This window comes from Pyrus communis, chromosome 2, assembly GCF_963583255.1.
Source record: "Pyrus communis chromosome 2, drPyrComm1.1, whole genome shotgun sequence".
NCBI lineage: Eukaryota > Viridiplantae > Streptophyta > Magnoliopsida > Rosales > Rosaceae > Pyrus > Pyrus communis.
In genome coordinates this window covers 30,654,218-30,789,216 of record NC_084804.1, presented here as the reverse complement: position 1 = coordinate 30,789,216, position 134,999 = coordinate 30,654,218, and the positions used below count along the sequence as shown (strand labels likewise).

Sequence of the window (134,999 nt, the reverse complement as noted above, 5' to 3'; positions counted from 1 at the left end):
TTGAGACAAATTGGACATATGATTGTAGAAGGTATAAGTGAATCCAAAATTGAATCTATTCATGTGGTGAGGGATTTCATTGATGTATTTTGAGAAGACTTACTAGGATTACCACCTATTAGAGAAATAGAATTTTCCATTGAGACGTGTCCAGGAACATCACTTATTTCTATACCTCAACATCGTATGCCACCAACGGAATTGAAGGAACTCAAAAAGCAACTTCAAGAGAAAGGTTTTATTCGGCCTAGTACATCACCTTGGGGTGCTCTTGCCTTATTTGTAAAGAAAAGTGATTTAACCCTTAGGTTGTATATCGATTATCGTTTACTAAATAGAATCACGATAAAGAATAAGTACCTTTTACCTAGGATTGATGATTTATTTGATCAATTGAGAGGTGCTAGATATTTTTCAAAGATTGATATTCATTCTGGTTATCACCAACTTAGAGTAAAGGCGGAAGATATACCAAAAACTGCTTTTAGAATTCGATATGGACATTATGAGTTTTTTGTCATGCCGTTTGGATTAACAAATGCTCCAGCAACATTCATGGACTTAATGAATTGAGTTTTCCAGCCATATTTGGACCAATTCGTTATTGTCTTCATTGATGACATTCTTATCTATTCCAAGTCTAAGGAAGAGCATGAAGAACACTTGTCAATCGTTTTATAGACATTAAGAGAACATAAATTGTTTGCCAAGTTAAGTAAGTGTGAGTTATGGCTGACTGAAGTAATATTTTTAGGACATGTTATTTCAAATAAAGGCGTCGCAGTGGACAACTCAAAGATGGAAGTGGTGTTGAATTGAAATTAACCAAAAAATGTTCATGAGATACAAAGTTTTCTAGGTTTGGCTGATTATTATAGAAGATTTATTAAAGATTTTTCTCAATTAGCTGCTCCAATGACCAAGTTGACACAAAAAGGAGTTAAATTTGTTTGGACTGATGAGTGTGAAGAATCATTTCGAGAATTAAAAGTTTGATTGACAACCGCTCATGTGTTAATCATTCTTGAAACATGAGTTGGCTATATAGTTTACACGGATGTGTCATTACGTGGACTATGATGTGTTTTGATGCTATCTAACAGAGTTGTTGCTTATGTTTCTCGTCAACTAAAACACATGAAAAATTTTATCCGACACATGACCTTGAATTGGCAGCCATTGTTTATACATTGAAGACGTGGAGACATTACTTGTACGGGGAACGATTTGAACTCTATTCTGATCATAAAAGTTTGAAATACTTATTCACACAAAAAGAGTTAAATCTAAGGCAACAATGGTGGATGGAATATTTAGAAGATTATGACTTTGGTTTACGTTACCATCCAGGAAAGGCTAATGTTGTAGCAGACGCCTTAAGTAGAAAACCCAAGGATTTATGGCTAATTTGTATTATCAAAAGTCAAAGATGATAGAATGCCTTTATGATTTTGAGTTGCATGTGGGAATACAAGAAGGTTGTGCATATTTATGTAATTTAGTTACTCACCTATCTTTAGTTGGAAGGATTATTGATGCACAACAAATTGATTCTCTATCTCAATCCATTCGAACAACAATTTCAACTGGAGAGACAATTGAAGGATGGAAACTGCATGCAGACGACGGATTAAAGTTTTTGAATAGATTGTACGTCCCAAATTTTTCTGATCTTAGAAATGATGTTCTCTGGGAAGGTCACTAGTCATCCTATACAATTCATCCTGGTGGAACCAAGATGTATCAAGATCTTCGATGTCAATTTTGGTGGAACAATATGAAAAGTGATGTAGTGGGTTTTGTTGCAAAATGTCTCACTTGTCAGCAAGAAAAAGCCAAACATCAGAAACCATCAAGCCCACTACAATCGTTACCCATAGCAGAGTGGAAATGGGATCATGTAACTAAGGATTTTATTACAGGTTTACCAAAATCTCCAAAACAACGAGATGCAATATGGTTATTGTGGATCGTCTGACTAAGTCAGCACATTTCTTTCCAGTTAAAGCCACCTATTTTATAGAAGTTCTTGGGAAACTTTATGTTCAAGAGATAGTAAAATTACATGGAATTCCTATTTCGATTGTGTCAGATAGAGATTCTAAATTTACTTTTCAATTATGGGGAAGTTTACAAAAAGTTTTCGGAACAAAGCTCAATTTTAGTAGTGTTTTTCATCCACAAACAGATGGGCAGTCAGAAAGAACTATTCAAATATTGGAGGACATGTTGAGAGCATGCATTTTAGATTTTGGCAGAAGTTGGGAAGAGCATTTATCATTAACAGAGTTCGCTTAGAATAATAGTTATCAATCAAGCATTCAGATGGCACCGTATGAAGCATTGTATAGAAGACCTTGCTGATCACCTTTATGTTGGACAGATGTAGGGGAAACTGCCTTAATAGGACCTGATTATGTACAAGAGACTACTGAAAAGATCAAAGTCATCAGACAACGTCTCTTAACGGCTCAAAGTCGACAAAAACGTTATGCAGATAGAAAGACAAAACCCTTAAATTTTGACGTTGGTGATAATGTATTTCTTAAAGTATCACCAAGAAAAAGAATCAAAAGGTTTGGAAAGTCTGGAAAACTATCACCACGGTTTATTGGACCATTTGAAATATTGGAAAGAATAGGTGAAGTCGCTTACAAATTAGCACTACCTCCTCAACTTTCAATCATACATAATGTGTTCCATGTCTCTATGCTTAGAAAGTATGAACCGGATCCATCTCATGTAATCAACTGGGGAGAACTCACAATGGACGAACAACTATCATTTGAGGATAGGCCGCTTCAAATACAAGATCACAAAACGCAAGTGCTACGCACATCCATTAGTTAAAGTTTTATGGCAACATGGCAATGTAGAAGAAGCTACATGGGAGTTAGAGAAGGAAATGCGTACGAAATATCCAGAACCTTTCATTGTTTCGGGTAAGTTTAAATTTCGAGGACGAAATTTCTTTTAAGGAGGGTAAATTGTAATATCCCTCGTTTAAGTAAGAGTGAAGTGTGATTATAATTGTTTTTATACAAAATTTTAGTCTACTTAGTTTTTATTTGTTTAATAGCTTTTAATACTATACTTTTTATTTATTAGATTTCTTATTATTGTTATTATTATAATTGTTTTAGGGTACAAATAAGGATTATTTTTTGCTATAGCAACGAAGTAGTATTTAAAAAAAAAATATATATATTACAAAAGAAAAGAAAAGAACGTTCTTTCACGTTCTTCCTTTTTGTGTGATGGAAACAAAGAAGCTGGGAGGAAGTGGCTCTTCCACAGCTTTAGGAAGAAAAAAATCTTCTTTCTTCATACTTAAATTGGATAGAGGTTAGGAAATCTTGTGATAGGTCGATATTTGATTGATCAAAGGAGTGTGTTATAGAGAGTTGCTCATTTTTTATTGCACTAAGGAGTGTGTTCGGCAGAGGATGAATTGAGAAGAGACACGGAGGTCTATAAATAGGAGGTGGATGGCCTAGGAAGCTAGGTTTTCATCATGGCTCTGATAGGATTGAGTAGGATTAGAGAAACTATAAAAAGGGTTGCAAAGAAGTGGGAAAACATCAGAAATAGAAAAAAGGGCAGAGAAATTGAGAGATAGAGAACGTGATTTTGAAGGAAGGATTCAGAGATTTGAAGGGTTCTTCAAAGGAACAAAATTAATCGAATTCAAGGTAGGGGGTTCTGGGAAACCTTCTATATGTATTAATTTAATTATTTCTTACTTAAGTACACATATAAGTTTGATATACATATTGAATTCAAATTGAATATGAATAATGTTTCTGATGGTTATTTGAATATAAATGTTCGAAATGAAATTTAGATCCATGATGTGGGAGTAAAGTGGGGTTGTTGGAAAGAACTTTGGGAATTTAAGGTGGTGACTATTAGTTTTTGTGTGGTTGAGCCAAACTCTTAGTAGGTACCAGGTCTCAAGCGAGGCCATAGTGCACAAATTCTTTAAGGGTAATTCGGGACTGGAGACGAAGAGTTTAGGCAAGATGACTAACAAAAAGGGGAGTTCGGGGATGTTTAGGGATGAAGGTTAGTTCATATATTTAAACACTCGGGATCAAGTGGTATAAGTAGGGAATGGGACATACAAGGTATGGGTGTTTAGTTATGTGGATTAACGGGTATAGTTTAGGCATTTGCATTGCATTCTTATACATCATTCTGATCATGGTTTTAATTCTGCTATGTTAATTATACTTTATTATTTTAGTAATGAAGGTATATGTCCCTACTGAGCTTATTAAGCTCACCCTAACGAAATTTTGCAGGTACAGAACTAGAAACCTAAAGGTCTGCTTGCTGTCTGTTGTGTAACTATGTATAAAAAAATAAAAAGATGAGCTTGTTGGCTTTTGCTATCTTGTTTAAATAAATAACCACTTTTGTGTGAACTCTAAGTAGTTCATAAGCTGAAATTTTGGCTGAAACTTTCAATAATATGTTGTTAAGTTAAATTTGAATTTTATTCCAAGCGAGTTATACATGTTTCTATTTCAAGTCACATTCTTAATTATATTAGTTAAGATTATAATTAAGATGTCATTCACGTTCTGAACCAAGGTTTACGTTAATCCTTGGCTTGGGGCGTGACAACCTTCTTGGTCAAAAAGTATATCGCCTATATGACCTCTCTACCAAAACATTATTTTCCAATCGTGATGGCACATTCCATGAAACAATATTTCCATTTTCTACCCAGCCACGAGACACACAAATTGACTACGCCGACTCCTTTGTCATACCATTGCCTTTACCAGATGTCACACATTAACCCATAAACACCAATATCTCAAACACAGACCTGGCACCAATACCTTTCTCACCAACTATTACAACATCAGCCGACACTTAGCCCAACCAATCCAATGACATACCATCTAGCCCACCTATTTCATCTTCAGTAAATAACACCACATGTACCTTGCCTTCGCTACCTTCTCCACAATTATCATCCACTGAACCTATACACACTACAATTAACACACATATGCCATCACTAGTGGCCACACCACCTATCGTTCCACGACGGGGTCAACGTGAACACCACCCACCATACCTCCAAGATTACCAATGCTCCAATGTCGTTATGTTTCCCTCTGGGTCCGTCATCTTCTCGTCGAGGTACGCATCATACTTTATCCAATTTTGTTTCATATGCTCATTTGTCTACTTCTCACCGTTGTTTTATCGCTAGTCTTTATGCCCAAAATCCTTTGCATAGGTTGATTCATACCCAAAATTAAGGAAGGCTATGCAAGCAGGATTGACAGCTCTTGAACAAAACAAAACATGGGTTTTATGCCCCCTACCACTAGGAAAATGAGCTATTAGGAGTAAATGGATCTACAAAATTAAATACTGCTCCGATGGCACAATTGAAAGATACAAAGCCTGCCTTGTCGTCAAGGGTTATACACAAATGGAATGTCTCGACTATATTGAAACCTTTTCACCCATCGCTAAATTGGTCACTCTCAAATGTTTACTTGCTATTGTTATTGTTCGACATTGGTCATTGCATCAACTTAACGTCCAAAATGCCTTTTTCCACGGTGATTTGGATGAAGAGCTCTACATGTTGCCTCCTTATGGCCTTCGTCGACAGGGGGCGAATATGGTTTGTCGACTTCGGAAGTCGCTATACAGTTTAAAATAAGTATCGCGTAATTGGTTCTCCAAATTCTCCATAACCATCAAGAAAGTCGGATTCCAACAGTCCAAGGCGAGCTATTCCTTGTTTACCAAGGTTCGAGTGTCACGCCCCGATCCGACATATGTCCAGGATCGATGCGTGACATCACCAAATACCCGTACTTCTATCATACTCTGCCTCCGGGATACGGGCCCTTACACATTCTCACGATCCAATTGCGTGGTAATTTTTCATTTACATTGTGGCTGCATCTAACCTCCTTGTTAGACTGCCTACATACCCTAAATAGGGATTAAGTTATTCGTAGTTCGTCATTCACTACACTCGAATATTCATCACATAAACCACTATGTCTCAACATAATACCATAATTCAGGACATCGAGCACCTCAAGGAACATTCGATGAAGCACAATAATATTCTCTAGTCACAATGGTCAACAAGTCTAATCATAATTACAACAATCATAACCAACATCATTCCACAATCATAACCACATTACATCGAAATGCAGTGTTATAGTGACACAGTTCGGTCGAAGCCTACATCTCTGAAGCTGAAATCAAATCCAAGGAACTAACAAGTCAAATGATGTGATTTTGGACCACTAAACGAAATCCATCAACATTGGGTTCCAAACCACTCAACGGAACCAAGACACTAAAGGGGATTCCGGACCACTCAACGAAATCTAAACCAGGATGCAATTCTGGACCACTCAACGGAATCGCGAAGTAGAAGGGATTCCCGACCTCTCAACGGAATCCGAGTAGATACGACTCTAGACCACTCAACGGAATCACGGAGTACAATGCATATCGAACCACTCAATGAAATCCAAGCTGGATATGATTCTGGATCACTCTACAGAATCGCTGATCACGAGGGATTTCAGACCACTCAACGAAATCTAGACAGAGCAAGGAACCAGACTACTCAACGAAACCCTAGCGAAAACTCAGTTTCGGATCACTCGACGGAATCGAGCGGAAGTCCAAGAAATATAACAACGTTAGAAAAACAAGACATGAAACAAGTACTCAAAATACAAAGCTCAACGAACCAAGAAATGAAACAAAGCACATGGTACACAATTAGAACGACTATGTGAAACAAGTCTCGAAGCAATAAACCTCATGACAATGGGTTCATAGTCCACTCTTAGCCCTCACATTTCATCACATCAGGTTAAACAAACAAATCAACCACACTCCACAACAAGTTCAATACACAAGTCAAATCATATAAAATAAACAAGCATATCTTAATGCGATGCCATCAGTGCGTAAATCAAGGTGCATGTCAATCGAGGGAGACACGTCATCATGTTAAGCCCCATAAGCTCCATGGAATCTCAACAACACTTTAAGCTTAACGACACACTAGAAGAACTCGGGCTAGTTGACTGAAAAGCCAACCGTCAATCAAGGTCGAGAGTAAGGTCCATAACCCTAGAAATCTAAATATGAAGATCCGCTTATTAGATTTCTGATTCGTAACTTCTCAAGAGTCTCAATATTCTTCTAGAACAATATCCTAAAATTTCAGAACGATCCAACAGTCGGATCTCTCAAATCACAAATTCAAGTGGCAGTTAACGTTTGATTTTACAAACTTAGAAGTCCAATTTGAGAAGATCCATAGGTCAAATTCTTGATCCGTGAGTCCCTAATGTCTTTAAATATTACATATTATTACGTATTAAAATTTGTTGTCGATCCAACGGTCGGATCTTCAATTCATATAATAACCAAATGGCGGCCGAATAGGCAATCAACTATGAAACTATACTAAAACATCAGAATTTCACTAAACAGATTTCAAATATGGAATCAGGGCATCAAAATTAGCCTAGGATGGTACCATGGGTCTCGGCCCGACTTGCCAAAAAATTCAACTAATTCTAAAAATTACCGAATTACACCAGAAGGAAGATCCCAATGAGAGGAGTAAGTTTTATACCTGGGCTGAAGTTCAATTCGGTCGAGAAACGCTTGAAATTGCCCACGAACCGCCGGAACCCTAAAATGGTGTGCTTCGATTTTACCTCCACACGTGCTCCGACGCCTCCACCACTGCTTGGGCTTTGTTTCTGAGGTTGTGAGAAGTAGATTGGTGGTGGTAATCAATGCAGTGGACTTTGAAAATGGCGGATCGCCGTTGAGACACCATCGCACCCATTGGTGCATTCCCTACGAATCCAAGGCCAAATTGTATGAATTTTGGGGTCGAATTGGTAGAGGAAGGCTAGGGAGTTGTTTCCAAGTGATGGATGGCGGTGATTCGCCGTGAATGGCGTCGGAAAAGATTGCGCTGCTAACGGGTCGGGTTGGGTAAAACACCAGTTCCCCTATTTTCTCTTTCTCTCATTTCCCTCTTGTTCCCTTTTCTGATTCGTCCCTTCCTTTTCTCTTTTCTCTTATTTTCTTTTCATCTCAGCCGTCTACATGTCACTTCCTCACTGCTCCAGATTTTGCTGGAGCCTTCTAGATATGAAGGTTAAATTTACTAAAATGCCCTCGACTTTAAACGTTAATAACTCATTCGTTATAGCTCCAAATTACGTTCCGTTTACGCTCACACGCTTGTTTTGACGATTACTATCCAAATGCATAAAGAAAAGTAGGAAAATATGTGCAAATCAAATATGTCCTCAAAAATTTTGTATAGTCCATTAAGGGCATTTTTGTCCTTTTACTGAAATAAATTTATGCTCCTAAAATATAAACGCATCAATAATAATAATATGAAATACGTAATTTTAAATAGTGAAATTCAGGGATGAGATTTCACAACGAGGCAATTCATTTACACCAGTGTTACTTTATGTCGATGATATGATTATCACATGAAACAACAACACTACCATTGATGAGTTTAAAAACTTTTTACATAACAATTTTTGGATCAAGGACTTAAGGCATCTCAAGTATTTTCTTGGGGTTGAGGTTGCCTGTTTGAAATAAGGTATTGTTATTTCCTAGTGTAAATATAATTTGGATATACTTGAAGATACATGTATGATTAGGGGAAAACCAACTAATTTTCCAATAGAGCAACATTTGAGGCTTACACCTTCAGATGGTGAACTACTTAAAGACCTATCACAATACCTATGCCTTGTTGGTCGCCTCATATACCTTAGAATCACAAGGCCGGACATCACCATCTTGGTTCATGTTCTAAGCCAATTTATGTAACAACCAAAGAAACCCCACCTTGAGGCAGCGGACCATGTCTTACGTTATTTGAAGAAAACACCAGGCCAAGGTGTTTATTCCTAGCACCCGGTAAGCTGCAATTGAAAGGATACTGTGACGCAGATTGGGCAAGTTGCCCAACAACCAGGCAATCAGTTACCGGCTTTTGCATCTTTCTTGGAGGTGCACCAATATCTTGGAAAACCAAGAAACAATCCATTGTGTCACGTTCCTCAGCAGAATTAGAATATAGATCCATGGCATCTCTTACTTGTGAATTAGTGTGGCTGAAATATCTTTTGCAAAACCTGCGTGTAACACACTTACAACCATGTCTCTTATATTGCGACAGTCAGGCTGCTTTGCACATTGCAGCCAACCTCGTGTTCCATGAACGCACGAAACACATCAAAATTGATTGCCACACTGTGCGAGAAAAAAATACAATCAGGTTTAATCAAGACAACTCATGTTTCTTCAGCTCAACAGATCGCATACATATTCACTAAGCCACTTAGCAGTCCATTATTTCATACTCTCCTTCGCAAGTTAGGAACCTTGGCCATCCACGTTCCAACTTGAGGGGGCGTGTTAGAAATCAAAGTCAACTTCAATCAAAGCTTGATTTGTGGATCAAATATTAGAGAATAAATCAAACAGTAATCACTGTAATTAGGTCCTAAAGTTTAGTTATTTGTCTGCTAGTTTACTTGTTTTAGACTAAATGCATTCCTATATAAGTATTGTAAACAAGTTGTACAGATACACAGAAATATACAAGAAAGCCTTTTCTTCATTATCAAATTCTTTATGGCATGTGTTACTTTAGGTTTTCTTGATATTAAGATCAAAAGAATTTAGATTATCAATTATAACCTATTAAAGGTTTAATCATATGTCATGACCCATAACTCAAAACCCTATCACACAATAACGAGTATGGATATAAGGATTATATTTTTTTTTTTTATACGTACGTCCATTTAGCTATTAACTCGCGAGTGCTCGTAAGTAATAAACTAAAGGCCAATTGCTACATGTGTAAGAGTATGGTAAGAGGCAAGTATGCACTAAAATCTCTCAACGTGGTTCCGTTTAAGCCATTAAAATATGCCCCAAACCATAATTGCTGGAGATTGAACTACTTTTTTGAAGTATGTTTGTGCACATAAGCATCTGTAATGAGCTGTTAATAAAAACTTAAGAAGAATTTAGGGCCCATTTAGATGAGGAATTAAAAAGAGGGTTTGGACTATAAAAAGGGGATTGGGAAATTTCCGTTCTTAACTACCTTGATTGGGTAAAGTAAATAATGATTCTAAACAACGATGCGTCTTAGACCTGGTTTTGTACTGAGGTGATTCTGAAAAAAGCTGGTATCAAAAAAAGCTAGGAGCTGTTTTTGTGTTTGGTAAACATTCAGCTTCAACTTTTTTTCATAGTTTTGGGTGAAAAAAAACAAAAAACAAGAAGCTGCAAAACCCAGCTTTGAAAATCGACTTTTTTTCACATCTGTTTTACATAAAAGTTTACCAAACACTATAATATTGTTTTTTTTTTTTTTTTCAAAAGCACTTTTACAAAAGAGTTTACCAAACACTCTGCTGCTTTATTTCACAACTGCTTATTCTCACATCACAGCAGAATCAGTTTTTTTTCAAAGCACAACAATACCAAACCAGCCCTTAGGGTTCCAAACCTTGACGAAGTCCTCTTGAGCCTTATAAAGTAAAGAAATCATGATCCATTGACCAATACAGAAAACTTTTTATTTCAAATAACTTTTTATGAGTATAATGTAAGTGGTGGAAATATGTTGTGCCCTTAAATGACGGTGTGGGTTCAAATTCCGTTGGTGGCTAATCTAATATATAACTTACTAAAGTTATCGCTAGAATAAAAAAAAAATTAAAAAGAAAAAAAGAAAAAAAGAAACGAAACTAACCTATGACTTGAAACAGGAAATCCCATTCCAGATGATGGTATGCGTTCATCATATCAAGTTTGAAAATGATATGCTTCCATACATGTGCCTATCAATTTGTGCAAAATGGGGATTAAAACAGGGGTTTAGTAGAAAATAAATAAATAAATAAACAGGTTGACAAAACCCACCTTCGAAGAATTAGTCTGACAAACAAAGGATATGGAGGAGCTCATGCCATCTCCAACCGAAACGGTAATGTTTAGCCTTCGTCCAAATTATAGTTCTGTAAGAATTTATTTTTTTAATGAACAGTGCTAGATCATATTTATATACCATTTCCAACTGAAGGGGGCTATTTTTAACCCGCTCAATAATTTATTATTTTAAGTTTGTTTTTTAATTTTATTAGTTAATTGAATTAAACTAACATATTTAGTTAAATTTCATGTTATTAAATATTTTAAATTTATTTGCATGTTAACCAACTTAGACATTAATTCAAAGATCACAATTTAATTGAAATACAACTTCTTAAAACCCAAACTACCCAAACCACTAGTAATCGAAGTTGCATTGTCTTGATCAAATCCTATTTGCTCAACAGACCTTCCAGTACCAAAGGCCCAATTATAATTTTTAATTTTCTTTTTTAAATTTTGTTAAAAAAATAAAAAAAAATAATATCTAACTCTAGTTCCTATTTGCTCAACAGACCTTCCAGTACTAATGGCCCAAACCCCCAGTAATCGAAGTTGCATTGATGTCATATTACCGTTAGACCACAGTTGGGCTTCCCTTTTAGGCTGGCTGGCTGGCTTTCTTTGGCAAGCCCGCTGGCCATTTAGCTAGTTTATGACCTATGGTCCTTTGGCTGGCCCAGTTAGAGATGACCTCATTTTACATAAATAGCTTCCAAATTAAAACTCAAGCTGTGTGCCATCGTTTCAGCCTTTTTCTTAGCAGCAAGAAGTTGTGCAATAATTTCTTTTAGTGTAATAGGAGTTCATATGGCCAATATCACAGTTCTAATAATGACATTATTTGGAAGCCGAGATAGAGCAATGACAATATGTTGTGATTTATGGCTCAAAATTAGAGTTTGGATATGAATCTGGAGGTGACGAAGGATCAGGAAAAGCAAAGAAGCACCACCTGAAGTTTTTGGCAGCTTGCAACCAATCAGCGGTGGTAGCCGACCAGTCGAGTACAAGCAAAATGTTGCAACATTCATTTCCTGTTTCATTTTGCAGTTCTATTTAGGTTAGTTGTGTGTCCTATTTTGAGTTTTTTACTTCTTGGTTCGATTCTTTACTTGGTTGAGAATTTCCGTTATTTACAATTTGATTAGGACAAGGATTTGATTTCCTTACCTACTAGGATTTGAATTTTACTTCTCATTAGGATTCCTATGTAAACCTATGTCCTATGCTCTATAAATAGGACCTTAGGGTTAGTTCAGTAGTGTGTGCCATCACCATTAGTTTAAAGAGTATTCTCTAATTTGGTTTTGTAGTGGAGGTCACCATGTAGATTTGGGAGTCTTAGGAGTCAAATTGTGAGTTCGTGAGTTTGAGAGTATTTTGAGAGACTTCTCCATTTGTTCCGGTTCGCTGCTAGTTTGGTTTTTTTTGTTAGTGTAACTTTATAGAATTTGGGTTTGTGTATTTTTAAACACTCTTTTGTAATCTCCTTTTGTTTAATGAAATTTTCTTATCGTACTTTGCCATTAGACATAGGCTTTTATGCCGAACCACGTAAATCTCGTGTTATGTTTGAGATTGTTTACTTTATCTTTCACCTATGAATTTAACGTTTGGATTCTATCTGTAAGTGATTCACCCGAGCTTTACAAATGGAGACATATTTGTCTTGTAAATTTGACTAAACTTCACAGGCTGTCTTACACCCTGTTACATGCTTAATAGCATCGTTAGACCATAAAGCCATATCGGTGGATTCCCATTTAGTGAATGCAAAAATGACTTCATTTATAACACCACTCTCAGAAGTAACAACACACTTTGGTGGACTGGATTGACAGAAGCTCCATTAGAGTGATCAAACAATTTATATTTCATTGTGAAGTTTAGCCCACTTCCTTACCTTGTAGTGTAGATAACATCATTTATTAAAAAATAAAAAAAAAACTTGGAGAAAAAAATAACCAATAATTCTCCAAACAAACAAAAATTCACAATCGAAAACAGAAAAATTCAAGATTTGAGATAACCTGAAATCTCGAGAATTGGACGGAAAAGAAACCGGTTCAAGTAGGTTCGGTTCACGATTTCTATTCTAATTCAAAACCAAATCGGATAGAGTATATAGAGCTTCTGTCCGATTGGCGATTTTATGGGTGAAATGGGCCGAACCAAACTATGCCCCTCATTTAAAATTGTGTTTGAATACTCCTGAAATTGTAAAAAAATTTAAAATCTCTTAAAATCCTAAGTAAAATGTTGTTCGATCCCAAAGTGAAACGAATCCACCTCCCCTCGTGCCTCAGACTTCTGACTTTCAACTTTCCCGTAAAGAAAGGACTAAACAGCTCAAAAACTCAAAGGGCTCCAGGGACACGATAATCAAATCAAACTCTCTCTCTAGTCCCTCTCTCCAAGAAATTTCCAAAACCCTAGGGCGTCACCCTCCAGTTCCTCCCTGCACGATCCAATCCAACCATGGCCGACGAACCCTCAGTGGCACCCCCCCAATCCGGTTCGTCTCCTTCACCCTCAGCTTCCCCCCTCGGCAACTCTGTGATCCCAATAGTGAACAAGCTCCAAGACATCTTCGCGCAGCTCGGTTCCCAATCCACCATTGAGCTTCCTCAGGTGGCCGTCGTTGGGAGCCAAAGTAGCGGCAAGTCCAGCGTTCTCGAGGCCCTCGTCGGCCGTGACTTCTTGCCGCGTGGTTCTGAAATTTGCACGCGCCGCCCGCTTGTACTCCAGCTCTTGCAGACCAAGCGCAATGCTGACGGCACTGACGAGGAATATGGGGAGTTCCTGCACGTTCCTGGGAAGCGCTTCTACGACTTCTCCGAGATTCGGAGGGAAATTCAGGTGCTTTCTTTTAGATCACTTGTCTGGGTATTGCTGTTTAGCTCCTAGGAAAGTAGAGCATGTTATGCAGTATGATTTGAATTTGAATATTGTAAGAAATACACTTTTTCCGTACAACAATGTTAGCTTGTAAATGTGATCCCCATAAAATTTATTGGGCTGCAAAGTTAGTGCAATTCTCTGAACATAATCGGTTTAGCGTATCTTCCCAGTCACTAGTTTAAGCGATTACTTTTCAGCAGTTCAGTTTTAAAATGCCACCATAGAAATGGAATTTTTTACTTAAATGTAGCCCATTAAATTGAAAGTTTTACCAGAAAGTTTGCTTCTTTTTCTGACTCTAACCCTTACTTTCATTCTGCCACCAAAATTTTATTCCAATAATTCCTACTTTTTTGAGTTTTGACATTAAGGTGCTGAGAAACTAAAATTGCTTTATAAGATTCTGCTTAGCTTTTGAACTCTCTTTCATTTACTTCTACATACCCAAGTGTGGCCATAATATAATTGAGTTATGCTTTCATTTATATTATTTAGTTTTCAATATGTATTCTTATAGAAATTCAAGTGAAATATGTAACCGTTGATGTGCATTTGTGAATAGGAGTATTAAGTTATGTACACACCCACACACACATATATATTTACACTTGGTCTTCTGGTGCTAAATAAATTTCTATTGACATAGGCTGAGACAGAGAGAGAGGCAGGGGGGAATAAAGGTGTCACAGACAAGCAGATACGCTTGAAAATATTTTCACCAAATGTTCTTGATATCACTCTAGTAGATCTACCTGGTATAACGAAGGTTCCTGTTGGTGACCAACCCTCTGATATCGAAGCCAGAATTAGGACGATGATCATGTCATACATCAAAATTCCAACTTGTTTAATTCTTGCTGTTACAGCAGCAAATTCTGACTTAGCAAACTCAGATGCTCTTCAGATTGCAGGAAATGCTGATCCTGATGGTAATTTCTGCTCTTCTGCATTTGGTATTCCTGGTTAAATTGTGTCTAACTAGTGTGTGCAATTTCCTATTGATAGGTCTACGAACCATAGGAGTAATCACAAAGGTGTGATTTTTATTTTTAACCTAGATTTCTTTTACAGGTTTAATTCATCGACACAATTGCAAGATGTTTATTTTGTGCTGATATGGTTTTGGCTCATGTTTTAATGACTTCAGTTGGATATAATGGATAGAGGTACTGATGCCCGTAATCTGTTGCTTGGAAAAGTGATTCCCCTGAGACTTGGTTATGTAGGTGTTGTGAATCGTAGTCAGGAGGTACTTTATCTTAAACTTCATAGAAGTTTGTTTATTTTCTGCTGTATGTGAGATGGTGGTAAGCTTAAATGATAGTTTAGTGCTGTGGAACAAAAATATAGAAATCTTTGTTAAAGATTCACACTTTTTTTTGCTACTCCTCCCTTTTGTTCCTTTGATCCTGTCAAAGTCATACCTAACAGTTATTTTAATTTGGTGTTGGCTTTCTTGTGTATATGCAAATATGGATTATCAAATTAGGAAACTAATTTGAAAGGTTTCTGATAAGGGTGTCCTTGGAACAGGATATTATGATGAACCGAAGTATTAAGGATGCTCTTGTGGCTGAGGAGAAATTTTTCCGCAGCCGCCCAGTATGCTTACTCTTCCTTGGATTTATTTTTATCTGTTGGCATGGATTTAGAAACTCTTCTAAATAGAAATTTTCATATGATGATGTAGGTATATAATGGTCTAGCTGACCGCTGTGGCGTCCCTCAGTTGGCAAAGAAGTTGAACCAGGTCTAACATTTTTTGAACTCTTACAAACTTGTCTCATGTTTGCAACTGTTATACTACTGCATGTATACACAGGTTTCTCTCATCTCACTGGCCCTGATGCTGTTCATTTGACAGACAGACTGTTGAGAATATCGCGTTTAAGAATGGGAAAAATAGAACAAACTCTGGAAATCGAAAACAAATAACCAAGATAAATAACACCAAGAATTTATGTGGTTCGGCAATATGTGCCTACGTCCAAGGGACAACAACAACAATCTTTTACTATATCAATAATGAGTACAACCAATAATCTTGCCAAATCTCTAGAACTAGGAATTGACGAAAAACCTGAAAGAACAAGAACGAGAAATACACTATCTCTTTTCTTTTCTCTCGCACACACTTTACAATATTCTCTCACTCTAATCCCTTGAGTGGTATACAATTTATTGTTTTGCTCCCTTCAATTCAAAAACTAGTACAATAGCCACATAATAAAGGTCTTCTTCAATGAGGATTATTAATCCTAATTGGAATCTAGTTATAAATCCTACTCCAATTGAGAAACTAACTCCAATTGGGTAAACAACTCCAATTGGGAAAACAACTCCAATTGGGAAAACAATTTAACCTCTAAGACTATAATTCCTTATAGACTTAGGACAACTTATCATGGGCTGGAAAAACCTAACAATCTCCCCCTCTAGACCATGAGGAAGGTATACCAAAAAAAGAAAGAAATAGGATTGCTCCTCTTGACCAAACTCCCATTGCTCGAACTTTTCATGACCAGACTCCCCCTGATCGAATTACTCATGACCAGACTCCCCTTGATCGAACTACTTATGAACCAAGACCCTCTTGACCAGGCTCCCTCTGATCGCAATACCCATGACCAGACTCCATGTGATCAAACATCTCATCTTCATTGGCAAAGGCAATTATAGACTTCTTTGCCAAAAAACATCTCTTATGTTCATCTTAGTCCAATCAACATCAGACATACTTGCTGGCTTGCTCTTAACACCTTCAGTAAAGAATGTCCTCCTCTTGATTTCCATGTAACCCAATTAAAACGGGTTGCACCCTCCATTCTAAACGGATATCAGCCAAACCTGGCTCTGATACCACTTGTTGAGAACAACGCGTTTAAGAATGGGAAAAATAGAACAATCTCCGGAAAAAAAAAAAAAAAAACCAAGATAAATAACACCACGAATTTACATGGTTCGACAATACGTGCCTACGTCCACGGGACAACAACAACAATCTTTCACTATATCAATAATTACAACCAATAATCTTGCCAAATCTCTAGAACTAGGAATTGATGAAAAACCTGAAAGAACAAGAACAAGAAATACACTATCTCTTTTCTTTTCTCTCGCACACACTTTACAATATTCTCTCACTCTAATCCCTTGAGTGGTAAACAATTTATTGTTTTGCTTCCTTCAATTCAAAACTAGTACAATAGCCACATAATAAATGTCGTCTTCAATAGATTATTAATCCTAATTGGAATCTAGTTATAAATCCTACTCCAATTGAGAAACTAACTCCAATTGGGCAAACAACTCCAATTGGGAAAACAACTCCAATTGGGAAAACAATTTAACCTCTAAGACTATAATTCCTTAGACTTAGGACAACTTATCATGGGCTGGAAAAACCTGACACAGACACACATATCCATTCAATCCGCTTAGACTATTGTGATTATCTGGCATTTTCTTTGTAATTTGGGCTGTTCTGTGTGAAGGTTGCTATATTAATGCAGATGGCTTATGGACTTAACCTTAGTAATTTATTTACAGATTCTGGTGCAACATATTAAGGCTGTACTTCCGGGGCTCAAATCACGCATAAGCTCTACACTAGTTACTGTTGCCAAGGAGCACGCCAGTTACGGGGAAATCACAGAATCAAAGGTGCGCTTATTGTTAGTTAAAACTAGAGCGATCAATATGGATTATAGTATTGTACGATTAAATTTTATGTTGTAATATCTTGAGGTTATGGGATTTCTGTCCTAACCCCAATACATGACTTGTTAGTAACTTATAATCTCTGTCATGCAATCTTCTGTGCTATATATACATGTGATAATATCATAATAGGCAGTTATAAATGTGATGTAATTTCCACGACTGTTGCCATGCCACAAGAGTTGTAAACTTGACTATTTTGACACTTGAATTCTATGCATAGATTACCCACTTTAATTTCTGGTGGTCTTTGTCGTGACTGATTTTTTATGCATATATAACTACATGTCTTAATTTTTGTTGCCAATAGGCTGGTCAGGGAGCTCTACTTCTTAACATTCTTTCAAAGTATTCTGAAGGTAAATATGGTTTACCTGCTATGTGTCCTTTTGGCTTTCCTGATAAATGCAATAGATCATGTCGTTTAATTTGTATCTTTTACCTTTGTATGCATCTGTATTGTGTAGCATGTGAAACTGATGTACAGTATCTGAAATTTCTTATTGAAAACAGCATTTTCTACAATGGTCGAGGGGAAAAATGAAGAAATGTCAACAACTGAGCTTTCTGGTGGAGCGCGAATTCACTATATTTTTCAAAATATCTTTGTGAAGAGTTTGGAGGTTTGAACTTTGTGATACAAATCTGGCTGAGATCTTTATGCTTGAATCTCTGTTATATTATTTAATTAGTGGAGCAGCATACAAATAACAATTACGCTTTAAAGTTGCATGTTACTTATAATACAATTGTATTGCTCTATCCTAAGCATGATTTATTTCCTTCATCTCCAGTAAGATGACAGCATAATGTATTGTAGTTTTAATCATATCACTTTTAAGAAATCTGTTCTATGTTTCAATTTGTATGCCAATATAGGTTATTGGTCCATTTGGACAGTTGAGAGCACAATAGATTGCAATATAAAAATTATACTTTCTTTCTCTTCACCAATTAAATGGAGTAATTTTCTTGTTTGTTATTGTGAGAATGATAACTTTTAAAATCTTTAAAAGCGTAAGGAGATTTTCTCAATGTGGACACTGGTGTGACTGTTCAATGTTACATGGATATATATGGGTGCTTAAAATTCAAATTAATGCAAGTGTGCTCGTTTTATTTTTTTATTTTCATTTTTAGCTGTTTAAGTCTTTCTACATGGATAAAGGGTAACTTAACTGTTAAATTGTTGCAATTTAAGTTCTTTATGATGAAAAAAATATGACCCTTGTCCCTTTTCACAAATTTTGAAGTATATTTGTGTGTGCATTTTTAGAGTTTAAAATGTCAGATCTGCTTATAGAGAAGTATGGTATGATGAGGTTTAAAAGCTAAATGACTGTTATTCAGTCTTTCCCTCCTCCTAAGTTGTTCTGTGGTTGGAATAGCGGTCACCTTTATAAGTTTTGCCATCATTAAATGATATGAATTGATTTCATTTGTAGGAGGTGGATCCATGTGAGGATCTTACAGATGATGACATTCGAACTGCCATTCAAAATGCCACCGGTCCTAGATCTGCATTATTTGTACCAGAAGTAGGTGTTATTACTTTCTCACTTTCTGCTTTCTTTTGTTAAATTGCGTACTTATGATTTAGAGGCAGACTTTTTTTTTTTTTTTTTTTTTAATTTTTGTTTTTTTTTTTTTTTACATTAATATGTTCTTTCTTTCTTTAAGTCTTTTCTTTGATTTATGTGTCCTTTCTCTGTTGATCAAGTGAGTCTTTTGACTTCATGCATATAGGTTCCGTTTGAAAATCTTGTCCGGAGGCAAATAGCTCGCTTGTTAGATCCAAGCCTTCAGTGCGCTAGGTTCATATATGACGAGTTGATGAAGGTAGAAAAAGTGTAACTTGGATTTTTATTTGTTTTCTTGGTTATACACATTCCTAATTCAGTTTCCAAATAATATTGTTTTCTGTTCAGATTAGCCATCGCTGCCTAGTAAGTGAATTGCAGCGATTCCCTATTCTAAGAAAGCGGATGGATGAAGTCATAGGGAACTTCCTGCGGGAAGGCCTTGAACCCTCTGAGACAATGATTGGGCATATTATTGAGATGGAGGTATAGTGGTTAAGATACTTTGCATTATAGTGGTGGTGCATTATTTGAATTGTTGTTTGAAAGCCTTCAAATGAGGTATTGATCGACATTGTTTGAATTTTTTTTAGTAACCTCTCCATGAATTGAAAACTGCTGGTCACGGTTTTGTTGGGTAAACCAGCCTTCTGAAATAGTTTCTTGGGCATATAGAACTATTGGGAAAAGTGAAGTTTAGGGAATCATTATGGGCTTCACTTTATTAAATGGGGGAGCTGCTGTAGGATAGCTGTTGGAGTTGTACTACATTGTAAGAGGGTGTTTTGGTCTTCTTTGGGAGTAGCTTTTCAAGTTCTGCTACTATGTTTTTTATGGAGTTTAACTCTTTGGTAAAATTTAGTTTCTCATAAAAGAATTATAACGAGCATGTTGGGTCCCAATAAGGATCCTTTGCTTTAATACATATTTGAACTATAGCAACTTTAGAACCTGTCAGAGCATCTGTAATTGTTTCTTCCGTCTCGTGTATTTTGCTAGTATATTTGGGTCTTATTGTAATTCAATTTGCAGATGGACTACATCAATACTTCACATGCAAATTTTGTTGGTGGGAGTAAGGCTGTGGAGGTTGCATTGCAACAGGTGAAATCATCTCGGATACCACTGCCTCTTTCAAGGCAAAAGGTATATGCTTTAGATGTATAATTTTTTTCATTGGAATCAGTCGGTCTAATTTTTGTGTTTTTTAATTATGTCTTTTATTTCTGTTTTGTGAATTAGGATGGTGTAGATTCTGATAAGGCACCAACATCTGAAAGAAGTTTGAAATCTAGAGCAATTCTTGCCAGACCAGTAAATGGATTCGTGCCTGAACAGGTATGGGAAAGTCGCCCCTCATTTGAGGTTCATTATTGCAAAGCACTATTTCTATAGTTATCACAGTTGCGTGTGTAGAAACTAGAAAAAAATGCTAAATTTACTATCATTAATCACTATCAATGTTTTCAATGGTGAGCTGAATCCTAAGGCTTTCCTCGATTGGTTAGCTGCCATGGACCACTATTTCGAATATTATGAGATGTCTGAATTGGAAAGTTAAGTTTGCCAAGTATAAGTTGGTGGGTCAAGCTAACTTATTCGGGACTAATGTTGAACGATAAGTAGAAAGAGCAGGGCAAGAAGAAAGATTGATTAAATGAAAAATATGTTTCTTTATCTTATCAACAACAGTTATTGGATCAGTGGCAAGTTCTTCGACAAAAAGTGTGCCAGTTGCTGAATGCTAAATTTGAAGAATTGATGTTGCGATGTGTGTAAGAGAGGATCAACTAGTGCCGCTTTCTCAGAATTGATTCCTCATGAAGTGAATTTTTTAAAGAGGGCTTATCAAGTTGTTTAGAGTGCATAATTTGAAGTAATAGTTTTAAGACTGACTTTCTTAGTTTCAATGATCATGGAACTCCAACACCTGATCTAGTTTCTAAGGATCCCAATACATCAGGTTCTATGAAGATTCAGATTCAATGAAGATTCAGAAGGGAAAGGGAGCACAATCTGATACACAAGAAGGTGGAGTTCTAAGGTTTAATTAATGTAAAGGTTATGGACATTTTGCTATCCATTGTCCCACAAAGGAGCAACCTAAAAATGTGTTGGCAGCAAGTATTCAAAAGGCATTTGATGGAGGAAGAAGTTTATGAACCTGAAATTCCATCCAATACTGACGATGAATTTGAAGAGATTGCTCAACCAAGGATGTCGGTGGTGAGATACAAATTAACTCACCCTAAGAATAATGATGATTGGAGAACATCTATCTTCCAACACATGCGTGGTTGTTGATAATGGAAGTTTTTAGGTTTTTAGGCTTTTGAATAATTGCAACTTCCATGTTTCCTTTAGAGACAGGAAGAAGTTTTTAGGCTTTATTATTGTAAGGGTTAAAAAGCGAAAGAAGGCAATCCAATTCCTTTTAGGACTGGATTAAAACTTTTGGAGCAGGATTTTATTATTAGTTCCCTAGTTCTATGGCCAACTTGATCCTCTTCCCCAGGGATCCCAGATGAGGGAACCCTAGGAGAGCTGTTGGCTCCAACTACCATCCATGTACGATCCATACTAGATTGGACCAACTGCCCATCTTACCTCCTCTACGTTCTTGACAGCCCATCTTTGTCTTAGTAGTCTTTCAGTGGCATGTTTCAGTCCTCTTCCCCATTACTTAGAAAAAGTGAGCCACCAGTTTAGGTACAAGATACTATCATTACCGCTTGGACAATTAGACATCCAACCCGTAATCGTAACAACCCAATTGCAAGAGCGGAGCTCTACCACCGTTTCTAGAAGGATTTGGTTAATCTCCTATTCTATTTTGGATTAGGATTTCTTTCATAGAATAATTTTACCTTTCTGCGTTCTTTAGGTTTTAGGGCTCTATAAAACCCCCCTTTGTTACTCATAGAGCACAAATGAGTTTATGAATAAAAAGTTGAGTTAAATTTCCTGCAATAGGAGACTAGGAGTTTATTTGGCGCAACAGGAAGGTTGCTCCTTTGTGACTGAAAGGCTACAAGTTCGAGTCGTGGAAACAGCCTCTTTGCAAAGCAAGGGTAAGGCTGTGTAGAATACTTTCCCACACCCTTGCAAAGCAGGGAGCCTTGTTGGCTTAGGGTCGCCCCTTTTTTAGGAGTTTATTTGGAGCAATTCCCAATTCCAATTCTTGGTGTGAGGCCAAGAACAGGTGAGAGGCCCCTGGAGTGATTCCAGTTATCCTTTTATTTTCATTTCTTTTCAGTTATGTGTTTTCACTTCCGCTAAGCCATCAAATTTCAGCTGCCCAACTCTATACATCATTTAGTATGTGGCAACCATTTTATATTTTTTTATTTTTTATTTTTTATTTTTTTTTCCCACAAATCAACAAAATATAACAAATACAAAGTCCAGAAATAGAGAGAGTCGATATACTATTTATTATGATACTAATACTAATAGAATTATTTTAAAAAGACTTATTATAGAAGTATCTCATGAAATTGTCCCAAGTTGTAATCAACAACATAGTGGGACCGTCATAAAATGTAGGGGGTTATTTTTACAATATCTTATATTTACAAAACTATATTTTATATTTTTTTCATTATTATAAAGCAAGTTCTAAAAGGCTATTGTATTGATACATCGAAGCTTCCATGACATAGCAAGAACCAAATGCCTTGCCTTTTGCCTTCACCTTTGAAAAACTGGTCAATCTCGGCTTGTCTAATTGTATTTATGATTTTGTATGGATGACTGACAGGGTGCACGACCTGTGGCAGACAATGAAAAAGTTGCATCATCTGGGAATATATTAGGTAACACAATTTCATTTTTAATATTTTTGGTGATGTATGGTGACATGTTGACCCTATAGGATGAATTCAACAATATGTATAATATGTATGTTGTCCTCTTGGTGGGTTGATAAGGCCTTGTGCATGTGCTTTTGTGTGTATCAATGCGTGATTTCATGTTGGCATTCACATGAAATGATGGAATTCAACGTGTTTTCCTTTGTCATCTTTTGCAATTAATTAGGAGGTTCAACTGGTTCAAGTTGGGGGATTTCTTCAATTTTTGGTGGGAATGATAACCGCACACCAGCTAAAGAGAGCTTAATAAACAAGCCATATAATGAACCTATTAACAACATTGAACAAGCAGTCTCAATGATCCATTTAAGCGAGGTATTTTGTCATTTTCAATATTCACTTTGCCTGTGGGCTTTATCTTGTAATTCTATTTTAAATATCAGACAGTATTTTATATTTCTGTGTTTTCCTAACTTGTTTACCCTTCTTTCAGCCCCCAACTATATTGAGGCCCACAGAGAGCCACTCAGAGCAGGAGACAATTGAAATTGCAGTCACAAAACTCCTATTAAGATCTTACTATGACATTGTTAGGAAGAATATAGAGGATTCTGTACCAAAAGCAATAATGCACTTCCTGGTAATATCGACTTTCATGGATGCGTGCAGCTATTTACTTTTCATTTTGCGTCTTTTTTTCTTTTCCTTTTTTTTTCCCCCAATGTTTTCTTATTCATATTCTTAGAATGGTATGATAGTGTAGTTTTGTGTTAGACAAGTACCTATGAGGTACAAGTGGTGGAATTGATTTACATTTCACATGGGATGTTAAATTTATACAATGGTGAAACTTAAAACTATTTTCTTGCAACCCTTCAAATCTAAATGCTTCCTTTATTATACTCACATTTGGAGCCTTGTGTATATATGTATGTATTTGTTTTCCTGTCTGCCTTGCATGTATTCTTGTACTATTTTATTCTATGAAAGTATATGAAGTTAGTGCTTTTTTAAGCCATAAAAATATATGTATTATCTTCCCAAGATTGATTTGCATGATTAAACTCATTATCAGTTGTGTGATCTAAATTGAGTTCTGAGCATTTCATAGTAACTATTTTTGTCATCAATATGTCCTTAGGTGAATCATACAAAGCGTGAGCTGCACAACGTCTTCATTAAGAAGCTTTACCGGTAACAGAAAAAGCATCTGCCAATTTTACATTTGCCGTATATATCTTATGCCATTTACTAGTTTCCTGTATTGACTGTTGATTGATCGATGGTTTGGTTTTTACGGTCACAAACAGTGAGGACCTGTTCGAAGGGATGCTGCAGGAGCCAGATGAAGTAGCAATGAAAAGAAAGCGAACCCGGGAAACCCTCCGAGTTCTGCAACAGGCTTTCCGGGTATGTTTTTTCTTTGCTTATAAACAACTCCACCTGGAACTCCATGGAAGTAGAGGCTTGGCTTTATCTGTGCACATTCCATATATTGGTATGTGCAGATAATCCCAATTAAATGTGGACGACAAATTGAATCAATCAAAGCAGTATGGGATTTTAGGAAATTTGATTCATGTCAGCAAATAATTTCATATTTTGGCATAGGACAGTTCATTTTCTAATATAGGTTTAACGAAAACAAATTTCCTCTTCAACTATGAGGCCAATAAAAACAATTTTCCTCTCTAAGATCAATACAACTTGTTAAATTTCTCCTCGTCAACCTCTCCTTAAAAACACAAATGTTGATTAAGATAATTTGTGACCTCAAACAAGGTATCCCTTTAATTACTACGTCTGCTTTGTAACAAGTATCAGTCGCAGAGTATATTTTAAATTCAAAAGTAAATATTTATGAAATGTGGCACAGCATATCCGCAATCTGTGCTACTTTACTGAATCGGAAGGGTATGTTTGGTAGATGGCTGAGCATTTTGGCTCTTGTTCTACTTGGAGGTTAATATGTTTCATTTCTGGTAGTTATTTTTTAGATTACATCTTTTTGGTGAACTACTTGTTGACAGTCATTAATTAAATGATGATTCTTTTCAGCATGGAAAAAGAATTTACTGCTTTTAGATCATACATCGGGAAGTGCTCAGTTTAGTACTTGGTACTCACTGTTTTTCTTTTGTTTGTAGACGTTGGATGAACTGCCTTTGGAAGCTGACACAGTTGAAAAAGGTTATTCTTTGGGTGCTGATCCAACAGGGTTGCCAAAGATCCATGGCTTGCCAACATCATCACTGTATAATACAAGTAGTTCACATGATTCCTACTCCTCTTCACCTAAGAATACAAAGTCTAGAAAGTCGTCTCACTCAGGGGAGCTTCACTCGCCATTTTATTCTAATGCGGATTCAAATGGAAGTGGACGCATGTACATGCCTAGTCTATATCCAACTGTTGATCCATAAGCGGTTCGCGTGGCAATGCAAGTCTTTCGTATTGTCGAAGCATTATATTCATTTGATTGCTCTTCCGATTCTGTTGGTGATTGGAAGTTCACCTTCAGTAGGCAGACTGTCGGGGAGTTGGTATTTTGTTCCAACTGATGAGTTGTGCAAATCGGGGGTATCAGGCATTGCTGTTTCCTCTGCATATTTCTCTACCCTTTTTATTTATTTATTTATATATAATAGTATAGAAGGCAGACGATTGTTGATGATTGTATTATTTTTTTTCTTAACTAGGACCCAAGAGTAACAGGGTCCTGTCTCGCTTACCTATTTTTGACAGAGATGGTTCTCTCAACTCCTCACTCTCAGATACGTACGTACATATTTTTTCATTTTTGTTTGAAATAATGTGGACCGCGACAACTATTTGTGTTGTTTTGTTTGTCTGTTTTTAACAAGGGTAAGTTAGTGATGGTGGATGCCAAATTGTTGCGTAATTGTATATTAACTCGAATCAAATCGGACATTGAGTGGCTCGCAAAGCTGCAGCAGTGGGATGGGATTGAACGTCTGGAATTAAAACCTGCTTATAGAAGTCGTTTTGTCAGCTACTAGAGTATTTTGTATGGTTCAAGTTGGTTATAAAACAAATACGATAAATATTATGACCTCTCCATCTCCCCTTTATCTGAGTCTAGTCTCTCACGCGAACCTTGCAGTTCTACAGCCCTCACTATCTCCTTGTCATTCTCTCCAAATTGACCTGTGACACCCCCATCGGAAGCCGAGAACTGCCATTCGCACCTCCCCCGGCTCTGTCACCGTCATCCTCTCAGCCGAAGCTGAGAGGTCATTTTGATGATTCATTGATTTTTTTTTTCTTTCTATTTTTCTCCAAGTGAAATTAATGAAGCGTGAAAAAAACTGAAAGTGGTGCATGAAGGAGACAAACAAGTGAGAACTTTGAAGTTGCAGGTTATCCTCTCAAAGTTTGAAGAACTAAGGGATGAATGAAACTGAGTATTTTTCAGAGTCCCTCGAAGGGTTAGAAGAAGTCAGTTTTGGCATGGTGGTGGGAAAACTGAAAGCCTTTGAGATGGAACTTGAGATTGAAGAAGGATACTCTAAAAGGAGCAAGAAACAGTGCTCCGAAAGGCACAAAAGATCAGTCTGCAACAACCAAAGTTGACTGAAGATCTTGAGGAAGACTTGACACTGTTTATTAAAAATTTCGCGAGGATTATCAAGGACAAGGGGAGAGATTGCAGAAGAAATGACAGCACTTCAAAAGATCCATGAGGCCGGACTGAAGGAAGAAGATTCAATGAGAAGAAGCAATTCAAATTTTCAACAAACCGAGAAAGTTCTTTTACAAATGAAGATAGAAAATGCTTTACCTGTGGTCGCATTGGACATCTAACGGTTGCTTGTGCAAATAATAGAAGATGGTCAGCTAGAAAGGACAAGGTCATGAAAAAAACTTGGGAAGAAAGTGACAGTGAAGAGTCGCACTACTCTCATTGCTCAACAGATGATGAAGAAGGGACTGTTGATCTAGTTGCCGCTGTAGAAGAATTATTCAGTGATATAGAATCAAACACAGAGTTTCTCGATGCTACTTTAGAGGATTTCTCGGGTGATGATGAAGTGTTCCCTAAAAATCACACAGTGGCTCCCTACTCCAAGCTGTGCATCAAATATGATAGGTTGGTTCACTTGGCTTGTACCACAAAGAAATAATACATTGAGCTGGATAGAAGGGACAAGGAGTTGCAGTCTGAGAATGACACTCTCAGAAATGCAAGGAAAGAGCGGGATGAAAAAAGTGCTCTACTTGAAATAAAAAATCATTGATCATGTTTTGCTGAGTGACGAGCTATCTGCTCAGGTAGAATCACTTGAGGAAAGTTGCATCTCTATTTGTGAAAGCAAAGAGAAACTGTCGGGAGATTTGCAAGAGGCAGAAAAATAAAATTGTTCAAACTCACTATTGGCGCTGAAAAAGTTGACAAAATGCTGAAGTTGGGTAAACCATGTTGTCATAAAAGTGAACTGGATTTTGCTGGTGAGTGCTCAACTGATGCACTAGCAGGAACAAGGTTTGTGAAGAGTTCTCAGTCTATCTCACTTGGAACCACTTCTTCAACTGAAAGAAAGTTTGTTCCTATTTGTCGTCAATGTGAGGAACTAGGCCACGTCAGACCTATTTGCAGAAAAATACCGTTGGCGATATGCCCTGAAACTCAATCTTTAGAAAATAAAATATTCCAGAATAATGTCCTGAACCTCAATCGTTGGAAAAGATCTTCCAGAATAATGCCAAAATGATTAGTCAAAACTAATACAAAAAAGGGGAAAGATCACTAGGTTAAAGCAAGGCAACAGAAGCATTAAAAAAAAATTACTAATCAGAACTAAATCCCCTTCAAGATGCACAGGCCTAATGGTTGATGTATCAAATTAAATCATTGTTAAACAAGTGGAAGGGAGAGAGAGAGAGAGAGAGAGAGAGAGAGAGAGAGAGAGAGAGATGTATTCCATTTTGAGCCAATGTAATGGCCTCTCCAAGATGTTCCTATGCTCCTTAGAACCTTGTCTTGTCCTCGTTGAATCTTCATGGAACATCCATGTAGCTTTCTCCATTGAATCTTCTTGGATCCCCCTCCATAGCTTTTCCGTAAGTTGCCAAAAGAGGCAACCTCCAAATTCACCATACCTCTAGTGATTCGAGGTGGATGTGCTTAGAAGAGAGATGGAGACTAGTAATCTCTTCTCTAAGGGCCGGCCCTTGATGTTAGAGAGGAAGAGTTGCCCTCCTCTCTTGTTCTAGAAATGAACCACCAAAAACCATAATGAGAAATGAGCTAATTGTTGCCTTATATAGAGAGATGATTCAAGTGAATGACACTCTCTCCCACATCCTATAGGTCCGATCACACATAGAGGAATGGGCCTTTGGTCCTTTTGCCATCTTAATCATCTCATCTCCTTAAATGAAGCCCAATGGACCCGGTATCACACATTCCCCATCCCTTATTAAACTCTACCAGGCTTAAGACTGAGGGTCTAATCCAGCCTCTCAGTCATGAACTAAAAACCCGTATCCTTGATCAGAGTCATGTCCTCGATAGGAGTGTCCAAGGGAAGCTGTGATGCCACCTTTTGGAGAAGACTGGTAGCTTGTAATAAGAAAACACATACTAATATTTATAATATTTATAAATGAAAGAAAAGTAACATTTATATAAACTTACATGGAGCTGCTCAGCCATTTCATCCTCGGGTAAAGCATAAACTTCCTTCAACATGTCGATCTCTACAAACATAGAACCATCTTGAAAAAAAAAAAGGTTAAAGAATGTTAAAAAAGTTCGTTAGAAATAACATACTTTTACTTCTCATCGCTTCTCCAACATATAGGAGAAGGCCTTGAACCAGAGTGGTAGAGAAGTTTCTTTTTCGACGTACTTTTCATGTTTGCCTTAGATCTCTTATGTTAAAAACAAAATGTACATATTAGCGCGTATATTAAAAAAAACATAAAATATTATTATACTTACCAAAAACTTCGAGAGCTGAAAATGCCTGTATAGCCACTCCCATTCCTCTGGACGCTCCACCAATTTCTTAGGATGGCCTTCTTCGAGAGTGGTCTTCACATCTTAAAAAGACTCAAAATGTCTGTAGAGGTCGCTCTTCCACTCAGAGTATCGCTTAATGAAGAGCTCTTGTAGGTAGGTGGTATGCGCTACATCGAGGTTTTCAACATTATAGGTCAAATGAAAATATAAAAAATATTAAAATAGTATTAAATTATTAATAATACTACAGTTTATTCAAAAAAAAAAAAAATTACTATTAAAAGTTGACAATACTAATCGACAACTCATGCAACATCCCTTCTTCTTATCCTCCGGCGTTGCTCTCAAGGCTTCCTACTTCAAAGGGCAATGGGTCCATACTACGGTCCCAACATCGTGGGCCAATCCACTGTGCAGCTAAGACGTAGATGAAGCATGGTGTCGGGGATCCTAAGCACGGTATCAGGGATCTAAAATTTTACCAAATTTAAATATTTCCTACAAATTTCACAAATTTTCATAAATCGCCTACAATTTCACGCATAATTTTCATAATTTTATACACATTTCACAAATTTTCATAAATTCCCTACAATTTCAAATATTTCTAAAATTTTACCAAATTTAAACATTTCCTACAAATTTCATAAATTTTCATAAATGTCCTACAAACTTCACAAATTTAATCAATTTCCTAGTACGTCGTCCCCCCACCCCACCACCACCGTGCCACCTCACGACATCATCCCCCACCCCACCACCACTATACCCACCCCATCACTACAATGTCTAACTCAATACGTAATTTAGAAAGCTGACCCGACAAAGACATAAAACTCGTTTGGATGTGCTTTTAAAATGATTGAAAGCGCTTTTAGTGAAAATGCTTTTAGAACCAATCTTTAAGAAATATGCAAGTAAATCTTGGAAAATCACTTAAAGTGCACATAACTAGTGTTTCCTGGAAGAAACACATAACTAGTGTTTCTTGCAGAAAGCACTTTAAGTGCTTTTGGAACCAAAAAACATTTTTTCTAAAAGCACACCAAAATTAAATAAAAAAAAAAAATCAATTCTCTAGTTTTGAACATTAATTAAGTTCAAACAGTTAAAAAAAAAAATTTCATTGAACTTGATTATCAAGTCAATTTAGTGTGTGCTTTTACTCTCAATTTGGGGCCTTGTAAAAATCAAGAAAATCAAAGTTAAAAACGACCACTAGATCATGATTTTTTCGTTTATAACCTACAAATGATCAGCCCGTTACCTAATCTCCGAACGTTTGTTGGTGTAAGATGTCTCAAAGTATATGCAAACATGTTTGACGGTTGGATCGTACAACTAGTTTCGTATAATGTGTGTCTCGTCAAAAGAATGGATTTCAATTCAATTAGGGGTTATTCTATACTTCCATTAAGTAGAATGTAGGCTTTTGTTGTATCCACTAGTTTAAACATTTTAAATGGATGATCGGATCCGTTCATCGTATTATTGGGTGGATGATTATATTTGTAAAAAATCAACAAAATTGGTGTCAAAATGACAATTAAATCGTGATTTTTCGTTTCTGACTATCGAATGATGTCATCCCGGTTACCTAATCTCTAAACATATTTTTTTGGATGATTCTTAGTGTAGGATATCTCGAAGTATATGCAAACATGTTTGTCGGTTGGATTGTAAAAACTAGTTTCATAGAATGCATGTCTTGTCAAAAGAATAGACTCCAAAACACTTAGAGTTTATTCTATACTTCCGTTAAGTAGAATGTAGTTTTTGTTGTATCCACTAGTTTAAATATTTTAAATTGGTGATTGAGTTTATTCATCGTATTCTTCAAGGGTTGAAGATTGTCCTTGAAAAAATCAACAAAATGGGACTTAAGACGACCCTTAAATCATAATTTTTTGTTTCTAACTGTTGAGTGATTTGGTCCCGTTACCTAATCTCTGAACATTTTTTTGGGGTGATTATTGGTGTAGATGATCTCGAAGTATATGCAAACATGTTTGATGGTTGGATCATGGAAACTAGTTTCGTAGAAGGCGCGTCCCATCAAAAGAATGGATTCCAAAGCACTTAGAGTTTATTCTATACTTCCATTAAGTAGAATGTAAGCTTTAGTTTTATCCACTAGTTTAAATATTTTGAATTAATGGTCAGATTCGTTCATTGTATTCTACTAGAGTTGGGGATTGTATTTGCAAAAAATCAACAAAATCAGAGTTAAAACGACCATTAAATTGTGATTTTTCGTTTTTAACCATCAAACAATTTCTTTTCGTTACCTAATCTCCGAATGTTTTTTTTTTTTGGGAAATTCTTGGCGTAGGAGATCTTGAAGTATATGCAAACATGTTTATATCCCTTCCAACTACTAGTTCTAATATTACCATTATAAATCTTATGGATGTGCACTGCACACCCCCACAATTGGCTACCGCGCTCCTTCCTCTTCTGGCACCTACTCCTTGGATTTTTACCACAAATACTACTCTCTAGTCCACCATAATTGAAGCAAATAGTATGGGCAGTTTGATGCTGTTGGAAAAGGTTGGTCGCCCTAAACCCTAAACTGTAATTAAGCTTAAAACCTAATTAAGCCTATGTGCAACGCAGGGAAACAGTGAGATGACAAAACTGTCCGTTGGTTAAAGTTGACATAGCCGACAATCCATTTTGTCGTTGCACAAACCTTCAGGTAATTACACGCCATTTTATTTCTCTTGGCATTGAGAACTTGCTTAACAAATGTAGCCTTACCCTAAGAACTTGTTCGTCTCGTAAAAGGTTTAATTAAACCCTAAATGTTGACCAACTTTGCTCTACCAACTAAAAATTCCGTCGAGTAAAAAGCCTTTACCTGACGAAATCTTCTCTGTCGGGCAATATTTTTTAGAGCAAGCCTTATTTTCTGATAGTGGTAGAATATTTTCTTTTATATATAACTATTAATTTACCCTTACTCCACTTGATATGAAACACTTCAAGTATTGAAACCTTCTGAAAAAAATATCTCCTTCTTGCCATCTGATACACATACATATTCAATAGTTTATCTCTGCAGCCTTTGTACTCAATATACTTTTTATTATTTAAATTATTCAGAAAAGGAAGTGCATACCGACATACCATAGTGGTACGGAGATTAATAATCAGTAAACTAATTAAAAGATAAGGTATTGAAACTATATATATTGTTTCTGTTTTGGTTACCCATTTTCTTTGTTTTGGTGGAGAACTGAGGTGGACGTATATAATACATAGATGAGGTGACAGTTACAACTTCCATCTAATTAGCTGACTATTTGGAGCAAAGTAGAGGAGACAGAGGAAATGTCCTTTTTACGGTCGAGGGTGTCTGTGTGCCCAATCCTCGTATGACTGCCTATTTGGGAAACCTTACTAATTTCTTTCCTAGTATTCTTTGTCATCCACTCCCCTCTGCATCAACTAATTGGAACTTGGTCATTACACAGTACTATCGATCTGGGCATATTGTATAATAATATAGCCACTTGCTCACCCACTTTTCAAAACCCTCATTGGTCAGCTAGCTAGCTGGTAGCTACAATCGATCCGAATCCAGCTTGGTTGGCGAGCTTCATATATTTGGAGGTAGCAAAAGATGCATGGGCAAAATAAAACTCAGGTGTTCTAGTCAAAGTACTGAACCTGAAACTGGGTTTGTGATTTGAGTAGTTAAATAGCATTCAGACATTTCTCTCCACAGGTTTTATTAGGTTTAATTATTGTCAAAGGGAAATTCGAATATAATTATGACTAGTCCATTATGAGTTTCATCACATTCTCTAACTTCTTTGTGTAGATAAATATTAAATGTATTAAAAATAGTATTTATATTAGCATACAAATCCCTAAACCTAAATGACAAATATCGTACTTAATACTAAATAAATACATGTATTATAATTTGGTTAAAGTGATTTTGTGGTAACATCATCTAGGCATTTAAGATGCCAGGCGGTATATTTGACTGTCACACACAGTAGTTTGTTTTTATTGAGAAGCACAGGAATAATTCGATTCCCACTTCATTTATTTTTTTGAGTATGATGTTATTTTACTTGTTTGAAGAACCTTCAAACATCATTCTGAATTTTTTTTTTCGATATTGTAATTCTTATGTAAGTAACAATCGAATCTCTTCATGCTTTCCCTCAAATATAATTCCACAAATTTAGAAGGTAAGCTTTGAGAGAAGACAAACTTTTAATCATTTATTAAGACTCCCACTTGGAGTACCTAATCAACCTTATCTAAGCTCAAGTTTCCTTTTCAACCGTAAATTATATATATATATATATATATATATATATATATGGTTAATTATTCCTATAAGTCAATGGCATTGAATTATTATTCGCCAACCCTTTCAAAATTTAATAATGGGGTTTTTTAACTTTAACCTTCAAGAAGAATAAAATTTATTTAAAATAAATTCGTTGTTAGATTACATATTGATTGTGACATTTCATATCACCCAGGGGAGTGATCCTTATATGTATATTTCCATCCCTATCTAACAAGAGGTCTTTTGGGAGCTCACTGGCTTCGGGTTCTGTAGGAACTCCGAAGTTAAGCGAGAAGGGGGCTAGAGCAATCCCATGATGGGTGATCCACTGAGAAGTTGCTCGTTCCCAGGGGAGTGATCCTTATATGTATATTCCCATCCCTACCTAACATGAGGCCTTTTGGGAGCTCACCGGCTTCGGGTTCCATCGGAACTTCGAAGTTAAGCGAGTGACGTGCGAGAGCATTCTTAGGATGGGTGACCCATCGAGAAGTTGCTCGTGAGTTCCCACATCGCCTAGGGGAGTGATCCTTATATGTATATTCTCATCCCTACCTAACACGAAGCCTTTTGGGAGCTCACTGGCTTCGGGTTCCATCGGAACTCCGAAGTTAAGCGAGTAGCGCGCGAGAGCATTCCCAGGATGGGTGACCCATGTGGTTCCCCCCGGGTCGGGATGTGACGTTGATTATAGTCCCTTGATGTGTCCTTAATTCAAAATAATTAATGTGTATTTTATTTAATGTCTCCCATTAAATATTTAAATTTATTAACATACAAATTTTAATTTATTTTTTGACCAAATTTTTTTTTTTATTTAATTTATTAATTTTATTTAACATTCTTCAAATTTGAAAGACTCAATTAATGTATCTAAATGTATATATGGAAATGTATTTGTGGAGTGAAAAATAATCAACAAAAATATAGAGGCGACACGTGGATTTTTGGGTTAAAAAGACAAGATTACCTTTGAGGCACATCAAAACTCCTACGTGCGAGTAGCAGGCAATCACCACTCAATCAAAATCAAAAGTGATCAAAATAGGTATTTATTCAAAACCTATTTCATCCATGCTTATCAAATCCTCTTCACAAGGTAACTCCCAAATTATTTCTTTTAAATTATATTAATTAGCTAATTAATTGATTTATTACTCAATTAATTTATTAATTAGCTAATTGATGGTAATTAACATAAAAAAATACCTTATATGGCCGGTCCCCATTCTCCTAATAGGGTTGGCCATCCCTTATAAATACCACTTCATTTTCTCCAAAAACCTAAGTTGAATTCCAAGCTTCTTGCAAAATTCTCTAAACATTTTTTTTCTTTCAAAATTCTAACTTTGGCATCAGAGGTTCTTCGGCCAAAGCCCCCCATTCATCGTGGGTGCATGAGGCTCTTGGCCTTGACCTAAGGTGTTAATTGTTTTTGCAGGTGCATTTTCATCCAAGAACAAGAAGGAAGAAATTTGCATCCACAAATTGGTGCGTTCATTGAAAGTCGTGATCAAATGCTCGTAGAAAACTCTTGCATTCAAGGTTTTTCGCTTTCTTGTTTATTAGTAGATTTTTCGTATGTTCTAATTCTTAGAATTTTTATTTCTAAAAATTCTTCTATAAAATGTAAAAGAAAAGTACAACGGCAAGAGATTCGAAAACCTCGACGAATGGAAATTCCAACGTTCAAGGATTATGGCCATGGCGATCTATAAGGCTCAACACAACAATGAGTGAAGTGGCACCACCCCTACAGGGCACCACTGTGGCAACCACCACGGTGGCCACCACGACGCCACCCTTGGCAAGGCCCACAACACCACAACCATGGCCTAAGGCACCACAACCACGGCCTAAGCAGTGCCATTCAAGCCTACATGGGCCTAAGCCCAAGGCGAGACTACCCGAGCCACTAAAGCCTAACACGAGCCCTAGCTTCGACCAATGTGCGCCACACGCCGAGTAGCTAACTTCTATGATTTAGCTTGCTCTATGGCTTAGCCTGCTCCCGTGGCCTTCCAAGCAGCCCAAATCGGTCTAAGATTGGTTCAACCGTCCCGGCTTTAGCCTACGATCAAACGGGGGTCATTTTCACCACATCTCTCTGGGGATTTGACATTTCCCAACTCAAATCTTGTGCCTAGAGTTTACCATACTTCCACTACGCAAGGAGACGTATTCCTTCCAAGCTATTCCAATCCGAATGGCGAATAACACTTGTCTCGACAAGTCATAGAGCTGACAAGAGCCCTTACATAACAAACAACCTTGGTGAATCAGCTCTTGCAGCGCATTGAGATCCAACATGCCCCAGATGAGGTGTCTCGAAGTAAGAAAAAGGCAAATGAGGAACCTCTCCAGTAGTGTCTCGATAAGCAGCCACTCAACTAGCCATGAATCGAGGGTTCGGGCAGTGTACATTCCCAATTGGGCCCCCGAGATAGCGTATACTCCTGTCTTAACTTATTGAGGAGCATGCACTTTTGACTAGGCCCGCGGAAGAGCATACACTCACGGCTAGGGCCATACTTCGATAATCAACATGAGTAACCTTCCAGGCAAAGCGTTCATGTATGGCTAGGTCCGTAAGGAACATCATCCATCCACATCACATCAGAGTAGGCAGCACGACGAATGAAGAGAAGCAGTCACTCAATCCGACTTAAGTTTAACTGGCATATTATGAAGAACTCCCTTGCCTGCCAAGAACGGATCACATACACCATTGCAGCGGCATAGACGAACCCAACATGTAGAAGAGTAGCCTAGACTAGCAGGTTAAGACCGGGGGTAGCCAAAAGCTCCGCTACCCCAACAAAGGAAAATTTAGGAAGAGGTAAAGAGGCTCTTAAAAGAGCGATTGTGTGATTTCCAATACAACAAAGTGGTCAATGAAGCACTATGACGGGACATGACTGACATAAGTAGGTCACCCTTCACGGATAAGATCGAGCAGGCAGAGCCTCTACGCAAGTTTAGCATGCCATATTTCACATATTTCAAAGGAGATGGAGATCCAGATAGGTACTTGAAGCATTACCAAAGCACAATGGTCCTTTACCGTAACAAAAATGCTTTTATGTGTAAGATATTAGACACCACTTTGCAAGGCGAGGCGCAAGATTGGTTTCACACCTTACCGCCACGATTCATTCGGAGTTTTGACGATCTTTCTTTGGTTTTTACCAAAGAATACTCATCTTACCGATCAATCAAAAAAAAGTCCGACCACTTGTTCAATGTGAAGAAGAACCTAAATGAGTCATTTCGCAACTACGTGAAAAGGTTTAAAGTAGAAAAGGCAAAGATAGTTAAATGCGACGACTCGATAGCAAGTGCAACCTTCGAAAAAGGACTCCCAGCAGACCACTTACTGTTCAGAAAGTTGATCATGAAAGAAGATCTAACCTAGGCAGACTCTTTTGCTCTGGCAGAGAAGCATGTACTTTGGGATGAGGCTTGATGAGAAGACAAAGGCGCCCGAACAGTCTCGAAAAGAGTCGGTAGTGGCTCAAAAGAAAGAAGATGGAAAACAGTTTAGCAAAAGCAGGTAGGAGGCCAAGTGTAAGGACCGACCCATGACCAAGGAAGCCCCGACAACCAGGAAGTACTCTAAATTCTCAATCTCAATCCACTAAATCCTTCCCGATATCAAGAATGAGCCATGGTTCAAGTTGCTAAAACAATCAAAATGAGATACTTCCAAGCTAGATCACACCAAGTATTGCGCATTCCATTGAGGACCCAGTCATACAACCGACGACTACTACACTTGGAAGAACTACCTAGAGAAGCTCATGAAAGAAGGCAAGGTCGACAAATACTTGGACAAGCCAGCTCCGCAGCCTAAAAGGAACACAAACGATAACGAAGAACCGTTAGCCAAGATGATTAGGATTAATGTCATCATTGTCGAATCCGAGCACTTAGAGGCCACTAACAATTCCAAAAGGAGGAAGATCCAGCAGACTCTACTAGTCTCACAGGTCTAAGCAGTCGACATCCAACCTGGACCCATCGTTGGCTTCATCGAGCAGGATGCAGAAGACGTCAACTTCCCACATGATGACGCACTAGCAGTATCTATCCAACTAGCCCATACTATAGTTGACATAATGATGAGTCACAATGGAAGTGCAGTCAACCTACTTCAGCTCTTAGTAATTCAGAAATGGGCCTGGAAAACAAAATTATACACCGAGTAGAGGTGCTCACCAGATTCAACAGGCACACCTCGACTGCTATAGGCCACATCACACTTGACATGAAAACATCGCCGATTGTCTCAAAGCAGACGTTCACAATCGTAAGTGACCCATCTCCCTACAACGGGATTCTTGGGAGACCTTGGTTGATTAAGTTGGATGTCGTCACTTCCGTTAAGTATCAAAAAATCTGATTCCGCATCTTGGGAGGAGGAGTCGGAGAAATCAAGGCTGACTAGGCCATATCTTGATGATGCACTGTGCAAGTATTAAAAGAATCAAATAAGAAGATTTTTACCCCCGTAGAGGCTACTAAGGTCCAAAAGGACGAAAAAGCTACCAAATAACAATTACAACAAACAGATCAAGAAAATGATGCCCAAGCAGACGAGATAAGATGAAAACCTGAAGAGGACGCCGAAAACATCATTTTTGATCCCTAGCAGCTGGAAAAGATGGCTAGAATTGGCTCACGTCTAAGCCCAGCTGAGAAGGAATAACTCACAGCTTTACTTAGAGAAAATCATGATATCTTTGCATGGTCACCTTCCGACATGCTCGGCATCGATTCTGAGGTAGCTTGCCATAAGCTGCACATTGACCTGTTGCCAAACCAGTGATCCAAAAAATGAGACATTTCACACTCGAGCGAGTGGCGATCATCAAAGAAGAAATTGACAAGCTATTGGAGGCTAGATTCATAGAATAAGTAGCACATTCAGTATGGCTTGCCAACGTCATGTTAGTCATGAAGAAAGAGAATGGCAAATTGAGGGTTTGCGTAGACTACACCGACCTCAACAAAGCATGCCCAAAATATCCTTATCTACTTCCCCGAATCAATCTATTGCTGGATTCAACATTTGGGAACCAGCTGCTCAGCTTCTTGGACATATACTCCTGCTACAATCAAATAGCCATGTACGAGCTCGACAAAGAGACGATCGCGTTCGGTATCGAGCGAGGCACTTGCTGTTACAAGGTCATACCCTTTGGCCTCAAGAACGCGGGAGCCATTAACCAAAGGTTAGTAAACATGATGTTTAAGAAGCAAATTGGAGTAATTATTGAGGTCTATGTCGACGACATCATGGTGAAGGGCAAGCATCAGTCAGACCATATTGGCAACCTGGCAGAAACTTTCTGCATCCTTAGGAAGTACAAGATGAAGCTCAATCTCACCAAATGCATATTTGAAGTATCTTCAGGCAGATTCTTAGGGTACCTAGTAACCCAACGAGGAATCGAAGCATATCCCAAGCAAATCCGAGAGATCCTAGAAATGAAATCTCCAACCACCTTGAAAAAGATCCAAAGCTTGACCGGACGAACAGCTGCCTTCAACCGCTTTCTTTCGATGCAAGTTACTTTTCAAGGCCATCAAGAGGGCACAACGAGACAAATGGGATGAAGAGTGTGAAAGAGCTTTCTAAGACTTGAAGAAGTATTTCACATCACCTCCCTTATTATCCAAGCCGGAAGCAGCAGAGGACTTATACATCTACTTGGCAGTCTCAGAAGTAGCAGTAAGCTCTGCCCTCATACGAGAATAGCTAGGGGCCCAACTGCCGGTATTCTACATTTCTAAAGCTCTTCTCGATATGGAAACTAGATAGTCGAAGATCGAAATGTTTATAGCGCTAGTTGTTGCTGCTCGGAAGCTCAAACCATACTTTCAAGCTCATACAGTCATCGTCATGACTCAATATCCTCTATAATCAATCTTACATGGTTCAGACGCTTCTCAACGAGTGATGAAATGGGCATTGGAACTTGGCCAATACGATTTAGTTTTCTAACCCTACACGACAATAAAGGCCCAAGCCTTGGCAGACTTCATAACAGAATTCACGCCTAGCTTGGGCAACGTAACAGAGCGGCCCAACGAAGCCCCAGAAGTAGCTGAACACACCTTAGCCACGTCTGCTCCCGCCAATGGAGACTTTTGGCATTTACATGTCGACGACGCATCCAACTACAAAGGCTGGGGAGCAAGTGCGATCCTTGTCACCCCAGACGGTTTAATGCTTGAGCAGGCAATCACTCTAGACTTCAAAGCATCCAACAACGAAGCAGAGTACAAGTAGTAGGCCTCCGAATGACAAACGAATTGGCGGTGAGAAAGCTCGTAATTCATTTCGATTCTCAGCTAATCACCAGCCAAACTACTAGGGAGTACACAGCAAAACAACCAAGGATGACGCTACAAGGTCATGCCCTTTGGCCTCAAGAACGTGGGAGCCACTTACCAAAGGTTAGTAAACATGATGTTCAAGAAGCAAATTGGAGTAACAATTGAGGTCTATGTCGACGAGATCATGGTGAAGGGCAAGCAGTGGTTAGACCACATCGGCAACCTGGCAGAAACTTTCTGCATTCTTAGGAAGTACCAGATGAAGCTCAATCTCACCAAATGTACATTTGGAGTATCTTCAGGTAGATTCTTAGGGTACCTAGTAACCCAACGAGGAATCGAAGCACATCCCAAGCAAATCCGAGAGATCCTAGAAATGAAATCTCCAACCACCTTGAAGGAGATCCAAAGCTTGATTGGACGAGCATTCACCTTCAACTGCTTTCTTTCAATGCAAGCCCTTTTTCAAGGCCATCAAGAGGGCGCAACGAGACAAATGGGAAGAAAAGTGTGAAAGAGTTTTCCAAGACTTGAAGAAGTATCTCATATCACCTCCCTTACTATCCAAGCTGGAAGCAGCGGAGAACTTATACATCTACTTGGCAGTCTCAGAAGTAGCAGTGAGCTCTGCCCTCATACAAGAATAGCTAGGGGCCTAACTGCCGGTATTCTACATTTCTAAAGCTCTTCTCGATGTGGAAACTAGATAGTCGAAGATCGAAAAGTTAATTTTGGTGCTATTTGTTACTGCTTGGAAGCTCAAACCATACTTTCAAGCTCATAGAGTCATCGTCATGACTCAATATCCTGTATAATCAATCTTTCATGGTTCAGACGCTTCTTAACGAGTGATGAAATGGGCATTGGAACTTGGCTAATACGATTTAGTTTTCCAACCCTTCATGACAATAAAGGCCCAAGCCTTGGCGGACTTCATAGTAAAATTCACGCCTAGCTTAGGTAACGCAACATAGCCGCCCAACGACGCCCCAGAAGTAGCTGAACACACCTTAGCCACGCCTGCTCCCGCCAATGGAGACTTTTGGCATTTGCATGTCGACGACGCATCAAACTACAAAGGCTGGGGGAGTAAGTGTGGTCCTTGTCACCTTAGACGATTCAATGCTCGAGCAGGCGATCATTCTAGGCTTCAAAGCATCCAACAACGAAGCAGAATACGAGTCCTTAATAGCAGGCCTCCGAATAGCAAAAGACTTGGTGGTGAGAAAGCTCGTAATTCATTTCGATTCTCAGCTAATCACCAGCCAAACTATTGGGGAGTACATGGTAAAACATCTAAGGATGACGCAATACCTAGAGAAAGTACGCAAGTAACTTGAGGCATTTCAGACTATCACTACTACTCACGTTCCGTGTGCAGACAACACTCGCACAGATGAGCTAGTTGGCCTAGGCTCTGCTCTCAACTATCAACTCAAACGCTCTATCCTCATGGAGTATCTAGACAAGCCAAGCATAGAGGGGGAGCTGGTAGCCAAAGTGTCACATGTTAGTATAACTCTTAACTGGCAAAGTTCTATTATAAACTACCTGGTTAATGACACATTCCCCACAGAAAGGTTGGAGTCTAGAAGGCTCCAAATAAAGGCAGCATGTTACTACATATGGAATATCATTCTTGTTCGAAGGCGTTTGTGGAAATCACTCCGGAGGTCGATCCTTAACGCAAGCTACTACTGGCTTACAATGCATTAAGATGCTAAGGAATTAGTGCAAAAATACGATCGCTGCCAACGCTACAAGCCAGTACCAGCATTGCCTGCTAGCGAACTACACTCGCAGACAAGTCCTTGGTCGTTCATAGCATGGTAATCGTTTACTTCACCAAATAGGTAAAAGCAGAGCCCATGACAACCATGACTTAGATGGACATAGAGCGTTTCATATAGAGAAACATCATTGGTTGGCTTGGCATCCCTCAGTCCATCGTCACTGACAACGGCTTATAATTAGTAGGCAAAGATTTGGCGAAGTTCTTCCAAAAGTATGGCATCCAGTCGCACATGTCCACACTAAGATATCCTCAAGGCAATGGGTAAGTCGAAGCATCCAACAAGACGATCCTTGACTGCCTCAAGAAATCCTTCTCCGACAAGAAGGGAAAATGGCCAGACGAACTCCCCGGATATTTATGGGCATATCGCACCACCAAAAGATGAACAATCGGTGAGACTCATTTCTCTTTGGCATTTGGTTTAGAAGCAATCATTATTCCCAATGTCATCGTGCCAAGTATCAGCACTCTACTGCCAAACATTGAGCAAAACAGCAAGGAGATGGCCACAAGTTTAGATCTTGCAGAGGAGAAATGCGAGTAGGCCATCACCCTCATCTCAGCCTACGAACAGTAACTCCTCTCTAGTTACAACAAAAATGCTAAGATCCGACAGTTCCAACTTGGAGATCTAGTCCTAAGAAAAGCTTTCATTTTGCTCGCAGAGAAGACTCTAAAAAATGGATCCTATATGGGAAGGTCCGTACAAGACCAGTATAGTAGGCGGCAAGGGTAATTACACTCTCGCCACCATGAACGACAAAGATATCGAAAAGCAGTGGAACACTTATAATTTGAGGAAGTACCATGTGTGACTTCCCACTAGATCAAAGCCTAAAGAACTTGAGCAGCTCAATGGGCCACACCTCGCGAGTCAAGGATTATCCAGTTGTTATGCAGTCACTACTTTACAGCTAAGTTTCCGTTCGTTTCACTCATTTTTCAATAAGGAATTCAGAAGTAATTTACAACTTGGCTCAACTACATGTCTGTAATAACTGATCACTCATGCACTTCAAAAGACCGTACCCTTCTTAGGGACTCATTGTAGGACTGTACCCCCCGAGGGACCAACTATGCTCTCCAGTACGAAAGGGTAACCAATTCCCCGACACCCATATGGGTCTGCTATCCAAAGTGGGAGGATAAACTTAACACTTCGAATATTTGGACGTGGATGAGCTGGGTTGCCCTAGTATAACTAGATGCACGATGGCTTGCGCCGGGTTCCTAGAAATAGCCACAATGGTCATTTTCAAGGCTTAGCTAACTGAAGAATTTTTGGTCTCTTGGCCTAATCTGTGGGGAACCGGGCCTTAAAGACAAAGGGGGCACATAACGTAGTATGCTCTATGCATGACTGCCATGGAACCCTAAAGCTGCTATTGAGTGCACGACGATAGCCTACGGCTTGCCATTCGAGCAGTAAAGCCGCGCTAGACTTATACAACCGCATGTTCTTGTGAAAGGTTAAACAAACTAGCATGCATATACAAAGCTTTATCCACTGCTAACATGCTACATAGTTGATAAGCTTCACACCTCTGCCACAGAATGACCTACACCCAAGTCCTAAAGTGTTGTGATACTTGCTACGCAACCTACGAAAGCCAAGGTTAAAAGCCTAATGGTTACGCAGACTTGTCTGTTTCTGTAAGTAAGGCGTACGGTTGCCAACCTTATGGCTAACAACTTTGCAAAGTTCTACACCAACACCTACGGCTGCAAAGGCTACGTGGGCCTATCTGCTTATAGAAAAGTAGCATGCCTGCCACTGGTCTATAAAGTCTAAAGGTTAGGGCATGAACAAAAGAAGCGAAGATGGAGAAAAGCGAAGGAAACAAGTTTATTAAATTTTCTACCAAAATTGATAAACAACTAGCAAAGACAGAAAGAGTTCAAGCAAAGCAAAAGCAATAAGGAAAACAAAGAAAATCCTAAGGGCTACCTAGAAGACTATTCTTTAGTAGCTTGGACATCCCACGACTACTCGGTCGCCACACCTTCAGTAGCCGCAACGTTCTTAGCAGTGGCATCATCTATCGTTTCATCCCCAGCTGCCCTAGCCTGGGCACCAACCTCTCCGACTAGTTCACTAATAAAAGACTCAAAAGTAAAGGTGAGCAAGTCTTTTGGAGAAATAGAAAAGGTCTCGAAGTCTTTACTAGAAAACTCAAAGTCAGATGACCGCCCAAAGAGATGGTCTACATAACCCAGCTTGTAGAAATTAGCTTGACTTTGAGTAAGCGAAGCCTCGAACCTAGCCTTCTCACCCTTTAACTACTCATTTTCCTCGAGCAAACAAGCACGGACCCGCTGCAACTCTTCCAATTATTTATTCGGACTGTCGTTGATCTTTAAAGCACCTTGGAGTTCCAACACTTAAGGCTCAAGCCTATCAACAACCTTCTTGAAGTGGATCTCTTGGTTGTAAGCAGCGATCAGTTCTTCATCCTTTGTGTAAGCAGCGAAACAGAGCTCAGAGATAGCACGCTCAAGATCTTGAATCTGAGGTATGTAACACCGATCTCTTTCTCTGCATTTTCATACTTGACTTGGATCGCATCAAGCCTACTCTTCAAATCCACGATCTTTTGGCAAACGGTCTCAAGCTGCAGAGAAGTAGGGTAGAGATATTAGACCCCTTCAAAGCAGCAAGCTTAGATTCCAACTTATTGACTTTCTCGACCAAGGAATAATCTTCGGTTGCCACAGTTCTTGCCACCTCTTTGGCAGCCTTGGTAACTTCTTGATCAAGGAACATAGACTCGACTACCAGAATCACCATTTTCTGCATCATAGCCAGTAGAGTAGTTCTCATATACTCGGTCGTATGCTTTGTAAAGGTACTTGGGCCAACAATCCCCTTGACACCATCAACAAACTTGGCACACACATTCATGTTCTTGAGCAGATCTGGTCTTAAGAGCGTATAAATTTCAGCAGCTTCCCTAGAAATAGACTTCGTGGATTTCTCGCAATTGTCCGCACGAGTAATCTTCTTCTCAGCAGTAAAGATAACAGGTTTTGGAGTCATTTTAGTAGGCAAAGGCACCTTGTCACTCTTTATAGTAGTAAGCCTCTCCAAAGGTGAACCAGACTTAGCCCCAGATAGATGTCTTGGCACAAATTTCGGCACTGGAGGCACAGAGGAACTTTTACGCTGAGCAATCCTATCAGCAATTAAACTAGCCACCTTTGGAACGGTAGGCGTCACCAACACGGATTTAGCTGCCTCATCCTTCTTACCCTTAAGAGAATTTAAGTCAATCATAAGCTTGGGAGTAACTGGTGAACCTTCGCGAGTAGCGGAAGAAGTCTTTGGCTTTTTCTTAGCCGAAGTGTTTTGAGTAGGTGGGGAAGGTCTCTTTTTCCTAGCTTCACTTACAACGGGCTCCACAACGGCGATCAAATGAGGTAATGCTTCCTCCTTGATCTGCTTTATATCCTCTCTTAGGGGCATCCCACATTTTTCCCAATGAAGAGGACTAAGCAGCCAACGCCACTCACGGTACTCGGAAGGGATGCCAGAGCGACATGCACTTTCTTCATGTTCGGAAATGTCTTAGGAGTTGAGCCAAATTCCAAATCTGCAAAAGCAGCGGGAGACAATTAGAAAATGAGAGAGTTGTTTAGCACAAATACGAAGTAGCTGAGAGATTAAGCAGCCTACTTACCAGATATGAAGACCGTTTTAACACACAGCTCGGGGGAAGAATCAGACTCCTACTCTCCATTTATCTCCAAAGTCTCCTTGGCCCATTCATGATCTCCCTTGCTCAAATAATCAAAGAGCCTATCGCGGGATCGTAGCTGCCTAACTCCCTTGATATGGCCTATGTCAAAGAAGTACCAAAATTCGTTGACGGTTATATCTAAGTCAAAGAATTAGTTTAGATTGAGGAATCCCACCATCACATGGACAACATTCAAAGAACACTGAGTGAAGGGCACACTTCATAGCGCAAAGTACTTCTTGGAAGAAACGATGCATGGGAAAAGTAAATCCCAACACAAAGTAGTAGGGGTGGAACTTGATGGATTTTTGAGCCCCACCACATAACTCACGGCTGCTACCATCCTTGACACGTTTCACACGCACTCCCGACGAAATAGCGTGCCTATATGCCTCAAGGAAGTCTCTAAACAAGTCATTGGAGCTAATTTTGAAGTAAGTAGCCTTGAAGTAGCTAACCTTGCTCAAAGACCCACTGTAGCGATACAATGGTGGCATACGATCATCATTCTTGTGGCTTGAGGAAATTCTACAAAGATGCAAAGAAAATTCGTTAGGTGGCTGTTTCACCAAAAAAAAAAAAAAAAAAAAAAGGCTCAGCACAACAAGTCTCGCGACCAAAGCAGCTCTCGACCTCTCTCTCTCTTCTCCGATGTGGGCCTAAGCCCAGCAAAATAAATAAATAAATAAATAAACAACAACAGCAGCCAGCGCATCAGGCCTCCTGGCCCAAAATTGCAGCCCAAACCGCAAGAACCCAGCGACCATACCAGGCCCTGCAGCTTGGTCCAATTCCTTGGCCTAAAAGGCCTATCGGTATCCTCGTTCTTCTCTCCTAGGCACAGGCCCAAACCCAGCCTTCAAAAAAAAAAAAAGAAAAGAAGGGAGGCGTACGCCTTCCTGGCTCATCACCAGAGGCCCGTACCCCAGCCCATGCCGAAGCCGTGCCAAGCCACACATAGCAACCACCTAGCCATGGCTTCCCAGCCAACTTTTCATGCATCCTCGACCCCCGTCGAGCCAAAAATCAAGCCCTGAGACTCCCAAAAAATTAAAAAGACAAGGAAAATTAAAATTTTCTTACCTTGAAGCGGCGTGAAGACGAAGCAAGCAACACAATACAATCCTTTGCATGGGCAAGAGTATAAGATTGCTAGGGGAGGGGGAATAAATATCCTCTAAGCTCTCTCTTTCTCTCTTGTAGGGTAGAATGAATCGATTTTCAAAGTTGATTTAATAATCCACTTAAGGTGGACTTAAATAGACTTTGGGAGAGATTTATTTCCCTTTCCTAGAACTATCTAATTTCCAATTAAAGAGAGAATCTACATCAAAATAGGAAACAATCCTATGATTCCTAAAACAAGAAGATCCCTACACCTGCTGCCATTTTCTACGAGTAGCCCAACAGGTGTGGGAGCATTCGTGGAGTAAAAAATAATCAAGAAAAATATGGAGGCGACATGTGGATTTTTGGGTAAAAAAGACAAGATTATGTTTAAGGCACATTGGAACTCCTACGCGCGAGCAGCGGACAATCACCACTCAATCAAAGTCAAAAGTGATCAAAATAGGTATTTATTCAAAACCTATTTCATCTATCCTCATCAAATCCTCCCCACAAGGTAACTCCTAAATTATTTCTTTCAAATTATATTAATTAGCTAATTAATTGATGTATTACTCAATTAATTTATTAATTAGCTAATTGATGGTAATTAACACCAAAAAATATGTCACATGGCTGGTCCCCATTCTCCTAATAGGGCTGGCCATACTCCTATAAATACCACTTCATTTTCTCCAAAAACCTAAGTTGAATTCCAAGCTTCTTGCAAAATTCTCTAAACACTTTTCCTTCAAAATTCTAACTTTGGCATCGGTGATTCTTCGGCCAAAGCCCCCCCATTCATCGTGGGCGCGTGAGTCTCTTAGCGTTGACCTAAGGTGTTAATTGTTTTTGCAGGTGCATTTTCATCCAAGAACAAGAAGGAAGAAATTTGCATCCACAGTATCGAACAAATGTATTTAAATGTTAGTACCTAAATGTATGTACTAAAATCTATGCACCAAAATATATTATATTAAATTAATGTACCTAAATGTGTGTACCAAAATGTATGCACCGAAATGTTAATTAGTACCAAAATGTATTATATTACATTAATGTCCCTAAATGTTGTATATACTGAAATGTATGTACCTAAATGTATGTATCGAAATATATTATAATGAATTTAATGTACCTAAATGAATAAGACAAAGTACATCGTAATATATTGTATAACAAAAATTAGTTTATCTAAATGTTTACAACAAAATATATTACGATAAATGAAATGAAAATGAAAACTATAATGAAATAAAATTAATACATTAAAATTAGGAAGAAAAAGAGAAATAATTAAAAATGCTAATATAATTAATAAATGACGTTATTAATGTATCAAGGGACTAAAATTATATTTTGATTTTACTTATGGTTTTAGTCTAAAAGTTATCTTTACCAAGGATTATAATGAAGTTTTCTATATAATGATTATGTCGACCGACATCTATTTGTTTGTGAATATTTATCCATAGCATTAACCAGATTGTGTGTGTGTGTGTGTGTGTGTGTGTGTGTGTATTCATATACAAGGAGACATCTCTAGATGAACTTCTAACTAAATCGAAAGATACCTAGCAATATCACAATTACCTGCCCTCTGAGAGAAGCTTTCATCAATTTTGTTTGCGCATGCTTCACCCGAGGAGAGTGGCTCCATGGAATTTGACATATTGTACGGAATCACACGCAAATCCTGGCATTAAAAGCCGCAAAAGCAAATGTGCACTCCTCCTCCTTTCGATCCTTAGTAATAAGGGTTGAGTTCAAGTGCTATGGAAAATTAAGATGGAGTAAGAGGAATATATATATCATAGAGTTGTACATATATCATCGATGAAAAGGTTTGTTATCCATTCAAGAGGGCTTTTTTAACATATATATTTTTATAAATTTTTCTGTAAGAACAATACACATCTCGAAAAGTAGTTTGATGAAAGTGTTCACAGGAGCCAGAAGAAATAATAAATCAAATCCTAAGATTGTAACAATACATTAACAGATGGGCGCGTTATTTTAGAAGTCAAATCCTAGGTTTATAAAACAAATCATTCTTCAAACTTAATTAAATAAAAGGTTGTCTGAACGGGAAAGTATTACAAAAAGTCTTCACTGCACATATATCAATTTCACATTGAACAAATAGTTTTGCCAGGGCATTTGAATAGTATAGACAAAGTTGTGAACACTGACGATAATATTCACATTGAACATCTATCTTCCCCCTCCTAATATTCTTGTATTATTATTTACTTATGTGCGATTCAACCTTTATGTTCAAATGTTAGTGAGTATGGCATTAAATAAGAAGTGGATTCAAGCTTGAATCTTAAAAAAGTTAGTGGTTGTTCACGCTCTATTAATGTGGGTAACTGCCAACCACTAATATATGTGAAATTATTTAATGAGAAACGAACTAATCAACGGTGACAAACATCCAAACTCACACATGTGTGTATACATATAGTGTTGTTATATTCTAAACTTATCTCTTCAGATCCTAGCTTTATATTTTTTTTCTTTAATAATAATTATAATAATCTAGAAACAGCCTATATCTTCATATTTACAAAATTCTAAATAAATAACATAATAAACACGATTCAAAACATAATTTAGTATGAATCAATGTTAAGCTAGACAAATCAATTCAAGCAATCATCTAACACATCTATATTGGCAACAATAATCATCTAGTTATAATCAAATAAACTAAATTACTTATATATGCACATAGTTAAAAATGATTTCATGTTTAAAATTATTTGATACCAATTTTCATGTTTAAAATTAGTTGATACCAACGCCAGCCTTTGCTTGAACTATTATTCAAAAGAAGAAAAAAAAGTTAAACATAAGAAACCCTTACATATACATATAACCTAATTAAGAATGCAAATGTTCTTTAATTTCGTACATATATAGTAAACATAAAGAACAAAAAATAAACTCTTTCTTGCATCTCTATGTTAAATATTCTTTCACATGCTATAGGGTTGTCAATCGTTGATCTATATAGAATTGACATACATAATTACATCAACAATTGGCCAACCGAAACATACAGGATCTAAGTGTACATGTCATTAACAATGAAAAGATAAGAAATCCAATCACAATAGTAGAATTACATATTAATTTTAGCCAAACCTCAGTTCCCAGAATGGAAGAGAGCGCCCTTTGGATTCCCAAACAAAACGTGTCAATCATCTATACGTCTCCCTCTCTCATCATCCATACGTCTCCCAGGGCCTATGTGAGTGTCCGAGGATTCCCAGTTCCCCACGCCCTTCATGTATACGCGCCAACACTCACTATCTTCTTCTTACACGTGCCCATTCCGATTCTCTTGCGCTGGTCAACAGAACTTTGTTTGATTCACCAGACAAAATGTTGACCTCAAAAAGCGAGTACAGTGGTCCTTGTATACTCTAGCGAGTGGATGTCCCAGTACAGCCATTAAACCACAAGGCGGTTTCCCTCCACAGTCCATACCATATTTCCTCAAATAAACAGGGTTTCTACTTGTACAAAAAAGAGTCTCCAGCTTTCCATGTAAAACATTTATAATTATATATATAGGCACATACATCTGAGGAAATTAAGGAAAGAGGGGAGCTGCTACTGTTTTCTCCATTACTTGTTTCTTCCATGTAAGCTCTCTACTGTTTATTATACACCTTGCTTTTTTGAGGAAAAAATCCAAAGGGAAAAAAACTTCTCTTTTGAGATAAATATGACCTCGTTTTTTTTTTTTTTTTTGGATTTTCTTGGTTCTTATTGACGATCTCCTTTTACTTTATATTATGGTTATTTCTGGCATGCTTTTGGTCTTATTTGCTTTAGGTTTTGATTACCAATTTAGGCAAATTGGACAATTTTCTTGAACATGAGTAACTAATTTCTCTTTGTATCTACCAATCTTAAAGAGAAGAAGGTATGGGGAGAGGAAAGATTGTGATTAGAAGGATTGACAATTCAACAAGCAGGCAAGTGACCTTCTCGAAGAGAAAAAGTGGGTTGCTTAAGAAGGCTAAGGAGCTATCAATCCTTTGTGATGCTGAGGTTGGATTGATTGTCTTCTCTAGCACCGGCAGGCTTTACGATTATGCTAGCACTAGGTTAGATCACTCTCTCTCTCTCTCTCTCTCTCTCTCTCTCTCTCTATTGCGTCCTTTGAGTTTTCTTTGGAGAGAAATATTGTTGTCATGTGAAGATTTTTGCATATCCGAAGATGTTATTATTGCATAAAATACTGATTTTTTTATGAATCTATATATAGCATGTGGAATTACTTAACCGAAGATGTTATTTGGCTATTTGGTTGCCTCCTGTCTTGTGGTCATGGATTGTGTAGAACATTCAGAAAGTCATATTATCCCTGATAAGAAATTGCTTTTAAAAACTTCCAAATGAAAAAAAAGTTACAAATAAAACGTTTGAAGGCTTCTCACAGTGTACATATATATAGAGGATTCAATTATCATCTATATAGGCAATAGCTAATTATTTACGTATAATGATAAATTGAGACAGGAGGGAGCTAATGCATGATACAAAAGTACATTGGATTTAATTATTTAGTAATCTTCAAGGAAAAGGGGTTTTTGAGGCATGGACGATGAGAATTTGTAAAGAAGTAGATGCATGCTTCTCCTTACTCTTAGACGTCTTAACATTGTGTTGCATGAGATATGTTGTCTCCTTATTGGCTTTGTTTATCCACATGAAGACACAGTTCTTAAAAATACAAAGTTCTTAAACGAAGTTACTTGATCGTACCTCCTTCAACTGGAATTACCTCCGTGTTGCCCTTCATCTAAGTTTTAAATGAGAAGTTTGTAGCTAGTTTGTCAATTCTCGTGAAAAATAAGTCATCTATGAATATCACATTTCTTTAGGGCCTAAACTGAGGAACAGTGTGTAGACTTGAGCTTTAGGAAACACAGTTTTCTTGGTACGAAGGGGGATGCATGTTGGGGAAGGCAGAGTTGTAGATGTTAGAATTCTCTACCAATGAAGCTACAAGTTCTTACTCATGTGCATAATTATATATACAGGGCTGGGCGGTTCTGCGACACCATAAAAAAAGACACAAATTTTGAGACGGTTAGATTTGTACACTTTTAATGGTTGAGTTGTAATTTCATTATTCCATAAATTTCTTTTATTTAAATAATTATGGATTGGGTTTTCTTTAACTTCAAAGAAAAGAAGAAATTATTCTCCCCTAATCTCTTTCTTCTGTTTCCTATCTTTCCATTCTCTGCATATTTTTTGCTCTATCTTTTTCTCCATTTGTCCTTCTCCCAGCATATTTTCTCTTCTCTACTTTTTCCTTTACAACTTTTTTCTCTATCCTTATAATCACATATATCCCATTGCGCTAGGGCATCAACCCAACTTCAGTAGCAAACATCAAGACGGGTATATAATTGAATAATTTAAATTATAAAAAAAAAATGAATACTTCGTTCACAATGTCTATTTTCTGCACGTTAAGTAATGAACCAAAAACTGGATATCATAATATTTGAATTCACATTTTAGTTCAGGACGTATGTTAGGAAATCTAATTATTCAATAAATGAATGATTCCTGGACGCACTAATCTGTTTGTGTTCAGCACAAGTTTGGCTGGTGCAGAATTAAAGATATGATCATCAAGATGGAGAAGAAATTTAAAAACAAAACGAAAAGCTTTGAAAACAAGATAGCATGACCATGGAAGCTAGGATGAATGGTTAAGAAAGAGAGGGGGAAATAGTTGCACATAGGATGAACGATAAGAGGGAGAAGGAAGAATGAGTTAGAGGAAAAAGGAGAAAATTAACGAAAAACAATTAATGTGATAGGAAACATTATATAAAAATCTTAATTAAAAGGATTTTAGAATTGCATGCATTTCCAATTCGTAATTATTTGAACAAATAAAAAAAAAATTAGAATCCCCTACATTTTTTCTATATCATTTAGATTAAACATCTGCGTCTTTTTAAAATTTGATTAAAGTGCTTTGACCAATAGTCACCTCTATTTGTTAAAATTAAAATAAATTTTGAATTTATCCTTTTATCTACCGGATGCACTTTTCCTTATTTGGTGGAGATTTTAGTAGTTAAAATATATTTTCTCTTCTTCCAAATATGTTTTTTTATGCAAACATTTAATATTATTTTTTTTCCAAATGGTTTTTTCTTTTTCAAATAGTTGGTGATCAACATAAAAACTCCGTGTAATTTTTTCAATTTTTTTTTGTGAAAATTATATTTTGTTTTTGCTGTTTTTTTTTAAGTATAGTTGTTGACGAATTATTATTAGGTACAATATATTACGTATATATTATCTGCGGGTATGTTTGAATTTACAAAAATCATTAATTGGTACGTTTATTTGCAATTTTGGTACGTTTGATTTGATACATATTGTTAATATTGGTACATTATTTTTATTTTGGTACGTTTTATTTTGTACATATTGTGTATTGGTACGTTTATACTATTCTCAATCCTATTTTCTCTTAATGTACTAAAAGAAAAACTCATTTCAGTAAGTTTGATTTTGGGGGATTTACAAATATTTTCAACTATTTTGGAAAGAAAATATCTTCAATCGTAGATAATTATTGTTAAATTGTAGCATTATTGTGAAAATAAATTGAATTTTAACCAATTTCTTTTTTTGTACAATTATCTCTAACGGAGGATAGTGTAATCAAAAGGCTAGATTATAGGAAATTTGTTACAATAGAATGTGCATATAGCACCAAAATTATGACAAAAAAAAAAGTTTAATCAAATCATTAAAAGGCATGGATGTTTGATCTAGAAAATTCAAAATTGAGGTGCGTATATCAAAAGATCCCAAAATAAAAACAGAAGAGAAGTTTAATCAAATCACTAAAAGGCATGGACTAATTAGATTACATCACAACCATTAAAAATGTTTAGATCGTCTAATGGTCTTTTATTTTTTATTTTTTGTGGGGTCACAAATCCGCTCCCATATCTATACACATACATATTAAGTTATAAATTAGAGAAGTTTAATTATCATTTTTTGAGTTCAAGAAAATAAAAAAGAAGAGATAGTTTGATAGGGATGACAATGGTCATGGAGCATATATGGTAATTAGTGCTATTAAATCATAACTACGTTTATATCGTCGAAAAACACAGTGCAATAGCATAACCGTGTTCAACGACATTTGGTTGTTGTAGCCGTGTTAATCACTTGTCAGGAGAACCTTTAGCAATTAAGTTGTAGTTGAAACATGATATTATTGTAGTTCCAGAACAAATTAAGATGTAGTTGAAACATGACATTGTAGTTGCATTGGGTTATTTTTAAGTTTTATCTATATTGGATCATGCAATTATATAAGCGCTAAACAAAATTTTGAGAGTTGGCCAGTAGGCTATATCAATAATATGCTTAGAGAATCTCCAACACTACAAGCTATAAATTTCTAAGTTAGCCTAAAAATGAGTCATAATCTATTATAGCTAGTCAGTTTAGGATGAACATCTCCAACATTACTAGTTATAAATACTGGATTTATTATTATTATTTTTCAAGATATAAAAAATAATAATATTTAATTTGCCCGAGCTAGTTGATATTTTGTGAAAACTGTTGATTCATTTAAGAGGAATAAAGTCTCATGAATATTAATGTAGATTTTCATCTCCACCATTTAAATTATTTTCCACCTTAAGTGGTTAAGGGATCATCAAAAGAAATGAAAAACACAGGAACTACCAAGTCCTTGATCACAACCCAGCTCCCTTCCTTTTTCTTGGACACTCACCTAATAAGTGGTTGAAACATCCAGCCATGGTCAAAGCCAAATAAGCCACGGACACCAAATCAATGTGCCAAAAGTATTAATATTCATCAGTCAGAACATTTTGAAATGATAGAACATTTTGATTTGAGGGTGCAACAAAATGGTATTGGTTAATTTGCAAGTAGAGCCTCAATTGAGACAGAAAAAATTGATAATGTTAGAAAGAAACGGAGGATCCAGAATTGAAAGAGATGAAGCAGATGCTGGAATCAAGGGAAACATCAGAAGATCAGAGGAAGTCACTCAGCTTTCTTCCTTCTTAATTTAGTGAATGAAATGCGAATTGCAATTTGGTTGGTCTTCAACTTTTCTTGGTTTTTTGCTGTTTCTCTTTTCTCTAGTTATGGGTTGTTTTCATTTTTTTTTCTTTCATTGGCTAGCATTTGCATTGGTATTGATATTGCAATTTGCATTGGCATTCGCATCAACATCAACATTAAAACTAGCAATAACAATAGTTTTCTTCTTAGTAAACAGTAAACTCATGATCTAGTGTACCTTTATGAGTTTGACGGGAGGCGTTGGAAAGGCATCGCAATTTGGTTTCTTTTATACTAGGGCTATTTTTTATTATTTTACGTTGTAGGATTTTCTACCTTATGTTAACATAAGAGTTATGATGCATACACTGGTGTAGCCACATTTACTAGAATGGATGATGCATACCTGGTTGCAGTTTTATGTTAGTTTACCTTTTATCTACTAGGACAAGTATTGTTCTTTGCTAAGTGAGAAAATTAAGTCTTGGAATGTAGCCATTTTGTTCTGTATATAGTGTTATTCTTTCTCTTAAACAATGGAATAAGAATTAGAGTGTGCAATAAGTTCTTTTCTATATAAGTGCTAAACAAAATTTTGAGAGTCGGCCAGTAGGCTATATGAATAATATGCTTAGAAAATTCCCAGCACTACAAGCTATAAATTTTTTTAGTTAGTATGAACATTCTAACATTGCCATTTATAAATACTGGATTTTTTTTATTATTTTTTCAAGATATGAAAAATAATAAATAATTCATTAGCACGAGCTAGTATTGCAGCTTCTGGAAATTATTGCAAGCCTTAAAACCATTTAAATCTTTTTCCATCTGAAGTGGTTAAAGGATCATCAAAAGAATGAACAATACAGAAACTACAAGTCCTCAATCACAACCCAGCTCCCTTCCTTTGCCTTGGATACTCACGTACGTGCTTGAAACATTCAGCCGTGGCCAAAGCCAAATAAGCCGCGAATAACAAATCCACGTACCAAACGTATCATTGGTCATGTCAAAACTTTTTGAAATGATGGAACATTTTGATTTGAGGGTGCAACAAAGTGGTATCTTCGTTAATTTGCAAGTATCAATTGGACAAAGAAAAAACTAATAATGTTGAGGATATAGAATTGGAAAAGATGAAGCAGATGATGGATATAGATCTTATCCGGATCTCTAAGTCCGGAGCTGGCTGAACTAGAAATTTGGTTGTTCAAGGGAGGGAGAGAGAGATCTGCACCTTGTTTTGTATGAGGTGGGTCAATGGGATGGGCAAAGGGGGCTAGGGGATTTGAAGTGTGATGTAGAAACCAATGGCCGAATGGATTGAAGAGGATTGGACTGTCGGAAGGCAAAATGACACAGTGAGAATTTACAGATTTTGCGTCCAAGCTCCATTTTGACCCATGATATCTTAAACACACCGCTTTTCTGTGACATATGATAGATTTTGGCTATCCAAGGTCGTTTCACGCAGTTTTAGTTTCCTTAAAAAAAAATATCTGACTTTTGAGTTGTCGTCCGATTAAATGTCATTTTAATTACTAGAGTCCTTTGAGTTGTTTTAGGAGTTGTAATCATTCAATTATCAATTAAACAAACAACCTTTTGGTTTTCCTCTCAAACTCTGGTAGATTCCAGAAAATTTGTTCTTCGAGGGTTTACGATTGTTTCCCTCTTGCTTCATGTTGCATTAATTGGTACCAAAGAGGGTTTCTCTTGTCTAGGCATCGAAGATTGTTCTATGCATTGATGGGTGTTTGCGAACGTGAACCTGCACCTATCACTTGAGCAAACCTAGATGCTCATAAAAAAACAGATTGCAGATTTGACTACGCAAATTGGAGAACTTAGCGAGGTGTTACTCTAAGCCCTCGAGCCAAATAATAGAAGAGCTACCAGAGGCAATAATTAGGGAGTTCTGAGGCCTCGCGTTTAAGATAGTGAATCAGAGTGTGAAGATGAACTGTAGACCAGCCTTGGTTAATAATCTAAATCATCAAAATCGCAACAACTTTGATGATTTTCGGATTATGGCCGACATTCCAACTTACGGGAAATTTGCAGATCAAAGATTTCCTAAATTGGTTGGTGGAAGTAGAGAGATTCTTCCACATCATAGAGGTTCTCGAGACAAAGATGGTTGCCTTCCGTCTCAAAGCAACTACCGCTGTTTAGTGGGATCAATTACAGAACACTTAACAGAGGCAAGGGATGAATCAGGTTCGAACATAGAGGAAGACGAACTACCTTTTGATAGATCGATTCTTACCTACGGAACATGAACAACTTCTGTACCGCATGTACATTAGTTGCTTACAAGGGAACAGAACTGTGATAGATTATACAGATGATTTCATGCGACTTTCCGAGCATAACCATTTGAAGGCGACAGAAAATCAGAAGGTTTGAGGTATGCGAATGGGTTAAAACCCTGCATTCAGGAAAATAATGGGCTGCAAAATGTGGAGTTTGCAAGAGGCCATTCGCATGGCTTTGAAGGCAGAAATGATGAAGAATGAGAGGCGTCAAACCTCCTTTTGGAAAAAACGTGGCAAAGCACTCTAAAATCCCTATTGCATCGGCTGCAGAGAAGGGAAAATTTGTGCCACAACATTCTGGAGGATCGAAACCTTCAAATTTTCCTTCTAGAACACCTAATGAATGAGTTAACAGAACTTTTAACAGGGGGCGGAACAAAAACCAAACTCAGAGGGAAAATCCGTATGTCAAACCTAAATAGACATTTGTTATCGGTGCAACAAAACTGTGCATCGGTCCAACGTTGGTCTCGAACGGAAACAACCCAATTTGCTAGAAACTGACAGGAGCAATGGAGAAGAGTACGAGGCAAAAGTTGGTGGTGATGATGACTATGTAGAGGTTGGATTTGCAATTGAAGAAGGAATAAGATGCCTCACTTTAGTGTTGCAAAGAGTTCTCTTGGCACCAAAAAATGTCGGGCAAAGGTACTTCATTTTTTGCTCTCTTTCGTCCATCAACAGTAAAGTTTACGAGGTGATTGTAGACAATAGTAGTTGTGAGAATTTTGTGGCTAAAAAAGTTGTCACCTATATTCCCTTAGATGGGGAAGGAAGGACCTTCGGTTCATGTCACAGAAACTTGTCGTGTCCCACTTTTCACTCGGGATGAAGTAGTATGTAATGTAATTGATGTGCATGCCTACCATATACTGTTAGGTAGACCTCTTGTCAAAAACAATTTCGAACCTTCTAGGACATCTAGCATATCCAACCATGGTATAGAAAATCTGTCTTTGATGGTGATTTGGTTGATAGATCAGTTATCTGCACACATACACCGCCCTTTTTTCTTTTCTTTGGAACAAAAAAGATAGTATTGCACAAGGGCTTATGTTTTCTCCGATAAAGGCTTTTCTCAGTAAGTCTTCAATCTGCTACCCGATATTGAGGAAGATTTGATAGACTAGCTCTAGGTACCAAAACAATTTGATGTTGAATGTTTCTCATGACAGGAAAATTGCTAGGCAACTCTTCAGAATGAGTTCCTGAAACTCCTCTAATAGTTGCACTTTTGGAGGAATTTGTTTATTTTCTCTACTTTCTGCCAACAATCCCTTCATCAGGATCGGAAAGAAAGAATCAGCTTGCTTTAACCCAGTGATCTTTCCCGTTTAGTGTATTAGTTTTGACTAATCATTTTGGCATTATTCTGGAAGATCTTTTCCAAAGATTGAGTTTCAGGGCATTATTCTGGAATATTTTATTTTCTAAAGATTGAGTTTCAGGGCATATCGCCAACTGTATTTTTCTGCAAATAGGTCTGACATGGCCTAGTTCTTCACATTGACGGCAAGTAGGAACAAACTTTCTTTCAGTTGAAGAAGTGGTTCCAAGTGAGATAGACTGGAACTCTTCACAAACCTTGTTCCTACTAGTGCATCAGTTGAGCACTCACCAGCAAACTCAAGTTCACTTTTATGACAACATGGTTCACCCAACTTCAGCATTTTGTCAACTTTGTCAGCACCAATAGTGAGTTTGAACAATTTTATTTTTCTGCCTCTTGCAAATCTCCCAACAGTTTCTCTTTGCTTTCACAAATAAAGATGCAACTTTCCTCAACTGATTCTACCTGAGTAGATAGCTCGTCACTCAGCAAAACATGATCAGTGATTTTTTATTTCAAGTAGAGCACTTTTTCATCCTGCTCTTTCCTTGCATTTCTAAGAGTGTCATTCTCAGCCTGCAACTCCTTGTCCATTCTATCCAGCTCAATGTATTATTTCTTTGTGGTACAAGCCAAGTGAACCAACCTATCAAGAATGGGTTGTTCGAGTGGCTAGTAATTTCGTTTGGACTGTCCGAGCATCGAGTACCTTCATGAGGCTTATGAATCAAGTTCGTAGTCCCTTTAATGGTCTATTTGTTGTGGTTTGATAATGTCTTGATCTATAGCAAGATCAAAGAAGAATATCTAATCCATTTGAGGCAAGTAACTTGTACATGAATATTATGAAGTGCATATTTTGTACAATATAAATTGCTATTTCTAAGATTTGTGGTTAGTGAGAATGGAATTCAAGTGGATGATGATAAGACCATAGCCATCTGAGATTAGCCAACTCCGGAGTTTGTCTTTGATGTAAGAAGTTTTCATGACCTAGTTACTTTTTATCTGAGATTTATTCAACATTTCAGCACCATCACTGCACCTTTATAGAAAGAGACAAGTTCAATTAGGGAGAGGAATAGGAACAAAGCTTTGCCCCAATCAAAGAGAAGCTTTTATACCTCTCCGGTGTTGGCCTTTTTGAATTTTGAGACGGTATTCGAGGTCAAATGTGATGCAAGTGAAGTAGGAGTGGGTGTTGTTCTTCCCTAAGAAGGAGTTTGTCCTATTCACGAAAGTTTATTAACAATTAGAGACATGTTAATAAAATGCATATTAGATGGGTAACTTTGTTGCAGAAATTCCCGTTTGTTATCAAGCACAAATTTGGAGTTCAAAACCGTGTTGTTGATGTCTTGACTAGACGAGTGTCCTTGCTGATCACCCTTTTTAAAGAAGTTGTGTTCAAGTGCTTGATGGATTTGTGTGAAACTAATGATGGTTCTCAGGAAATCTGGAGGAAGTGCATTAGTCATGAGCCTATGACAGATTACTTTATCAATGAAGGTTTTCTGTTCAAAGGCAATTAGTTGTGTATTCCCGTCTCTTCCTCACGAGAGAAACTTATTGCATAAAGGTGGATTAAGCGGTCATCTCGACTGTGATAAAACAATAGCAAGTTTAAAGGAAAGATATCTTTTGTCGCATTTGAAGCGGGATGTTGGAGTAATTATGCGGAAATGTTATACTTATCAGGTTTCTATAGGGCAAGTCTAAAGCACTGGCCTTTACATGGCATCGCCTATTCAGAACAACATTTGGCCGGTCCTTGCTATGTTTTTTGGCTACCGTGAACATAAAAAGATTAGTCGGTTCGGCTTTTGGTGTGGTTGACAAGTTCTTCAAGATGGCTTATTTTGTTGCTCACAGGAGACTGCTGATGAATCTAACATAGCCAAACTGTTTTCAGGGAGGTTCGATTGCATGGAGTACTTAAGTTCATCACTTCTGATTGAGACACCAAGTTCTTGAGCCATTTCTGGACTACCTTGTGGAGAATGTTTGAGACCACTTTGAATGTTAATTACTAGAGTCATTTGAGCTGTTTTAGGAGTTGTAATCAGTTTATTGAAAGCCTTTGGATGTTTCAATGTAACCATTCAGTTCTGCTCTCAAACTCTAGTGGATTCTAGAAAACTTGATCTTCGAGGGTTTACATTTCTTTCCTTCGTACTTCATGCTGCGTCAAAATAAGTGGTTCAGATATCTAAGTTTGGCAACTCTAGACATAGATCTGGAGTGTACTCAATTCCTGATGTTGGAATTATGGAAGCATTAGAACGGAAGTTGCACTCAAGTTTCTTCTTTCTTAATTTTAGTGAACCTAGTAAGAATTACAATTTGGTTGGGCTTCAAGTTTTCTTGGTTTTTTTTTTCTATTTTTCTTTTCTCCAGTTTTGGGTTTTTTTTTTTCCTTTCTTTCTTTTCTTTCATCGGTTGGCATTTGCATTGGTATCATATTGACATTGGAATTGCACTGACATTCGCACTATTAGCAAAGTTTTGTTAGTAAACTCATGATCTTGTGTACCTTCATGAGTTTCATAGGAGGTGTTGGAAAAGCCTTGCAATTTGGTTATACTAGGATTATATTTAGTATTTTACGTCTTAGGATTTTCTACCTTATGTTAGATGAGAACTATGATGCGGTTGTAGCCACATTGACTAAAGTGGACGATGCATACGTGGTTGTGGTTTTATGTTTCTTTACCTTTTATCTACTAGGATAACTATTGTTCTTTGCTAAGTGAGAAAATTAAGTCTTGGCAAATATATAGCGTTATTCTTTCTTTTAAACAATGGAATAAGAATTAGAGTTTGCAATAAGTTCTTTTGTATCTTTGATTTGTTAACAATATGATAGCCGCACATCAGCTTGTAGGGATTTTGCCTCATCCCCAACCATTTCGCCGATAAAGCCAAAATCTAACTCTTCATACTTGTTTGCTTCAGTTACATTTCGTGTTGTAGTTGTATTGGTTGTTAGAACAAAAGGGTATCAACTTAATAGAGTACTCGCTATCCGCCAGCCAGTCACCAAAGTTCTTGATATGTGTGTGTGTGTGTGTGTGTGCAGGCCTCCAACACTTTCGTGTACGTATACAAGTCTATTTGAAGGGGGTTAGGCGGATTTGGTATTGAGGAGGGGTTTGAGTACACTCTTGCAATGATTACTGAAGTTTTCAGAAGATCTCTTCATGTAGATGTTTCCAACAATTTGACATATCTAACGTTATAGGAGAGAATGTAGTGTCACTATGGCTGCCACTTTTTGATGTTTTTAAACACATTCCTATTTTCTTAGGGGTTTAAGGGGCCGATGAAAAAGCCAATGACACTATTCATTCTAGCCGACCCAAGATAATGGAGCATAGCTGCGCACATAAAGCATTACACATCTGCTCTCTCTCTTTGCTTCCTTGTTGCACTTTCACACATAGTTCGATTACTCATAACCGTTCACTTGGCCATAAGCTAGAGGCTGAGGCTCTGAAGAGTTACAGAAGAATGATGGTTAAGTAGAAATAAGTGTCTGTACAAGATTTCTTGGTACTGTTAGGGTGAGGGTTTTAAGGGTACAAAATTAGAGGAGACGAGTTTCGATTTAACTATTTTTAAGGCTACAAACTTACGAACCAGATTCTCACTTCAGGAATATGCTAGTAGATCAATGCCTTAGTTACTGGATATATATACATTTGGCTATCAACTCAGATTTGATATAGGCAGTGGCAGATTTACGCAAAAGTATCCCGAGGTTCACGTAAAAGTTCACAAACATTTCTTAGACATATACTAACCTTCAAAATTAAACCATAGTTCCATCATTTATAATTTATAGAACAAATGACAATACAAGTTATAATTGTCTAGACACGTTTTCATATTTTGAAAATGCTACATTATAACTTCATTCTCAACGGAAGAGTAAACATTGCCTTCAATATAAATCACCATGATCTCAATCAGCCATTGATCTTCTATTCAGTTATGCAATAGAATTTTCATAATATTCAGTGGAAAAGTCTCTCCACTGAAGTCGTAGCAACCTTTAGAATCAAAGTCAATGCGGGGTGGTAGGAGTTTTGGGTGTTAGGGTTTGAGATTTGAGAATTGGATTTGAAATTGAATTGAGCTGAATTTGCTGCAGCATGTGGGTTTGCATTTTTTTTTTCTTTTTTTTTTTCCTTTTTAAGTTGCTATTTGTCTGTTTTTATTTTATATTTTATAAAGTAAACTAGCCGAAACTGACATTTTGGCCAGATAATATTTATAAAAAATAACTAATAATAAGGGAAACTCCTTTTTTGGAGCATTTTATCAAACAATTAGAGGGCACGTTCAAAAAGGTTGCACCCCAAATCATTCATAAAAATTCACTGTTGTTCGGGGGTCATTTTACCCCCTTCCCCCTAACGAGTCCGTCCTTGAATAAAAGATGACTTATTTTCCTCTTGTTTTTCTCTTTAATCAAGTTAGGAGGATTCTAACATGGGGCCTCTTCTATTGTTGGGAAGAAAAGTCACTAAACCAGTAGCTACTAGTTAGTTATGAAGGTGAATGCGAATCAGGGCCAACTGATATAATCATTTGAGCAACTAAAATGACCGAATGACATAAATATGTAACAACATGAAAAAGCATTGCCAGATTGTTTAATACTCAAAGGGACTTATGGCATTCACCCCTCCTACAGTATTGTCTGCGTAGAAAAAGCAGGTTTACAGATTTCCCCAAACCCATTCAAAACAAATGTTAACAAGGATTACAAGTATTTCCCCTATATGCTCGATAAACTAATGACCATAACGCTATGAATTTACTATGAAATATTCACAAGTTGCATGAATTTTGCATCTAATGACCATAACGCTATGAATTTCTTATTAGTGTGAAATCAGTTATCGATCGGTTCAGCAAACTAAGAGAGGAGCATCGTCAACTGCTGAATCCTGCTTCAGAAGTCAAGGTAACCACTTAACAGCTCCAATTTTCTTTCTGCTGAATACTTGCAATTATACTGTGTAGAGGCATTATATATATCTCATACTATCAAACACTAGGCAATAAGCTTCTTCAACAATGCCTACTTGCAACCTAGAATTGCTTTCATATAAGTTCCTATGCATGCATACTACTTGAATAATTACGTTGCTTATGGTCTTGCCTATGTATAGTAATAAACATTAGCAAACATAATCCGTCCTCAACAATGTTGGATTACATACTTTTGGAGAGATTATAGAAAAGCAAACATAGAAATGGCGAGAAAGTAGTCATTCTTAGTCACAAATTTAACTGTATGGAAAAGTACACGATATGATTAGTCTAGAGAGTTCGAAATAGCATTATGGACGAACATGTATCCATACAAAGAAATTACGACTCAGATGTTGCTATCAGTTTTCATTAGAAACCTTCTGAGACAATCATAGAGCTCTATCCTCTTCAATGCATTCTTGGCACTTAACTTATGAAGAGACGCATAAAGGATTTTAGGGAAAAAAAGCTATATACATTAACAAACCATTAAACAATTACACCATTTTCTGAAGGTCTAAAATACATGAGATTGAAAGCCTGAACAAAAGTGTGTATCGAAAAGTGAAAAACTCAGGTAGATTGGAAAAACGGTAGGAAAAACAATATGAGGCATGGAAATACAAGATCATTCAGGAAAGGCAGATGCATGCTCTTGCGACGCTAAGAATAATCAAATGTGATGCCCAGATAGGAAAAGAAACGTGGAAAAGATGGGATTTATGTTACTGACTTTCCCTTCCACAGACTCGTGAAACAAGGTGTTTAATGAAGTTATAAGATATGTCATGCAACTAGTTATTCTTCCTGGTTGAAGGTTCAATGTAAAATACTGTTACTGCAACGCGACAAGAGAAGGGAGATGAGTTTCACTATAATTTTCACGATCAATAGACTGCTTTGGGAAAGGTTCTATCTCATCTATGTGACATAAGTTCAAACAACTTGTTAAAATTTTACTGAAGTTCTAGCAAATAAAAACACAAGTTTACAAGTTGATATCACAATTCGAAGTTTCCATCAGAAGCAAAAATCTGGTTATAAAAATAATTTAAGGTTTTCTCTACAAGGTGTTTTCTTCTATATATACAACAACAACAACAACAACAACAACAAAACCTTTTCCGACTAAGTAGGGTTAGCTATATGAATCCTAGAACACCATTGCGCTCGGTTATATGTCATGTCTTTCGTTAAATCCAAGTACTCTAAGTCTTTTCTTAGAGTCTCTTCCAAAGTCTTCCTAGGTCTTCCTCTACCCCTTTGGCCCTAGACCTTTGTCCCATAGTCCCACCTTCTAACAAGAGCATCAGTAGGCCTTCATTGCACATGTCCAAACCACCGTAACCGATTTTCTCTCATGTATCCTTCAATTTCAACTACTCCTACTTTACCTCGGATATCCTCATTCCTAATCTTATTCTTTCTTGTGTGCCCACACATCCAATGGAGCATCCTCATCTCCGCTACACCCATTTTATGTACGTGTTGATGCTTCACCGCCCAACATTCCATTCTGTGCAGCATCGCTGACCTTATTGCCGTCCTATAAAATTTTTCCTTGAGCTTCAGTGGAATACGACGGTCACACAACAAGTCGGATGCACTCTTCCACTTCATCCATCCAGCTTGTATTCTATGGTTGAGGTCTTCATCTAATTCTCCATTCTTTTGCAAGATAGATCCTAGGTAGCGAAAGCGGTCGCTCTTTGGTACTTCTTGGTGTCCAATCCTCACCCTTAACTCATTTGGGCCTCTATTTGCACTGAACTTGCACTCCATATATTTTGTCTTTGACCGACTTAGGCGAAGACCTTTAGATTCCAACACTTCTCTCCAAAGGTTAAGCTTCGCATTTACTCCTTCCTAAGTTTCATCTATCCACACTATCGTTTGCGAAAATCATACACCAAGGAATATCATCTTGAATATGTCCAGTTAACTCATCTATTACCAGTGCAAAAAGGCAAGGACTTACATATGAGCCTTAATGTAACCCTACCGTTATGAGGAAGTTTTTGGTTTGTCCTTCATAAGTTCTTACGGCAGTCTTTGCTTCATCATACATATCCTTTATAGCTTGGATATATACTATTCGTACTCCTTTGTTCGCTAAAATCCTCCAAAGAATGTCTCTTGGGACCTTATCATACGTTTTTTTTTTCAAATCTATAAAGACCATGTGTAAATTCTTTTTCATATCTCTGTATCTTTCCATCAATCTTTGTAAGAGATAGATTGTCTCCATGGTTGAGCGCCCTGGCATGAACCCGAATTGGTTGTCCGAGACCCGTGTCTCTTGCCTCAATCTATGCTTAATGACTCTCTCCCAGAGTTTCATTGTATGACTCATTAGCTTAATGCCCCTATAGTTCATGCTGAGACCTGTGTTTTCTTCTATATATACGAACAAAAAATCCAACGTTACTTAGGCAAGGGTAGCAATTTCCTTTTAGGGATGCTACTTAAGAAAGTACCTGAGTGAAGCCTAGATTATATTTTTCTTTTCTTATGAGAAGAGAACTACCCATATCTCAACCACTCTTGAAAAGAATGTAGCTATATCTAAAATAGACACGGTACTCAAAGGAACCATTTAACAGCCTTGCAACGCCACACCAACCTGAAATCGTGGTGGAATGAATACAAACATGAACAAGCAGAGTTAACAATGGAGCCTGTCTTAGAGGGATTGTGACAAAAAGAAAACACAGATGCAACGACAGGACAAGCTAAACTTATCTAATGTACAACATTCCATTTGCAATGAGGCAATGCCTTCTAGCTACTGCATATTTGTTTGCATTTGCAGAAGAAAAGAATAAAAGACCAAGAGAAAGTATGTTGATGCTGAAGCTTTGATAGCACCAAGAGTTGAAGGATCCAAGCTTCAGAAAAATTCCATTGAATAATAGTTCGTTTGTCTTGAACCAGCAGTTCCAGACTATTCCAACTCGTATCCAATTAGAGGGCTTTGTATTTACGAAAAGATAGACAGCCCAGTAATACTATCCAGGCTGAAATTTCAACAATCAAGGGTTTTGGGCGTCAGATTTCTGAAAAAACAACAATGAAGTTAATATATTGATCCAATGAGAAATTTAACTTGCCCCACGTAATGAAAAAACTTCAGCGTAAGATTGCAGTAGGCGGGAAGGGAATATTTCAATTTCCATAGTTATTGGTAACATATGGTTTCTGGAAATGTAAATCAAGACCTCCCACGAGAATTCCTTGAGTGATGGGAAGAAAAATTGAAGAAACAAGTGCATGATGAAAATCTTTGAGCTGGACTTTAATGGTGTGGGCAAGCAATTTCCTTATCTTGTGAAATCCAGGAATAACGATGAAGAGAAAAAGGTGATATAGTTGTATCCTAGGGTTTCAGTAAAACATGGGAGCTACTACAGTTTACCAAACAACATTGCAGCACTTCTGAACATCTTAATAAAGAGTGAATGTTGTCGTCATTTACTCTCTAGTGTGGAGGATACTATGCATGGCAGGTAACATCCTTCAATTTCAATAAAGGGAAAGTTATCGGTAAATGTTCTTGCTGTTCCATCAGTAGAATTATGAAGATACCTGTTCTCAACAACTTTGTACCATTAGTAGTCACCGAGTAGCTGAGTAAATAAGTGAAAAGGCAAGCTTTAGAGCAGACATAAGATACATTTGGGATCAAACAAGGAATAATAATATTCACCAATGATAAAAGTAAGAGCCCATACCGAAAAATATGAGATATACATGCATGGCCCCAAAAACAATTTATATCTGCCTATATGAGATACACCTGCATGGCCATAAGCTAGAGAACTTTGAGAACTAATCCAATCTGTCCATATGCATGGTTTTGTTTTTGTGTGTGTGTTTGAAAGCATGTGATCAAGCGCAAGTGTATGTAAACATGCAAGGAGATATATTTCCCAATAATATTACGGATAAAATGCACGCTTCGGATTTACGAGTGACTTTACATTGGCTAACATTTTATTTTCTAGTGCTCCTGTAAACGCTCATCTACTGAGTTATTATTTCATGCATGACAACAGTTATTGTATTTATTTGTACTTAATAGTTTTGGCAAAGGGAGGCAGCAAGCTTGAGACAACAATTGCGGCACTTGGAAGAATGCCACAGGTACAATCATTAATTTACATTGAATCTTCAACATAGCCTAGCGATTTGATTCAAGTACCAAAACATAAAATTCATATTTCATGTTGCTTATCCAAAACGATATCACTATTTGTGGTACAGAACAATAACTAGCACCAATTAATGAAATACAGTTGCAGTGGACATGAAGTCCATTAAAGCTAACAGAAAAAGAAAAAGAAAAAAAATCAATTAATAAATAATTAGCAACCAGCTGCTCAGCCGTAACATGGAAAACACAGATGCAATCTCAAGAAATCTTCACTAAAGGAAACATGAAATGTCATAAAAGCTGAGGTCCCCAATTAAGCCTAACAACACGTTGTCCTAAGCCTAAATGATCTGGGTGTTCCCTTCCCTATGCTTCCTCCTTAAGCGACTTTGTCAGAGATCAAGCTTTTAAACCGACTGAAATGCAACTTTTAAAAATCGCTTCCCAATATCTGATACTGTTACTTAAATATTGCTAAAACACTAAAGATCTTCCCATGAAATGTGAGATAATGATTTAATGGGAAAAACATGGCATCTCGTACACCAAAAAGTAACATTTCGTAAATATAAATTAGTTTGTGAGAACGATTACAGAATATTACCCCCACACCTTTCGTAAATTATGCAGGCAGTTAATGGGGCAAGAACTTTCTGGTTTGAAAGCCAAAGATCTACAAAATTTGGAAGGACAGCTGGAGACGAGTTTGAAAGGTGTCCGGACAAAAAAGGTATCAAAAGCCTTAGCCCTGATTATAGTCTCAGTTAAAATATCATGTTCCCTTCTTTATATAGCACATGCATGGCACTCATTTGTATTTTTTTATTTTTTATTTTTCTATTCTGCAGAACCAGATATTTGATGATGAAATAAAAGAACTGAACCAGAAGGTAAACTGGCTAAATTTCCCCTAGTTGATTAATGTTGACTCATTTTATTGGGGGTTAATTGATACTTGTTAATGTTGTTTTTTACTTTATTTTCAGGGAAATTTGATACATCAAGAGAATATAGAACTGTATAACAAGCTAGACCTCATAGGTAAAGAGAATGAGGGACTGCAAAAGAAGGTACTGTCTACACATTAAGCTCTACTTTTCTATTTAACACATATTATAATTCATCAAAAGGATGGAGAGAGGCAATGGGTAAATGGAAAATGAAAGGAACCAAATGAGGCTAAAACATAAAGCCATTATGTTAAGTATACTCATCAGCGAACGTGAAGATGTCTTCTCTAGCAAACACTAACACATGCAGAATATTTTAATCTCAGATTTACGAAGCAAGGGATGTGAATCGAGGAAACAAAACTTTGCAGCCTCCATATAGCATCAGTAATGCACATGATTTGCACGCACCCATCCATCTGCAGCTAAGCCAGCCACATATTCAAACTCAGCCTGGGCCTGGGCTTAAGAAAGATGAAGTCCCAGCAAAAGCAATCAAATTAGGGTATCTCCTAAAGACTGTTAACATGTTATATACAAGTGGACTAACCCCCAAAAAGAAAGAACAAGACTGTTTTGATTATGCTATTAACATATCTTTCAAATTCTGCAACAGATTACAACTGCATTAGCAAAGTTGCTTCACGGCTGTGGATGGCTATGTCATAATGCAGAAAATTGCACCACAGTGAAACCCAATCTTCTAAGAGTGAAATGTCATACTTTCACTAAACGGATTCCACCGAAGGACCAACGGCTTTGGTATGAAATGCTCTGTAAATGTACTGTAATACAAAATTTAGGATCTCTGTAAAAGTATTAGACAACCAGTTAGGATTCATGCAATAATGGGAAACAGTAGTGTGTCAGGACCAACTTTTATCTGTATTAAAAATGTGTTGTGACCAACCGCAGAACAAATGTCAATTGTTATTCCTATATTTTATTTTAATGAATAAAAAAAGCATCCCGAACAAGATGACTATCAAACTGACCATTATGTTTTTATTAATTCTAGCAGCAACATTTAGTTGGTTTGTGAACAGTTCAATGAGGCATCTGATGGAAAAATAGTTAGATAAGAAACATGGTGACACGGAACAATATCTGGAAGATACATTTCAGAAGATAACAAGGCATCTGAGGATTCACATGTATTTTGCATGAACAATTGTTACTTAACAATCCAATTATTTATTTGAATACTTCAGGTAAATCATGTACCTCTAAGAACAAAAGTACTGATAACTATAGATAAACAACCTGCTGAAACTATAGACAATTGGTACTTAACAATCCAATTATTTATTTGAATATTTCAGATAAATCATGTACCTCTAAGAACAAAAGTACTGATAACTATAGATAAACAACCTGCTGAAACTATGAGTCAACAACGTACGCAGACTAACAGAGTAACACACAGAACAGATGAGACAAAAAGGCATGTACCTATAAACAGGATGAAAATATTTGTATACCTAGGAAACATTAATAAACCAACAAAGTTTTCTAACTATAATTTCTGACAATTTTATCAATTTGTAGTTGAGTTAATGAGATTAGCAGAACACGATGACTGATATGAAGTTTGTTATAATTCTGAAGGGGAAAAGGAAAGATTTCTTGAGTTCCATTCGTAAATTCCCTTGTCACTAAGAGGAAGTGCATTTGAAAGTGTAGTGACAGAGCGCCAGAATATCAAACGCTAGACTAACTATTGTAATTTTATGCGCATGTGGAAGCGCATGCTAACAAAAGTACTAAATATCAACGTCGGAGGCGAAAGTTAAAAACAAACAATCTCAAAATAAAAACACAAGAGATTTACGTGGTTCGGTGTAAAGCTTCCATCCACAGACGAAGCACGGCGAGAAATTTCACTAAACAAAGGGAGATTACAAAAGAGTGTAATGCTCATAACCCAAATCCCACAAATTACGAACCCTAAACCAAACGAGTAGAGAACTAGAACAAACGGAGTAGTCTCTCCTAATTGGAAGTAAATTCAAATCCTAATCAAATAGATAATTAACAAAATCTCTCCAACAAGCAACGAATCCATCCAAGAAGTCAAATTCAAACCCAAAAAGGACACCAAAACGAAATAGGTAACACAAACCTAATTTCTGCATAATCCTAATTTTAAGGCGTAAATCACAACACTACTTAGAAGTAGAGCACCCAAAACTACATAAAATTCCACTGCAGATTATAAGAGATCTGAGATACCACAATGAGAGTGTGCACCATGTTCACATTCTATATCACTATAACACAGATAGTACAGAAAAACACACGTTGGCATGGATTATTGTGTTAGTCAGTACAATGTGCAGCACATGTAGCAAACACATTTACTTTGATTTATTAATTGAAAACTATGCACATAATGAGACAAACCACCAGAATCTTCGTAATGTTAATTGCATTAATAGTGCTTGCAGGCATCTATGACGTACTCTGAGATATAGGACAATTCACTACAGTCGTTAAAGCTGCTCAATGTGATTTCAATCCAGAAAGGAAACATCCAAATAGTAGATTGTGTAGAATTATCAGAGAGACGGGCCATACGGTCCACTTCTAACAACACTGATATTATCCCCAACTTGGTAATTACTACTTGCACAATTCGTCAGGTGTGGGGTTATATCACAAAAGGCTTCGATGTTAGTTAGAGTGGGGTTAATATATTTAAACTATTACTTATCTTTTACTATGACCGATGTGGGATTCAACACGCCCCCCACGTGGGACCCAATTAGTGGGTCACATGTGGCAGATACTATTAGATCCCACATCGTCCAAGGGAGAGGATCCTCTATGCCTTATATGTATTTGCCCACGAGGCCTTTTGGTAGCTCACTGGCATCGGGTTCCATCGGAACTCCGAAGTTAAGCGAGTTTGGGCTAGAGCAATATCAGGATGAGTGATCCCCTAGAAAGTTGCTCGTGAGTTCCCAGAAACAAAACCATGAGGGCGTGGTTGGGGCCTAAAGCAGACAATATTGTGTTACAATAGAGTTGAGCCTGGGATGTGATGGAGCCAGGGTTGAGATGTGACAAATCTACATCGGCAACCACGTGGAGCTAATGGGGTTCACCCTACACGCAGGGTCAAGGGACCTACCATCATCGCGTGGGGCCAAGGGGACCCACCCATCACATGGCAGTACAGTAAGGGCCCGCTCCCTTACTCTGATACCATGTAGAATTATCAAAAAGATGGGCCATACAACCCACTTCCAACAACACCGATATTGTCCCCAACTTGGTGATTACCACCTTGTGGGGTTTTTCTGAATTTGAGTATTTTTATTCTTTGAACCCATCACCTTCAGATCACCAGGGAGAGTACTAGTGGTGATCACGGTGATCTTGGATGGTTAAAGATACTAGATTATGTGATATGTAGTTCAGGGGGAGCGTGTGTTGATGACAATGAGAACAATGGGTCTCGGTAAGAAACAACTGAGACTGTGATAGGGCTTCGACTACCGTCTGCCGAAGATAGTGCAGTGTGTCAGCCAAGCCTTACCGAGGAAGAGTGCTAGCGTTCAGCCAGCTTCTGCTGAAGAAAAAACAGCTCCACATCAGGATGCTGTCGAGTCTAGGACTATCGAAACTCTTGCTGAGCCTGCTTCCCTTTCTCTCTCTAGCTCAATCGTGCCATTGTCTAATACATCTTCTTTGGATATCCCTGAGGTAAGTACCATTGATGCTCATGTAATTAATGATTTTATAAGTACGTATAAGTTACCACCACGACAAAGTTGTGGTTTACCTCCTGACAAGTTTTCTCCAAAAGGAAAAGTGAAGTATCCAATAGCCAATTATGTGTCATGTAAAAACCTTTTATTTGAATGTCAAGCTTGGGTGAATAATGTGAATTCAATTCAAGTACCAACTCAGGTTGAAGATGCTTTGAAAAGTCGAGAATGGACCGAAGCAATGGATGAAGAGATGAGGGCATTGCAGAAAAATAATACATGGGAAGTAGTTGAGCTGCCAAAAGGAAAAAAACCAGTAGGTGCCGATGGGTTTTTACAGTTAATACAAGGTTGACGAATCACTTGATAGGTATAAAGCAAGGTTGGTGGCAAAAGGATACACTCAAACGTACGAAGTTGATTATTAGGAAACTTTCTCTCTGGTGGCTAAGATGAATACGATACAAGTCCTTATCTCATTAGCTGCAAATTTGAATTGACCACTGAAACAATTTGATGTAAAAAATGCGTTTCTTCATGGATATTTAGAGGAAGAAGTATATATGGATTTTCCTCTGGGATATAGTAACGGAGGAAAAATCAAGAATGTGCCGATTGCATAAGTCACTTTATGGGCTTCAGTAGTCACCTCGTGCATGGTTTGGGAGATTCACTCAGGTCATGAGAAAGAATGGGTATTATCAGGGTTATTCTGTTTATACTTTATTTGTGAAGTGGAGAAACGGTAAAGTAACAGCCTTGATTATTTATGTGGATGATATGATAAGAACAGGTGATGATTCAGATGAGATTGTCAAACTGGAGAAGAACATTTCTACCGAGTGTGAGATGAAGAGGTGACTTAAAGTTTTTTCTTGGAGTTGAAGTTGCTCGTTCATCCTAAGGTATTTTCTTATCTCAACGAAAATATGTTATGGATTTATTGAAGGAAACAGGTATGCTTGGGTGTAAACCTATGGATACTCCCAATGTGGAGAAACATTACTTGGGGATTTATTCAGATCAAGAACTAGTAGATAAAGCCAGATATCAGAGGCTGGTAGGAAGACTAATTTATTTAGCTCATATCCATCTGGTTATAACCTATGCAGTAAGTGTGGTGAGTTAGTTCGTGCACTTACCAAGTGTGTATCATATGGCAGCTGTTATGCGGATTTTAGCTTATTTGAAGTCAGCTCCGGGAAAAGGAATTTTGTATAAAAATTCCAGTCATCTGAAGATCGAGGGATTTACTAATGCTGATTAGGCAGGTGATGTGAATGATAGGCGCCCTACTGCTGGATACTTTACGTTTGTTGGTGGAAATTTAGTTACTTGGAGGAGCAAGAAACAAAATGTGGTGTCTAGATCTTCAGTTGAGGCCAAATTTAGAGGTATGGCGCATGGAGTATGTGAAGTTCTTTGGTTGCGTAAGTTACTCCGGGGTCTAGGTTTCAAACCAAAGGAGGCCACAAATTTGTATTGTGATAATAAGTCCACACGTGAGATTGCAGAGAACCCGGTAGAACATGATAGAACAAAGCATATAGAGGTTGATCGTCATTTCATTAAGGAAAAGCTTGAGAAGATGATTGTGTCAATACCGTTTGTGAACTCGGAAGAGCAACTTGTGGATATCCTTACTCATGCTGTGTGTAGTAGGTCTTTTGGTGGCTCACTTGTCAAGTTGGGCATGTATGATATCTATGCTCCAACTTGAGGAGGAGTATTACCGTGAGTAATATTAAAAAGGGGATGTAAATATATTGTAAATATTAGAGTCCTTTATTAGAAATGATATATGTTTGTGTCCTTTATTGTTTATTGTTTCCTTATGGAATAAAGATTGTATCTTGTATATATTTTTAGTTATGTAATACAATGAGAATTAAGCCATAAAAAAATGTAGAATTATTAAAGAGACGGGCCATATGACCCACTTCCAACAACACCGATATTGTTCCCAACTTGGTAATTACTACTTGTATAATTCGTTAGGTGTGAAGTTTTATCACAAAAGGTCTCAATATTAGTTAGAGTGAGGTTAAAATATTTAAACTATTACTTATCTTTTACTACGATCGATGTGGGATTCAACATCTGGCTCAATAATTTTTGCCACATTAAAACTATTCCTATTATTAGCCACTGCGCAGTCTAAAACAGGCCTCCTGAATGATTGAATAAAGATTTTTTACCACAAAATCTTCAACTATATCCCCTCTTTCTAAGACCAATTTGTGGTTGGTATGCAGTAACTTTCTGTTTTACTTGTATCATGATAAAAAACACAACCAGTGCATATTTAATAACTTTGAAGACAATCAGTGGATGTTTAATAAACTAGAAGGTAATCATGCTAATACTTTAATAGTATAATACTCTTCTCAAGATTCACTACTCCCATTCTATGTTATACCTAACAGATAAAATGAACAAGAACAAAAGCAAGCATAAAAAAAAAAATAAATAAATAAAATAAAAAAACAAGCTACTTACACTTCTGATTTGAAGAAAAAATGCTTTATGGTCGGTATTTAGTGTTATCTAAAATCAACGAGGGGGCTATGTGCCTACATTATCATGATTTCACGAAATGCATGTCTTATTTAATAATCTATTTTCTGATCTTCTATGAAATAAATTCGATCAATCTCAACCACTGGTTTTATTTTTGAATACCAAACACTGCACAGCAATCAATAAGAGAATATACTATAAGCCAACCCAATACTTTTGCCTGTGTGGAAACTATGATCAATATTGTAGCTCTTAGTTGCTAAATTATTCTTTGCTGTGGGTGACCAATATTGGGATGAACTTTTGTGCCAATTGATGTTAAATGCATAAAATAAAGATAATGGAATAAATTAATCACCCATTACTTAATCATCATTTTCTAAATAGGTGCAGACGATCTTTATTTACATTTGGGGTTCAACAGGTGTTAAAAAACTCTGCACTTAATCTTCTGGGAGGTGGCCTAGGGGTTTAGTTTCTAGATAAGAAGGGATGCAATCCAATTTTCCTACCTCCATTTCTCTAGAAAACTGAGTAAATATTTCTATCAAAGTCTTCCGGATTAGATGTTGCATTCTTTTTTTTTTTTTTTTTTTAAAATTCAGTTTGCATGCTACAAATGAACATATGCTATCCTGCTTGGTCTGAAGAGTCCTTTGAATTCTTTTTTTTTTTGGGTTTACAAACTGGGCACAAAGCCAAAGAACAAGGTCAACAATAGAAAACTTATACCCTAGAGCTATGAGTCCTCCAAATACTTTGTTCCTGGATTAGTGATCAGTTTCAATAGTTTTAAATACCAATATAGAAAGATGACTTAAATGGTTCATCGGAGAAAATTGGGTCATTTGGTAGATATTTTATTCATTAAATATTCTTTATTCTTTTATAAATCCAGTTGTTTCAATTTAAATTATGTAGTGGTTGGAAAAGGAAGGGATATCGGGCAACATAGAATTAAAAAATTTAACGACCTATTGATTCTAATAACTGATTGAAGAGTTTATCAAGTTGGGCAGGTCTGGGTGGGGAAGTTCTAGCACATCTTCCTGTCTTTTTGTGTGAAATACGTCACAGAGTTTGAGGTATTGGATGTAGCTTTTTCAAAAATATACCAAATATTAAAATAATCAAATACTTTAGAATAGTTTTTATTTCCAAACACCTCTTCTTCCAGATTTGGTCTGTGCTTAAGAACATGAGTTTCTATAGCTAACATGCTAAATCAGGCAGGCAGATCCATAGATGTTCCTACATGTACGGGCATGTGCACGCGCGCACACGTATATAAGGGAAGATAAAATAGAAAATTGTTATTGACACTCCAAATTTCTAATTCTATACTCTCAACTTTTTATATTTGGAAAGAAAAATACACTTGTGAGACTTGTGAGGAATGTAGAATAAGATTTTTGAAGTGCCAATAACACTTCCCATAAAATATTATTGTATCATATTGTGCTTTACTTATACTCTGTGTGTGTGTGTTTGTGTGTAAAGTTTAGATCTGTATACTTCAGTTTGTCTATATTTCACCACAAGTGAACCACAATGGCTTAAAACCAATGTAATCAGGTAACCAATGTTGCGGTTTGGTATGGTTCGGTTTGCAGTTTAACTTGCATATAATACCCAATGAAAAATTCAAAGCTATTGCCGAAGTAAATATTAGAAAAATTTGTAAACTTATCAATTTAAAAAATTCATCATCAAACTATCAACCTTGGAGCTTAAATTTACAAGTTCACAACTTCAAATTTCTTAATCTCATAACTTAACAAAAAGTCTCTAACCTCTAACCTCATAAATCCTAGATGTTTGATAAAACACTAATATATAAAATATTATATATGTGTGTTCATACAATATTACATAGATTATGTATTTTATTAAAGCAATTTGGCTCCGTTGACCCACGTTTGTACAAATCAAAACCGCATATTAAACTGATTCTTATTAACCAATTGACGCTTATCAATTGTCTATTGGTTATAATTACCATCACTCAATTAGTTAATACAGTTAGAGAGTTAGTTACAAAGGGTATTACTGTAATAATCCATGTATTGTGGATACTACATAACACATTGTAAAGGAATAATTCAAGGTGTGAAATATAAAGCATTTTGAAATTCCTTCATCTCTAAGCTTCTATCCCTCTCTCTCTCTCTCTCTCTCTCTCTCTCTCTCTCTCTCTCTCTCTCTTCGTAACTTAATTTCTTAGTGTTATGATGGTATCATCGCCGGAAAGGCTCATCGCCACTCCGATCCTTGGTGACTTTTCCGCTGCTCTATTAGATTGTAGCCGTTCTGATATTTGGTGGTGCTTTTTCGCTGTTCTGTAAATCCGTGTGCGATTTTTGAAGACTCTGGAAGGCTGTTGAAGCAGTCTGCGTTCTCCGATTGTTGAAATCGATTCAGGTGACATCTTTCTTTCGATATTGGAAGATATTTTGATCATGGGTTATTGGGTTCTTAAGATTCTTGAAGAAATTGTATGGGCTAAGAGCTGAGAAATTTGCTGTATTTTGCTTGTATAACGTAATGTTCAAAAATTGCTGGTGAAGAAATAATAGTGAAATTGGAATATTCAAGAAAGTGTTCTTCTTTCTTGGTGATTATGGAAAGCGTCAATTGTTCTTGGCGATTTAGGAAAATGTCAATCTTTCTTGGTAAAGAGTTTCAATCTCTTCGAGTTTTGCAGTTTTTCCAATTGAAAAGAGTGTCAATCTTTTCCTGCTCATTACATATTGCTGCTTCTGTATTTGTGTTCTGATTCAAGATGATTACTTCGACTGTTAAAGTAGAAAATTTGTTGGAGAATGCTTACTATAAAATTAAAAGATGATAATTTTGCCAAATGGACATTTCAGTTTAAGGCTGTGTTGAAGGGTTACAAACTATTTGGTCATTTTGATTGTACTGATGTGTGTCCACCAAAGTTTGTCATAACTACTGATCTTGGAGTTACTGAGGAAGTTACTAAAGCTTATATTGATTGGAAGTCAACTGATATGGCTTTATTGAGTCTTTTGCTTGCAACTCTATCTGATGAAGTGATGGAATATTATGTTCTTGGATGCAAGAATGCTCATGAGGCGTGGGTGAATCTTGTAGATAGGTTTGTTTCTATCTCAAAATCACGAGTGAATTAGGGGTGGGCACGGTGCGGTTCGGTGCAGTTTCAAGTGAAACCGCAATTGAAATCGACACTTTTTTCGCTGCGGTTTTGAAGCCAAAACCGAAATGAAACCAAACCGTTTGGTTCGGTTCGGTGCAGTTTCAAACAGTTTAAGTTCGGTTTTTTAGAAAAAAATGTACAATTTAAAATATACACTTATTTACTCATAAGACGGTCTTATTTTCCTCATATATTAATTAATGAACATGCAACAAAAACAGCAACAACAATGCAGCAAAAACAGCAATAACAATGCAGCAATACTGCAACAAAAACAGCAGCAAAAATGAAAAAAAAAAAAAAAAAGTAGCAAAAAACAGCAGCAAAACTGCATAATCCACTGTTAGGGATATAAATTGTGTGAAAGTTAAAAGATTCTTGAGAGCAAGGCCAATCCGAGTACCATAAACGGGTGCACTTTCTTTGCTTAAACAAGTAAGATTTAGCGAAAGCTTCCCGGCCCAGAGCTACAGTTTCAACTCTAGAATACACCTGTCAAAAAGAGATTAAATCATATACCTCATAAGTAAAGGAGATGAAGAGAGATGTCATTTAAGAGATTGAAATAAGGCATGAAATCAAACGACATGATGAACAAAAATACTATCATCATGTGGATCCAACACCAAAAAATTTGATATGAGAAGGACCATTTACCGTGGACATGAGATGCAACAGCATGAAAGTAGCAGCTATGCCATCATTACCAAGAACAGTTGTAAGATGCCTCAAGAGAGATTCCCTGATCTCTTTCACCACGTTGGGCTTTGGCTGTAAGTTAGACAGGCATAGAAGTCCAAGTTTCCTGTGATTGTAGAGGAACAAGGAAGGAAGTCGTGAACTGCAAGTTTCCTGTGAATAAAACAATGGAGACGTGGTACCTGCACCAAGGGAAAAATGTGAAACAAAAAAAAAGTATAAAAATGTACGTACTTATGTATAGAACCAAACATGCAATTTAGTCTTTTCTTGTATATGGAGACCAACAATTACATAAATGCAAGATGAACCAATACCTTATTAGGGGGCAAGTGAACCAACACATCTTCGCTAAAACCATTTGTGAACTCATCTGATGCATCCTTGTCCTCTTTAAACTCTGAATCGAAAGTGAAGACTCCAAAAAACTCAAAAACCTCATTTAGCTTTAAGTCAGACTCCAAACAATCATTTATCTAAAAGCAACAGGAGTTTCATCAGCTTTCACGAGAAGAGAGAACAAATCTCGGTTCAACATTTTTCTATTAGTACAATTACTTGTCCAATGTACCTTAATAAGACAAGGAAGCAAATCCCTGTCGACATGAGGCTCCATAATCACACTAGAGCTGGTGTCCTCAGTAATTGATTGCTGAGATGGAGTAGGAAGGGAAGAATGTCCATTCTCTTTCTGGAAAACGAGAAGAAATTTAGTATGAATAAGTATATGTAGGGGAAAAATTGGATGGACTCGAATAGTGGTGCAAAATTGGATGACTAGTGTAGTTGAACTAATTAAAACATAACATTCAATATATGGTGCGGTTTCGGTTTTGGTTTTGGTTTTGGTGCGGTTTTGAAAACCCAAAACTGAAACCAAATCGTTTTCTTTGCTGCGGTTCGGTTTTGAAACTGAAATCATTTCAAAACCGCAAAACCAAACCGTTTGGTGCGGTCCGATTCGATTCGTTTTGGTTTTGGTTTTCAGTTCCAAGTGCCCACCCTTAGAGTGAATCACCTAAAGATTGAGCTGCATACTATACAAAAGGGAACTAATTCGATTGATAAGTATCTGTTGAGATTGAAAAATATTAGAGAGCAATTAAGTGTTGCAGGAGAGTATATCTTAGACAGTGATGCTATAATTGCCGGTTTGGCTGGACTACCAACATAATATACGATAATAAGAACTGTCATTCTTGCTAGGGAGTAGGGATATGGCGGACGGGTAACCGTGGTTATTTACCTATAACCGTTTAAACTTTTACCTGCATAACCGTTTACCCGTTGGGTATTTACATAAACGGGTATACCCATACACATAACCGCATACCCATTTACCCATAACCGCGTACCCGTTTACTTTTTTTTTTACCCGTCTACCTATTTTTTTAACAACTTGAAAATTAAAAAGAAATTTGTCATAATTTTCTTTTTTCTAACTACTAAATACCGTTATAAGTACATTTAACATGTATTTTTATATTAACGGCAATATTATTTATGAATATATGTGATGTTTCCCAATTATTTGATGGTCAATCTATTACAAGAATCATGCATGGTTGTAGGTTAATTAACATACATACATACATACATACATACATACATAGATACATACATCCATACATCCATACATCCATCCATCCATCCATCCATCCATCCATCCATCCATCCATACATACATACATACATACATACATCCATCCATCATACATACATACATACATACATAAATTTGTCATAATTTTCTTTTTTCTAACTACTAAATACCGTTATAAGTACATTTAACATGTATTTTTATATTAACTGCAATATTATTTATGAATATATGTGATGTTTCCCAATTATTTGATGGTCAATCTATTACAAGAATCATGCATGGTTGTAGGTTAATTAACATACATACATACATACATACATACATACATACATACATACATACATACATACATACAGACACACACACACACACACACACACACACACACATACATACATACACACACACACACACACACACACACACACACACACACCATCCATCCATCCATCCATCATACATACATACATACATACATCCATCCATACATACATCCATCCATCATACATACATACATACATACATACATACATACATACATACATCCATCCATCCATCCATCCATCCATCCATCCATCCATCCATCCATCCATAAAATTGTCGAACACTCTAATGCTTTAGCACATTCAATCACATATACGAAACATTAACTTAAACATCCATCCATCCATCCATCCATACATCCATACATCCATCCATCATACATACATACATCCATCCATCCATCCATCCATCCATCCATCCATCGATAAAATTGTCGAACACTCTAATGCTTTAGCACATTCAATCACATATACGAAACATTAACTTAAACATCCATCCATCCATCCATCCATACATCCATACATCCATCCATCATACATACATACATACATCCATCCATCCATCCATCCATCCATCCATCCATAAAATTGTCGAACACTCTAATGCTTTAGCACATTCAATCACATCCATCCATCCATCCATCCATCCATCCATAAAATTGTCGAACACTCTAATGCTTTAGCACATTGAATCACATATACGAAACATTAACTTAAACATTAGCTTGTTCTATCAACTATATTTTTCTCTCAAGTGAGGCATATATATATATATATATATGTATATATATAGATTATATGGCCCTTTATAACCAAATATATTTCGGGATACCAAACCTAGTTAGAAACTATTTGCTTTTTTGTTTTTTTTTTGTTTTGTTTGTTTGTTTGTTTGTTTTATTTTTTATTTTTTATTTATTTTTTATTTTTTTGGTGGTTTAGTTTTACATATATTAAAATAAACGGTTAAATGAGTACCGGTTTATAACCACAGGTAATACCCATAACCGTCAATTTAAATTTCACGGGTAAACGGTTATACCCATAACCGTAATCGTCAAATTTAAATGGGCGGATAACCACGGTCACCCATAACCAATGAGTATTTGCCCATCCCTACAAGGGAGTCATCAATTACTCTCAAAGAGTTTAAAGCCCAACTTCTTGGTGCTGGAAAGGAAATTGAAGGAGAAATCAATATGTTGTCTTAGAGTTTGTCAACCTTGTATGTGAAAGGGACTGGTACTAATCCTGGATCTTCAATGGTTAATGATTCTTCTTCTAATTTGCAGAATCATAGTCACATCCCTGCTACTACTAGTGGTGTTTTGTCACATGTTCCCTATAATGGTCTATCTCAATATTAATCTCCACAATAATTTCAACCTGATATGCAGTCCTCCCAGTTCTATTCCCCACCACAACCACCAGCTATCTTTTATCCTCCTGCACCATATGGTGTCGGTTTCTTTGGGAATTCTGGTTCCAATTCAGATACAAGAACTCAAAATTTGAATTCTGGCTTCAGATCATTCAATGGCTTTAACTCTAATAGTCAAAACAACTACAGGTCCAATAATGGATACAAGGGGAGGAATTTCAATTCTGGAGGGTACATGTAGAATTCAAATAACAATGGTTGATCTGAAAACATGGATGAATATAGTTATTGAATGCCAAATTTGCAACAAAAAAGGTCATACAACAGCAAATTGTTTTCACAGAAACACCAACAATGTAGTGATTGAATTTGTGGGAAGAAGGGTCATGCTGCTCTTGACTGTTATCAGAGAAGTAACTACACATATCAAAGTCAACCTCCTCCATCCTCAATAAATGCCATAAATGCACAACAATCATCATAGTTCATGCCTACTAATTAATGGATAATGGATTATGGTGCTTCTCACCATATGACAGCTAATGTTAATGGCTTGGCACATGTTGCTTGATATGAAGGAAATGAGAAGATTACTATTGGTAATGGCTCAAGTATATCAATAAAAAACATTGGTTCCACTACTCTTCATACAAAGGACCACTCATTATTACTTACTCATGTTTTACATGTTCCAAAGATTGCTAGAAGTTTGTTGTCTATTAAACAAACGTGTGATGATAACAGCAGTTGGTTTGTATGTGATGAGTCAAACTTCTTTTTATAGGACAAGAAGACAAATGAGGTTCTGTATCAAGGAAAGAGTAGGCTCACAGAGTTGTTTCAGATCCCAGTTTTCCACAGTGCTAAAGGTGTGCAGTCTATAGTTCCTACTACAACAACTTTATTTGGTCAATTGGTGAGGTCAAATGTGTGGCATCAAAGGTAGGGTCACCCCATAAATGAAGTACTGTGTTGTATGCTAAAACAATGCAGTATACCATATAATACAGATAATAAGCACAGTGTTTGTACATCATGTATTCAGGGCAAAATATCTAGATTGCCATTTCCAGAAAGAACTGAAAATGTCTGTCTCCATTTGATAAAGTTCATATTGATGTCTGGGGACCTTCTCATATAAAGTCTGTATAGGTATTATGTGTTGCTTGTTGATGAATATACAAGATACACTTAGGGATTTCCAATGTCCAATAAATCTTATGTCTTCTCTATTGTTGTAAAGTTTTATCAGTTTGTGTTAAACCAGTTTGGAGTCTTTGTCAAGTGTTTACAAATTGATAAGGGAGGAGAGTACATTAGTAAGGCTTTTACAAAGATCTTAAGTGATAAGGGAATTGCTCAGATGCTATCATGTCCATATACCCCTCATCAAAATGGAATTCTTGAGAGGAAACATAGGCATATAACTGAAACTTCAATTACATTACTCACTAATGTTGGTTTACCATTGGAATTTTGCCTGTGCACACTCAGTATTTCTTATCAATCGAATGCCATGCAAGTCTCTGTCTATGGTATCTCTTTATAATCTAGTACACAAGAAACTTCTAGGTTTAAAATCTTTGAAGACATTTGAAACTGATGTGTTTCCTTGGCTTAGGCCTTACAATTCTAATAAGCTTCAAACAAGATCAGTATTGTGTACTTTTCTTCGATACTCTCCAGGTTATAAAGGTGTCAGATGTTATAGCTTAGAGTCCAGGAAATGCATTATTTCTAGACATGTCATACATGATGAGATGGTTTTTCTTGGTAAACAAAGATCACAAAATCAAGTCAATGAAGCAGATAGTAACCAGCATGTTGCACACTTCCCAATTTTAGTTCCTATACCTATTACTCAGATTCCTAGTATTCATGAAGTTACTTAGATATCTAGTGAGAATGGTGGAGCTACATCTTCTTTAGTGAGTCACTCTGAGAGGTTAAGTTCAAGTCCAGGGTATCTTTAAAGTCAAAATAATGTAATGTAGGGTACATCAGGCCATACTCTTTCCACAACAAATGATATAACTCTTTTGCTTCATGTCTTCAGTCCAGAGCAGCTTCAGGTGATACTTCCATTCTCTTCACCTTTATCTTCATCTGTTACAGAACATACAAAAATATTTGGTTCTGTGCATCACAATTCTAGGATTCAAACAAGGTTACAAACAGGTGCAATTTCAAGAAAAAATTATGCAGCTTATTTAGCAACTTTTCCTGAGATTACTTCTTTAGTTATTTTTGATGATTTCTCGAGTGGTTTCTCATTCTTAGCTGATGTCACTAATATAAAGGAGCCTAAGACTTTTAAAACTGCTAGTGTCAAAACAAAATGGCAAAGAGCCATGCAAGATGAGTTTGATGCCTTAAAAGCACAAGGAACTTGGTGTTTATTTCCTCCTCTTGTTGATAGAAGCATCATTGGAAGCAAATGGGTATACAAGATTAAGAAGAACCTTGATGGATCAATTTCTAGGTATAAAGCAAGGCTAGGTACACAAGGGTATAGCCAAGAGCAAGGTTTGGACTACTCTGAAATGTTTAGTCTTGTGGTGAGACACACCACTATGAGAATAATTCTTGCTTTGGCAGTTCAATTTGGTTAGAATTTGAGGCAGTTAGACATTAAAAAAGCCTTCTTACATGGAGACTTAGAAGAGGAAGTTTATATGAAGTAGCCTCAGGGGTTCATTGATTCAAAACATCCGAACTATGTCTGCAAGTTAATTGAGTCCCTTTATGGCCTGAAACAAGCACTAAGAGCTTGGAATTCAAAGTTCACTAGTTACCCACCTACTTTGGGATTTGTTACATCATTATCAAATACAAATCTGTTTGTGAAGGAAGATAATGGGGATGTTATTATACTCCTATTATATGTTGATGATATAATTATGACTGGTTCCAATGCTTCAAAGATTCAATCAGTGATTACAAGCCTTGCTGCAGTTTTTTATCTTAAAGATACGGGAATACTCACCTATTTTCTTGGTCTCCATATCCAATACAATCAAGATGGATCTATATTAATCAATCAGTCTAAGTATGCATGGGATTTGTTGAAAAAGGTTGGTATGGAACATTCTAAACCTACATCTGCACCTTCCAAACCTCATACTCAATTGCTTGTGTTTGAAGGCATAACAATGACATACTCTACTCTCTATAGAAGCTTGGTGGGTGCTTTACAATACTTAATGTTCTCTAGCCCTGTTATTGCATACTCAGTGAATATGGTGTGTCAGTTCAAGACTTGCACTTTCATTTGGTCAAGCGAATTCTGAGGTATTTACAAGGTACTATTACATGTGGTTTGAAGTACACAAAGGGTGAAGATATGTCAATCACACCTATTCAGATTCAGACTGGGCAGCAGACATCAATATTAGGAAGTGAATAACTAGATATGTGGTGTACTTTGGATCAGATCATTACTCAGAGATATGCATCAATTTCTTCCCTCACCTCCTTATCTTCACTGTGACAACTTGTCAGCTCTTGCTATTTGTTCAAATCCTATTTTTCTTTCAAAAATCAAACATCTTGACACTGATTATCACTTTGTAAGGGAGAAAGTACAAAAAGGTGATCTACGTGTTCAATATCTTCCCACTGAAGAGCAAGTTGTTGATGTTCTAACTAAAGGACTACATAGTCCTGTAGTTGTAAAGCATTGTCACAACTTAAGCTTGGGTTCATAATCTGCAAACTCTAGTACTGTAGTTCGGGGTTGTTCACTTGCAGAATAACATTGAATAATTGTGTTTTTAGTTCCAAACTCTGCTAGTAGTATCCTAGCACAATTTGAGGGGGGCATATTAACCAATTGACACTTGTCAATTGTCAATTGGTTATAATTACCATCACTCAATTAGTTACTACTGTTAGAGAGTTAGTTACAAAGGGTAATACTGTAATAATCCATGTATTGTGGATACTATATAACACATTGTAAGGGCTTGTAATAATTCAGGGTGTGAAATATAAAGTGTTCTGAAATTCCTTCCTCTCTCTCTCTCTCTGTGTGTCTGTCTCCCCTTCTTTGTAACTCAATTTCTTAGTGTTATGAATTCTTCCGGTCTCATTTGGTTTTATAAACCCAATGGACAAAAATTAAAAAAAAAAAAAAAAAAAACCAACGAAACCAAACCAACCAGGGCAATTTATATTCAAAAATAAAATCCTAAACTGCTTTACACGCTATGAGCAGAATTGGTTTATACCAAAAGATAGATTAATTAATAACAATTTTGAAAAAATTTAATTAAACTAGCCTAGTCGAAAATGAAACTCAAAAGGTAGATTCAATCAAGCTTGTTGATAGTAAATCAATAACGTCCTACATCAGATATAAATTTAAAAGGACAAGAAAGAAAACATAAAGGAAGCTCAATTAATCACCTCATGACATTTTAGGTAAGACACAATGTACTTTCTTTTACAATTATAGCATTACATAATAGGGATCTACTTTCTTTTACAATTATAGCATTACATAATAGGGATCAATCTTATCCATTAAGAGAAGGTTTATAGTATCCCTTTCAGTCCAACATACGTAAAAGACTGTCATGCCCCAAAAACGGGCACATAACATTGCCACACTCTATCAGTAACGTAATACTATAGTGCTAAAATCTAGCACTACATTCCTAATAGAACGTAAGGCTATTTGAGGGGAAGTAAGATCGTTTATTTTTAAGCAGTATGGAAGCAGAAATCATTTTGGTAAAACGAAGAATAAAAGGGTAACTAAATTTGGATAGTTTCTTTTTGTCATTAAAGACGAAGTTTACAATTTACAACAAAACCAACTCTTAGGTACGACTTGGAAAGTACAAACCGCTAAGTTTGGCTACAAAAGATTCCTTCAAGACGGTGGGAATCAAGCATATGTACAAACAAAAACCTGTGGAAAGTCAATGAGCGACTGAGAAGTTGACAAGTAACAAATAACACTTATCCCGACTTTAGTCCAGATCATCTATTTGCAGGTGCATCGGTCCTGTAATAAAGTAGGGGTGAGCATCACAAACGTTCATCGCTCCCCTTTAAGAAGTCCACCCCAGCTAGGCTTGAAAATAGTACGCGACACTACATATACTATAGGAAAATGATTGATGCACAACAAAAGCTTTGTTAGTTTTGAAAATAGATTGTATGCTCACACAATTTCCATTTAAAAGGAAAATAGGGATCCCAATAAATCACTACATGCCTGATGACCGGTCTAATGACCAACTACCCTCTTATTTGGACTAACTCCGAACAAACATACTTATGGTAAGGTGTAGCGAGAGTGTCCTTTAATGCCCTACTCTTAGATATCCTAGTACCTCTCTTAGAAAGGTAGCGATACTAATCCCTTCGTAGTAGCCCCTCCGGGTTTAAGGGATCGAAACCCAAGGCAGTCGCTATACCCCCTTCACTCTCAAGTCATCACTTTAATTTGTAGCATAAAACAACATACATATCATGATATAAAAAAAAAACCATTTTCCTCCTGGTTCTACCACAACAAAATCTATGTAGCTTTCACATGCATTCGTATATTTACATATACATACATGCACAAAATTTCATAACTAGGGTAAGTGAGGATCCCTCTACCAGGTCTCCAAACCAGGCAAGCAATATTCCTCACCAATACCTCGATTAAACGCAAGCACTGCGAGTAATTGGAATCCCTAGTTCAACAATTACAATATGTCACTATATGTCCATATTTAATGACAAAACTTTATTCCCATAACAACAACTATTTTCGCAGTTCAATCTCTCGTATGAAATCAGCGGCTTTGAGGTTTGTTTTCCCATAAATTCAACAAATCTTTCAAGCCAAAACATAATCCATCAATAGTACAGCTCACTTCTTTCATACAAACGTCCTTTAAAGACCAAATTTAATGAATTTTGAGTCAAACATCAAATTTCTCTAAATCTCATCCATATGAAACTTGTACAAAATCCCAGAAATTTGACAATATGTAAATCTTTACCTTAATGTCTCAGAAATCGTTGTCCAGTTATCAAATAGGCTTCAAAGCCATCAAATCGTGCAAGAACAAGCTTGAATCGAAAATTTAAACCTAATTAGTCATAAGCCCAATCTGAACAATTTATTCAAACCTAAATAATAATTCCTCAAAATTTATCTTAGAACGTTGAGTTTGATTCACTAAACATGTAGGCGGAAACCGTTCCTCAATCAGAATCCCGGATTGAAAGTTACGAATTTCAAAAGATTAATAGAAATTTTCTTCTCTGCAAAGGCTTAACATGCATGCTTGCATGTAACCATGTATCTCACCACATGGTCCAACCCGTGCACCAGTTGGTAACCAAAACCAAAGGAATGAAGTCCCTATTTATAGGGGAAAAGGCGGCCACCAATGTAATTCGATTGGATGGTGTGACGGCAAGGATAAAACCAATGGACCTATCTAGTTCTTCAACAAGCTCCTGCTAGGTTTGGGAGAAACTTATTCCATGCATGCAACACGTATTGAAATGGTCTGTAGCTTAGTCATCAACATGCCATGCAAAGTTGACAACAAGGCTTCTTGATAATTCTTATAAATTAGCAGCATGGTGGAGCTTATCAATATATAACCATGAATAACCTACTAGGTTCTCTTGCGAAAGGTGGCTGTCAAAATTGATCTACACGTGGCTAATTCCATCACTTGTGGTTGCCATGTGTCCATTATTCATTGGTCCAACATGTAAATCACCTTAAAAATTCATTCGAGCTCTGAAAAATAATCCGAAAGATGTTACAAACTCGTAATGATGTCCACTTTCATCTTTTTACCTCAAAATAATCTTTGAACTAAAGTAAAATTATCACCCATTTAAAATGAACTATAAATTATAAAATTTGAAAACACTCCAAAATTCATAACAATACTTTCTAAACATTTTAAAATTTCAGGGTCTCACAAAAACACTCACAAGAAGTCCAGCATATAGTTATCAATTTCCAAACAGAACTTTGAATCATGATCAATTCCAAAACTCAAATGTTATGCGTAATGTAAAAATTGGAAACATCATGCTTATAGATATATGCGCGTAAAATAATTCAGACAATGGCATCTGTATCCTATGTCTAGATAAAGGTCATTTTGAGATTGCTTCTGTAGGGAGAACTAATGCTCATAATGTTAAAAGAATCCAACCCCAGCTCATTAAAGATCCTACACAAATCTAGAGAATTCTAGCACCAAAGTCGGTGCATCATGCATGCATATCAATATGCTAGACAATTCTAGCATTATTATCTTATTCAGTCGGTTAGGTTTGTTGCAATTACAAAAATCTAGAATCACCACAACTTGTAGCTAAGATGAAAAGAACCTAATTCAACCGACTTAGTAAGTCGGCTGTGCTTTTGTATAAGTAGGTGAGGTGCTAAGCAAAGCATGTAAGAAACCAAGTAATCAAGCAAATAGGAAACCACGAGAGAGCTATGTAAGAGAGTGAGTAGTCTTGTGAAGAGTGTCAGTGGTCTAGAGTACGTCTCTAGAAGTGAGAGAATGTTATAGCTTCTAAAGTATGTTCTTGAAAGTGTGTTGTAATATTTCGTGAGTGTGATACAAGTAATTTGTTTACTTGTTTTGTCTCTCCAACACTTATGTTAGAGTTGGGTACTCTAATTTTCCTCAACACATAAATGCTTTTTCTAGAAGACAAGTTCAAATGACCCAAAAGCACTACCAGGTTTTTCTGCCAAATGATGATGGTAGCGCTCGTAGTTAGCAGAAAGCACTTTTAGCCGTTCCATAAGCTTTCCCAGACTATAAATGTTAGTACTAACTCCTTTCCACATCGCCACTGATTACTATCTGAATGGATTGTCACTGTATTACTCTAGTCTCAAGCAACATAACCTGATAAGAAAACATAACCATACACAACAAATGCATATTCCTAATACAATGCAGCAAAATCTACAAACCCAAAACTTTACAATCGTTTAATCCTAATACGCAGCAGGAAAATATACAAACACAAAACTTTGCAACCGTTCAAGTAATAACTCTGAAAAGCTTTAGAAACTCTAATAATCAGTACTAGCCCAAACCCTAAAACATAAACCACAAGCCTTGTGGGAAATATAATAAATAAATAACTTGCATCCAATTAAATGTGCTATTACTTATTAGAAAATACAAATTCATTACCTTTACACTAATTTCAATCAAATCCAATGCAATGCATCCACCGCACTCTGATCGAACAAAAATGGCTACGCCGAATCATCCGAGCCACAAACCTACTGCCCATGTACAGAAAGAAATGCAAGAAAATACATAAATATCAAAAACCATCACCAAACTAGAGGAAATACTTTCAGTAGATACACATTACAGGAATACAGTCACTGCACAGACGTGCATCTTCAGATACACATTACGCCATTTAACTAAGTGTTTACATATATGTATATATACATTATATATATATATATATATATATATATATATATATATATATATATATATCTCTGTGTGTGTGTGTGTGTGTGTGTGTTTATCGTCTTCACCTGAGCGTGAAAAGGAAGCCATGGAAAACCCATCGGCGGTTCTGAATTCTTCGATAACGGGAAACCTGTGAATATTAAGAAAGCTTCAATGAATATGTTATTGAGAAATTACACAGAATGTAGAGGAAGAAGCAAGAGAGATCGAAAGAGAGAGAAAGATGTATTGATTCCTTGATTCTTTTATTTTGATTACAATTTCAGTTATATATTCTCACTTTCCTTATTTGCTAATCTTCCACCTCCTTATCTCAACCATAATTCTAACAGCTTTTAACTACTTCTAACAGTTCATCTGTTTAATCTATTGCCAAGTGTCATTTAGTTTGACCCTTGATCTTCTCTTCACTTGGATAGCTGTTTTCTTCTTCACTTGGATCCTTATATTCCCCCCTCAATCGGATGCTCAAGGGAACTGAGCATGAGATTGCCACATTGTTGTTGAAATAAAGGAGCTGACAACCCTTTTGTAAGTATGTCGGCTAATTGTTTAGCAGAGGATACATGTTGAACCAGAAGATCTCCTTGAATGACCCGTTCCCTTACAAAATGATAGTCGATCTCAATGTGTTTGGACTTGGCATGAAATACTGGATTGGTTGAAAGGGCAATTGCTAAGATGTTATCACAATAGATCGATGGAGGAATTTGAATAGGAACATGTAAATCACAAAACAACTGTCGAATCTAAGCCAACTCTACAGCTATAATGGTTAAGGCTCTATACTCAGCCTCTGTTGAAGACCTGGAAATTGTGTGCTACTTCTTGGATGACTAAGAAATCAGATTTGAACCAAGAAATATAACAAAACTTGAAGTAGACCTGCGGTCATGGGGATCCCCTGCCCAATTTGCATCACTATAGGACTGTAAATGTATTGGTCCTGGCCAGAACTGAATACCAATGTTTGACGTTCCTTTGAGATATTGTATGATTCGTTTAACTGCAATAACATGAGGCTCCATAGGGTTGTGCATAAACTGACAGGCTTAATTCATTGAGAATGTTATATCTGGTCTGGTAAAGGTGAAATACTAAAGGGCATCAACAATGCTTCTGTACTGCTCAGGATTATGGTATGGTTTGCCATCATTCTTAAGTAATCAATGATATGGTAAACAAGGTGTAGCACACGGTTTACAATCCTGCAAGTCAACTTTTGCAACCAACTCAGTAATATACTTTGTTTGTGAGACAAATAACCCTATAACTGATCTGTAACCCCAAGAAATAATTCAGTTAGCCCAAGTCTTTCATATCGAATTCTTATGTGAGACCTTTAATCACACTTGAAATTAACTCAGAACTGCTACCAGTAAGTATCACATCATCAACATATAACAGTAAGACTACAGTGCCTTTGGATGAATGTTGAACAAACAAAGAGGGATCAGCTTGGGAAGCTTTGAATCCTAAGCTAGGCAAAAAAACTTGTAAACCTATCATTCCAGGCTCTAGGGGCCTGTTTAAGACTGTATAGAGACTTTTGTAATTTACAAACGTAATGAGGAGGATGTTCTGCACTTTGAAATCCTTGAGGTTGTTCCATAGACACCTCATCTTCAAGAATGCCATGTAAAAAGGCATTTTTTTACATCCATTTGTCTGAAAGACCAATTGAATTGTGCAGCTAATGCACGGATCAACCTTATAGTAGTAGGCTTCACCACATGACTAAAAGTCTCGTCATAGTCAATTCCTTCTTCCTGGCTATATCCTTTTGCAACAAGCCGTGCCTTATATCGGGCAATACAACCATTTGCATCCCTTTTAATCCTATATACCCATTTACAGCCAACTAAGTTCTTGTCAGGTGGCAACGGAACCAGAGACCAAGTCTTCTGTGCATGCAAAGCGCTAATTTCTTCTTTCATAACCTCTTGCCATTCTAATACATTGGAAGCTGCCTTGAAGGATTTTGGTTCTGTGATGGATGCCTGAGAGGAGCTTATAGAGGCAGAGAGAGCCTTGCTTTTGAGGATACCATTTCTCGACCTTGTTTGCATAGGGTGAATGTTCATAGGAATGTTTAACATAACTTGCAGGTTCTCTTGTTGAAAATTAGGATCCACAAGAATGGGATACTATGTACGAAAGTCAAAATTAACATTTAAGATCTGTGTGGGGGAAGGAATAAACTCTGAGACATTAGATGCAAATGTATCCAAGGATTCTGAGGCTCTGGATGCAGTCAAAGAATCTGAATCATTAGATGAATGCAAGTTCAATGAATATGTGGCTGTAGATGATGATGAAGGAGTATGAGATGCAGGGGACACAACTTGATTTTGTAATGATATGGATGCTGGTGTAGGATTTAGAGAATGCTCATATGAATCTGTAGGTGTTAACACTGGTAAAGAAGGGAATGATGCTGCATGAAGATATGGAAAAGTGGTTTCATTAAATAAGACATGCCTAGATATGTAAGTTCTTTGAGTGACCATGTCGAGACAAATGAACCCTTTATAGTGATCTGTATATCCCAGAAAGACACAAGTTTTCGTTTTTGGTTGTAGTTTGGAGTTATTGTATGGGGTAAATAGGGGAAAACATACACACCCAAAGACTTTCAAATGACTAATATCTGGAATTTTATGAAATAACAATTGAAAAGGGGATTTCATTTTTGAAATAGCTGATGGCATTCTTTTGATCAAATATATTGCTGTAGCACATGCATGAAACCAGAACTTAGATGGTAAATGTGCAGTTTGAAGTAAGGTAATGACAATTTCTACAACATGCCTATGTTTTCTTTCTGCTAACCCGTTTTGTTCTGCAGTGTAAGGACAAGATCTTTGATGTAACATGCCTTGGTGTGATAAAAAATGCTAAAACTTTGTGCTGACATACTCAACCCCACCATCACTTTGTAAAACTTTTGGTTTTGCAGAGAATTGAGTACATAGATAAGCATAAAATTGCACAAATGTTGTAAAAATCTCTTATTTATTATTTAAGGGGAAAACTCATGTATATCTAGTACATTCATCTATGAAGGTTACATAATACCTAAATCCTTCATGAGATAACAAGGGGGCAGGTCCCCATACATCACTGTGTAAGACCTTTAGAGGTTGTACATATTTAGTGATAGGAAAATTGAATTGTAGGTTTGTAAATTTTCCTTCTAAGCAAGGTGTACAAATGGAGTGACATGTATCAAGTGATGCAGGGATTTTATTCTAATGTAGAATTGCAGAGTTAATCACATTTGATATATGTCCTAGTCTCTTATGCCATAAGTGTGTATTGATAGGTTTTGCTAGGCAGCATGTATGCTTATGAGATAATGCAGGTGGCAGCTTCTTTGGTATGTTGAAAGGAATGAGATAGTAGCCTTCTCTACACAGCCCCTTGAGTATTATTGTTCCTGTGGATTTGTCCTAAACCCAGAAGAAAGTATCATCACAAATGAATCTACACCTATTATCCTTGCACAATTGATAGATGGATAGCAAGTGTTGTGAAATTTTTGGAACATGGAGAACATTCTTCAAGGCAAGTGTGGTATTGGAAATAGATAACTTTGATGTGCCAATATGAGAAATATGCAAACCTGTACCACTTGCTGTGGTTATAATGTCATTCCTTTGATATGGAGTAGCTAATTCCAGATTGGCTAACTCAGAGGTTATATGAGAAGTGGTGCCAATGTCTACAATCCAGAATTTTTGCTTAGGCTACCTTGGTGATAGCACTGCAGAGTTGAATGTCCAAATTTCTAGCAAATTTGGCATTGAGTTGGGACATTGACACTAGAATTGGAAATGTCTTTAAAAATAATCAGCAGCAACATGTCTCTTCTTGTTACAGATTTGGCAGATAGGGATTTCAGAAGGATGTTCTGCACATGTGGATTGATAGGGTTTTGGTGTAGCAAAAATTCCAGAACTACTATTTGGTAGAGGATTGTAGGATCTTGGACCATAGTTAAACGATCTGCCTCGTCCTTTGCCACAAAAATTATTCCCTTTGTAACCACCATAGTGATAAGAACCCTAATAGAAATTGGTATATCTTGGAGCATTTGATATTCCTCCATAATTGGGAAACTGCTGGCTAGAGACTTCAGAAGTAGTATCAACTTCATTAGATTGTGATGATTCTTGATCAAGAACCAATGCTTTCCTTTTGCTTGACTAAGTACCAGAAACCATTGCAGTCCCAAATGGCAAAGAGCATGAGGAGTCAAAGAACTGACCAATTATAGCTTTTTCTGCAATCAATTGTGACTTGAAATCTTTGAGAGAAATACCATTTTCTCTGCCTCTTATGACACACCGGAAAGTGTTGAATTCTGCAAGAAGTCCTTTCAGCGCCAGATTTATGATATCATCATCTTCAAATATGACCCCTGCAGCTACAAGATGATCCCATGCATCTTTGATCTTTTGCAAATAAACAGAGACATATACAGACCCTTTCTTGATGCTTTGAAGCTTAGTTTTCATCTGAAAGATTGTGGCTTTGGTAACTGCAGAAAATCTTTCAGTGAGAATCACCTACATCTCATGAGAGCTTTGACTTCTAATTACACATGACATTGCTATGGTAGACAATGTTGCAATCATCAGTTGCATAAATGCACGTTCATGCGTCTTCCAAACCAAGTAATCATCTTTCTCATCTCCTTTAGCGTCAGAATCATCATTATCGGCAACATCGTAGTAGTCATCGCCGACTGTGTGGTTTTGAAGTTGTCTGATAACTAGTTTTGGGGAGGCCACAATGCCGACTATGGCCGACGCCCACTCTGGGGGCAGAAAACTTGTAGAGAAAGAAAAGGAAGGAGGAGGATCTGGAGGCTTCGTTGAAACTAGCTCCGATGAGGATCCTTTTCCAAGTTTAGAGTACAAAGTGCACGAGGGAGGTCAGTTTTCAAGTCAAATTCATTGTAGTGTCGCCTTAGCTGCCAATGTGCCATATTTTAATTTACTAGAACAACAATCAAACTTTTACCACACTAAAATACCTTTATGCTTGGTTTATGATAAATTTTCCGTTATCTTCAAATACTCTATATATCTTCAAATTTTCCGTTTCTCAAGTCTTCCTACGTCTTCCTTCCTTTACCCATTTCGTTCTGACCCTTCGTCTCATATTGGCATTTTTTAACAGAAGTATGTGTAGGTCTCCAAACCACCTTAACCAATTTTCTCTCATCTTATCTTCAATTGCGGCCACTCCTACTTACCTTGGATATCCTTATTCTTAATCCTATCATTTCTCGAGTGCCCACACATTCAACGAAGCATTGTCATCTCTCTACACTAATTATTTGCACATGTTGTTGTTTAACCGCCCAACATTTCATGTCATAATACATTATTGGCCTTATTGTCATCCTATAAAAATTTCCTTAGAGCTTTAGTGGCATATTATGATCGCAGAACACCCGAGGCATTCTTCCACTTCATTCATCCAACTTGTATTCTATGGTTAAGATTTCCATCTAATTCTCCGGTTTTTTGCAAGATGAATCCAATATAACAAAAGCATTCACTATTTGGTACTTCATAATCATCAATCATTGCCCCTATCTCATTTGGATCCTTGTTCCCACAAACTTGTACTCCATACTCTGTGTTTGACCTACTTAGGCGAGACTTGTAGATTCCAATACTTATCGTCAAAGGTTAAGTTTCGCATTTACTCCCTCATATGATTTATCTATTAGCATTATATCATCTCCAGAAAGCATACACCATGAGATATCATATTCAATATGTCTTGTTAATTCGTCCATTACCAATGCAAGAATATAATGACTTAAAACTAAGAGTTGGTGTAACTCTATGGTTACGTAAAAGCTTTCAGTTTCTCGAGTTCTTACTACAGTCGTTGCTCCATTATACATATCCTCTAGTACTTGGATATATATGCTACTAGTACTTCTTTCAATTTCTCCTTCACAAGTTCTTAGTACAATCGATGTTGGTAGCCCAGCTCCCTTCGATATAACATAGCAATCTTTACAAGTTATACAATCCTTTTCCTCATTAAAATGAAATCTATTTGTGTTTTTTTTATAACCCACTCTTGTAAGTAATCACATGCTCTTCCTTTTTTTTTTCTTTCAAGAAGGTATTAACTAGAAAGAAATCGCATGCTATACCAAAATCCAAAATGGCTTCCTCCTCCTCATTTCTTTCCAAAACCATGGCCACCATGGAAACCTCTATGGTTGCTTGTCTCCTTGCCAACATGTCCATTTAAATTATCTCCTCTGAATTTCTCCATCCAAGAGATTCCTTGAACCAATTCTCCAAGATCTTCCCAAAATTCTCCTTCAAAGTCTTATTCAACCCCTCTTGAGGTGCATATGCATCAATCACATTGATAAGCTCTTGTCTAATCATAACTTGATTGCTATAATTCTATCTCTGACCTTCTTAACATTACACCATCTTTTGTTAAAGTCTTATCCACGATGGTGCCAACAATGTTTTTCGATCTGTTTGTGCCTAAATACGAAAGTTTAAAACCAACCCACTTAGTTTCGTGAAGGCACATTATACTTATCCTTCTCCTCACCATAACTTCTACTGCTTTCTTAGATTTTCCCGTTAAGGTTACTATATTACACATTCCTAAATGCATTCTACTCTCTTGAACTTTACCTTCATGTCTTAGGTTTTTTGACCTCACTTTTCTCCAGTAAGGTAAAAAAACTTCGTTTGTGTGTCCTAGATAAATTTGATGTCAGTAGATGCTTCCAAACAACTTTGAGTGGAGTTGTTCAAAAAGAAGTTTCTATAGTGCCTTTGTTCGTTTAACACTACATTCAGGCTCCGATAGAGATACAATGACCCTTGCTCACTTATCATTATCCCTGGACCATATAGAGCGCCCCTTCTGGGGTGACGACTTAGTTTTAGTGCAAATTTGTTTAGGATTTATTATCACAGAGATTCGACGTGAAAAACGTAGTGTCGACTATTGACTACCTAACGCATTCCCCTTCTTCTTTTATCTGGGCTTAGGACCTACAACGTAAGATAAAATTACACAGACATAGTTTTAATCTAAATTAATTATTAATAAAAAAAAAATTGTAAATTAAAAGAGTGTAAAAAGATAATTTGGTTATATATCACAAAATAAAATTAGGTGCAACATGTAATTTCACACAAATCAAGTTTTGCTTTTTTTTTTTTTTTTTTTTTTTTCTTTTTCCTTCCCTCACTCACATGTCATCTACCTTTTATATTAATATAAATCTCTCTCCACTCCAAACTTTTATCTCTCCTTAAAGGAAGGGTAATTTAAAGGTCTTTGCCTAAATAGGTCAAAGACAACGCATATAGAGTGTAAGTTAAGTGGAAATGAGGATCCAAATGAAATAGGGGTGAGGATTGGAGATCAGGAAGTACCAAAGAGTGAATGGTTACGTTATCTTAGATCTAACTTGCAAAAGAACATTGAATTACATGGAGATCTCAACCATAGAATATAAGCTAGATGGATGAAGAAGAATAGTGGATCGGGTGTGTTTGTGTGATCATCATATGTCTCTAAAAGTCAAGGAAAGTTTTATAGGACGACAATTAAGCTAGCAGTGCTTTATGGCACGAAATGTTGGGGTCAAAAAGCAACACGTGGAAAAAATGAGAGTAGCAGAGCTAAGGATGGTCATTGAATGTGTGGGCACACGAGAAATGATAGGATTAAGAACAAGGATATTTGAGGTAAGGACAATGGCTGCAATTGGAGATTAGATGAGAGAAAATTAGTTAAGGTCGTTTGGACACGTGAACCGAAGATTTACAGTTGCTCTAGTTAGAAGATGCGATTATGAGTTGGAAGATCAAGGAAAAATGGGTAGAGGAAGACCAAAAAAGGCTTGGAAAGAGACTAAGAAAAAATATGGAGTACTTGGAGTTAACGGAAAACTTGGTACAAAACCGAGCACAGTGGCATTCTAGGATTCATACAGCCAACCCCACTTAGTGGATGAGGCTTAACTGTTGTTGTTGTTGTGACCAGGTCCCCACCAGACTTTACAATTATTCATAATATCTTAATGATCTTCACCCTTTTCTCGACTACAAACGTTCATTAATGGAAGATTGTAGGCTAACTTAGGTTTGCTGCTTGAAGACGCCATGTGATGAGCTTTAAAGAAAGGGTTTCAAAATTGGTACAAGGAAATTGAAGCTTTTTTTTTTTTTTTTTTTTTTTTTAAATACAGCAAGGGATTTGAAAGTTTTTGTAAAGTGGAAGGGAAAGATCCGAGGATATGTACGTGTCATTCAACAGAATCATCTAGTCGTTGAATGCAGACTGACTTGCTCTGGGATCTTTCAATTTAATGGTCAAAATCAATGAAGAATATCGAAGAAAATTTCTCGTTTCTCTTACGCATGGCACAAGTGAAGAATCTCATCATTGCGAACTTTATGGCATGATGTTCAAGGTTGCACGTCTGAGTCTGAAATGCCTCCACGTCAAAATACCTAGAATCAGATCACACATGTATAAAGATTGAAGACTCAATGGTATGTGCTTTAACTTTAAAAGGCATGGTCTTCGGATAACAATTCATCCTCAAGGGGAATGGGTTGCCTCTTAGATGAATTGTTAGGGGTAATTATGGGACCATAATTTTCCAGGGTTAGAGCAAGGCTGATCCGAATACAATCACCTCATAAGTTGGGTTATGGACTCACTAACTCTTGGTGGAGCTGTATAAGATGGAGTAATAGTGCCAGCATCACTTTATTTTGGGGCAATAGGCAGAGTACTAGCGATTCCGCTAGATGTCCATGCTTGTTCCATAAGACACGCAATCTGATCCGGATATGGACACAATCAGATTCTATAAGCCTTGGAGTTTCTACAATCTAGGAATTGACGTGCGTTGCAAGTAATCATAACTCCTAAGATGATGCAATATCTACTCCTAAATATCCTTTAGGATTCTCTCGTCTTAGAACGGTGATTCTATCCTAAAAAGTCTCTCACCCTATGGTATAAATACACTCACCTAGGGTTCAGTTATTGTATCGCAATAAAAAAAAAAAACTTCAATTCTCTTGCCCACTGCTTGAGTCTAAAATCATTCACTAGCTTGACCGTCAAAGAGCCTTTAGCCGATACACACACACACCCTTCCCCGGTCTTAAGCTTGCTTAAGATTGTTTACTATTGCAGGTTACTCGAGTTTATGATCAACCACCACTCACGGTGGTTCCCAAATTTAGTACAAACACAGTTTATGTTAAGCGTAGGCTTCTTCGTTGGTCGTCGATATTCATCATCGGTGTGTTAGTCTGATCACTCCCTTGCATTGGGTTCAACTAAGCTTTCTTTCCTTGCTTTGTCTCTGACAAATTCCCAACAGTGTCCTTGATCTAAGAGTTCTTCAATGTGATCCCCCAACACTCGGCAGCTTCTTGTGGCATGGCTAGTTCTCTTGTGGAGAGAGCATCACTCACTTGGATTTGCCATTGCTAAGTACTCTGGGAACAAGTTTGGGCATATGAGGAATGGCTTGTCCTTTAAGATGTGGAGAATGTTGTTGATGGTGGTGTTTAGAGCAAAACTGTACATGTTTGTCCTGATGTCCTCCTTTTGCAGCCTGTTGCAGAAAAGGATAAGAAGTATCTCCGTTAACCATTCTCCAATCAATCTTCCTGATGTAATCTAGTTTGGTTATCATTCTCTTGCTCTTTTCATTCCAGTCAATTAGATTGTCTACAATGTCAAAGCATTTTGCCTAAGTGGTATAGTCATGCTTCCTTTTGTCTAATTTTTGAGAAATGGTGAATAGACATACAAACCCCATTTAAAGGCCATCGTGGCCCACTTATCATCAACTTCTTCTACTTTTGCCAGCTCTGCTCAGAGCGCTTCAGGTAGATCATGAAAGTTTTATCCTTAGATTGAGTGTTCATCTTGAACTTGACTTCATGACACTTGCGAATATCACGTTACATCGAATAGGTGTTCGTACCAAACTTTCAAAATAGTTGATGGATCTGGCTAGTAGCTCCGAATACCATACATCAAAGTAAGATTTTAGGGATCCTTGACCTCAAACACAATAAATTCAAAAAGTCAACAATATTGGAACTAATGCATTTTTCCAGTTGAATCAAATGCACAATTTTGTTTTCCTAACCATTTTATTTTTCCACACTCGTGAGTTCTTTGTTGAGGCATTATTCCTTATTAATAAAAGCAAACATTTGTGATGTATATTTACAAAAACAAAACATACATAAAAGCCCTAAACAAAGAGCAATATTCAATTTATGCATAATATTTGATAAGGCATCTCCAATTCAAAACATATTTGACCATAACATTTGAGCATAATCTCTAGTCTTAAACATAATCTCTAGTTCTACACTTATTTTAAAATATTTGAGCATAATATTTAATAAATTAAAATTCAAAACACAAACTCGAGTTAATAACATAATCAAGTTCAAAGCACAAGCTCGATGTGATACAAATAATCTAAAACGCACCACTTTCAGACTGTTGCTCCTCAAATTGTTCATCCAGGGAGATTGAAGGAGAAGTGCAGCGAAGAAGAAGAAGAAGAAGAAGAAGAAAGCAACGGGGAATGGAAGTGCAGCGAGGAAAGAGAAGGGGAATGAGAGTGCAGCGATGAAGGAAAAGAAAAGAGGGAAGGGGACTGGGGCGCAGGAAGAAGAACGAGAAAAGATAAGGAAAGGGGGAAGGGGATTAAGGCACAAAAAACAAAATGGGGTAAGTGGACAAGTGAATTCATGTTCCCCGGTCCAAATTACTCTATCAACATGTGAATTTAGTTTGAGTAAAAAGTGATCAAACGAAGGAATTTTGGATTAATTTCAATTGGAGTTGATTTGAGAGCTTTTCAAGATAATTGTTCACATTCCATAATTTAACTCCAAGTCGTTTGACCATGGAAAAGAAAATAGGGTCCAACGTGTAGCTTTTCCAAATTGGCATTTTCTAGGCGTTTTGGGTATTTTGAAGGTTAAGGTGGCATATTTCGAGGAAGGTTCCTTCTGAAGATTTGTTGAAGACGTCTTAAGCTTTAAAAAGAGACTTTTAGGACCAAATTAGAATTCATTTGATGGTAAAAATCTTATCCGCAAGCAACAACAAAAACAAGGGCGTCGATCACAATTACTTTATGATGGATTGAAGAATCACGAAACCCAACTCCATATGATGGAAAGAAGAGTTTTATCGCAAGGCTCGTATTTTTCTAGAGGAACAGAAAAAGTATCTTGTGGCATCGGATGAATTCAATCAAACACTATTTCGGTGGAGCCAATAACCTTGACAACGACACAACCTCTCTGACGACCATGGCAGAGCCTCAAAACAATGAGAAGTACATTGCGGGTAAGTTACCCCTAGAAAAGGTGTAAAAGTTAAAATATGGAACTAAGATCAAGTTTCGTTAGAGTTCTGAACTCAAATATGAATTATGATGGTTCGACAATGCAACACAGCAATCACGCTACAGTATAAAGAATTACAAAAAGGACTTAGAGTGAAATATGTCAATGCAAGGGAGCAAAGGCAGGTTTGGCCATGTGTGGACCAACACCTCATTGCAAGTTCGACCCATAGATCTCTCGACTAATGACTATACGCAACTCAGTTCGAGTCCATCAACACTTTGACAGGGGCAACATAATCGTGCCTAAAACCCATTATGCGCACTTGAATGATTTTCAACAAAAATTCAACTTCCTAGATGAATTTTGACACAAGTCTAGTTGGAGACAAAAGTTAAGATGCCCAAAGTGATTGTATCAAAATTTCAAAATTTTCTACAAACCAATATTTCCAGTTTTATGTAGAAAGTCAGTCGAAGTTGCATTCCAGTCAAAACTGCACAGCTATGGGAGAATGAAGATTTCAAGACCTTCCCGATATTTTTCCATGACATGCCACCTATTTCTAGAAAGATAAAAAGTCTAACTATAACAATAATAATTTACAGAATTTTCTAGAAGAAATAACTGTCTCAAATCTGGCACACAAAGCAGCTGAACAGCAAGCTAGCACAAACAGCACATTACAGCAGCACATACAAATTCCTAGATTAAACTGTACCTGCTCGGAGAAAACTGGGTTTTGTACCATATATCATCATGAACATACGCAAGTCAGATTTCTGTAGAATTTCGTGGAACTCAATTCCGAGTTACGTGGAAGACATTATTGCCATGTTATCATTTATAGTGCTGGCTGGAATTTTCTGCAGGATTCCTTAAGTTCTTCCTCATAATTCATATCAAACGATGTGCAAGCTGCCACAACAACTTACAAGTTTAGAATACACAAAATCATGATTAAGTCAGTGGTTAACCTAAGGGTTCCAACCAATTCAAGTCTGCTCCGATGAGCTAAAACTGAAGGTCATCCACAAAGCATTGCACAACAACTCAACATTTGTCCTCCTCCACTACTAGCTTGTAATGAAAAAGGACAGGGAGCAGACCATACAGAGTAAGAAGAAAAATTTCTTAAATCTGAATGAATCCTACACCATATGGCAGTTATAATCCAGATTCTTACACTTGAAGAAGTACGAATGGCAAATTACTTTGGCTTACTCTGAAATCATTCGAAATAAAGTTGATTAAAGTAAGAAGCCTTTTCATAGTTTGGTGATGGACTTAACAGCTCTGAACAGAGCTGAAACAAACAGAGTTGTGATGCCACCATCATCCTGTTTCAGGTCATTAGACCAAGTTCGAGTAACTTCCGTAGAATGGCCATGCTTGGTCAACAAGACATGGAAACCTAATCCAGCAAGGAATTAGCAGATTTCAGTTAAGTCTTGGTGTTCCTACAGTCTAGTTGTTGGCATATGTTGCAAGTAATCACACTTCTAAGAGGACACAACATATGTCATTTGATAGCCTCTGAAATTCTCAAAGGCATCATCAAAGACAAACGAGGAAAACAACTTGAAGGCCTATTCGATGGGTGAACAACCTTGGTTTAAACCGTGGTATCGCTCCAAGAGATAAGTACTTTTATATTATATACATGATTAAATGAATGTCCAGGACGGTTTTCTTTTTAGATCCCCACACACCATTATTTTTTCTTTCTTACACCATTCACTACAGTACATGGAATACCTTAAATTCTAGAATTATGAAGAACTTTGAAATGTCTCACGGATGCAAGTCTAAAAATTCAAAATGGTCAGAGGAGTCTTTGTTAAGCCTATCTCATATTGTACGGTTAGCAGCTTCAGAGGCTCGAGTCATAATAAGCGCAATTACAATTGGCAGGTTAAGGGCACAGGTACATAATGTCCTGACCCAAAAATTCAGTGCACCATCCGGCTTCCAGAAAGATTATATTACCAGAAAAGTTGTGGGTTATAACATTCAAACCTGAGCTCTACGCCATTAAAGGGAATAATCGAAAGGGTGATCCAAAAATCATCTGAGAGTAGCTCTGAACTCTAACCCTAAGTATGACTACTTCTATCCCGGACCAGCATACTAAGTCAAGTACGTCTGCAACACCATGTGTTAAGCAAATCTGAATGAGACATCCAGACTAAGAAATCCTCAAGGGAAATTTTATTCCAACGGAGCTTCGATATGTGAAAATGCCTTAGCCAAGCCAACTAAGTGTTGTCTGATAAAAAACGCTCAGGTCCAACGCATAAGGTTTGATAAAAAGATTCAATGATTGTTTCTGACCTACATACAGATGACTAAGTCCCTGATGAACTTTTGTTTAAGATTCACTAGGGATAAATAAGCAATTGGGACTGAGAAGGAATCTCTTCTTGGTTACAAGTTACATTATAAAATCCTCTAACCTAGAGTGGAGGTAAGGTGAAATAACAAACATAATCAACAAACAAAATAGCTCAAACATGTCAGACTGACATTAAAATCTAAAGGCCATTCCGGGTATGTTTCTACACTTTCTCATCGTTAATCGATCAATGCGTTATGTAAGTCTGGGGCAAAAGGTTTTTCATGGGTTTAATATTTAATTATTGGTACCGGGGTAAAATGGTACTCCAAATATTGCAATGGAAATCTTTATGAACACTAAGTTTGGGAGGTGATATTTCTCTGAATCAACGTCACCAAATGGGGTTTTGATGAACTCTTTCTTGGGCCCACAAGCTTGTATTTCACCTCAGTACTCCTTACTTTGAAGTTAGCTTACTTTAGAAAGATTGACAGATTAAACTATATTTCATGATTAAGAAGCAAATGATGAAAAGTCTCAAGTGTTTTACTTTAGCATGCTTAATGACTTGAGTAAAACAAACTTAGAAGAACATTCCTAATGCATCCAAGTTCTTCCAGGAATATGTAGGCATAATCCGCCTCATATCCAACATTTCAACTATGCATCAGGAACTCTAACCAGTGGTTTACAATATGGTTTGGGACTCCAAAAGATCAAACCATTAAAAGACAAGCGAGCATGAGTAGCTGGAATTGGGTAGCTCCAAATCAACAAGAAGTTCGAAAGTCATTTCAACACACATTCCAGAAAAGTTATTCTAGGATGACTCACTCACAGTCTATTGGTAACTATCCATCTTCGAAGCAGAGCACATTCTCAGAAGCATAGTTAGAGGCATTTGTGGGACCATGATTTTCTAGGCGTATGATACATGGAGAGAATGATCGGAATGCCCAAAGCCTATGGATCGTAGCCTGGCAGGATAAGCTTAGGCTTATTAAAGATATTACTTGTCTCCCAAGTAAAGGAAACCTTAGTTAAAGTCAAATTAGGATATCTTAAAGAGTAGGCAATATAATCATTGTTCAAGGAAGATTAGGTATCTTATCCTAGATTTCCTCCTAGATAGTCTTGCGATATAAGGACTCTTAAGATCTTTATAAGTACATGAGCTTGGGTATTTATCAGGGGGTTTCGATCTCTATTTCTTAGATGTATCTCTCTTTAGGATGATCACTTCATTCTCTAGATGACTATCATAGACATCCACTTACATTCAAATATCTCTCTCTTTCAGACATATAGACATTACATATTTCTCTCTCCAAGTCTTATATTCTTTGCTACACACATATTTTCTTGATACCTAGTAGAGTTTCTTACGTTGCCGTCTACATGTAGACATGTGCATGGAGAACTCATCTCCCAATGACCTGCTATAGGTTATTCATTAAGGATGGTTTACTCTATTCTTCCATAAAACTAAAACTATACTTGTGGTTTGATTCTTCTTCCCGAAGATATGTAGCCAGTCCTTCTCGGATTCAACCACACCCTCCCAATTAACCTCATTCTCCCTTCATCAGAGATCATGGGCTAGTTTGACTGATTTTGCCTCTGTCTGCGGATGTGCACAAATTTGGTTCCAACAATAACCAACATTATTGCTCAGTTGCGTTAGATACGAACTGACATTACTTCTATTTCGTGTAAACCAGGGGCAATTTCCCTCACAAAATTTTAAACAGGTAGGGAAAATGATGTTGGATAAATCTGACTTCAATGCTCATTTCTCCGATAGGAATACTTATAGAAAAAAGTTCAATGGTTTGCTGATTGTAATTTTTTATGGCATGGGTTCATGTAGAGTTTTTCTTGTGTATATGTCTCTAATATTTTAGTCCATTAATAGACAAAATTTAGGAGAATTGACTGAAATAGGCCATTTCCTTAATCTTGGGACCGAAATAGGATTTTTGGTATATGCACAAAACATGCACAACAAGATGACAAAAATAGGATTTTCCTAAAACTTAAAATGACCAAATTGCCCTCTCATATAAATGAGTTATTACGTTCAACCGAGTCAGAACTCAACTCAGTATTGATCCCACCCATCTTCTTCATCCAATAGGTCTCTCTTTGGCTCACTCTAAAGAACCTGCGGCTGAGAGCATGATGCAGTTTATCTTGAAACGTGTTGGCCTCCAGTATCTTACCCAATCATCTTCCATCTCATCACTGGAGTCAATCTACCCCATTTCCGATCACTATAAAAATTCCTCATTTTTCTCCATTTCTAGTTTCGATTCCCCCTAATTTAGTGACCTAATTTATTCAATTTGTCAAATTTTCACACTGTGTAGATTTGTTCCATGGTTTGCGTCAAGGAGAACAACTTTTGGTGGGGTTTGAATGCGCATTCCAAGATTCCCTTTTTTTATTATTAACGCAGTCATCTTTGTTTCATAGTTGTGGTACATGCTTGAACGAGTTGATAGGGCCCCTAATTTACCTTCATTTTTTGGGAACACAGCATCATTGTTATCTATTGAAAGGTTAGTGGTGGGATTGAAGGGGATGCGAAACCAGCAAAGGGAGGTGGGATGGATGATGGAGAAGGAGAAATTGGCAGTGATGGAGAAGGATAAATCTTGTTTTGCATGAATGAGTTAAAAATATGAAATATATACATTGTTGTATACTACATGTACACGACATGCACATAATATCCTTACATATTTAAGCTTAACCTAAAAACTCAGAGCTCACAATTCTCTCTTCCAAATCAGAAAAATGATGCAATGAGCTGTGAGTTTTTATAATTTATATATGTGTATTTCATTTCGCTTTTGGGCATGGTGTGTGCATGGGCGATTTGTCCTAGTTTGGTCCTGAGAACAAGAAAATGGCCCATTTATGTCAATTTCCCTAAAATTTAACCCATGTTAAATATGCGATAAAGGAACGAAAGGATAATTAGAGAATGAAAATGTCACCGCAATATTAAATTTATAGTCTAATCAATACTTAAAAAGTATAAAATAAGATATAAAATCATTCCATGCCATCATCTGTTAGCTTATTGTGGTCATTGACTGAATTAATGAACTTGGTAGGCAATGTTAATGCTTCAACAAAAAAGTCTCTTCCACGCATCCTTTATAATCATCAGTTGCATCCTTATCCTCCGATATAGCAAATAAATCCCTCAACTGCGTTCGAACAACTACATGCCAATCTCTTTCAATTGTGTCTTCCATGTAAAATACTTGTAAGCTTGTGAAGCTAATATGAAAAGATCCTCTTTAAGTCTTAATCGATTGAAGTTCACCAAAGTAAATCCATATTGATCGGTCTTCATACTTCTTGGAGTTTCAATATTAACCTTTACGTACTTATACAACATCACAGCTCGACCCCTATCTTCTGCCTCAGTAGGACTATAGTATCTAACCTCAGACATATATATATGACTTTACCAAAACAATCCACTTGCCCAATTACACCAGAAATATTTGCAGGTACAAAGACACCACAATTTTGATGTTTATGCTTATCATCCACATATTTTATATGAAATCTAAAGCCATTAATAATGTGAATCTAGTCACAAGCCCACTAGGACAATTAGCAAGCCAATGCAAGTTTTTAGATATCAACATGTCCTTAGCATGACATCTTGAATTAATTTGTAATAAGTACAAACAAAGATAAAAATTGATAGGACAACTATAAACACGTCATAATTAAAATGTAAAAAAGTAAGTAAATAATGCGACTGTTATGTCAACTCACATGTTGCTTGAATCTTTTTGGAACTTCCTTCTTGCTTAACTCCCTGATTTTTCGCATAGTCAACCTTTCTTGACAATGTTTATTTTTCAAGAATTCCTCATGATGCCTACCCAATTAGGACCAAATTTACTTAATTAATTTTTCAAAGTTAAGAAAACTGATAAAACATTAAGACGTATAACTAGGCGTTCTTACTTCTAAATGGGTTGGCTTCATCACAATTCCAAAGAGAAATAGCAATGTTACAACTGAAAAAGTTTATGCATACCAATTCCTTGAATAAGCTTTTGGAAAGTCACCTTTGGTAGTGATTTGGTGAAGAGGTCGGCCACATTGTCCTGTGAATAGATTTGCGTGACTTCAATCTTCTGATGCTCTTATTGTTGATGTGAGAAGAAGAATTTTGGTGCAACATGCTTGGTGTTGTCTCCTTTGATGTAACCCTTCTTGAGCTATTCGATGCATACTGTGTTGTCTTCATAAATCGTTGTCGGGACGTCAATGACGGAGTAAAGATTGCATGAGATTCGAATATGGCCCATAACTGCTCTCAACCAAAAGCATTCCTGAGTTGCTTCATGTAAGGTGAAAATTTCATCATGGTTAGACGAAGTGGCAACTAAGGTTTGTTTAGTTGACCTCTAAGATATTGTGGTGCCTCCAACGGTAAAGACATAAACCATTTGAAAACTCACCTTGTTCAAATTAAATCAGTATCTAGCGTCGACATAACCAACAAGGCAAGAATCGACTCGAGCAGCGGGGGTATGGCATCACTCGAGGATCCGTATGGATAGAACAAGCCTAAATCTGTAATACTCTTAAGGTAACGAAATATGTCTTTCACACTAGTCTAATGTATGTGTGTTGGTGCATTACTGTATCTAGCCAAAAGAGTAACATCGAATTAGATGTCGGGTCTAGTGCATTGAGCTAAGTACAATAAAGCGCCTATTGCATTTAGATAAGGAACTTCAGGCTCCAAAATCTCTTCATCATCCTCATTCGAACGGAAGGGATCTTGTTTTTCATCTAGCGATCGAACGACCATAGGAATACTCGAAGGCTTCGCTTTATCCTCGTTAAAGTGGCGCAACACCTTCTAGGTGTAGTTCGTTTGAAGTACTAAGATTCCATCCGAACGGTGCTCTATCTCAAGACCAAGACAATATTGATTCTTTCCTAGATCTTTCATCTCAAATTTTGAATTCAGGTGCGCGGCAGTTCTTGCAAGCTCTTCAGGAATTCCGATAAGGTTCATTCATAGATATATACTGCAACTATCGCAAAACCGGAATGTGACTTCTTAATGAACACACAAGGCATAGTTTGTTGTTCACATATCCTTAACTATTCAAATACTAACTTAGATGGTTATACCACATTCTTCCGAATTGCTTCAAACCGTAGAATGAACACCTCAGCCAAATTAAGAGTGTGTTCCAGGGTTTGGAAATATTTGATCCAATCAATGTAAGTCTTTCGAGAACTTTTATATAAATTTTCATATCAAGATCCCCATAGAGATATGCAGTTACTACGTCCATCAGCTGCATACTCAGTTTTTCGAAAACTACCAAACTGATAAGGTAGCGAAAAGTAATCATATCCATAACAGGTGAACAAATTTCATCATAATCAATCTCGGGGTGTTGTGAGAAGCCTTGCGCAACAAGACGAGCTTTGTAATGCACAATTTCGTTCTTCTCATTATGATGCTGAACGAAAACCCACTTGTAGCGAACAGGTTTCACATGTTGAGGAGTAGGAGCTACAAGCCCAAACACCTTATGTTTTGCAAGTGAATCAAGTTTGACTTAGATTGCTTGTTTCCAATTTGACCAATCGGTTCTACTTCGACATTCATCAACGGAATGCGGTTTAATGTCATCGCTCAACATGATCTCAGTAGCTACTGCATATGCTAATGCATTGTCGATGATCATCTCATTTCTACACCACACATCATTTAAGCTAGCATAATAGACCGAAATCTCACGATATAATTGATGCGAGAATTATACGCGCACAAATTAAACCCTCTTTTTGTCAATTGTAGTATATGTATAAGTAGGGATCGTTCTGGACCGGGGATTAGGAGGGATTGTTAATCACTTGGAAACTGACTCAAAAACGTAGAAACGCAATATAAAACACTAAACTAGACTCAAAGAATGTAAAATTAAACTTTAAAACACTAAGACAAACCAAAAGACTCAAAACAAGTTCAAAAGACTCAAAACTGCCTAAAAACCACTTTCTGGGCAGTTTCGAGCACAAACCCAAATTTGGACGAATTTAAGTTGTAACTTGACTCAAGACTCTTAAAAACACAAACTAAATTGAATTCTAACTAATTTGACATTAAAGTAAAGGGGGATTTAGGTTTTGGACGAAATTAAACTAAATGCACAGATTCTAATTAAAACAGATTGTAAAAACGAAATTGATGAAATAGAATGAATGGAAGCTAGCCAAGGGGTTCATCTCCACACATGTTACACTTACATAATAAAAAGATTTCATCATGGTTAGACGAAGTGGCAACTAAGTTTTGTTTAGTTGACCTCTAAGATATTGTGGTGCCTCCAACGGTAAAGACATAACCCATTTGAAAACTCACCTTGTTCAAATTAAATAAGTATCTAGCGTCGACATAACCAACAAGGCAAGAATCGACTCGAGCAGCGGGGGTATGGCATCACTCGAGGATCCGTATGGATAGAACAAGTCTAAATCTGTAATACTCTTAAGGTAACGAAATATGTCTTTCACACCAGTCTAATGTCTGTGTGTTGGTGCATTACTGTATCTAGCCAAAAGAGTAACATCAAATTAGATGTCGGGTCTAGTGCATTGAGCTAAGTACAATAAAGCGCCTATTGCATTTAGATAAGGAACTTCAGGCTCCAAAATCTCTTCATCATCCTCATTCGAACGGAAGGGATCTTGTTTTTCATCTAGCGATCGAACAACCATAGAGATATTTGATCCAATCAATGTAAGTCTTTCGAGAACTTTTATATAAATTTTCATATCAAGATCCCCATAGAGATATGCAGTTACTACGTCCATCAGCTGCATACTCAGTTTTTCGAAAACTACCAAACTGATAAGGTAGCGAAAAGTAATCATATCCATAACAGGTGAACAAATTTCATCATAATCAATCTCGGGGTGTTGTGAGAAGCCTTACGCAACAAGACGAGCTTTGTAATGCACAATTTCGTTCTTCTCATTATGATGCCGAACGAAAACCCACTTGTAGCGAACAGGTTTCACATGTTGAGGAGTAGGAGCTACAAGTCCAAACACCTTATGTTTTGCAAGTGAATCAAGTTTGACTTAGATTGCTTGTTTCCAATTTGACCAATCGGTTCTACTTCGACATTCATCAACGGAATGCGGTTTAATGTCATCGCTCAACATGATCTCAGTAGCTACTGCATATGCTAATGCATTGTCGATGATCATCTCATTTCTACACCACACATCATTTAAGCTAGCATAATAGACCGAAATCTCACGATATAATGAGTTGGATAGAATAAGTAAGTGACAGTCGGATTCATGATAGGTTCTTCAGAAGCCTGTGTCGTGGGTTTCCTTTTTTGGGGGTGTGAAACCTTTGAATCAAGAGGTCTGCCATGCTTTTATGTAGGGGCGGATGATTGGCTACCCGCTAATGTACATGGATCGGCCAAATTGGCGTCTCGGGCCTCCAGGAGGGAAGTCCGTCGTACATTTGGTACATCAATCTTTGCAGGCACATTCGCAGTTGGAATATGTAATCTTGTCACCCGCGCTAGATTGGTGAAAGCATCTGGCATGCTTTGAGCTATGCGATGTGGGGATCTAAATAAGACAAAGTGGGAGTCGTCCATGATAATTCGCGTCTTTCTTAAGAAACGTTGACATTTTTATCTCCCCTAGCGACATGAAGACTATCTCATGGAAGTGACAATCCGCGAAACGAACGGTAAACCGATCACCTATCAAAGGTTGTAAGTAACGAATAATCGAAAGAGAATCATATCTGACATAGATTTCCATCCTTCGCTGAGGCCCCATTTTTGTATGTAAGGACAGCGAAATCAGCATATAGACCGCACAACCAAAAATGCACAAATGTGATATGTTAGGTTCGTATCCAGTAACCAACTGAAAGGCGCTATATGGTTGGGTCGCAATAGGCCTCAGGCAAACCAACATGGTTGCGTACAATATTGCATGGCCCCAAGCAACGATCGGGAGCTTGGTACGTTTGACATGTGATTTCTTGAATCGAACCTAAACTTTGGGTTAGTGGATGCCCATGTGTTGATTTGAGGATACGGCGTATTGCTATTCGTCCAAGTTGTCCCAAACGATCATGCCAAACTACAATTTCTTGTGAGGTCCCAGAGGTAGGGCCGACCACATAGTGGCTTTCTATGAGTCGTATGGTTGTAATATACAGACCACTTGGGATACGCTTCATCCTCTCTAGAATAAACTTCTGGCCATATTCATAGGTAATTATTATCTCTAATATCCTTAAAGCTCAACAACGTTCTTCCAAAATGTGGATAATAGACTGCCTTAACAATAGTCAAAATTGTACCATTGGACAACTTTATACGTGCCTTACTGTATCCTTCTATTAGGTTGGATGGACTTGGGAGGGTTCTTAGAGGTGCATTCTTAGGTATAAAGTTAGTGAAATAGATGTGTTCACGCAAAATGATGTGTGTGCTTACACTATCTGCCACACAAATAACTTCCCCACTAGTCATACTTGGAATGAAAAATTAATTTGAATCGGTCATATGCATAAAAGCTCTAAAAAATATCCATTCAAAATAATTTTAAGCATTCAAGGACAAAAATTAATTAAAAACTTAATATCCAAGTACAAATCACCAACAAATAATCCAAACATAAAGGAAATTTGTTCAAAATTTAACCAAAAAACAAGGAGGGGTTCGGCCACTACTGTAGAATTTGGCCCCAGTGTCTTATTTCAACTAAGAATATAGTTTATGTCTAAGATTCTAATCTTCCATAAGTGTGACAGCCTCTTGAAAGTCAGAAACCTCCATCTTCGAACTCTCTAGTTCGTCCACTTGCATAAAGTTGGATTCAAACTTTTTACGACGGGAATAATATTCAGCTACAACCTTCTAGGGAGCTCTGCAAACATGGGACCAATGGTCATTTGAACCATAACGATAGCACATATCTGTATCCATGGTTTCAGGTGATTTGCCCTTATTCTTGAAGTTTGGGACCTTGAGAGTGAGGTTAGGATGATTTGGGGCTTGTTTTCCTCCCTTACATGGGCCTTGGTTATTGACTATGACGAGGTGGCTTCTGGCAACCCTTTCTATGCCTCTTTTGGTGTTTTGGGTGTTGGTTCGTGCTATAGTGTACTTCAGGCACATCAGTCGCCCCAGTAGGTCGAGCTTGATGATTCTTGATTAATAGCTGGTTCTGCTTTCCAACGAGAAGTAAAACAGAGATCAAACCCGAGAACTTAGTGAACTTCTAAGCTCTACATTGTTGTTGCAGCACAATATTAGTAGCAGAGAAGGCCGAATAGGTCTTCTCTAGAAGATCTTTTTCGGTCAAAGTTTCATTACAAAACTTGAGAAGTGATTGGATTTGACAAACTTCAGAATTATATTCAGTCACAGACTTAAAGTCTTGGAAACCCAAATGCTGCCAGCCATGTTTTACTTCAGGCAAGAAAATGCCATTTTGGTGATCAAAACAATCAGCCAAAGCGACCCATAATGTTCGTTTTTCCTCCTCAGCAAGGTACTCAGTTTGTAGTGCATCATGAATATGTCTTCAGATGAAGATAATGGCAGTAGCTTTCTCAGCTTCACCAATAGGGTTGTCCATCTCATCTTCAATGGCGGGACACAAATTCTTTGCAGTGAGGTAGAGCTTCACATCTTAGACCCACTTAAGGTAGTTCCTTCCAAAGACCTCCAAAATGGTGATTAGTGCAATGGAGAAAGAAAACAATGACAAGATGTGATTAGTGCAATAGAGAAAAAAAAAATCAATCTATTCACATATGAGTAGAACATTCAGGTTCTAATAGAAATGTATTGGTTAAAGTTTGCATGAAAAACTTCGGGTTTTCATTGGTGATGTTTTTAAGGAAAACTTCATGTTTTGAAACAAGGCATGTTTGTAGAAACTTCAGGTTTCGAAATAATTATGAACTTCAGGTTCATATGTTCCTGCAAACAAACACAAATATACACACAGAAATATGCAACAAGGAAATATGCAAATAGAACTCCAGGTATATAATTATAATTGAATTAATTATTTGGACTTCGGGCCAAATTTAAAGTGTGGGTGAAAAATATAAAATCCAAATTGTCTAAAAAATAAACAATTGAAGCTTGGGGCCCAAAATCATGGGCCAAAGCCCATGGGTAGGCAACGCAAATTTGAGTTATGCGATCTAGGCCCAAAGTTGGGCTGGAATAAGTTTGGCTGGGCTGCAGGCCCATGGAAAACGGGAGATAGGTCGGGCAAAGGTAGCGGGCTGCTGCAGGCGAGCCCTAAAAAAACCTTCTTTTTTTTCGCCGGCCAAACTAATATTTTTGGGTCGCTACAAGCAAGCCCAAAGAAGACGAAGGAAGCAAGCCGAGAGACAAAGTCCAATAGGGCTCCAGTTGGGTCCAAAGACACCCCAGCCGTAGCTGGGTGCGTTCGCCGTGGAAGAAAGCCAGTGCCACTACTTTAGGCGGCCGTGCTTTGGGACAACAATGCTTGGGGCAAGTTCATGGGTCAATGGAGACCACAAATCTCCACGTTCTACCAAAATCTTATAAATACGAATCGGAAAATTAGAAAAATTCCAATGCGATTTGAGGGAATCTTGATCAATCGGTGTCGGGGACGAACTGCAGGTAGTCAAAACATGATGACCCGTGGGTGAGGATTAGTTGCACACCAACCTGCAATGATGGAGACGTCGTGGAATGCGTCAGGGTTTTTGGGTTTCAACCTTGAACCCTTGACTTTGGTTTGAGGACTTGCGGCTTGGCATTACTCGGCCACCTAAGTTGCAGGCTTGGTTAAATGGCTTGAGGTCATGGGTTCGAAAAACCCAAGTTGCCTTTTCCGATTTCTTTTGTTTTTTTTTTTTTTTTTCCCGTTCAATTCAATTCTGTGCATATTATATAATTTAATGCATGGACATATATTTGATGTAATTCATGGCAATATCAAATTCACATTATTCAACAATTATGAATATAACGCATACACAATTTATGTAGAATCTAAAATTCGAAAAATGTAAAGTTGGGTCATGCATTATGGTGAATATTCATTCTATCAGGGCTGTAAAAATATCGAGATAAAAACTATTGTTTTGGAAGAACATGATTGAGTGATGATATGGATGAACTGGTTTGATGCAGAAAAGCCTCCACGTCAGATTACTAAAAGCGCTTTTATGTTAGTGAGTTTTCTGGGCTCTCTAACCAGCGAACTTCATTGGATGTTTTCCAAAGATAGACACATTTTCATGACGTCTTCCCACATCTCGTCAGTGACGGTGACCCTGTCATATTCTTGGTTTGCGTTGTTTTAGAGGGCGATGAGGCCGTCGTTGTTAACTGAACTATCAAACATGTCAGATGGTATAGTGATCTGGCAGCGAGGAATAAGAGTTCACTCTCAATGAAAGCACCAATTATTGGAACCAAATTCATGCACCACCGTGTGTGGAGGCAATACTCAAACTCGACTACTTGCAAAACAGTAAACAACCATGAGCAAGCCTAAGACCAGGGGGTGTGTCTGCCAAAAGCTCTTCGACGGTTAAGTTAATGAATAGTTTTAGACTTAAGCAGTGGGGAGAGAATTCAAGCGTTTAGATTATGTTACCCGTGATGAACCCTAGGCGGGTGTATTTATACTATCAGGAGAGAGACCTTTTAGGATATAATCCTCATTCTAAGTCGAAAGAATCCTAGAGGATATCTAGAAGTAAATATTGCACCATCCTAGAGTTTATGATTACTTGCGGCGCACGCATATTCCTAGATTTTAGGAACTCCAAGACTTAAAAGATCTGATTGTGTCCATATCAGATCACACATCTTACGGAACAAGCATGGTCATCCAGCAGAGTCGATTGGACCCCGACTATTGGCCTAGAATAAGGTGATAATGGCACCGCTACTATGTTTGATCTAGCTTCGCCAGGAACCGGTGAGTTCATGACCGGACTTTTGAGGTAACTGTATTCAGATCAACTTTACCCCGGCCCTAAAAAAGCATGGTCCTACAATCATAATACAGAGGTTTAAACAGAGAGAGAAAAATGTGAGAAGGAGAGAAGGGAGATAGGGAGATGGAATTCAAGGTTATTCTACACCAAGCTAGGGAAATCACTCCTTAAGTGCAAACAGTCTTGGATCTTCAAGAGAACCATCTTCTTGCGACCTTGGGCTTTCTTGAACCTTCCTGCAACCCTTATAGTTAGGAGAAGCATTCTTAGAACCCTAGGAAATCCAAATTACTTGGCCTAGAACACTATACAAACTCTCTTTCTCATGCTAATTCTTTCGAGATATTCCGGGACTTAGCATGAAAGTCTATGTCCAACTTGACCTAAAAGTCTCCCAACATTAACTAACAATCGATTCTCTACCACTTGTATTACCTAACTAAGCTAGTCTAAGCTCAAGTTTCCTTTTCGACGGTAAATTAATATATGGTTAATTATTCCTATAAGGCAATGGCATTGAATTATTGTTCGCGAACCCTTTCAAACTTTAACAATTATGTCCGTACAAGGAGAAATCTATTTGTTTGTGAATATCGATCCATAACATTACCCGATTGTACTTTATACATCTATACATATACATATATATGTATATGTATGTATGTATATGTATATGTACATATTTATATATATATATATGCCTACTAATGTTTATTGACTGAAATCTTATTAGTTTTCAGATTTTGATCCAAGTCCTTAGCATTAATGTAATAATGAATTTACATGTCAGTTACAAATTAATTAAAAATTAAAAATTAATTTAGGATTTTAATACTCACACCTTTATTAAACTCCTAACTAATTTTTAATTCAAAACATTTCTAAAATAAATAAAAAATTAGAATAAGTTTGTACCAACTAGATTTTTAAAAAATCTTTTCAATTTTTTAATCATATATGCACCTAGGCCTGGCAATTTCTGACACGACCCGATAACCCGACACGACACGACACGAAATTAACAGGTGTTTGGGTCGACACGATAACGAATCGGGTCTTATCGGGTAACCCGATAAGCACCTGTTAAGATAACGGGTTGGGTCGGGTATACACGTGGGTAAACACGATACACGATAAGCAGAATATTATTTTTATAATTTTATAACCCTAAAAAAATACTGTAATAATTATATACATTAATTTTACAATTTTATACCCCTAAAAATTATAATATATATATTTATATATTAAATTAACTATAAAATTTATAATAATTATAATAATTATATATACTATAATAATTATACTCCCAAAATATTAAGTCTATCTATACTAATTATATATATATATATATATATATATATTAAATTTTATAAAAACTATAATAATTATTAATTAATAATTTAATATGCATGATCATGCATTGCATATTTGCATGATTTTGCATCCATTGAAATTTGATGCGTCAGGACTCAGATGTAATTTGTTTCCATTCTCAAATTTCAATAATCAATTTCTTGCCATTGCCATTTGCCAACTTGCCGCCCTTTTTGAAAAAACAAATGGAGGGAAAATGAAAATGTTAAGAAAAGTTGAAAATAAAACAAAAAAGTGAGGGAATTAGGGAAAGATGTTGGAGGGAAAAGTGAAAATGATAAGAAAAAGTTGAAAAGGAAACAAAAAAGAGAGGGAAAAATGAAAATTAATAGAAGTGGTGAAATTTTTTTTTTTTTTTTTAAGTTATTAACTTTTTATCACACACATGATTGTCATGACATATCTCACTATTTTTATAATGACACACGTGACACGTGATGTATGTACTATTCCGTGTACCAGTCAATTATAATTTATACGTACAAAATAAATAGATTTAAATCTACTTAATAAATATATATATACACACACACACACGGAACTTGATTGATGGCATACGAATTCTCCAAAACTAATTTCGACGATCCCAACCGTCAAACTTGTTTGTATATGCTTTGAGATCACATCAACAAAAAATCATAAAAAATAAACATTCAGAGATCAAGTAACGGGACAAAGCTTTTCAACGGTTATAAACGAAAAATCACGATTTAACGATTATTTTAACTCTGATTTTGATGATTTTTTATAACTACACTCCTTGACCCTATATGAATACAATGAATGAATTCGATCTTCAATTTAAAATATTTACACAAGTGGATACCACAAAATCTTTTGTTATACTTAATGAAAGTATAAATAAACTCTAAGTGTTAGTCAATCTATCGTTTTACGAATTCTCCAAAACTAATTTCAACGATCCAAACCGTCAAAATTGTTTGTATATGCTTGGAGATCACATCAGCAAAAAATCACAAAAAAAAAACATTCAGAGATCAAGTAACGGGACAAAGCTTTTCAACGGTTATAAACGAAAATTCACGATTTAACGGTTATTTTAACTCCGATTTTGATGATTTTTAATAACTACACTCCTTGACCCTATATGAATACAATGAATGAATTCGATCTTCAATTTAAAATATTTACACAAGTGGATACCACAAAATCTTATGTTATACTTAATAAAAGTATAAATAAACTCTAAGTGTTAGTCAATCTATCGTTTTACGAATTCTCCAAAACTAATTTCAACGATCCAAACCGTCAAAATTGTTTGTATATGCTTGGAGATCACATCAGCAAAAAATCACAAAATAAAAAACATTCAAAGATCAAGTAACGGGACAAAGCTTTTCAACAGTTATAAACGAAAAATCACGATTTAACGGTTATTTTAACTCTGATTTTGATGATTTTTTATAACTACACTCCTTGACCCTATATGAATACAATGAATGAATTCGATCTTCAATTTAAAATATTTACACAAGTGTATACCACAAAATTTTATGTTATACTTAATGAAAGTATAAATAAACTCTAAGTGTTAGTCAATCTATCGTTTTACGAATTCTCCAAAACTAATTTCAACGATCCAAACCGTCAAAATTGTTTGTATATGCTTGGAGATCACATCAGCAAAAAATCACAAAAAAAAAAACATTCAGAGATCAAGTAACGGGACAAAGCTTTTCAACGGTTATAAACGAAAAATCACGATTTAACGGTTATTTTAACTCCGATTTTGATGATTTTTTATAACTACACTCCTTGACCCTATATGAATACAATGAATGAATTCGATCTTCAATTTAAAATATTTACACAAGTGGATACCACAAAATCTTATGTTATACTTAATAAAAGTATAAATAAACTCTAAGTGTTAGTCAATCTATCGTTTTACGAATTCTCCAAAACTAATTTCAACGATCCAAACCGTCAAAATTGTTTGTATATGCTTGGAGATCACATCAACAAAAAATCACAAAAAAAAAACATTCAAAGATCAAGTAACGGGACAAAACTTTTCAACGGTTATAAACGAAAAATCACGATTTAATGGTTATTTTAACTCTGATTTTGATGATTTTTTATAACTACACTCCTTGACCCTATATGAATACAATGAATGAATTCGATCTTCAATTTAAAATATTTACACAAGTGGATACCACAAAATCTTATGTTATACTTAATGAAAGTATAAATAAACTCTAAGTGTTAGTCAATCTATCGTTTTACGAATTCTCCAAAACTAATTTCAAGGATCCAAACCGTCAAAATTGTTTGTATATGCTTGGAGATCACATCAGCAAAAAATCACAAAAAAAAAAAACATTCAGAGATCAAGTAACAGGACAAAGCTTTTCAACGGTTATAAACGAAAAATCACGATTTAACGGTTATTTTAACTCCGATTTTGATGATTTTTTTATAACTACACTCCTTGATCCTATATGAATACAATGAATGAATTCGATCTTCAATTTAAAATATTTACACAAGTGGATACCACAAAATCTTATGTTATACTTAATAAAAGTATAAATAAACTCTAAGTGTTAGTCAATCTATCGTTTTACGAATTCTCCAAAACTAATTTCAACAATCCAAACCGTCAAAATTGTTTGTATATGCTTGGAGATCACATCAGCAAAAAATCACAAAAAAAAAACATTCAAAGATCAAGTAACGGGACAAAGCTTTTCAACGGTTATAAACGAAAAATCACGATTTAACGGTTATTTTAACTCCGATTTTGATGATTTTTTTATAACTACACTCCTTGACCCTATATGAATACGATGAATGAATTCGATCTTCAATTTAAAATATTTACACAAGTGGATACCACAAAATCTTATGTTATACTTAATAAAAGTATAAATAAACTCTAAGTGTTAGTCAATCTATCGTTTTACGAATTCTCCAAAACTAATTTCAAGGATCCAAACCGTCAAAATTGTTTGTATATGCTTGGAGATCACATCAGCAAAAAATCACAAAAAAAAAAAAACATTCAGAGATCAAGTAACGGGACAAAGCTTTTCAACGGTTATAAACGAAAAATCACGATTTAACGGTTATTTTAACTCCGATTTTGATGATTTTTTATAACTACACTCCTTGACCCTATATGAATACAATGAATGAATTCGATCTTCAATTTAAAATATTTACACAAGTGGATACCACAAAATCTTATGTTGTACTTAATGAAAGTATAAATAAACTCTAAGTGTTAGTCAATCTATCGTTTTACGAATTCTCCAAAACTAATTTCAACGATCCAAACCGTCAAAATTGTTTATATATGCTTGGAGATCACATCAGCAAAAAATCACAAAAAAAAAACATTCAGAGATCAAGTAACGGGACAATCTTAAAAACAAAAACTCTTTATCCTTGCACATTTAATATTTGTAATAGATTAATAGTGTATGTATTATTTTTTTTATTAGGCTTTCATTTTCAAGTGTAGATATAGTACTTGAACGAAAAATGTTTTAATGTTTTCAAGTAATATTTATGTCGCAATGTGTGGTATGTGCAAATTTTAAAAAAATATATATTTTTCTTAACGGGTCATAACGGGTCGGGTCACTTTACCCGTTGGGTAAAGTGACACGACCTGTTAAGGACCCGTTAAGATAACGGGTGTGACATGACACGACCCGTTAAGATAACAGGTGTTACACGAAAACGACACGAACACGACAGACACGACCCGTTTGCCAGGCCTATATGCACCCATTCATGTAATTTTGTTTTCCAATTTTTAATCTTCAAAATGTACCCATTCTTAAATATACCAATTTGTTATATGTAAAATGTACCTTCTTTTTATATAAAATTTATTCAATTTTTTTCTAACCATTTTTAAACTTATATGGGTACATTCTTTTATTTTGATTTGAGAATGTATCCATGTCAAGTTTAATTGAAGAAATTTACTAATGTTATTAAGCCTAATATCTATTACTTTTTCTGTGGTTTTGAAGAATGTACCCATGTTTTGGTACAATAATTGTTTTGTTAATTTTGATGAATGTACCTATGGATACAAATTTCTTCCTCCTTCTTCAACAAAATTGCACCTACAAAACAAATAACACTTTATGTTAAGGCTGAGAGCCTCACGCGTCCACGATGAATGGGGGGCCCCGGGGGGGGGGGGTGGCTATGGCCGAAGAACCTCCGATGCCAAAGTTAGAATTTTGAGGGAAAAGTGTTTGGAGAATTTAGAGAATTTAGCAAGAGATTGGAATTGAGTTTTGGGGAGAATGAGGTGTGACGACCCGTCCCAAATAAATATATATTTTCTCTCCGAATGTCTGAAAATGACGATTATGCCCTCGTTGGCTTGGTGACATGGATGTATGTATATAGTTTTAAATTATTTTTCCTGCTAACGTGATCAAATTCTACTCGACGACACAGTTAGGGCCGAATCGGGTTCGTAGCAAAAATGTTACTAAGGAATAAGTGAAATTTGGATTGGTTTCTTTTTAGTTGGACTCAATTGTTTGAGCCCTAAACATTGTAGCCCAACTAGGGCTTGAGAGCCTTTTATTTCTGACTTATCCCATAACATACACACACATACACACGTGCCAAACCCTTCCTCCTCTTCTTCTTTCTCGAACATTTTCTCTCGTCCGTACAACCATAGACCAATTGTGCAAAAAACCCTCCAAACCTCACAGATTGACCTTTCTAAGACCATCATCACTCTTCTCTTGACTCCACAAGACTGATGGTACCATTGGTTTGAAGAAAGGGCGTCGGGAACCCGAGAACTCGCAAGCTCCAGTGGGGAAGAAGTTACTTCAACGTGATCGTTGAGATTTTTTAAGGTTTTAAGGTCCAAAAAGGGTCCTAACCAACTATATTGGGACCCTAGATTAGTTTTAAAGTGACTTGGACGTCAGAATAGGCTAGTTCGTAGAGTTGCAGACCTTGTTGGAATTTCGAAGGATTTTCCAACTACTTTTCATCGGTTTTAGGACTTCAAATAGGTAAGGTTATGTTCTCCTTGCTGAGAGCTTCAAATCCATATAAGATTTGTGGAATTTGGTTGAAAAATGAATGTGAAAATAAAGTTTTAAATTTTTCCATAATCTAGTGTTGCAGACAGCGGTACCGAAGAAGGAAGGGGAATATTGCGTAAACTTTGACGGAAAATATTGATGGCGTCAGGTAATTTTAATGGAATATTCTAGGAATTTGACGAAATATTCCCTAACGCCGTTAGGAATTTGACGAAATATTCCCTAACGTCGTGTCTTGGCCGACGAGTGAGGGCGCATAAGGCACCAGAAATTTTTTCTAAAAATATAGGGATGCTCGTGGTGTTGAGTAAGCCACGACAGTATATTCAAACACCCCAATTGAGCAACGTATGAAAAGTTTATGTGCTTAAAATTAACGTTAAATTAGTTGTTTCGCATATAGGTGAGACGTTTCCGCAGGACGAGCGTAGCCAGACGAGACTCGAGGGTTACGACCCTACTACATACCAGTGAGTGGGCTTTTGGTTTTCTATATATACGTATATATGTTTTCCAATTTCCCATAAATGGTTTTAAATGGATTTACGTTTTTACATACCATGTCAATTGCATTACATTTTAGTAATGCATTAGTAGATATGCATACTATTGCATGATGCTGCGGACGCCCATGTAAGCTTCAGGTGAGTGCATATTAATGAGAGTAATTGTAGTGTGTATGGTTATGTTTAGATGCAATTAGTGCTCATTATCCTGCACCCCGATGTTAGTGCTCCGCCCGAGGCCAGGGCCTAGCCTTCACATGATTGTTCACCTTCCGCACCACACGCTCACCTTGAATCGAAGGCAGGTGCCAGCTTGTCTTACAGACCACATTAGGTGCTTCCGACTCGTATGTGACTTGTGATACTTCGCACAACCTTCACGTGATCGTAACACTTGAGGGTATTTATTTACACCTAGCCTGTCGAAACAGACCATATTAGGTGGTTCTAACTCATGTGCAGGAATTGGTAGATGAGCTATAGGCTTAGCCGTACAGGTCACGTTAGGTGACTCCAGCTGACATATCAGTTTACATTGAATTATTTCACATGGCTTACTTATTTCATTGCTAAGATACTTGACATGGCATATACTTGGTTTTCACTACTCTTGGGCATGATTTCTACATATGTATGTATTACTATTTTCTGGGAAATTATACGGGTTTTACAGTGAGGGGTTATTATTTTGGAAAGAGAAATGGTTTTAAAAAGCTTTGTTTTTTGCCCATTCACATTTTGTGTTTTGCGCCCATCTATTTTCTAGTTAGACATTCATGTCGGTGTCTTTTGAGGACTCTGCGGTAGTTTTGACAGACTTCAATTAACGTAGGAACTTTACTTCATGTCCTGTATAATTAATACTTAGCCTGCTGGACTGCACTTACGTTACCTATGCTCTGAATATGCGTATCTACAATTTAAATACCTTTACTCACACTTATATATTTGTCTAGTGTAAGTTAGCTAGTTTGGTTTTTGTTCACCCATATTTACATAATATTATCACTTCTGCACTGCACACATGGCTAGGTCACCTCACGTGATGGCCAACATGCCTCAATTCTGGTTAGGGTGTGTCATGAGGGGGTTTATATAGGGGTGTGGCCGGCCCCCTTAGGAGAGGAAGGACCGGCCATTTGGATGATTTTGTGGGTTGGGTTCTTGATTTGTGGTTAATTAGGTAATTAATTAGCTAATTAATATAATAAAAGAGGAATGATTTGGAGGTTACTTTGTGGAGAAGATATGATGAAGATGGATGAAATAGGTTATAAATAAATACCTATTTTGGGCATTTTTGACTTGATTGAGGAAGGACTGTCCACTGCTCACAAGTAGGAATTCCAGTGTTCCATGAGGGTAATTTTGTCCTTTTAACACCAAAATCCACACCTCGCCTCTTGATTATATTTGGCTCCACAAATGCCTCCACACTTGTTAGGCTGCTCGTAGAAAAGGGCAACAGGTGTAGAGATTTTCTTGCTTTGGGAAACATAGGATTGTTTCCTATTTTGATGTAGATTCCGTCTTTAATAGGAAATTAGATCCTTCTAGGAAAGGGAAATAAATTTCTCTCAAAGCCTATTTAAGTCCACCTTAAGTGGATTATTAAATCAACTTTGGACAGCGATTTATTCTACCCTACAAAAGAAAGAGAGAGAGAGCTTAGAGGTTATTTGTTCCCCATCCTCTAGCAATCTTGTACATCTTACCCGTGCAAATGATCGTCTTTCGTTGCTTGTTCGTCTTCTCATTGCTTCTAGGTACGAAACAATTAATTTTCTTGTCTTCATAATTTTTGGGAGACTCGAGGCTTGAAATTTGGCTCAACAGGAGTCGAGGAGGCTTGAAAAATGTGGCTGAAAAGGCACGGCACAGTGGTTGTCGTGGATTGACCATGGGATGGTGCCTACGTGTTGCGGTCCTCTGTGCCTAGGCCGTGAGGAGAAAGGTGGCGTGGGGGCGCCAGCACCCTATTGGCTGGATTAGGCTGTGAGGCCTTTGGGTCGAGAAGAAGAAAGGGAAAAAGGGGAGCTAGCACGAGTTAGGCTCCATGGGCTGCTGATTTCGGATCATGCTTGAGGGAAGAGAGGAGGGCCGCAAAGCTTGGCCCGCCTAGTTGGGCCGAAGGTTGCCCTTCCTCTTTTTTTTTTTTTTTTTGGGGCCGTGTGGCCTGTTTGTGTCGAGAGTTACTTTTCCCCTATTTTCTGTGCAACCACATAACGAATCTTCATTGCATCTTTGTAGAATTTCTTTAAGCATGTCTTCCTTGAACTACAAGAATGATGATGGTTTGCCGCCATTGTATCGTCAAGGTGGGTCTTTGAGCAAGGTTGGTTACTTCTAGGTTGCTCACTTCAAAATTAGCTCCGATGACTTGTTTAGAGACTTCCTCGAGGCATATTAGCACGCCATTCCGTCAAGAGTGCGTGTGAAGCGTGTTAAGGATGGTAGCAGCTGTGAGCCATATGATGAGGCTCGGAGAGCCATCAAGTTCCACCCCTACTATTTTGTGTTGGGGTTTACTTTTCCTATGCCTCGTTTCTTCCAAGAAGTGCTCTGCTCCATAAAATGTGCCCCCCAATGTTCTCCGAATGCGGTCTGTGTGATGGTGGGATTCATAATCTAAGCTAATTCTTTGTCTTCCTCTGCTTTTGTAGATTCATAGTTTGGCTCAATTCCTAGGACTTCTCCGAACATGAAGAAAGTGCATGTTGCTTTGGGTATCCTCTTCGAGTACAGTGAATGGCGTTGTCTACTTAGTCCTCTTCATAGGGAAAAAGGTAGGTTGCCCCCGAGAGAAGAGATAAAACGAATCAAGGCGGAGGCGTTGGGTCGTCCTATCATTGTGGTGAAGCCTACTACAAATGAAAGTAGGAAAAAAAAGGCCTTCCCTGCTGAGAATAAGCCAAAGACTTTTTCCGCTGCTCGCGGGGGTTTACCAACTGCTCAAGAGACGTTTGCTAAGAAGAAGCTGAAGACTTCTTTCGCTGCTCGCGAAGATTCACTAGCTGCTCCCAAGCTTGTGATTGACTTGACTTCTTCCAAGGGCGAGAAAGAGGAGGTTGCTAGATCTATATAGGTGGCGTCTGCCGTTCTAAAGGCTACTAGTTTGATTGCTGATAAGATTGCATAGTGTAGAAGTTCCTTCGTGCCTCCGGTGCTAAAATTTATGCCAAATCATCTGTCTAAGGCTAAGTCTGGTTTACCTTTAGAAAGGCTTGCTACTATGAAGAGTGACAAGGTACCCATGCCTGCTAAAGTGCATTAAAACCCATTCCCTCTGTTGCTAAGACTAATTCGTCTGCTGAGAAGAAGAACAATACTTGTGCAAACAGTAGTGAGAAATCCACCAAGTCTGTTTCTGGAGAAGTTGTTGAGATTTGTGCACTTTTGAAACCATATCTGCTTGAGGACATGGATGTATGTGCCAAGTTTGTTGATGGCGTCAAAGGGGTTGTTGGCCTAAGTTCCTTTGCGAAGCGTACAACTGAGTATAGGAGGACTGCTCTACTGGCCATGATGCAAAAAAGGGTGATTATGGCAGCCGAGTTAATGCTTCTTGATCAAGAGGATACCAAGGCTGCCAATAAGGTGGCAAGAACTGTGGCAGCCAAAGGTTACTTATCAGCCGAGAAAGTCAAGAAATTAGAATCTAAGCTTGCTGCTTTGAAGGGGTTTAATATATATACCCCCCACTTCTCTACAACTTGAGACCGCTCGCCAAAAGATTATGGTTTTGAAGACTAGGCTTGACATGATCCAAGTAAAGTATGAAAATGCATAGAAGGAGATCAAGTGTTACATACCTCAGATTCAAAATCTTGAGCATGCCATCTCTGAATTCCGCTCTGTTACTTATGCAAATGATGAAAAACTAATCACTGCTTACAACCAAGTGATCTACTACAAGAAGGTTGTTGATAGGGTTAAGCTTCAAGTGTTGGAACTCCAAGGTGCTTTGAAGATCAACGACAATCTGAAGAAAGAAGTGGAGAAGATGCAGCGAGTTCGTGATTGTCTACTCGAGGAGAATGAGCAGTTAAAGGGTGAGAAGGCTAGGTTCGAGGCTTTGCTTACTCAGAGTCAAGCCGATTTTTACAAGCTGGGTTATGTAGATTATCTCTTTGAGTAGCTGTTTGATTTTGAGTTTTCTAGTAAAGACTTCAAGACCTTCTCTATTTCTTCGGAAGACTTACTCGCCTTACTTTTGAGTCTTCTATTAGTGAAGTAGTCGGAGAGGTTGGTGCTCAGGTTGGGGCAGCTGGGGGTGAAGCACTAGATGGTGCCGCTGCTGAGGGTGTTGCAGCTGCTGAAGGTGTGGTGACTGAGTAGTCTTCTAGGTAGCTCTTAGGATTTTCTTTGTTTTTCCTTGTTGCTTTTGCTTTGCTTGAACTTCTTCGATCTTTGCTAGTTGTTTATCAATTTTGCTAGAAAATTTAATAAACTTGTTTTCTTCGTTTTTCTCCATCTTTGCTTCTTTTGTTCATGCCCTAACCTTTAGACTTTAGAGACCAGTGGCATGCGTGCTATTTTTCTATAAGTAGACAAGCCTACGCAACCGTAGGTGTTGGTGTAGAACTTTGCATAGTGATAAGGTTGGCAACCAGATGCCTTACTTACAGAAACAGACAAGTCCGCGTAACCACTAGGCTGTTAACCTTGGCTTTCTCCAATTCCATAGGTTGCATAGCAAGTATCACGACATTTTAGAACTTCGTGTAGGTTGTTCCGCGCTCAGCAGTGGTGAAGCTTATCGACTACGTAGCATGTTAGCAGTGAATAAGGCTTCGTATATGCACGCTGGCTTGTTTAACCTTTCACAAGAATATGCAGTTGTATAAGTCTACCGTGGCTTTACTGCTCGAAGGGCAAGCCGTATGCAATATTCCGAAAATAGTAGGCTACCTTATTGCACTTGATAGCAGCTTTAAGGTTCCAGGGCAGCTGTCTATAGGTCGTTCTGCGTTCTATGCCCCTTCTATCTTTAAGGCCAGGTTCCCCTCGAATTAGGCCAAGAGACCCAAAATCCTTCAGTTAGCTAAGCCTTGAGAAAGACCATTGTGGCTACTTTTAGGAATCCTGGCGCAAGCCATCGTGCATCTAGTTATACTAGGGCAGCCCAACTCATCCACGTCTGGATATTCAGAGTATAGAGTTTATCCTCCTGTTTTGGAAAACAGAACCATGTGGGTGTCAAGGAATTAGTTTACCCTCTCGCACTAAAGAACATGGTTGGTCCTTCGAGGAGTGCAATTCATGTAGTGAGTCCCTAAGAAGGGCACGATCTTCTTTTGAAGTGCAGGAGAGATAAGTTGTTGTAGATATGTAGTCGAGCCAAGTTGTGAATTACTTCATAATTCCTTATTGAAAAACGAGTGAAACAAACGAAATACTTGTGGCCATCTGCTTACTATTTTGCTCAATGCTTGGCAGTAGAGTGTTGATGCTTAGCACGATGATATTGATGCTTGGCAGTAGAGTGTTGATGCTTGGCAGGAATGATTGCTTCCGAACCAAATGCCAAAGAGAAAGGAGTCTCACTGGTTGCTCGTCTTTTGGTGGTGCGATATGCCCATAGACATATGGGGAATTCGTCTAGCCATTTTCCTTTCTTGTCAATGAGGGATTTCTTGAAGTAGTCGAGGATCGTTTTGTTGGATATTTCGGCCTGCCCATTGCCTTAAGGATATCTCAGCATTGACATGTGCTGCTTGATACCATACTTTTGGAAGAACTTCGCCAAATCTTTTCCCATGAATTGCGGGCCGTTGTCGATGACGATGGACTGAGGGATGCCAAATTGGCAAATGATGTTCCTTCATATGAAATGCTCTATGTCCATCTGAGTTGTGATTGTCATGGCCTCCGCTTCTACCCATTTGGTGAAGTAATCGATTACAATGATCATCATACCTCTACCCCTAGTAGCTGGTGGCATAGGTCCTACCAGGTCGATTATCCATTGCATGAACGACGAAGGACTCGTATGTGGGTGTAGTTCGCTAGCAGGCAGCGTTGGTACCAGCTTATAGCATTGGTAGCGGTGGTACTTTTGTACTAACTCCTTAGCATCTTGGTGCATGGTAAGCCAGTAGTAGCCTACATTAAGAGCCTTCTACTCTAGTAATCGGCCTTCTGAGTGATTTCCACAAACGCCTACGTGGATTGAGCTTAAAACCTTTAAGTCATCAAGAGGCACTACGCAGGAAAGATGTGGTCCGATGTAGGATTTCGAATGAGAATGTTGATCCATATGTAGTAGCGTGCTACCTTTATTTGAAGCATTCTAGATTCCAACTTTTTCGTGGGGAGTGCGCTGTTGATCAGGTAGTCTATAATAGAACTTTGCTAGTTGGGAGTTATACTAACCTATGACACCTCGGCTGCCGGCTCCGCTTCTTTGCTTGGCTTGTCTAGATAATCCACCGAAATCGAGCGTTTGACTTGGTGGTTGAGGGCGGAGCCTAAGCCAGCTAGTGCATCCGAGTGTACGTTGTCTTCCCAAGGAATTTGAGTGAGAGTGTAAGTCTGAAATACCTCAAGTTGCTTGCGTACCTTCTCTAGGTATTGCGCCATCCTTAGATGTTTTGTCGTGTACCCCCAGTAGTCTGGCTAGTGATTAGTTGGGAATCGGAATGAATTACAAGCTTCTACACCACCACGTCTTTTGCCATTCGGAGGCCTGCTAGTAGGGCCTCATACTCTGCTTCGTTGTTAGATGCTTTGAAGCCTAGAATGATCGCCTTCTCAAGCATTGAACCGTCTGGGATGGTTCCTGAGCTTTTATAGTTGGATGCGCTGTCGATATGTAAATGCCAGAAGCCTTCGTTGGGGGAAATAGGCGGGCTAAAGTGTGCTCGGCTGCTTTCAGGGTGTCGTTGGGCAGCTCTATTACGTCGCGTAGGATAGGCGTGAATTCTGCTATGAATTCTGCTATGAAGTCTGCCAAGGCTTGGGCCTTTATCATTGTGCAAGGTCGGAAAACTAAACTATATTGGCAAATTTCCAACGTCCATTTCATCACTCGTTGATAAGCGTCCGGACCATGTAAGATTGATCGTAGAAGATATTGAGTCATGACAATAACTATATGAGCTTGAAAGTATGGTCTGAGCTTCTGAGCCGCAACAACTAGCGCAAAAATTAATTTTTCGATCTTTAGATATCTTGTTTCCACATCAAGAAGAGCTTTAGATGTGTAGAATACCAACAGCTAAGCCCTCAGCTCTTCTCGTATGAGGGCAGAGCTCACTGCTACTTCTGAGACTGTCAAGTTGATGTATAAGTCATCTGCTACTTCCGGCTTGGATAGTAAATGAGGTGATGCAAGATACTTCTTCAGGTCTTGGAAAGCTCTTTCGTATTCTACATCCTATTTATCTCGTTATGCCCTCTTGATGGCCTTGAAAAAGGGCTTGTATCGATATGTGGACTGCAAGAGAAAATGGTTGAGGGCGGCTGCTCGTCTAGTCAAGCTTTGGATCTCCTTCAAGGTAGTGGGAGATTTCATCTCTATGATTGCTCGGATTTGCTTGGGATGTGCTTCGATTCCTCGTTGGGTTTCTAGGTACCCTAAGAATGTGCCTAAAGATACTCCGAATGTGAATTTGGTTGAGCTTCATCTTGCACTTTCTAAGGATGTTGAAACTTTTTGCTAGGTTACCGATGTGGTTTGACCACTGCTTGGCCTTCACCATGATGTCATTAATACCGCTACTTGGCCTTCACCATGATGTCATTGATATAGACTTCCATGGTTACCCAATTTGCTTCTTGAATATCATGTTTACTAACCTTTGGTAAGCGGCTCCCATGTTCTTGAGGCCAAAAGGCATGACTTTGTAGCAGTGGTTGCCTCCCTCGATCACAAACGCGGTTTTCTTCTTGTCGAGTTTGTACATGGCTAGTTAGTTATAGTCAGAGTATGCGTCCAAGATGCTGAGCAGCTAGTTCCTAGAAGTTGAATCTACCAATATATAGATCTAGGGAAACGGATAAGGATCTTTTCGGCATGCTTTGTTGAAGTCGGTGTAGTCTACGTAAACCCTTCATTTGTCATTTTCTTTCTTCACGACTAGCACGACGTTGGTAAGCCATGTTGAGTTTGCTACCTCTTCTATGAATCCAGCCTCCAGTAGCTTGTCAATTTCTGGCTCGATGATCACTACTCACTCAGGTATGAAATGTCTTTTCTTTTGGATCACTGGTTTGGCAGTGGGGTCAACGTGCAGCTTGTGGCAAACTATATCGGGATAGATGTCAGGCATGTCAGAATGTGACCATGCAAAGACGTCTCAGTTTTCCCTAAAGAAAGACGTAAGTTCTTCCTTCTCGGTTGTGCTTTAGACGTGAGCTGATTTTAGCCGTCTTTTCCAGCTACTAGAGATTAAGAATGATGTCTTTAGCATCCTCTTCGGGTTTCCATCCTATCTTTTCTGCTTGGGTGCCATCTTTTCGATCCGCTTGCTGTAATTGTTATTTGGTAGCTTCTTCGTTCCTTTGGACCTTGGAAACCTCTACGGGGGTAAAGGTTCTCTTCTTTGATTCCTTCAATACTTGCACAGTGCATCGTCAAGATGTGGCCTCGTCAGACTTGATCTCTCCGACTCCTCCTTTCGGGATGCGAAATCGGATCTTTTGATACTTGACAGAAGTGACAGCATCCAGCTTGATCAACCAAGGTCTCTCAAGAATCCTATTGTAAGGAGATGGGTCGCTTACGATCGTGAATGTCTGCTTTGAGACAATTGGTGATGTTTTCACATCAAGTGTGATGTGGCCAATAGCAGTCAACGTGTACCCGTTGAATCCGGTGAGTACCTCTGCTTAACGTATGATTGTGTTTTCCATGCCCATTTTCCGAACGATTGAGAGTTAAAGTAGATTGACTGTACTTCCAGTGTCAACTATAGCATGGGCTAGTTGGACAGATACTACTAGTGCGTCGTCATGTAGAAAATCGACGCATTCTGCATCTTGCTCAGTGAAGCCAATGATGGGTCCAGGTTGAGTGTCGACTGCTTGGACTTATGAAACTAGTAGAGCTTGCTAGATTTTTCTCTTTTTGGAGTTATTGGTAGCCCCCAAGTGCTCGGATTCGGTGAAGATGCAATTGATTCGAATCGTCTTGGTTGACGGCTTTTCATCGTCGTTTGCGTTCCTTCTAGGCTTCACAACTGGCTTGTCCAAGTATCTATCGACCTTGCCTTCCTTCACGAGCTTCTCCAGGTAGTTCTTCCAAGTATAGTAGTTGTCGGTTGTGTGATCGGGACCTCGATGGAATGCGCAGTATTTGGTGTGATTTAACTTGGAAGTATCTCCCTTTGATTGTTTTGGCAACTTCAACCATGGCTCGTTCTTGATGTTGTGAAGGATTTGGTGGATCGGAATTAAGAACTTAGAGTAGTTCTTAGTCGTCAAACCTTCTTTGGTCTTGGGTCGGTCCCTACATTTGGCCTCCTGCCTGCTTTTGCTGGATTGCTTTCCATCCTCCTTCTTTTGAGCCACTGCCAACACTTCTTGAGGCTGGTCAGGTGCCTTGTCTGCTCGTTAAGCCTCATCCCAAAGTGCATGTTTCTCTGCTAAAGTGAAAGAGTCTGCTAGAGTTAGTTATTTTTTCATGATCAGCTCTCCGAACAGTGAGTGGTCTGCTGGGAGTCCTTTTTGGAAGGCTGCACTTGCTATCGAGTCGTTACATCTGATGATCTTCACCTTCTCTGCTTTGAACCTCTTCACGTAGTCGTGGAACGACTCCTTTGTGTTTTTCTTCATGTTGAACAAGTGGTAGGATTTTTTCTTAATTAAGCGATAGGATAAGTATTCTTTGGTGAAAACCAAGGAAAGATCATCAAAACTCTAGATGGATCATGGTGGCAAGGTGTGAAACCAATCTTACGCTTTGTACATAAGGGGATCGTTTTTCCGATAAATGACCATCGTGCTTCAATAATGCTTCAAGTGCCTCTCCGGATATCTATCTCCTTTGAAAGATGTGAAATGTGGCATGCTAAACTTACATGGAGGCTCTGTTTGCTCGATCTCGTCTGTGAAGGGTGACATGTTCATGTTAGTCATGTCTCATCGTAGTGCTTTATCGACCACTTCATTGCGTTGGAAATCACGCAATCGCTCGTTTGAAAACCTTTCTACCTCTTCCTGAATTTGCCTTTTTGGGGGTAACGGAGTACTCGGTTGCCCCCACTCTTGACTTGTTGGTCTAGGTTGCTCTTCTACGTGCTCGTCCTGTCCATGCCGCAGCAACACTGCATGTGGTCCATTCCTGGCAGGTGAGGGAACTCTTCACAGGCTTCCGGTCAAACTTGAGCCGAATTGAATGACTGCTTCTCTCCGTCGGTTGTGTTGCCTACTCCTATATGATGTGGAAAATGCCCATTGCGGGCCTGGCCGCGAATGAACGCTTCGTCTAGAAGGTTTCTCATATTGATTATTGGCGTGTGGCCCTAACCGTGAGTGCATACTCGTCCGCGAGTCTAGTCGAGTACACACTCCTCCACGCGCTTAAAAGGGAGTATACGCTATCTCGAGGGCCCAATCGGGAATCTACATTGCCCAAACGCTCAGGAAAAGTATTGTTAGCCATTCTGATTAGAAAGGCTTAGAAGGAATGCGCCTCCTTGAGCAGTGGAAGGGTGGTAGACTCTAGGCACGAGATTTGAGTTGGGAAATGTCAAATCCGCGAATAAGTGTGGTGAAAATGCCCCCAGCTCAATTGTAGGTCCTGAAATTTGAAGCCGGGATGGTTGAACTAATCTTGGGCCGACTTGGGCTACTTGGGAAATCACGGAAGCAGACTGGGCCATGGGAGTTGGCTTCTCAGCGTGTGGCGCATGCAGGTGCGAGGCTTAGGCCCTTGAAGGTTGAAGTGGCACGGCATGAGCCATGGTTGTAGTGCCATAAACCTTGTCATGGGTAGCCACTGTGGTGGTTGCCACGGTGGTGCGTCATGGGTGTGCCGCTCCACTTATCTCTATGTTGACCTTGTAGATCACCGCGGTCCTAATCCTTAAACGTTAGAATTTTTGTTCACTGCCATTGTTTTATGTTTTATCAAAGGATTTTTAGGAATAAAAATTCCTAGAATAAGAACGGACAAAAAATCTACAAAAAGGTAAAGAAACAAGAAACCTTAGATGCGAGAGTCTTCTACGAGTGTGTGACTCAGCTCTCAATGAAAGCACCAATTTGTGGATGCAAATTTCTTCCTCCTTGTTCTTGGACAAAATTGCACCTACAAAACAAATAACATCACATCTTAGGTCAAGGTCAAGAGCCTCACGCGCCCACGATGAATTTGGGTGGGGATGCGCTTTGGCCGAAGAACCTCCGATGCCAAAGTTAGAATTTTGAGGGAAAAGTATTTGGAGAATTTAGAGAATTGGAATTGAGTTTTGACCCCTAGGGAGAGGAAGGACCGGCCACTTGGATGATTTTGTGGGTTAGGTTCTTGATTTGTGGTTATTTAGCTAATTAATTAACTAATTAATATAATTAAAGAGGAATGATTTAGGGGTTACCTTGTGGAGAAGATATGATGAGGATGGATGAAATAGGGGAATGATTTAGGGGTTACCTTGTGGAGAAGATATGATGAGGATGGATGAAATAGGTTATACATAAATACCTATTTTGGGCACTTTTAACTTGATTGAGGGATGATTGTCCACTACTCGCGTGTAGGATTTCCGGTGTTCCCTGAGGGTAATTGTCCTTTTAACCCAAAAATCCACGTGTCACCTCTATTTTTGGCTCCACAGTACCCATGTTTATATATACATACACACAATAGTATAATTTATATTTTAATATTTTTACTCCCACAAATTATGGATTTTTATTTAAAATCTCATTAATATAAACAACTATAAATTTCAATTTTTAATTTAAAAAATATAGTAACATACATAGAAATAAAGTGTTACATTAATTTCAAGGTTTTGATCAAAAATTGAAAACTAACAAGGCTTAGGTCAAAGAATATTGAGAGTTAGAGACCGTTAAGCAGCAACATACCACCCTTTGCAAAACCTCTGCTTATCACCCTTAATTCGACGGGCAAACGGAGGTGCTCAATCGTACCCTTGAACACTTTTTGCCCATTTTTTTAGAGAC

At 37.5% G+C, this 134,999-nt stretch overlaps 3 protein-coding genes across 3 annotated transcripts; all 3 read left to right on the top strand.

Moving 5' to 3' along the window:
* Positions 1-13,315: 13,315 nt before the first annotated feature.
* LOC137725485 (dynamin-related protein 3A-like) lies at positions 13,316-26,001 on the top strand. Its single transcript, XM_068464190.1, has 20 exons — positions 13,316-13,875; positions 14,564-14,846; positions 14,923-14,951; positions 15,065-15,166; positions 15,451-15,519; positions 15,608-15,667; positions 17,467-17,580; positions 17,948-17,996; positions 18,151-18,260; positions 19,083-19,175; positions 19,384-19,476; positions 19,566-19,703; positions 20,250-20,363; positions 20,460-20,555; positions 22,978-23,032; positions 23,256-23,404; positions 23,523-23,669; positions 24,171-24,223; positions 24,340-24,439; positions 25,177-26,001. The coding sequence occupies exons 1-20, from the start codon at positions 13,495-13,497 to the stop codon at positions 25,450-25,452; spliced, it is 2,511 nt and encodes an 836-aa protein (XP_068320291.1). The 5' UTR covers positions 13,316-13,494; the 3' UTR covers positions 25,453-26,001.
* A 10,243-nt stretch (positions 26,002-36,244) lies between these two features.
* On the top strand, positions 36,245-36,745 carry LOC137725040 (uncharacterized). The gene has a single exon (XM_068463648.1). The coding sequence runs from the start codon at positions 36,245-36,247 to the stop codon at positions 36,743-36,745; it is 501 nt and encodes a 166-aa protein (XP_068319749.1).
* A 13,501-nt stretch (positions 36,746-50,246) lies between these two features.
* On the top strand, positions 50,247-72,788 carry LOC137725039 (MADS-box transcription factor ANR1-like). The gene is made up of 11 exons (XM_068463647.1): positions 50,247-50,432; positions 62,962-63,040; positions 67,193-67,254; positions 67,895-67,994; positions 68,113-68,154; positions 68,251-68,334; positions 68,541-68,735; positions 68,831-68,923; positions 71,704-71,922; positions 72,130-72,243; positions 72,663-72,788. The coding sequence occupies exons 1-11, from the start codon at positions 50,251-50,253 to the stop codon at positions 72,786-72,788; spliced, it is 1,296 nt and encodes a 431-aa protein (XP_068319748.1). The 5' UTR covers positions 50,247-50,250.
* The last annotated feature ends 62,211 nt before the right edge of the window (positions 72,789-134,999 follow it).

Excerpts from the sequence above, each read along its gene's own strand:
- LOC137725485 (XM_068464190.1), top strand. The coding sequence starts at position 13,495 with ATGGCCGACGAACCCTCAGTGGCACCCCCCCAATCCGGTTCGTCTCCT. Across the intron at positions 14,847-14,922 it reads AGGAAATGCTGATCCTGATG|GTCTACGAACCATAGGAGTA; the intron begins GTAATTTCTGCT and ends TCCTATTGATAG. Across the intron at positions 24,440-25,176 it reads TTCTGCAACAGGCTTTCCGG|ACGTTGGATGAACTGCCTTT; the intron begins GTATGTTTTTTC and ends TTTTGTTTGTAG.
- LOC137725040 (XM_068463648.1), top strand. The coding sequence starts at position 36,245 with ATGACTGACATAAGTAGGTCACCCTTCACGGATAAGATCGAGCAGGCA.
- LOC137725039 (XM_068463647.1), top strand. The coding sequence starts at position 50,251 with ATGGGGAGAGGAAAGATTGTGATTAGAAGGATTGACAATTCAACAAGC. Across the intron at positions 68,335-68,540 it reads ATGAGGGACTGCAAAAGAAG|ATTTACGAAGCAAGGGATGT; the intron begins GTACTGTCTACA and ends TTTTAATCTCAG. Across the intron at positions 68,924-71,703 it reads TGAAACCCAATCTTCTAAGA|GGCTTCGACTACCGTCTGCC; the intron begins GTGAAATGTCAT and ends AGACTGTGATAG.